The sequence below is a fragment of the Haliotis rufescens genome, unplaced genomic scaffold (genome assembly GCF_023055435.1).
Source record: "Haliotis rufescens isolate VD_foot unplaced genomic scaffold, xgHalRufe1.0.p SCAF_6, whole genome shotgun sequence".
NCBI lineage: Eukaryota > Metazoa > Mollusca > Gastropoda > Lepetellida > Haliotidae > Haliotis > Haliotis rufescens.
The window spans coordinates 34228825-34344130 of NW_025964334.1; the positions used below are offsets into that span (position 1 = coordinate 34228825).

General features: G+C 40.7%; 1 long non-coding RNA gene across 1 annotated transcript; it reads right to left on the minus strand.

The window, feature by feature from the left end:
- Positions 1 to 13453: 13453 nt before the first annotated feature.
- On the minus strand, positions 13454 to 106355 carry LOC125374740. The gene is made up of 4 exons (XR_007218739.1): positions 105820 to 106355; positions 105101 to 105253; positions 14166 to 14266; positions 13454 to 13599 (listed from the first exon to the last, which is right to left on the minus strand). It is a non-coding gene; the product is annotated as an uncharacterized LOC125374740 (long non-coding RNA).
- Positions 106356 to 115306: the final 8951 nt, after the last annotated feature.

The following is a 115306-nucleotide window of genomic DNA, read 5'->3' on the forward strand; positions in this document are numbered from 1 at the left end:
AGTGTCCCACATTTAAATTACATCCTCATCTTCACTACAGACATGAACATTGAACATTTCCTGGGACATTAGTTAGAGGGTGTTTCTTTCACTTCACCCAATGTATCTGGAGGAGGGTTCAGAAAGAAGGTCTGGTGATGGACTATAAGGAAGATAAGGAGGTGAAGAAGCTGGTGAAAGAGCTGCTGCCCTCCCTCTACTACCTCGTGACAAAGTGGATGATGTGTGGCTTGATGCCATTGCTGACTCTCCTGCTTGCCCTAAAGTGACTGCCTTCATGGACTACGTGACAACCAGTTGGGTTCAAGGAGGGGCCTTCATGCCAGAGATTTGGAACCATTTCGAAAACCAAGGCCACCGTACCAATAATCACCTGGAAGGGTGGCACAACAAGATAAAGAGACTTGTCAAGAAGTGCCACCCGAACATCTACGAGGTAGTGAAGCTATTTCAGCGAGAGCAGTCACTCAAAGAGGTTGCAGTCCTGAGACTCTCTCACCAGTGGTCAGAACCTTCACGAAGAAAGAAGTACAAGGCAAACGATGCACGTATTGCGTCCCTCAAGATCCAGCTCCTGAACCAACACCTGAGTGAGATGGAATATGCTGACCACGTGGGCGACCTCCTTCATCTGCAGTAATGACATTAAATCCATTATGATATTCATATGCCATTCATATTCAACAATGTAAAGTTTTGATGAATATGTTATCCTTGTTGAATAAAAAATGAGAAAACAAGACTTGTTTTGTTATATACGGTAACCTGTTAGAATCACAAAGCATGTTTTGACAGCATAGCCGCGAGAGCCACATTATACACTCACGCAACCATAACCATTGCCGCGAGAGCCACATCAATTTGGGCTATCTATTTTCGAAATGTGGCTTTGCCGGCCTGTAACCATTTAATTAATGAGAGTAGAATATATCCTGGAGGATACACTTGAGGGAGAGGGCTATACTAATTACCGTACCACAGGAAGAGACCTGTAGACGTGAGCACGGGGTTGTGTGTAAGATGGCCGTCGCATAATGGCCGCCAGGAGTGGTAAACATTGAGCTAAAGCACTGTTGTTTTCACGGGCCTGTTGAATAAATTTCCAGCGCTGATGTCCATATATCTTCTACTTGATCCTGGATACATCATTTTGGCATTTACATTATAATACACAGTTTGTTGACAAATAATACTGAAAACAGTTTGTTGACAAATAATACTGAAAGCAGTTTGTTGACAAATAATACTGAAAGCAGCAATGAAGTGTGTTCCCATTTTACATATTTAGCATTGTGCGGAATACACATTTGAAATAGAATTCACTGTGTGTGGTCTTCCATGATGCCAGGGGCGGTCGGGTAGCCTAGTGGTTAAAGCGTTCGCTCGTCACGCCGAAGACCCGGGTTCGATTCCCCACATGGGTACAATGTGTGAAGCCCATTTCTGGTGTCCCCCGCCGTGATATTGCTGGAATAATGCTAAAAGCGGCGTAAAATCAAACTCACTCACTCACTCCATGATGCCAGGCGTGTGTATGTGAAGTTCCAACTGTATGTGTGTGAAAGACAATTTTGTATGCACGACTGTATAGACTTTTAATGAACACCTGGTGTCATCTTTGTAAGGTACAATCATTCACATTGTAGGGTTAGGGATTTGTCTCTTCAATTGTTTTGTTCCTTTTATTGCGATAGAGATGAAGCAGGATACCCTAAGTCATTAATTGCATATTCCAATCTGGGACAGAAAGGGTTAATCGTTGAAACAAACGGACCTCAAACATTTTGAAGTTACAGCTATGTCACAATGCTACATGGATATGACCGAAAAATCATTGTGACGTCACAGGTGTGAGCGGAAAACAGCAGTATCCTGATCACATTCCACATTCCGTAGCGGTTGAAGGTACAATCTGATTCCATCCTTGGTGAATAGTATATGAATAAATGAATGAGTGAACAGACTGATTGATTTTATCCACTTTTTTTGCCTTTGACGCCCAATCGGATGTGTTTCGGCAGATGTTCAGACTGATATTCTTTGGCGTTGGTGTTTTATATTTGGTTATACATGTATTTGGTTATTATCGTTTGTCAGTGTAGACTCGGTCAAAGGTATTTACAAAAATAAACATGCTGTTTTCATGGGAACATACTAAGGAAGAAAAAATGAAAAAAGAAATGTTCAAAAACTCAATATTTACACTATGGCAAAGATTGGCCCAAGGGCAAGCCCATGTGCGAGAATATCTTCCTTTAATCAAAACTCATGTTTTTGTTTCGCAAATACATAAATGTATTTTTTTCAAGAAGCATGACACAGAATTTAACTCATTTTAACTTACTTCAACGATTTTATAGCGATATTGAAATATTTCGCCCATGGGCGAGAAAAGGGTTTGGCCCATGGGCAAGCCCATGTGCGAGAATATCTTCCTTTAATCAAAACTCATGTTTTTGTTTCGCAAATACATAAATGTATTTTTTTCAAGAAGCATGACACAGAATTTAACTCATTTTAACTTACTTCAACGATTTTATAGCGATATTGAAATATTTCGCCCATGGGCGAGAAAAGGGTTTGGCCCATGGGCAATCCCATGGACGAGAATATTTTCCTTTACTCAAAACTCATGTTTTTGTTTCGCAAATACATAAATGTATTTTTTTCAAGAAGCATGACACAAAATTTAACTCATTTTAACTTACTTCAACGATTTTATAGAGATATTGAAATATTTCGCCCATGAGCGAGAAAAGGGTTTGGCCCATGGGCGAGTATGTCTTCCTTTACTCAAAACTCATGTTATTGTTTCGCAAATACATAAATGTATTTCTTTCAAGTATCATGACACAAAATTTAACTCATTTTAACCTAATTCAACGATTTTATAGCGATATTGAAATATTTCGCCGATGGGCGAGAAAAGGGTTGGGCCCATGGGCGAGTATATCTTCCTTTACTCAAAACTCATGTTTTTGGTTCGCATATAAATAAATGTATTTCTTTCATGTATCATGACACAGAATTTAACTCATTTTAACTTAATTCAATGATTTTATAGCAATATTGAAATATTTTGCCCATGGGCGAGAAAAAGGTTTGGCCCATGGGCAATCCCATGGGCGAGTATATCTTCCTTTACTCAAAACTCATGTTTTTGTTTCGCAAATACATAAATGCATTTCTTTCATGTATCATGACACAGAATTTAACTCATTTTAACTTAATTCAATGATTTTATAGCAATATTGAAATATTTTGCCCATGGGCGAGAAAAAGGTTTGGCCCATGGGCAATCCCATGGGCGAGTATATCTTCCTTTACTCAAAACTCATGTTTTAGTGTCGCAAATACATAAAGGTGTTCTTAGAAGTTTCATGTCATATAAGACCTGAAACGAAGTAGGTCTTGGACGTTATCCTAGAAACATAATCAGGGCGAGTTGGGATTCCAACCCAGGCAATGATCATAGGTATGTTCTCAGCGAATTGAGGCGTCTTAGACAAGTAGATGACTCGTGCGCTCCTGGTATTGTGACTTTATAAGAGTCACACAACACACTGGGGTCAACTATTTATTTACCTTTACAGTCTGCGACCTTTCTATCGCACTTAGAACAACTTATTACCAACAGTCTACTTGAATAATGCGGTGCACAGTGCATGAGACATAACATATGTATAGTCGCCTTTTAAGAGGGTTGCTGAAGACAACACTACCAGAAGTTGCAAAGTCATGCTATGAACTGATATCATGTGGATGCAAGAAGGGATGCAGTGGGAAATGCATATGCAAGAAGTCAGCCCTCAAATGCACCGGACTGTGTGCCTGTGAGGGCGAATGTAACACTTAATCAGTATCAGTTACTGTTGAACATGTGTGAATGCTACACATCCATGATCACTCAATAATCTTCCCTTTTGAGTAATGTTAGATAGTATTGTAAACATCATTATTTTTTCTTTTGTACTGCTAAGACTAGGAGATGTGGTAACGTGTTTCTAGACGTTTTTTTCAGTGCCGCCATTTTGAAATTCAATATGGCGGCAGTTGTAGGCACTTGTAACTGACACTATTGGATTCCTTGACCCCCAAAATGTAGAATTAGGCACCAAGAAGAAGTTTATAGTAGACAAATATCCAGAAATACTGACAATTATAGATTTTTTATGACCGCCATTTTGAAATTCAAAATGGCGTCTCACGCATATTGAATTTCAAGTGGCTCCATATCCAAAAATGTTTGCAACATATTAAAGTAACTGTGTGCCAAATTTGGTGCTTGTATCACAAAACGCACAATTGGCTTGCTATGCCGCTGCACTATAGGCAAATAGTTACATAAATAATATGAGAATGTAAACATGTTATACATGGCCAAGTGTAAATAACACATTTACAAAAATCACGTGTGTGCATTCACAATTTTATGCACAGAGCTTGGCGTGACCAGCCGATTGATAGAATCGGGCCAAATCTACCACCCGTCTTGGTGAAGTTAGGGTCGAAGTGGTGTGTTGGGCAAATGGAACACTGGTTCCTGGTTCCTGGTTCCAGTGCCCTCAACCACCAGACTCCCTTCCTCCACCGACACAGGGGCGCAACCCACGGCAAACAGGTTGCCCAATTCGGTCGCCTTTTACGACCAGCAATGGGGTGCTGTGGACACATTCTGCCCCGGTTCCACACTGGGGGAGAGCTATTAGCGTTACCCAGCACTCACCACGGGGAGGTTGCTCTTCACGAGTGTCTACATCACTGTACGTGGCATAAGTAACAACACTATTTTGCTGTATGAAGGAAAGCAATTTGGTCTATTGAGCTTTACATTTGTGTTTAAAAGTGAAAACCACTCTCCATTGCAGCCAGGGACCCCACGGAGGAGGTTTTGAACATAAGTGTGTGTCTTCATGCCTCCTCAGGGGGCACGGGAGGGCCAGTTGTCAAAGGCGCCCCAATAAGCTGTACAGTTGTAAACATATGAGACCTGCATCAATTCGTGTTTTTCTCCCACATTAAGCTGACACGCCATGATATAACTGGAATACTGTTAAAAGCTGCGTCAAACCAAACTAATTCACATGCTCACTCTCTCACTCTTACCACCTTAGTACTGTTTATTAAGTTGACCATTTTATAATATACATGTCTCCACTAGATGAGTAACTCAAACCCATCATAATATTGCAGACCTTAAGCTAACATAGATATATATAATATTCTTACATGTACTTTTGTGTTAAACTTTCCAGCTTATTTTCAACTTGGCACTTGAACAGGTTTTATCTTCCCCGAGCACAACCTGTATCAACAGAGAGACAGTTATAAGATATATTTAAACTTTGTTGGCAACATATATGAGGTTAAGAGGACTTCATAAAAAATAGTGCGATAACACTGTATGGTCCTGGGATCCCCCGGTCACACGCTTGGTCGATTCCCACCAGTGTCTGTGTGATAAAGGCTCTACATACAATAAGACTTATTATGTCTTATGTTCGATCCCATATGGTCAGTCTGACCTCGCTACGCCATCACTTCCTCAACTATACTTGGGATACGTACGTGGCATAGCGAGTGAGTGAGTTATAATTTTACATCGGCGTACGTGGCATAGTGAGTTATTATTTTACATCGCCGTACGTGGCATAAGTGAGTGAGTTATAATTTTACATCGCCGTACGTGGCAGAGTGAGTGTGTTATTATTTTACATCGCCGTACGTGGCATAGTGAGTGAGTGAGTTACAATTTTACATCGCCCTACGTGGCATAGTGAGTGAGTGAGTTACAATTTTACATCGCCGTACGTGGAATAATGAGTGAGTTATAATTTTACATCGCCCTACGTGGCATAGTGAGTGAGTGAGTTATAATTTTAAATCGCCTTACATGGCAAAGTGAGTGAGTTACAATTTTACATCGCCGTACGTGGAATAATGAGTGATTGAGTTACAATTTTAAATCGCCCTACGTGGAATAATGAGTGAGTGAGTTATAATTTTACATCGGCGTACGTGGCATAGTGAGTGAGTGAGTATAATTTTACATCGCCGTACGTGGCATAGTGAGTGAGTGAGTTACAATTTTACATCGCCGTACGTGGAATAATGAGTGAGTGAGTTACAATTTTACATCGCCGTACGTGGCATAGTGAGTGAGTGAGTTACAATTTTACATCGCCGTACGTGGAATAATGAGTGAGTTATAATTTTACATCGCCCTACGTGGCATAGTGAGTGAGTGAGTTATAATTTTAAATCGCCTTACATGGCAAAGTGAGTGAGTTACAATTTTACATCGCCGTACGTGGAATAATGAGTGATTGAGTTACAATTTTACATCGCCGTATGTGGCACAGTGAGTGAGTGTGTTATAATTTTACATCGCCGTACGTGGCATAGAGTGAGTGAGTTATAATTTTACATCGACTTACGTGGCAAAGTGAGTGAGTGAGTTACAATTTTACATCGCTTTACATGGTATAGTGAGTGAGTGAGTTAGTTATTATTTTACATCGCCGTACGTGGAATAGTGAGTGAGTTGAGTTATAATTTTACATCGCCGTACGTGGCATAGTGAGTGAGTTATAATTTTACATTGCCGTACGTTGCAAAGTGAGTGAGTTATAATTTGACATCGCTTTACATGGTATAGTGAGTGAGTTATAATTTTACATCACCCTACGTGGCATAGTGAGTGAGTGAGTTATAATTTTACATCCCCTTACGTGGCAAAGTGATTGAGTGAGTTATAATTTTACATCACCCTACGTGGAATAATGAGTGAGTGAGTTACATTTTACATTGCCGTACGTGGCATAGTGAGTTGAGTTATAATTTAACATCGCCGTACGTGGCATAGTGAGTGAGTTATAATTTTACATTGCCGTACGTGGCAAAGTGAGTGAGTTATAATTTGACATCGCTTTACATGGTATAGTGAGTGAGTTATAATTTTACATCACCCTACGTGGCATAGTGAGTGAGTGAGTTATAATTTTACATCCCCTTACGTGGCAAAGTGAGTGAGTTACAATTTTACATCGCCGTACGTGGCATAGTGAGTGAGTGAGTTATAATTTTACATCCCCTTACGTGGCAAAGTGAGTGAGTTATAATTTTACATCGCTTTACATGGTATAGTGAGTGAGTTATAATTTTACATCACCCTACGTGGCATAGTGAGTGAGTGAGTTATAATTTTACATCCCCTTACGTGGCAAAGTGAGTGAGTTACAATTTTACATCGCCGTACGTGGCATAGTGAGTGAGTGAGTTATAATTTTACATCCCCTTACGTGGCAAAGTGAGTGAGTTATAATTTTACATCGCTTTACATGGTATAGTGAGTGAGTTATAATTTTACATCACCCTACGTGGCATAGTGAGTGAGTGAGTTATAATTTTACATCCCCTTACGTGGCAAAGTGAGTGAGTTACAATTTTACATCCCCTTATGTGGCATAGTGAGTGAGTTATAATTTAAGATTGCCGTATGTGGCATAGTGAGTGAATTGAGTTATAATTTTACATCGCCGTACGTGGCATAGTGAGTGAATTATAATTTTACATTGCTGTACGTGGCATAGTGAGTGAGTGAGTTATAATTTTACATCGCTGTACATGTCATAGTGAGTTGAGTTATAATTTTACATCGCTTTACATGGTATAGTGAGTGAGTTATAATTTTACATCACCCTACGTGGCATAGTGAGTGAGTGAGTTATAATTTTACATCCCCTTACGTGGCAAAGTGAGTGAGTTACAATTTTACATCGCCGTACGTGGCATAGTGAGTGAGTGAGTTATAATTTTACATCCCCTTACGTGGCATAGTGAGTGAGTTATAATTTTACATCGCCGTACGTGGCATAGTGAGTGAGTGAGTTATAATTTTACATCGCCGTACATGGCATAGTGAGTAACAATTTTACATCGGCGTACGTGGAATAATGAGTGAGTGAATTACAATTTTACATCGCCGTACGTGGAATAATGAGTGAGTGAGTTACAATTTTAAATCGCCCTACGTGGAATAATGAGTGAGTTATAATTTTACATCACCGTACGTGGCATAAGTGAGTGAGTGAGTGAGTATGGTTTTACGCCGCTTTTAGCAATATTCCAGCAATATCACGGCGGGGGACACCAGAAATGGGCTTCACACATTGTACCCATGTCGGGAATCGAACCCGGGTTTTTCGGCGTGACGAGCGAATGCTTTAACCACTAGGCTACCCGACCGCCCCAGTGGCATAAGTAACAATACTATTTTGCTGTATAAAGGAAAGGTTGTATTGATCTTTTCATTTGCTTTTAAAAGTGAAAACCACTCTCCATTGCAGTCAAAGACCCCCTGGAGGAAGTATCAACTTCATGTGGGAGGAAAGGAAAGTGATGCAGGTACAGGTTCATCACTGGTGAAACCAGTCAGCACCGACGTGGTTCCTACAAGCCAGATGACAAGTTGACAACATGATAAAGCTTATTGTTATAAAACTTTATTCAAAACAAATTTACAAACGTTATTAGGAAAAGCACCAAGTAATCGTTTTAACAACTATTTATTCTCAGTTGCTCCGATGATAAGGGGTGTCATTAAACAAGAAAAAGTAATAATGAAAATATGGTAATAGGTTCACAGGTTCATTACTGACAACTAATTCCACCAATAGACGACAATCAAAATGATCAAATGAGCCAAATCTGCACTGACAAAGATCTGATTAATTAAATCAGAGCAAATGCACAAGCTGCTGAGCTTAGCAACTGTATTACAGTAATAAAATGAGAGCAGCTAAAACAACACTTAGGAAATACACGATTCATCCAAAATAGTTTTGATAAAAGACAACATTTATATCATCCTCCTGGTTGAAATCATGTCTCTAAAACTCTCTCCGATACATACTGGACATCTTGGAAAGTGGATATTTCAAATTCAAGTAAATGCTCCTAATATCATATTTTTAAAATCGCCTATAAACTTGAAACATATTTAATAAACATCCCTCCCCAAATATATAATTCAAATTGCTATTCTTGTCTGCCAATAGAAACCGGAAGATGGAAAAACACTCCGTTGACTAAACATTTATGCAAGTTGTGTGATTGTGTTGACATTGGAGATGAATTCCAGTATATCTTCAAATGTAAATATCCCGATGAACAAAGGGACAAGTACATCCCAAAACACTATTCAAAACGACCAAATATCTTACAACTCCAACAATTATTTAACTGCCATAAGATATCTGTCCAAAAGAAACAATGTAAATTTGTTAACATACAATAAAAATTGTAAAAGTTCCGGTTAACCTCTGTCCACCGCAGTGTAAAATACCGTTTGTACCTCATATGCCGAGGGAAACAAAGTGCTGTTCTGTTCTAACAAGATACCGACCAGATGCATAGACAGCCATTTAAGTCGTCTGCAACCAGTTAACACCTGAGTTAATTAACTCAACACTCTGTGTTTATTTCCCTGTATTTAACCTGGCAGAGGTTATTCACTCATCAGAGGGCATATCCCTAAAATAAGTCACTTTGACAATAAAATAGTGGAGAACATCATAATATCAAACTAGTCTAATAGACTAAAGATTCAGTCACTTTGACTGAGCAAGGAAATACTAAAATTCCCCAAAAGCTAGACAATCTCGGGAAGGTTGGTTATCCACGGATTACTAGAAAAACTTGAGTATTGGAAACCCTAGTGACATGTACTAAGTTTAGCTCAATACAACCGAGTCAGTCCTCGTACGAGATCCCGTAGCAAACCGACCCTTAAAACGGCCTAACGAATCCTGGGGGATAAACATACAAGATCTTGAAAATGTTTATACATACAGGGCGCAGACCTCAGAGAGGTCAGTCTCTTATGGACTGCTGGGGAATACAATAGTGTGAGGCGCTTCACCAACGTGTGTGTCTAAACATGGGGAAAACACAAATAACAAACTACTATATCCATACTGATGATGAAATCATAAAAATAAAACACTGAACATAAGCTATCCAACGGTATCATCAAAGATTACAAGAAGCTATGTACAATTATCGGGGAGGCAAAAACGATCATAAATACATGAGAAATATCTGAATGTACATAAATGTGTAGTTTGTTTGTTGGTATAAGCCGCACTCAGCAATATTCCAGCTATATGACGGTGGTATGTAAATTATTGAGTCTGGACCACCCAATCCAGCAATTGACATCATGATCATCAATCCACACAGCAAGCCTGATCAACCGATCCCGTTAGCCGCTCTTACGACAAGCATTGTCACCTTTTACGGCAAACATAGGTTGCTGAAGACCTATTCTACCCTGTGCCATTAGATCACAAGAGAATGAAATAGTTGGGTCACTAATTCTCTAACACAGAATGCAATGAACATTTCTGAGCGGTGTCTGAAATATAGCCGAGGAGCGGTGCAGTCACTAGACCTTGACAAGGGTAGATTTAATGACCCGGTGACAAATGGTGAGGTGAATTGGTGTTTAACGTCGGGACCAAGATTATTGCACTTATATAGCGACTGCATGTATGTGTGTGTGTTTGTGTGGCTGCATGTACTTGTTCGGACTGATGCCGAATTATAGTGCTAGCTCACTGAGATACCATGCTGCAGTTTAACATGAATACCCTACTCAGACACAGTATACCGACTCCGAGCTGACCAGTCCTTGTTTTAGCCCCTTAATGCCGAGCGTCAGACACGGTAACAACAAATGCCATCTTTTAATGTCTTTTGGTATGACACAGCTGGGGTTCGAACCCCGGACCTTCCACTCCCCAGGCGGACGCTCTACCACTAGACTACGGAGGCGGTCTCGGTGACAAATGATAGTATACAATCACTCAGACAATGAAGGCAATATATGACACATGACAAGAACTATTAAAATATTTATCATGGGCTTGTGGATTTTGACTGCTTTCAGCACTATTCAAGAATATCAGGTCAGACATAGTGACATGTGAGAAGGTGAAATGGGGTTTAATGTCGTTCAAGATTATTGCACTTATACAGCGACGTGCATGTACGTGTTTGTGAGCTTGTACTCATCTGGACTAATGCCGATTTTATAGTGCTAACCCACTTGAGATACCATACCGCAGTTTAACATGAAAATCTCACTAAGACACAGTATACCTACTCCGAGCCAACCAGTCCTTGTTTTAGCCCCTTTTTGGTCTTTTGGTGTGTCGCAACCAAGGATCGAACCCCGACCATCCGCTCTGCGGAGAGAGACACTCTGTCCACTAAACCACAGAGGCAGGGACATGAGGAATGGAACCCAACCTAGCAAACCCAGGTTGGTTGGTTTGTTTGTTGTTAAACGCCGCACTCACCAATATTCCAGCTAAATGATGGCGGTCTGTAAATAATCGAGTCTAGACCAGACAATCCAGTGATTGATATCATGAGCATCGATCCATGCAATTGGGTAACCTCAAGGTAAAAACTGTTATACTTATTGAATACTTAATGCATGTGTGAATGTATGGCTATCGATATGAAATACATTGGTATTGTCATTACTGTCACTGGAATTTGCAAAGACAGAGGCAAAATGTGACCCAGATATGTCGAACGATTTAAACTCCGTGACTGTCTATACTCCTACTTTGAAGAATGCTAGGCTTGTTTTAGAAGTATCAAATGAATACATCCAGAGCAGCATGGCTCAACCACATCTGTATATATCCATTCTCGTGACAGGCCGAAATAGATTTTCAAATTTAATATGACAAATGCAGACTGAATTTGAAACATGGCAGAAATCTATGTGTACCCTCACAGCTAGAAACACTAAACTTTTATCAGTGTGGCTTTGAATTCCCAAATTATACTAAAATTCCAAAACATTAACACTTGATCTATGTACACTTTATAAAAATAGTTGAGAAGTAGTAAGTGAGTTGTATTTTACGCCGCTTTTTAGCAATTTTCAGCAATATCATGGCGGGGGACACCAGAAATCGGCTTCACACATTGTACCCATGTGGGGAATCCAACCAGCGTCTTTGGCGTGACAAGCGAATGCTTTAACGTCCAGTCTATCCCACAGGCACCTCGGTCTTGGAGTATACCATAACACAACATGGGAGATGCATTTTCCAAAGCAGAGTTGGGTTGCTATGTGGTGATGGTGATTGGAGGCCCATTTAACCCACTCATGTAGAGGTCAGTCTCTCCTGGACTGCCGGCCGCGGGGAATACAATAGTCTGAGGCACTTAACCAATGGAACCGTGAAGATTCCGGGGTAGAATAGGTCTTCAGCAACCCATACTTGCCTTTTACGACAAGCATAGTCGCTTTTACGGCGACTAACGGGATCGGGTGGTCTGACTCGCTGACTTGGTTGATACATGTCATCGATCCCAATTGCGTGGATCGATGCTCATGTTGTTAATCACTGGATTGTCTGGCCCAGACTCAATTATTTTACAGACCGCCGTCATATAGCTGGAATATTGCTGAGTGCGGCGTTAAACAACAAATCAAAACCAAAAACTTAACCAAAGCATGTTTCAAAACCTGGGGAAAACACGAATCAGAAACTACCATATTTATACTGATGATGAAAGTATCAAAATAAAGCACTGAACATAAGCTATTCAGCGGTATCATTAAAGATTACAACAAGCTGTGTACAATTATTGGGGAGGCAACAATGATCATAAATACATGAGAAATATCTGAATGTATATATAAATTCCCCTAATGTTTGAAAATCATAGTTACAAAAACATTTTCAATATATGGCTAAGGTAGCGAACATACAGGAGCTGACTTTGCAAGAACATAACAACTGATCAAGGAAGAGGGATTTGAATTGAAGACTTAGTTACCAAGGGTAATGACGACATTGATATGAAGTGATACAGTTAACTACAACGTGCTGACTATAATTATACTGATTGTCATGTTGGAGTCTTCAGTGTGACAATCACACAGGTGGGAGCAGCATGGCTATTGGGACACTTCAGTCCATCGTGGATGAAAGAATCGGAGTCCAAAACTAGTCCATTGATATTCGGAGGAAATGCCTGTTGGAGAGAAAGATACATTTGTTCTATATTAATCCAGAGATGGGACGGTTAAACGTACATGTATATAGTCATGTCTTTATTATCTTCACCAAAACATTTAACAGATTATTGGAGCAGAACTGAATACATGTTTTTCAATATTTTCTGTGAAAAATGATGAAGAAAATGTTGGAGAACCTACTTGTCATAAACAATGGATGACGTCATTAATTATATGCATTGCTATGGGACGCTTCACAAATAATAAAAACAATGGGATAATGGAATTACAAAACATCATAATTGCTTATCCATGCTCAGTGAGAATTAATGTAAATGTTTGTACCAATATCCTTTCCCCAATGGATAATTTGCTATATTACGATGTTGATATAATTACTTGCCTACTGTTATATGATGGTGCAGTGCACCATAGCGGCGTCCTAGAGGTCTGTAATCTTCATCGTGTATGCTGCTGCAGTGGCTGAGTGTGCAGACCCTCCCCCTGACAAGCGCGGAGACAGGTGCAGTGTGCTGCCACGGCAAGTGTACCTGTAAACATACAGATTGTGATCAAATGGCATTGCATGCACACAGTAACAATTAATTAGGTGCGGTGAAATGGGGTTTAATGTCGCGTTCAAGACTTTTGCACTTATATAGCGACATGCATGCACGTGTGTGTGCCTGCTTGTACAAGTCTGGACTAATGCTGATTTTGAAGTGCTAGCCCACTGAGATACCATGAAGCAGGTTTTTAACATGAATACCCCACTCTCAGACACAGTATACTGACTCCGAGCCCACCAGTTCTTGTTTTAGCCCCTTAATGACAAGTTGCAGGCAGGGTAACAACAAATACAATCTTTTAACGTCTTTTGGTATAACACAGCTGGGGTTCGAACCCCGGACCTTCCGCTCTCCAGTCAGACGCTCTGTCCACTAGACCATGGAGGCGGTTGAACAAATAACTAGAATTGAATTGACTCAAGGAGTGTTCTGTAAAGGAAAAGACAGATAGGAGGTCTTGTAGTTCTCAAGACAGTTGTTTGGAAGAGTCTGTCTACAAATGAGTCTCATACCTTTCAACCATCAAATAAGTGCAGTCTGAAACTCACCTTGTCACTTAGTTCTGTTCAACAGCCATCTCAGTGGTTGCCTCATACTGCCAACATCCTACCACAGCACCGCACGTGATTAGGAAAATCCATCTTTAACTCTGAGTATCAAGAAAAGTAACTGAAATATTTTGACCATAAGTTGACCATTCAACCGAATGTGATATATTTCTTCAGACAAACCAGTGAGATCTGACACACTTTTTTCAACGAGTGAGAATTTCTTGTTTCAAAATCATTCAATCAATTCCTGACAAGAGACGTTCTCCAAACACAAGTAACCGAGAACATCAGCCTAAACATGTCAGACTCGGTTATCAAAGTAGTCCGATTTATTAAGACAACACAAGTCTCAGTAACCAGTCGCCACACAGTTAACAGGCCATTGGTCTCACAGTCAACAGTCCAGCATAGAAAGAGAACTTCCTGCTTCACCGTTGGGGACCAGGTCAACCTGGTGTTACCTCTCAACATGCAGTAAGTACAACTGAAGATATAAACGAATCATTAACACTATACTGACTATAGGAATAAATTTTTATGTATAATATGTATTGTTTCTACTCTATATCTCACTTGAACAGCTGTCATGTTGGTGCCTACATTTCAATTTTATTTGTCCGTCCACTACCCAACAAAACTTCAAAGAGGGTTACACAAACATGTGAATTGATCGGCATTTAATGGAAGTTATTGAATAAATTCTTAAATTAACAAAATACTGTCTATACTCATACTTTGAAGAATCCTAGGCTTGTTTAGAAGGTATCAAATGAATACATCCAGAGCAGCATGGCTCAACCACATCTGTATATATCCATTCTCGTGACAGGTCGAAATAGATTTTCAAAATTAATATGACAAATGCAGACTGAATTTGAAACATGGCAGAAACCTATGTGTACCCTCACAGCTAGAAACACTAAACTTTTATCAGTGTGGCTTTGAATTCCCAAACTATACTAAAATTCCAAAACATTAACACTTGATCTATGTACGCTTTATATATATTTAAATAAACTTCTCATGTTGGAATCCAGAAGAGTTTAGAATTCTAGGAGTCAAATTTTGCACAAATCTGAAAAAAATGGTTCAGTTGAACTTTAAAGACAAATTATTTGAGTTAAAACAGATTATGAATAGGTGGATGAAACGGATAGTTACACCAATTGGTAGGGTGGCAATCATTAAATCCTTGTTGATTTCAAAACTCAATTATCTATTGTTATCATTGCCTGATCCCCCAAATGATTTTCTTGTTACTTTAAATGCTATGCTTTTTAAATTTCTTTGGAGTGATAAACGAGACAAAGTAAAGAGGATTAAAGTTTGTCAACCTGTTAAGCAAGGGGGCTTAGGTATGGTGAATATCTTTTCATATGTAACATCTCTTAAGGCCACATGGATAAGGAGACTTGTGTCCTCAGGTGATCAAAAATGGAAGCACCTATTTAAATCTACATATCCTTATTTGTGTAAACTTGGTGAGTTTGGTGTGACGTTTTTTGAAAGAAAATTATCTTTGATAAGTAATGAGTTTTGGAAAAGTTGTTTTCAGTCATTTATAGTGCTTGATAAGAAAATCAAGCCAGAATCTTTCAGTAGTTTTTTAACTGAACCAATTTTTTATAACCCTAATATTAAAATTAATAGGAAATTATTTTTCTTGAAATGCTGGTTTGAGAAGGGCGTCTCACAAATTATAGACTTGGTCAAGGCCAATAAGGAGTTTCTGTCATATGAGGAATTTAATTATATGTATGGTATTTGTTCATCCTATTTGGAGTTTTATGGTGTTGTTAGCAGCGTTAAACAATACCTTGGAGCTCTAAATTTAGTTAGAGTTCCAACAGATTCTGTGGAGGATCAGCGCTGTGTGGTAAAAACTATTTGTAGTTCCAAGTCTGGTTCAAAACATATTTATTTTTCATTGGTTTCTACAGAAGTAAAAACTAAAGGGCAGGAAAAGTGGGAATTACAATTTGAAAACTTAAATTGGAACAATATTTATAATAAAATTTTCAGTACAACACAGGATGTCAAACTGCGATGGTTTCAATACAAAATTACCCACAGAATTCTCACCACTAATACTTTTCTGTATTGACTCAATTATGCTCAGAATGATTTGTGCTCCTTCTGTCACAATGAAAAGGAAACAATTACTCACTTGTTTTGGGAATGTGATGTAATAAAACAATTTTGGGATGAAGTGTCATTGTGGATCGACCAGTGCTTTCATGTTTATAATATGACATTTTGTGCAGAATTGATACTTTTTGGAGTTAAAGAGAACATAAAAACAGATAAAGAGTTTGATTTACTTTTACTAATTGCAAAATACTATATTTATAGATGCAAATTCCAAAATACAAAACCTTATTTTCATGTTTATAAAAAGGAAGCTTTTTCACGATACAACATTGAAAAAGATATTGCTTTCAAGACAGGTAATCAACAGAAATTCTATGGTGCTTGGATGCTGTAACATCAACTTTTCGAAAATGAGGAGCAGCTTTCAATTTAATTTTAGTTTTGTACTTAAGATTTTAATGTTTGAGACCATGTACTTTCCTAAACTGCAATATGATATATAAACAAGAGTGAATGTGTGAGTGAGAAGTACCGGGGTATGTTATTTTCTGTAAAAAAAACAACAAAGTAAGATGTACTGATAAGTTGTGCTTTATTTCATGGGCTTTCTGCTACCCTGGGCGGAAGCCCATTTATGTAACAGGTGCGTCTTTCTAAAAACAATAAAAGAAAAAACAAAAACAAACAAACTTCTCATGCCGGTTTAGAAGTAGTAAGTGAGTTGTATTTTATGCCGCTTTTTAGCAATTTTTAGCGAGGGACACCAGAAATGGGCTTCACACATTGTACCCATGTGGGGATTTGAACCTTCATCTTTGGTGTGACAAGCCAACACTTTAACCACCAGGCTATCCTACTAGCCCCTTGGTTTTGGAGTAGAATGTAACACAACGTGTAAGATGCATTTTCTTAAGTGGACTCCTGGACTGCCGGGGAATACAATAGTCTGAGGCGCTTAACCAACGTGTGTTTCTAAACACCGGCAAAACACGAATAACAAACTACCATGTCCATACTGATGATGTAAGTATCAAAATAAAGCATTGAACATTAGCTATCACAATGGTAGTGAACATATAGGAGATAACAAATAGCAAGTCAATACATGGTATGAGTGTGCCATTAGTTTGTTTGTTGCACTCAGATGATGGTCTGTAAATAATCGAGTCTAGACCAGACAATCCAGTGATTGACATCATGATCATCGATCCACACAGTGAGCCTGATCACCCGATCCCGTCAGTCGCTCTTACGACAAGCACAGTCACCTTTCACAGCAAGCATGGGTTGCTGAAGACCTATTCTACCCCGGAGAGTGTGCCATTAGATCACTAGAGAATGAAGTAGTTGGGTCACTCATTCTCTAACACATACTGCAATGACACTGAATTTCGACTGCTGGACTTTGCCCAGGGGTGTCGGAAATAAAGCAGGGAAGCTGATTTTGCAAGGACATTACAACTGATCAAGGAAGAGGGATTTGAATTGAAGACTTAGTTACGAAGGACAATGACAACATTGATATGAAGTGATACAGTTAACTACAATGTGCTGACTATAATTATACTGATTGTCGTGTTTGAGACTTCAGTGTGACAATCACACAGAGGTGGGAGCAGCATGGCTACTGGGCAGACTCCAGTCCTTCAGTTCAAATACATCGCGGATCAAAGAAGCAGAGTCCAAAACTTGTCCATTGAAAATTTGACCGGTCTGATGAGAGCACCCCGCTTGAAACTGGTCACTTAGATTGCTCTTGGGTTTTAGCCCCAAACTCTCTATCTTCATCACATCTCTCTAACACCCAAGAGTAATGGCTGAAATTACTCTGTCTTCCTACCTCAGCAGCCTAGAACGCCGCTCTATTTCTACGGTGGTTCAGGTAGAACCATCTAGTAAAAGGAAGAGGGTTGAATTTGGAACCACAGAATCCAAATCAACCGATAACATCGCAAAAGCGTTGGATTTACCCGACAACCTAGTCGGCCCATATAAAACATATAGGAATCTCACGAGCAAAATCGCCCGTAACAATATGCAACTGGAATTTACAATTGCTTGCAAAGAGAAGAGTCTAATTCCAAGGTTATTTAGACCATTTATTCACCAACACCAGACCAATTACAACCCAGAATTGGCCAGAATCAGAAGTGAGGCAGCAAAAACCTGCGCCTTAAAACTTATGGAAACACATATTTCCCAATTACAAGTCAACATATGTGAGCTTAGAGACCTAGCCACTATGGAGAAGAACAAACTCCAAAAGGATGCTGACAAAACATCACTTGATACTATACTTGCTGCGTGCCAAACAATATCCACTCGAGAATCCACCAACTGGCACACCAAACTGGATAAACGTTTTAACAAACTCAAAATGAGTTCAACGATAGGAATCAATACGATCCCAAACTGTTCATGGAACCTACCACCACCCCATGTAACCCCACGGGGAGACCTCGCGGCCAAGAGCCCAGAAACTCCAGGCCTCTCAACTGGTTCAACAATAGATCTAGACAGACCTTCAAAAGGAAGACTCAGAACCAGTCAGGAAATCTCCAACTGGAAAAAGTCCTTAGGCAGCTCGCCAATGCCCTCAATGTGAGCGACAATAACAATACACACATTAGCAATGAATTTTCACATTTGAATTTGAACAATAATAGTTCAAACAAGTGCAAAAGTGAGCGTGGCTCACTAATACCCCCGACCCGCCTAGTGTGTCAGTAGTTACAAAATAAACAGCTAGGATAGGGTTAGGCAGGGTTCCCCCTAGACTCCAATATCTGAGAGTCACCTTGACTCAGCCTATGAATTTTTGGGAGTCAAAAATATTTTTTGAGAGTCAAATGTTTTATTGTATGATTAATGAAATTTAAAGTGTTCACTTTAATGTTACACTTAAAGCTAAGTATCTTTTAAATATTATATGTCTTTAGTTTAAGTTAACAAGTGCTAATTAATGTTCTCAGCTGATTGTACTACAGAGAAATAAAGGATATATGAATGAAAAACAAAGTTTGTTGGTTATATTTTTTCACAATCTTTAATTACTTCACAGCTCATGAAACAATTTACAGTGACACTAATACAGGATGAATAAATAACATCAGTCTCAACTGTGAGACATAATTTTTAATCATGGATGGATATTAAAATACATTTCATGTCAGATTTAAGACCACTAACCAATTTACATGTTTTATCTAGTTATCTTGTATTATCTATCAACAGTGAAGTTGAACTCGTAATATTTTCTGGTTGAATACAGTTTATTAGCAACAACAAACACGCCCAAAGCTTTACATTTCGTATATACCATATTTATTCGTGTATAATACGCACCCCTAATAATGGGCAATTAAATCCTGATAAAAATATCTCTCATGTATAATACGCAGAGACTTTTCTTCAGTCTCATTTCAGGCTGTCATGATCCGTCATCGGAAATAGCATAACAAATCCGAATTGAATTACGCAAGTTAATCCTGTTGTTACACTATCTGGTAATAAAAATGTGTTCTCTGTACCTTACGTTTGTCATCTATTTTATTAATTTTATTTAAAATTTCATTTAATAATGTTTACCTAAATTTCGGCAAAAACATGTGTCCCTCTGATACTTACAACTTCAGTCTACACATCTAGATAAACATATGTCATGGTTAACTTTTAGTGAGAAAAAGTGCCGAAACGTGAAAAACCTTGTCCATTTGCGGAGTTTTCCTTTGTTTACATCACATGCTGTCATCGAAGCCACACTGAGTGTGAGAGTTATGCTCACTTTGATGAATAAATACATTTTGTCCTGTACCTAACAGTCGCACAGTTTTAGTAGCATATCTATATAATTATGCAAAACAATATGTAAAGCCCCCGGCTGTTCTGATTTGAGCGTTTGTTTTAAAACGAGAGAAAAGTCTGGTCATGTGACAGGCTATGCAAATTAGCCCGTGGCAGTGGTGTTATGCGAAGTTATGTTACTTCTAAAAACGACGATTAATTAAAACTAGACGTAAATTTTAAGATTTTTGTATATATTGTCTTCAGAAAATGTTTATAAATTAAGTTCAGGTGAGTAGTTGTAATATTTTCATTCCAAAGCTGGTAAACAACAACATAGATATTTTGAAATTGCGTCAGTCATGACGCAGTCTTTATTTCTGGACGTATTTTTCCTTAATTGAGAGTCATATACGCAAGAATTCTGCGTCAGGGGAAACCCTGGTTAGGGTTTTAAAAATTCATAAAAAAATGGAAAATTAATAAAAACAATTTTTTTTGTTTTTACTGCACCCCTCCATATGACACAGATTAAATGTACTAAGTTTGAGATGAACCCACGGAATAGTTTAAGAGAAATCGCGCGGACAAAGTTTTCGGACGGACGTTAGGGTTTGAAAAATTCATAAAAAAATTGAAAATTAATGAAAACAATTTTTCTCTTTTGACTGCATCCCTCCATATGACACAGATTATATGTACTAAGTTTGAGATGAACCCACTGAATAGTTTAAGAGAAATCGTGCGGACAAAGTTTTCGGAAGGACGTTTGGGTTTGAAACATTCATAAAAAAATGGAAAATTAATAAAAACATTTTTTTTCTTTCGACTGCACCCCTCCATATGACACAGATTATATGTACTAAGTTTGAGATGAATCCACTGAATAGTTTAAGAGAAATCGCGCGGACAAAGTTTTCGGATGGACGTTTAGGGTTTTAAAAATTCATAAAAAAATGGAAAATTAATAAAAACAATTTTTGTTGTTTTGACTGCACCCCTCCATATGACACAGATTATATGTACTAGGTTTGAAATGAATCAACTGAATAGTTTAAGAGAAATCGCGCGGACAAAGTTTTGGGATGCACGTTTAGGGTTTGAAACATTCATAAAAAATGGAAAATTAATAAAAACAATTTTTTTCTTTTGACTGCACCCCTCCATATGACACAGATTATATGTACTAGGTTTGAGATGAATCCACTGAATAGTTTAAGAGAAATCGCGCGGACAAAGTTTTCGGACGGACGTTTGGGTTTGAAACATTCATAAAAAAATGGAAAATTAATAAAAACAATTTTTGTTGTTTTGACTGCACCCCTCCATATGACACAGATTATATGTACTAGGTTTGAGATGAATCCACTGAATAGTTTAAGAGAAATCGCGCGGACAAAGTTTTCGGACGGACGTTTGGGTTTGAAAAATTCATAAAAAAATGGAAAATTAATAAAAACATTTTTTTTCTTTCGACTGCACCCCTCCATATGACACAGATTATATGTACTAAGTTTGAGATGAATCCACTGAATAGTTTAAGAGAAATCGCGCGGACAAAGTTTTCGGATGGACGTTTAGGGTTTTAAAAATTCATAAAAAAATGGAAAATTAATAAAAACAATTTTTGTTGTTTTGACTGCACCCCTCCATATGACACAGATTATATGTACTAGGTTTGAAATGAATCAACTGAATAGTTTAAGAGAAATCGCGCGGACAAAGTTTTGGGATGCACGTTTAGGGTTTGAAACATTCATAAAAAATGGAAAATTAATAAAAACAATTTTTTTCTTTTGACTGCACCCCTCCATATGACACAGATTATATGTACTAGGTTTGAGATGAATCCACTGAATAGTTTAAGAGAAATCGCGCGGACAAAGTTTTCGGACGGACGTTTGGGTTTGAAACATTCATAAAAAAATGGAAAATTAATAAAAACAATTTTTGTTGTTTTGACTGCACCCCTCCATATGACACAGATTATATGTACTAGGTTTGAGATGAATCCACTGAATAGTTTAAGAGAAATCGCGCGGACAAAGTTTTCGGACGGACGTTTGGGTTTGAAAAATTCATAAAAAAATGGAAAATTAATAAAAACATTTTTTTTCTTTCGACTGCACCCCTCCATATGACACAGATTATATGTACTAAGTTTGAGATGAATCCACTGAATAGTTTAAGAGAAATCGCGCGGACAAAGTTTTCGGATGGACGTTTAGGGTTTTAAAAATTCATAAAAAAATGGAAAATTAATAAAAACAATTTTTTTCTTTTGACTGCACCCCTCCATATGACACAGATTATATGTACTAGGTTTGAGATGAATCCACTGAATAGTTTAAGAGAAATCGCGCGGACAAAGTTTTCGGACGGACGTTTGGGTTTGAAACATTCATAAAAAAATGGAAAATTAATAAAAACAATTTTTGTTGTTTTTACTGCACCCCTCCATATGACACAGATTATATGTACTAAGTTTGAGATGAATCCACTGAATAGTTTAAGAGAAATCGCGCGGACAAAGTTTTCGGACGGACGTTTGGGTTTGAAACATTCATAAAAAAAATGAAAAATTAATAAAAACAATTTTTTTCTTTTGACTGCACCCCTCCATATGACACAGAAGTAGTATAGGTAATGATGGTTCTGGCTCACTTCCACTTGAGCCGGATTTCTATACCTATACCACCACTACAGAGGGAATTTTTTATACGTAAATGATCATGCGATTCAATGATAGTCATGAGATTCAGCTAAATTGGGTCTAGCTGGGGCCAATCATTGCTTTAGATGAGCCTAAATGGTAATAAAAATATCCTTCATTATTTTTATCGATAAAGCGATATTCAACATTTTTATTAAGTTCTTCGTTCATTTTACTAGGAGACCAGACTATATAACTACACTCTTCTTGTAAATTGATAAGAAACAATTGATAACCGTATTTGGTTGGTTTGACATCACTGATATAATAAAAACCTTGTGGTAATTCTCTCCATTTAATAGCTTTTTCGATCTCCGTTACTATATATATTTATGTAAGCATTTGTCTAAATGTGATCAAACGATAGTAAGCAATCTATTTTTAATCTCCAACCAGTTCTTTGGTTTTGGCACGGAATAATTGACGCGCTTGTTGCCTCCCCTGTTCTATGAACTTTTTTTTCTCGTCTTCGCTTATACCACTGGTCTTTTGAGATTTTGATCGAATCTCCTGCTTCCTTTCATTGTATTTGGTGAGTTCCGACAGCACTAAACGAAACTCATCCTCGGATATCTTACAATCGGCCATTGCTGTCGAAATATGATCCTCAATGCTGTTCAACTTTGCTTCGGCTACACCGAGTCCCATGCCAGATACTACAAGAGCGGTGTCAACTCCGTCCAGAGCATTCACGGCTCTGCGATACTTTTTATACAATCCAAGTCTCAACTCCCTATCCTTCTCTATTCGATGTTTTATGTCGCTTATTTGATGTAATCGAAATCCATCAACAGTTTCCATCTTTTCAAATGCTTCATCGAGCGCTGGATATAAACTCATAGTGTATATTACGATCATATAATAGTCTTTAATTGGTCTTGCTTAAATGTTTTGAGACTATACATCAACCTTATCAAATGTATATTATACGGCAAGAATATCTTAGTAAGAGAAATGCTGTCACTTTTAATAATTTGGACCCCCTCGAGGGTTGCAACGGGTGATGCTCCGATATGAATAATACTGCAACGTGGACGCTCGTGTTTCTTGAGCCATTTAATCTATAGACCTGGTAATATTTCAAGGCATCTTCCGGTACATCTCCGAACAAGACTTCAATAATAAGCGTGGAAAGATTAGGTATTGCACTCAAGTTATCTTTAATATCTTTGAATTCAGTAATCAAATTTAAAGTAACATTTTTTAAGGCCGGACGACTATATAACATATGACCTGGGATTTCTGGCAGGGGGGTAACTAACACACTTTTTTGTTTTGATGGGATATAAGCCGCGAGTACGATGCCACTATTTATTATCTTAGTTAAATTATGTCCCTTACCCATCATCACATAAGGTGGGGTAATGACGATATTCAGTAGCCACTCGATGTTTGCTTCGATCATAGTCCATTTATTATCGTCGTTGCGAGTAATATTGTACGAAGTGTTTTTAATGAGTCTACTAACGTCGACATCGCTTAAATCTTCCAGATTACCCGTGAATGTGACTTCTTTCCGCTTGTATACATTATCGTGTAAGTGTAAAGCGTATAACTTACCATTGTAACCGGGTTTATCAAATCCTTCTGTGTCTCCGAGATCGGAAAGCGCAATTGTATTACATTGTCTGAGCGTTCCAGGGCCTGATGCATCAACCATTATTTATAATATGGAGTGTTACACTTAAGTATCCTATATGTACAGGTTGATGTTTTACATCTAATACAGAAATTTTGAGGTCTGAAATAATACCACGCTTCAATTTTTTATATTGTAATAACGAGAAAGATTCCGTTCTACCGCTATTGTATTTTTCATTTTTCACTGGAACACTTCTGAGCAGAGTTGAAGGACTTTCTAGTTGAATATTATCCGTCGTGCTTATTTGATCAAGATGGATGAACAACTCTTTATAGGGAACTAAATCGGGTAATGTATCTCCATGTTTTGTTCCATTGGGTTTTATTATGTTCATAGATTCATAGTCGAGTGTAAATCCAAATTTAGGTGATAAGTTGTCGGGAATAATTACACTTTTTTCTCCAGCGACTAATTTCAGCATCCCATTCGACTCATTTTGTGTGAGACTCATTCCATTAAGCTTAAACATTTCATCATTGAGTGAGCATACGCTGTAATACCCATCAGGTATAATAATGAATTTTTCAATAATATTTTGTTTAATTGATAAATACATACTATTATTATCTTTTGCAGCACTTATATTGGTCCACAGTGGGTAATACGTTACATCGCATAGTGCTACTTCGAGTTGTCCATCCGAGTTATCGATAGTACGAAGCAGTTCAATAGACTGACCATTTGTTATTTCCGGGAGTGTAACATACATATTAAATATACAATGATACTATATGATAACTTAAATATGAAATCAACTTACATTACTAATCAATCGATTATAGTAACTGCCTGAATTTTTCGTTAAATTCCCTGATATCTTTGAAAAGTACAGGGTCACGGCAACTAGCGATAAAATGATCCATGATTGGTTTCACAATCCGATGCAATTTTGGCAGTATCAGTTAATCTTTGTCGTATGGTGTGCCACAACGGGATGTGGCGTATCTGTTAATGCCCCAGGATTTATGCTAAATAAGTCTGTTTTATTATTTCACGTGTATTATCAGATTAGATGTATACTTAAAGAAATTAATGCTCCATTACCGCAGGATCGAGCGTGGAATTCCACAAATAATAATTATGATAGGTCCGCGTATGAGCGTATTTGTCAGGAATTTAATGTTTCTACGAGTAAAGATTGGCGCATTAAAGGAGCAAACCATGGTCTAGGAGTTCCGTACAGCAGACAAAGAACTGTTAAAGAAGTCAGCGATGATTTACTGAAAAGGGGTCGGCTTCTTCCGAGCTTTGCTCTCTCGAGTAACGAGTGGAGAGATGATCGTATGAACTTTAAGGGTGGTGTTGCTTTCACCGTCCAAAAGGTTGAGCAACCACCTGGAGACGCTTGGAATGAATTTCTTAATGATAAAACGGAAAATAATTTTACTAACCCAGGAGTTGTAAGATTTAATGAATCGATAAGAACTTATGTATGGACAATTCTTGGAGCGCAATCGCAAACACGAACGTCCATTATTGGTACTGGGACGGCGTTTTATGCGCAAAAACAGTTTGTCGCAAACGTGGAGGACGCCATTAATTCACCAGTTGACATATCATCGTCTATAAAGCGTTTTCAAGATGCATTACAGTACGCTCAATCCAAAGTGGACTTTGTTTACGCACCGGGACTATAAATGTCTCCGAGTAATATGGAACTTAAGATCGGTCAAGTGATAGGTTATAATAATAAAATTGTTATCGCTACCGATACCAGGTATAAATTCAGATATTAACGTCGAATTAATAACGCAAACAATCACGGGTGAAAAGGGAATAGTCAAGCCGCAAACACCACATGTTTCACAACCATCTACTAATGCTCAACCATCTACTTATGCACAAACGCAAGTGCCACCGCATATTGAGGCTAAAAATCAACAACATATCAATGAAAAAACAGCGCTTGTAGTTGGTGGAGTCTCGGTTGGCTTACTCATGATTTGGTGGTTAAATAGTTCTTAGTGAATACGTACAACAGCCCTGCAATTGCTACGATCAACCCCCACAAGTTTTGACTAAGCCAAGTGGTGGTCTTAGCTAATAAATTCAATAGCCAGGAAACAATACTCCCTATTATACCGGGAAGTGCTGCCGCGGCTTTCTCAGCGAGCTTTCCCAGTGCTGAACCTAATGCTTTTAAATGCTTTTTTATCCACTCTTTTATACCATTTTTATCGTTAGGCGGTGTACCACCACCTGTACTGCAACCTGTTAACGAGAGAGTCAAAGTCGATATAATAAAACCCAATGCGGTTAAAATACTGGCAATGGTTTTTCCCTGTTCTCTGAACAATGTTTTAATTTTATCGGCCAGTGTAGCGTCATCGTTGAGTCTTCGCAGAAACGACGGTAGTCAACAAAACCTAATTCATCACGAACCGTGCCGATGCCGTGTTTAGCAGCTATCGTAGACAAGGCTAGGGGCTTACGAGTACGAGAATGCATAAGATCAATATCCGGAGCGCCACGCAGTCGCAATATTCCTTTACTATCTATCTCAAACTTTGAATATTCACGAACAATAGGACTATCATCTTTAAAGGAATTGACGGTTGATTGTAAAATTTCATCGTTAAGATTCGTGCCACAAAAGTTGGTTTCATCAGTATCTTCAATTGGATTCTGGTTATCAAAGTCATCAAAGATCTAAGTCATTATGTTCAAAATTAGCCATTTTTATATTAAACATCGGGTACATGTTTTCAATATAACAATGTCTTCGCAATACGGACGCAAGTTAAACCCACAACGTAGATTTCGAGATCCATTAGGGGTCAAAGCAATTCGTCAGTCTGTAACTATAACTAATAACCCTAGTACCATCGATCAGAATCAAACGCTTCTGGTTCGCTTTCCTAATCTCGGCGCACACGATGTGTTAGTTCCGGGAACTGTCCGACTAGCATTTACGATTAGTTTGACTTCTACCGACGTTAACAGGGAGCCCATTCAGAACATAGATCGTGCTATCGTTAAGAAGATCGCCATTAAAATTAGCGGTAATGAGGTTTTGAGTATCGATGATAGCGATGTATACTATTGTTACATGGATCTCTGGAGAACGGATAAAGAGCGGGAAAACTTACAGTACCAAGGTATTTGTAATAAGAACACATTGAGACTGCGCGTAGGTGCTGAAAATGGTGTTGATACCAACGAAAAAGATAAGGCCATTGCCGACACATTAGGTAACAGATTCTATGTTCCCCTAGACTTTGAATTACTAGATTCCCACATGCCCTTTTATCAAGCATCCCTAGGCGATAGGTTAGAATACGAACTCACTTTTAATGACTACGGCAGAGTAATCAGAGCTGCTGAAGATGCTAGCTATTCCATTGACAATATCTCGCTGGAGTACGATATGATAACGGATCCCGAATTAGCCAGACAAATTCGTAACCATTATTCAGGAAGTTTAGCCATTTTGTACGATCGCGTGCTGCGACATCGAAAGATCACGAGGGACAAAAAAGATACGATGTGGAATATAAATCTAAACGTCCCCACGAGGTCGTTGAAAGGTATTTTAATGTTGTTCGAGGACCCCTCCGATGCGTTAAAAAAAATACCGAGAAGTTTTACAATCCCAAGATTACAAAAGTAGAATTGACTATCGAGGGCGTTTCTAATCAACTATATAGCCAAGGAATGCTAGCGTATCACCAGTGGGATGAGATTAAAAAACTTCCTTTTATCAAACGTTCTCCGGAAGTTAACGCGGTCGTGAAAGATCTGTCTCTCGGGAGTGTATCGATGGGTGAATACCTCGAAGTACGCGCTATGGCTCGACATGCGAACAACGGACGATGACCAACTACACGGCAGTGGGAGGAGAATAGAAAATGCTAGCGAGGGTGTCACCATACAGATAACGAAGCTCCAGGAATCGGCTGGTAAATTAAACATATATTTGTACGTGATTATGGATGCGCAACTTAATATACAGAATGGGAGATTCGTGCAAGCAATCTATTGAAAATCTTTTACCTAAAGATCCGCACTGCGCTATCATATGCGGGCAAACGGGCTGCGGAAAAACAGCTTTTATTCTAGATATTTTAGAAAGTCATTATCGGGACGTTTTCGATCATATTATTATTCTGTGCCCGACTATAAGCGTTAATAAAACATACTTATCGAGAGATTGGATAATGAATGACGACGGGGTACACAGAGTCGATCCGGGTATGTCACGAAAAATACAAAGGAGAATCAACCCTTTTCGTAATAGACGATTGCAGCGCTAGTAAAGAACTCACAAAAAAGAAAGATATGCTTTCGTATTTAGCATTCTCCGGTCGGCATACTCAGCATAACGTTTGGGTACTTACTCATAAATACAACTCTGTCCTGAAAGATCTCAGAGAGCAGACCAAATGGGTAGCACGGTTTCATTGCAAAGACCGAGATTCATTCGAGGAATGTTTACGCGAAAATGACATCATTTATACCAAGATTAAACGAGATAAAGTCAGAAAACTGTTATCGGCAACGAAGCACTGTAAACTCGTATTAAAAACCGATCAACCAGCTACTTATGCAATTGCTTAGCAAATTATAGCAAAATGTAGCAAAATTATAGCAAAATATAGCAAAATGTAGCAAAAATACAATAAGTTGAACATTAGCGGTTAATATGACATAAAATGTGGTTCGAAATCCTCATTCTTTCGCAACAGTTCATTATTACGGGTTGTATTGGATATGTCATATTATATTATGTTAGACTTAAATATCTCCTTAGGTATTACATTATGGAATGCGACGAACTCATCGAACAAATGCTCAAAGAATCTGAGCCTGATGTAGATAAATCTTTAGCTAAACATAGAGAAAGACTGGCGGCTTTGGTAGCCGGTGGAAAATGTTCCCAATATTTTGGGGAAAATTATACCATCGAAAAAATTGATAACATGACCGACGAAAGAGATTAAAAAACTGTACGCGCGTTACGAGTCTAGACTGGGAGCTACCATGACTAAAACGATAGGGTTGTCTATATTACAACTATACACAGTCGTAGCTAGTACGTTTCTCCCCATCCCGGCAGAACATCGCATGTATTTATGCGAATCTCTAGAGAAAGACCCATTCATCGAACACGCTATAAGCTCAGTTAGCTGTGAGTTTTATCATAGATTCGGAATGTTTTTAGCTCTGTTCACCACAGCTTTAATAACGGCTAGGTATTGTCAATTTAAACATACGTGCCCACTTAATAATAATGGAGACACAATCACAACAGATGACACCACAACAGATTGTGAAAGAGGAACCACAACAGATTGCGGAAACGCAACAACAAGTGAACGAGGAACAACGAGTGAATGAGGAACCACCACCAGTGAAGGAGAAAACACAACAACAAACACAAAAACAACCCAGAGTGACAAAGAATCCTTTGAAAATAGCTGCAGGAAGAAAGGGTGGGCTGGCGCGCAAAGCGAAATTAATAAATAATTCAAATATTAATCCGATTAAAACATGGGCACTAGTAGGAGTTGCTGGTATAGCGGCTGTATGGTTCTTTTATAAGACCGGAGAAGAGAAAACGTCACCCCCGATGCAGCAACAAGTTCAATTAGAGGTTAGTCCTCATATAATGCTATAAGAAGCATGACTACTCCAGTTTCAGACGGTAAAATGTTGGTAAACGCGACGTATCATTCAGCGGTGGTCACCGGCTTGGCCATTGGCTATGCCCGTATGGCTAAAATGATTACTTAAGCCACACCTCCCAAGCTAGATTTTAATGGTTATGATATTGGTATGGCCATTCTTGATATTGGATTAGCAATGGCAACGAAGGATATGCTCATCAAACAAGGACTTATCCCGGAAGACATAATGAAGTAATTAAACATTTGAATATTTAATATTCATATACTATGGCAACAATTGCGATGATGGTCGGTGGAGCTGTTGTTAATGCTCTAGCTTTTTCGGGGAGTAATTATTTATTTTCCAGTATGAGGGAATCAAACGCTAAAGATGTTGAAGAGGAGCGTAAACGACATAACGAAGCTTTAGAACAATACCAAGCAGCCCAGTTACAATATACACAGCAGAGAATGAAGAGATTAGACTTTATTCATGAAAAACTGCTTAAGGAAGGACATTCAATTCAAACGTTTAAGGACGTCGAATATGCCATGCACGAATACTACCTCGTTTTTGGGAAAAAACTAGACCCAATACCGATACCGAAAGACCAAGAGGTCACATTTGTGATTATGGGGTTATCTGCTCTATTGATTTTCAGCTATTCACTAGTGTAGATGTGATTTGCATTTAGACAAATGATATGATAGATTTATAACCATGAATAATTGCAAATTTACACTCATGGGGAAGACAACTCTATGTAATCGACGCTGTGTTGATATTTACTGCGGTATACACAATTATTACATCAGGCGCGGACACATAAACTATACGTGTTCTGAATGCGGGTTAGGGGTCAAAGGTCGTTATTGTTTATGTAAGAAACATGGTGCTGATAGGGTCAGGAACCAGATTATTTATGCTAGGAAGAGAGATTACATCAATGAGAGGAATAGGTTGGGGAGAATACGTATTTAGATATATGAAAACAACCAATTAGACATTTGTCTCATTTTGCATATACCATTCAACCACAATGGTTTTTGTCAGAGAATTAAAAGCTATGGCAAAGCAAAGTGGCCTACGTGGATATTCTCGTATGAGAAAAGCTGAATTGATTACCTTACTCGGTTTGGAATACAACAAACCCCAGACTGTTAGAGAACTCAAAGTTCGAGCGAGAAACAGTGGGCGGAGAGGTTATTCTCGAATGAGAAGAGCTGAATTGATCGCTTTACTAGATAATAATCAACCTAATGATGATGATGATATTGATAATGATGTTGAGAATCAACAACAAGAATTAATATTTGTACCTACATCCGCCGGCGTTGGTAAATATCTAAGAGGTTGGAAGATGGATATTAATTCCAACATGGATGTTAACGATATTAAGCCCATCATATCGAGTAAAATTAACGAGGAATTAGATGATTTACATAGTATAAAATACCAGCTGACGATTAAAATGACATTGAGTAAAAGTAACACATACGATAGCACCGAATATAACGAACCATATTTCCGTAGCAATCAAGAAGTTATAACCAAATCCGATACTATAAACGCATCATTAGATACATCAATTCAGAGAATACAGGAAACTTTAGAACGCGGGACTAAAAGAGGTTCTGGTTGGGGTGTGGATTAAATCGATAGTTTATATTTAGATATAGCAAATTATATGCCCTTCAAAGGTGGATCTTATATAGATTTACCCCCGTATTATAAGAAGAAAAAAGCCATAAATAACGTAAAAAATAAATTCGATGACTGTTTAAGAATGATGATAAAATCTGCATTGTTCCCCGTGGACAAAAATCCGGATAGACCTTCTAGCTATCCCCAAAACGATGGACTCAACTTCGATGGTATAGACGAACCTACACCAATATCACAAATTGATAAGGTGGAAAAGCAAAATAATTTAGCTATAAATGTTTTCGGACATTCTAAAGGAATTGTTGTACACAGGATAAGCTCCGCTCTGGAACATATTCCCAGAATCAATTCATTTCTGATCGGAAAAGATGGAAAATATCATTATACGAGGATAAAGAGTTTAAACAGGCTATTATACGATCAAACAAAACATGCTAGAAAGAAATATTTCTGCGAAAGATGCCTGCATGGGTACAGCAGACAAGATCTATTAGAAGCGCATAAAGAAGAGTGTAGAGGTGTTGGACAGACCGCTATCAGGATCGATATGCCTAAAGAGGGAAAAAATATATTAAAATTTGAACATTATTGTAAGTAAATGCCAGTACCGTACATAATTTACGCCGACTTCGAAGCGCTTATCAAACCCATAGAAAATACCAACCGTAGCAATACTGATAATAGTTTTACGTACAAAACTCAAGAACATATTCCTTGTGGGTTTGGATATATAGTTGTAAGGTATGATGGGAAAACAAACACTCCAGTGATTTACAGAGGCCCCGATGCAGCGGGAAAGTTCCTAGAATACCTACAAAATGAAGAGAGAATAATCAGGGAAAAATTATCGTGTAAGAAACCCATGCGTATGACGAGGGATGATTGGAGGGTCCATAAGAAGTCAACGAGTTGTCACGTTTGTAATAAACCCCTGGATGGGGATTCCGTAAGAGATCATTGTCACGTCACGGGTAATTATCGGGGAGCCGCGCATAACGAGTGTAACTTGAAACTAAAAATGAATTCTCAAACAATACCCATTCCCGTTGTGTTTCATAACCTTAGGGGATACGATTCACATCTCATTATGCAAGCTATCTCAAAGACTGACGGCGGTTTAACGTGCATTCCTAACAATATGGAAAAATGCATATCGTTCTCGTTGACTAAACCTATACATTATAGGGACAAGGATGGGAAATCTAGAATAAAGCAAAGTAATGGGCTTAGATTCATAGACTCCGTACAGTTTCTGTTATCTTCCCTGGACAATTTAGCTAATGCGAACAATCCCGATGACTTTGCGATAACAAATCAATATACCGATAAGATAACTCGTCATTTGTTGCTGAGAAAAGGTGTATATCCTTACGAATATATGGATGATTGGTCTAGATTCGAAGAAACTGAATTACCACCCCTCGAATCATTCTATAGTAACTTAACAGAATCTAGAATAACAGATGCCGATTATGAACACGCTCTGACGGTCTGGGATAAATTAGGTTGTAAGAATTTAGGCGATTATCACGATCTGTACTTAAAAACCGATGTACTGTTACTCGCCGATATATTAGAGATATTTAGAAAGACATGTTTAAAACAATACTACTTGGACCCGGCATGGTACTATTCCAGTTCCGGACTATCGTGGGATGCATTGTTGAAGAAGACCGGTGTAGAACTAAAACTACTCACAGATTACGATATGCACTTGTTTATTGAGAAAGGATTAAGAGGTGGTATATCGATGGCAGCGAAAAGGTATTCTAAGGCTAATAATAAATTAGTGGAAGGATATGATCCTAGTAAACCCGACACGCACATATTATATCTCGACGCTCACAATTTGTACGGATGGGCTATGAGTCAACCTTTACCCACGGGTGGTTTTGAGTGGGTCAATGTGAATAATATCCATAATAATGATGCGAATAAAGGGTACATACTAGAAGTTGACTTGGAATATCCAAGTTCGTTACATAAAGACCATAACAGTTATCTGCTAGCTCCCGAAAGATTAATGGTTAATAAAGATTGGATGTCGGAATATCAACGCTCCTTGATGGGTAATAGTAGGTTAGCTAACGTAGAAAAACTCGTACCAAATTTGATGGATAAGACAAAATATATAGTTCACTACAGAAATCTCCAGTTGTATCTATCGTTAGGTATGAAACTAAAGAAAATACACAGAGTTCTAAAGTTTGATCAAAGCCCTTGGATGGAGCCCTATATAAGGTTGAACACAGATTTAAGAAAGATAGCTACCAGCAATTTCGAAAAGAATCTATATAAGCTCATGAATAACTCAGTATTTGGTAAAACTATGGAGAATCTAAGGAAGCGTGTTGATGTTAAATTAGTCAGATCTTATGAGGAAGAAAGACTCAGGAAACTTATAGCCAGTCCGGCTTTTAACAGAAGCAAGACATTCGATAACGACTTAGCCGCGTTGCATATGCAGAAGAGTAATATAAAATTCAACAGACCGGTGTACGTCGGTATGAGTATTCTCGACTTGTCAAAACACTTAATGTATGACTATATTACAACGAACTTAAGAAGCAATACGGCGATAGATGCAAGGTGTTATATACCGACACAGATTCTTTGTTGATGGAAATACAAACCGAGGATATGTATAAAGATATGGCAGAAAAAATAGATATGTACGACACGAGCGATTACCCTAAAGATAATCCACTGCACAGCGTAGTAAATAAAAAGGTGTTAGGTAAGATGAAGGATGAATGTGCTGGGACCCCTATAGCGGAGTATGTAGGATTAAGACCTAAGATGTATTCTATAAAGAAGTCCGATAATGGAGAGATAAGAAAAGCTTATCTTGGTATAACTATATACCCCCGACATTTTGTCGGGGTATAATAAAAATCCTGAACCTTACAAAAACGCCTTTGTTGCCAATCTGTCTGATTATCAACTTAATGAGACAGAATTTAGTGTTCTTAGCAATGGCCTTACTTTTAGCCCGACACAGTTAGATATGGATCTTAGCAAAATATATACAGATCTTAAAGAGAGAATGAGAATCTCTCATTTCTTTCATGAGACAAACAAATAAGAAACAGTTGATAATTTCAACGATCTAAAGTGTAAATTTGGCCCACGAAGCACATGAACCCCAAATCCGGGCATAGACCCAACGCTTGATGCTTTCATCAAATCAGTCAAATACCAATTTCTCAAAATGAACACCATCCCGTTCATACGCAACAACCTCACACGTGCACAGAGAACAGCCATCAACAGTCTCAAAAACAACTCAGAAATCATGATAAAAAAAGTAATTAAAGGATCAGCAGTCGTTAATCTAAACACTACTGACTACATACAAGAGGCCACACGTCAACTCACTGACACCAACTTTTATCTCAAAATAGACCATGACCCCATCATGGAATTTGCTAATGAAATCACACAACTTCTCAACAAATTCTTCACCAAAGAAGAGATCACTTACAAAATATTCAATGGACTGTTACCCAAACACCCCAAACCCGGCCAGTTTTACCTCCTGCCCAAAATTCATAAAAACCTAACACCGGGTAAAGTACCGGGCCGCCCTATCATTAGGGGGAACGGTATGGCCACTGAACTGATTAGCAGCTTCGTTGACGAACACATAAAAGAGTTCGTCAAACATTATCCCAGTTACATCAGGGACACCACCCACTTTATCCAGACCGTAGGCACTTTCAACCTCCCACCCAATAGTGACATCATTCTTGTCACTATGGATGTCACATCCCGTTACACCAATATACCAAACACGGAAGGCCTCCGTTCAGTAGCTCAGGCCATTAGGGGCTTCAAACCTGACTGGTCCATTAGCCCCACAAGCTTACTTTCTTTACTTAGACTTGTGCTATACAAAAACAATTTTGTCTTTAACAATGTACACTTTGTACAAACCGGAGGAACAGCCATGGGTACCAAACTAGCCCCATCATATGCAAACATATTCATGTGAGAACTAGAAGAAAAACTTCTAAAAAAAACCACCGATAGTCCAAACTTATACGTCAGATTTATAGACCACATTTTCCTCATTTGGACTCTGGGTTACACTAGGTTAGAATCTTTCATCGAAGAAATGGACCGATCACATCCCACCATTAAATTCACGGCCGAATTTTCCAGGGAAAAAGTGGCTTTCTTAGATACATGGGTCATATTAACCAAGCTACTAACAAACTGGACTTTGACCTATACTGTAAACCCACAGATACACACTCTTATCTGCTATATACCTCCTGCCACCCGCGTCACATCAAAGTCAAAGGACCATACAGCCAATTCCTCCGACTCAAAAAGATATACAGCTCGCAGTCACAATATGAGTTCCACAGCAACAATCTAGTAAAATACTACCTCAGGAGAGGTTACCCCAAGAAAATTCTCTTGGACATTGAAACGAAAGCTAACGCTAAAGAGAGAACGTCTATGATAAAAAAGTCCTGGCACCTACTTCAAGGTACAGACATCTGCAGGAAGAACCGCACACTCAGAGATATCCTCATGAGAGCGGCAATCACATATCCACCACCTAAACCACAAATCAGTGGCCGCACTGTACCAAACCTAGATGACAGCTGTCACAAACAATCATGCAAAATCTGCATAAATATGAAGCCGGTTAACACCTTCACCAGCCACACAACAGGCAAGACATATAATGCCATTCGCATTTCACTTGCAAAAGCAGAAACATAATCTACTTGCTAAGCTGCACTAAATGTGGTAAACAATACGTAGGCGAAAGCAAACGCCACTTCGGCACCAGACTCAAAGAACACTTTGCGGACACAAACCATCAGAGGGACAAACCTGTCGCTTAACACTTCAACTCTGTAGGTCACTCAACCAGAGACCTACACTATCAAATCATACAACAGCTCAAAACAGACCCTGAGTCAGCTCAGAGCTTGGCTAGACGCCGATCCATTGAACTCAAATGGATATTCGACCTGAAAACCATCCACCCGCAAGGCATGAACGACAAGATCTAATCCTGGAATTCCCAACCCACTTACCTTTTTTGTTTTAGATGTTGGTTCGATGAGGACAATGATACTGACCTCTGTGGTGAAGCAGTTGAACCTTCTGAAGATGCCAGATAATATCATGCTCACGACAGTTCATGAAGGACCTTTCAACTGCCAAGGTCACAGTGTGAACCTTCTGATCTCATCCAGAGACAGACCCGATGTTAGATTCCCGATTTTCAACGCTTTCACCTTTGAGCAGCTATCCTTGTCAGAGTACTTGTATCCAGTGGAAGCCCTCAAGCCGCACTACCTTCATTTGAGAAATACACCTTTGCCAATGATCGACAAAGTTATCACTACTATCCTCATGGGTTCTGATCATGCAGATCTCATACTGCCACTATTGCGGCACTTACGCGGAATTATCGCGCCAGCTTTGAGCCATTAACGCGAAACTATTGCGCCACTTTCGAGACATTTTCGCGATAACATTTTACAAGATCGCCCCACTTTCACGGCACTATCGCGCCACTTTCACGGCACTATCGCGCCACTTTCACGCCACCACTCAACACTTTCACGCCACTATCGCGCCACTTTCGAGACGGAATAGTCACGCTATCTTGTGACATTTGTGCTAAAGGTACAGTACAATATATTGTATTACTTTTTTCCTTGACTGATTTTGAGTTCCATTTTCCATGGCATGCTAGTCTGCATTATTTAAGATCATAGTGTAAAGCTTCTTTTCCTTTTACAAATACCGATATCTATACTTTATTTAGACTGCAAATGTAAGGTGATCTTGTGATCATGACTCCAATCACAAATACTCGTACACACATTAGCTGAGATGATTTTCACGGCACGTAATAAGTTAGAACAGAATCAAACACAATCATGTGTCGGCCAAAATGACCGTCAGGAAACCTCATAACCAACTAATGCTTTGTGCATGTCTAGTATACCATAATGTTTCGTGATAAGTTTCATTCTGAATATAATGTGAAATAGTCTGGACAAAATCGTTTGGTGTTATTAAAGATTTCCTACGATAAACGAAGTCCTTCACAAATATTACGTCGTTAGGTATTTGTATTACACAGTGACTTGTTCTTCATGTGTGGACGATTATTAACATTGTAAAAGAATACGCTTTTTATTGGAAACAAAATAAACAAAACCATTTCAATAATTTACTTCTTTTCCATTCCATTCCATTACGACTATATCATAAGCATGTGTTAATGAATCATACTCATGAATCAGGTTAGAGCGTATCCACCACAAACACATGCAAATGCAAGTCAGGTATTTGCAAGTCAAAGACATACATGTACAGTTACCACATTGAAATAACACAACTTTATACGAAGCTTCTGAAATAAACTTAGGGAAGAGCTGGTTTCGTGTTTTAGAGGAAGACACTAGAATATACGTGTATGTATTTACATAGACTTATCAGGCTGATTATAACTAGATTTGATTGAGAAATTTTAATCAATCAGACATATTTTTCTTAGAATTGATGAGTAGATGTAAATCTTCAATGAACTGCTATTTGAGCGTCTTCGGGATTTATAACATGGTGCCCCGATTTTGATTTCAGTGGGGGGCACGGGTGGCCCAGTCGTCTTAGGCGCTGCGATTCGCTGTACATAGTTGCATCCCTTGGGCACGCCAGAAACCTCTAATTGTGGGTTCGTAACACGGTTCACCCCAATTAAGTTTCTAGGTTTGTCAGCACCATACCCGTGCTCGTGGGGTTCGCCGAAATGGTAAACGTCTGAGACCTGCATCACTTCAGGCTTTCCTCCCACATTAAGCTGACACGCCGTGATATAACTGGAATACTGTTAAATGGGCAATTACCTAAAGCAATTCCCCGAGAGTTGTTGCCTTTGTTATTGTTTTTCCCCGTGAGTACCCGGATGATATAGCAGAGATCTAGACTAGTTCGCGACCTGTGCTGCGCCATTCGTAAACACAGTTGTCTCTTTTATTGACAGTATAAGGGCGTATGGTCACATTTATCAACAAAATGAAATACATTTTTGGAAATAATAAGGAAATGTAGGTATCTTTGTGGGTAGCATCATTAATGGTGACGGTGTTTTGATAAGTCACTTGCTTGGTAATTGTGTGATTTTCGTTTACACTATTTTGACTTGCAACACAAAGAAAATATTTCACCTGCTCATTGCTTATTTTATGGTGTTTATATTTTTACAGTCAAAATGTGCAAAAGTTTCACCTAGGAAATTTATTAAACGCCTAAATATTCAGTTATTTCACAAAATGACTGAAAAATATGCCCATCTGTATTATTATGATGACGAATTCCAAACATTTTTATGTTTAATATCATCACCAAGTGACTGAAAATGTAAGGATATTAAAAGTACATTTCTATATTGTTTGGATTCTAATCCCAGCATAATTAATCTATTGTGATGTTTTAAGCCCTTTTGACCGCCTTTGTCATTTTTAGTCAATCTGTTAAATAAATGAAGAGATTTTTCAGTCAATCGCCTGAAATATTTAGACATTCTATAGATTGCCTGAGTGAATCATATTTTACACATGACTGTAACATATACACGCATTCAAAGGAAAAGACTTGTGAAAACAACGTCTATCGCGCATCGAAGAACTTCCCAACCAAGACGTAGAGGAACAAGAATGTGTCTGTTCAATGCTACAGCAAATGAATGAAAACAAAATGCAAATATCATAATTACAACCTACCAAAGTTATATGTATATTTTTAGTGAGCTGCCTTGTTCGAGGAATGCAACCGTAAATATTCACATAAAGGAACAATATTCCACACATCTGCAGCTGTACAAAGAAACTTATTGGATGTCACGTGTCTCTGTAACAATCAAATATTTCAAAATATATTTATCGTTTCGGGATATTATAACCCGTGTTTGGTTTCTCAACTGATCACTTAGTTTGTTTCAGTTGTTTCACATAGGTGTCAAGTCTCAAAAGTCAGCTGAGAAAGCCCGCGTGACAACTGTTTTCATAATGTCCACAGTTCTTTAAAAAAATCCATTGAGTTAGATAACAATGAGCAATCAATCAAGGTTATATCGGCTTTGAACAAAGTATGTTGTTTTCACATCGGCACTTCACGCCCAGATATTGGGGTATTCCGTCTGCTTTAGTAAACACACATGTAAACGCTTACTTTTGACAAATCTACTGTGCAAAATAACAGTGATTATTCAATCAACGTAATTTCTGCTGATCCTTTGATGGCGAGGAATGATGGTGATCACTCCTCTTGCTGGGCTGAAACGTGCATATTATATAACATACATTTCACCTGGGTTCGGTTTAAACCTGGATTTGAATTGAATAAATACCCCAGACACACGAAATGCCTAATGGGAACCTTTATCAGGTAATCTGTGTGGTGCCTCCAGTAATTATACCTGTAATAAATTAACTGAGCATCAATTGAATGACGACAAATACACATGTGTAGGGTTATACCAGAAAACATGGATGACAACAAGGGATTAGTTTACCCACGCAATACGAAATCCGAAAATGCTTTCAATGGAGGGATGCTTTTCTTATTATAAACTATAACCACCAGGGGTATTTCCAAATAACGACATCCGATGAGCTTCAATCGTTCTTTTTGTCTGTTTGTTTAGGCTGAAGAAATTTATTAACATGCGCCCTTTGTCCAAATCTTCTTAGATCATGGGTAACCAATCAGTGTTGAAAAATGTGTAAAACAAATATTGCCTCCAAGTTTATTTAGCTGCCCTTGCAGACGGTAGCCCAGTCTCTTGTCACGCTCAGTTGCGTTAGCGAGCAAAATCGACTCACGGCAGCTAGTGTGCCCAAGCGGCCAATGTCAGACTGCCGAGAAGAAGCTAGAGATTAGCGGCATTAAACCCAAGTCACTCACTGATTTCAGTGATTCGTTCTGATAAGTAGTGCCCCTTCTAACTATTCACTTATTATACCTGTTGTCAGTCTTAGAAACATTTCAATGTTCTAAAACAGATAATTAAATAGTTGGTTCACATACTCATCGACCCGTTGGACGCGGACATTTCGCAATTTCATAAATCAATTTCTGAAGTGGTCTAACGGGTTCATTTTGTGACATGTGTACATAGCAAAAGTGTCAGTTTAATGTAGGTATATAACGTACGGGCTTTGCCTTAATTATATGCAATATTATTATTAAAGCAATACACAGACTTCTTTCTTTAGATACGCATGTATGTGTTTAAAAGAACATCCTTGAAAGGGGCCCGGGGTAAATATTATCTGGGATGGTAGGTGGCAAGATGATTGTGTTGTATTATTTTCCACTTACATGGAATAAACATTTCACGAATGCCCGATACCATCACTATTTGATAGTGATTTATAAACACATGCTCACGATACAGTCGGAATGCTTTTAGCCGAGATTTTCTTTTGAATATGGAAAGGATTGTGTCGCTTTTATTGTGAAACTGTAGCATATTAAATAATTCACTAACATTGTTGGCGGGTGTTAGTGCAGTCAGTATAGACGCTTGAATTTCGAAATATACCATTTGAAGTTTGAATCTGTCTGTCGGCGACACATTTATAGCTTATAGCTAATAACAAGCCAACTTGACATATCCGATAACACACTCGCGAGTAATCAGAACCTCTCTTACTTTCTTAAAGATATGTTCGAGCTCAAATTAATGAAATGAATTGTTTACAAATATCAAACGATGCATGGAACCCATGTCGCCAATATCTTCTCTATCCAGGGAATATTTACCAGAAACAGTGTCAAAAGAAAACCAAATCACTCTATTGCGAAAAGCGTTTTTGTAAAACGATAGCCAATGAAGCGTGTTGATTTGTAAAACAATAGAAGATTATAGGGGCCGTCTCACAGGCAAGTGAGCGAAGCTCTGCATGGTGAGCAGAGGTTTCAGCTCCACAGGATTCCAAACAACCAACCAGGTCGAAGGCTGGCATTCTAATAAAAGTAAGCGGGGTCCGACCAGACACGCATTTATAGACGGAACAAAAAGCTACAGAAACCCTGACCATGCAGCTGAATGCTGGGTGTCGCCTGACACCTAAGAAGAAAAAATAGGGCGCCTGATAACGCCCTGCAGACCACCCAACACCTGCTATGGATGGCCAAGCAACCATTCAGCAATATCATGACACTGTGTCAAATTATGTTTGCTTGTAAATGTACATGTGCTTATTTAGAAAGAGCAACATATGTACATTCGTATTTGAATTATCGCTTATGTATCCTTGACATGATCATCATGCTTGTGAAAACGGTTACGTTCGGGCGTAGCGGTAGTAAACCCTCCATTATATCTAAAATGTTAACTGTTCTTTAAACACGACCAGGTGCTATAAGCGGACGCATAGACAATTTACGTCAGATCTCTATACAACGTTAACATATGCTCCGATTAAATCCGGGGCGCATTCAAATATTATTGTCTTATCAGCAGCATATTGGGTGAATTATAACTATAACTGTCAGATGCTAAACGTAAGTTCGGGACATAATCTAGAATATTTAAGACTTTAAAAATGATAATTTAGTTGATTTTATTTTATTTATCCTTAACGAATATCTAATGTTCAAAGAAGATTGCAGCTCGCTTTAAAGTGCATTCTATCCTCCGTAACAATTGATGTGATGGTATTTGTGGATTAGCCTTCAAATGTTATTACTGTAGAATATCACTTTTTGTAAGAATTATGAAGTGGACATTTGGAGGCGTCTCAGGATATCTTTCATGATGTGTTTTCTAGCATTCACCACTAATTATAACAGGATATTGCAAACATGTATAGACTGCCTGGCTGTAGATAGGATTTGTGATCTTAACAATTACCGGGTGTGACAAAGTATACATGATCTCATTAGGGCATACCAAGGGTATCAGTTTAATATTAGAGGACGGTGGTAGTGAATACGTAATAGCATGTCGATTTCTAATCCTTTCTTTCTCTGTGGGTAATCCTTTCAACCTGATGAAAGGAGGTCACTCAACCAGTTCGTGCATTTTTTTTGTCAAATATGTCTTTAAATGAAGGACAGCTGAACAAAGAGTAAAATCTATTTCCCATGTCACTTCCAGCTGGTGACATGAAGTGAACTTGACATGTGATGATGACTTTTCATGTTAATATTATAATAGTTTGTCAAACTGTAAATGAAACTGTAATATAAATTATTAATATATTCAATGTGAGGAAATGTCAGTATGGGATAATGTCCGAGTAGGGGACTGTCAGTGTGGGGGAAATGTCCTACTCTCCTTAAATATATGGTGTGGTACATAAAAAATGAGCCAACAATCTCGCGTTGTAAATGTTCCTATTTTAGAACGTAATATGTGGCAATGAGTATGATAACCTTTTTATTCAGATCTTCGGAGGGGCAGCAACCAAAGCCAGAACTGGCTTGTTTTGTCCTATCCGTTTTACAAAACGATATAAAACAGTGTCAAACCATACCTACATTGTTTTGTGTGATGGATGATACAGGTACATGTTATCTCGTCTTCCTAACATTCACTTACTTCATTAGTGAAGGCGCACACGTATAACTAAACACAACGACATGAGAAACATATTTTCATGACCTGTAGCCAAGAGGTCCTTGTCAATTGTAGCCCTCCCTCCTTTAGTGAACATTAATAAACAACCGGTATCGATACATAACATGTTATCTGGTCTCGAATCCAACATAACAAGTTAATTAAATACTGCGAAGCAATCCTATTTCAGTAAAGGAATGTTAAGAACAAGATGACAAAATGACTGCATAGTGTAATGTGTTTGAAGTCATTGTTCTATATTCTAAGCAAACACGATACCACAGGATATGTGAGATGTTGCTGACGAAGAAATATGATCGTGTGTCAATTCAATTCTTTATTTTTCAGTATAAAGGCCATAGGCCCACAAACAAATACTCACTGAAAAATACAGTATAGATCTTGTGTCGCAAATAGATGGTAATCCTTGATCCTCGCACAAACCTATCGATATCGTTCATATCTGTTGCGCTTCCGTCCTAATGACCATGAGTATTACATATGTTCTTAAATGTAAAAACGTCTTAAATGCCACTGGTTAACGCTACTATTCAATTGTCTGCAAAGGTGAATCTACTCTACTCCTAATGAATACAATTTGCTGGAAGGTGGATTTCATCCTCCATGTTTATGATGTTATATAACTCATGACTCTTCCTGTTATTTTGTGCACCTGCTTAGCATTGTGAGAAGACAATGTAATTAACTATCTGAGTTGCCTCGCTATAAGTTACATAATAAACTGTGGGGTGCTTTTTTCATTGGAGTAGATATTCTGAGTATATTCATTGTGAATAATGCTGCAGTCTGGTTCGCTCTTGAATGTCTAGAGAGTAAAGAATTCATCAAATCATAACTATATCTGCAGACCCCGCCACCAAAAACCCTAATCCTTTCAGATTCATTAAGTTGGCTCCAGGCTATAAAAAAAACTAAATCACAAAAAGCGCCCAAAACTAATACTCCAATCCACACTAAACTGCAACAATCAAATGACACTAGCAACGGTACTAAACCCCCTAAATGACTTACAAACCTTTAAAGCACTAGGCATATATCTAATCAAAACAGGCCTACTCGGTCGCATCTAACAAATACAACAAACAAGCTGCCAATAAACCTTAAAATTCTAAATCTACAAAAACACACTTAGAACTACATCTACTAAAACTACATTTAGTCCCCCCTCCATCTTTTGCATGGCAGATTTCAAAATTCCAAATTTGTTATCCAAATTAAGTAAACAACCCTAAAAGCCCCCCCTAGGTTGCCTCACCTTCTCGGACATACCCTTTTCGACCAAACACTAAATGGCCTGGCGGGCCCGTGCGCGAAATACGCATGTGTCGGAAAGCGCACGTGAAAGTCCCAATTTAAATAAGTAAGTAAGCAGACCCCGCGTATCTGAGACACTCGACATGTGTATACGTGCATCAACTTTTGCACAAACCAAGTGTAGCAGTTGTTGTCTGATTAACGAGCAGAAACTCATCTTTGACCTATCATTTTAAAACCGTCTATGTATCATGTCTTTGAAAATCATTTACAAGTTCAACACATAAGGAAGACATCTTTAATTTGGGGAACACAATGTTTCGGAGTGTATACTTACTCCTTCACCTGATGAAAGAGTAAATATTACTTCGAAACATTGTGTTCCTCATAATAAAGTTACCATCCATAAATTCTTTTCCTTACATGTATGTATCATCCCTGTATCACCTGGTTTCTACTTTGTTTTGAGGAAAGTTATTCCGTTTTCATAAGCACATCAAACCGAAATGTATTTTCATATATATAATCCTGAATGCTAAATGCTAAACAGAGACTGTGATGGCCGCTGTTAACACTCAGCATTTCAGGCATTTACGGACGAACCCAAGTCCTTATTGTGTATGAATCAGATGAACTGAGGACCAAAATCGGGGTGAATCTAGAAAAAAAGTGTATTCAGGCACCACTGGGAATTGCGTTCTCATACACTACTCCCAATTCCGAAGACTATTGACAACTTATACAAATGAGTTACACACATCAGGGAATATAAACATTTGTCAATGAATTTCTTATTGATTAATATAGAATAGGTCATGCATCCTTGCGGAAAAAATACAGTTTTAAGAACATATCCATGTAAAGCTTTATACTGTTAATGGACCTACCACCTACACCTCTTTAAATATAACACGAGCAACATGCTTATATAGCTCCAGGTTAGATTGAACATACATCCGACATACATGGGGAAGTAACGCACGACAGCATTTTTGAAGTGTACATGCAGTGTACCAATATGGCGCCACTTTCTCGGCACTATTACCGACTTTTGCGGCACTATCGCGCCACTTTCACGGCACTATCACGGCACTTTTGCGCCACTTACGCGAAACTTCGCGGCATAAGCTCAACTTTCGCGGCATTTTCTAGCTGCTGAGGTAGCAGATGAACTGAAGAAAAGTTTCTGTGGCAATATCTCAGCTGTGAACCTTCCTGATTGTTCTCAGTACAACAACTGGGAATCACTAGTCAAGGCTACCATGGAGTGCCTTGACAGGGCAGCCATAAGTGATCAATTTGATGAAGTTGAACTCATAGAGAAAGTGGAAACACTGTTGTTTCAACAAATTCAGCTGGAATGCTTTCCTGATGGAATTGCATCATTAAGAGAAGGCAAAGCAATAACCCGTACAAGCAAACTTATAGAACTCAATCCAGAATATGACCCATCTGATGGCATGGTAGGAGTTGGTGGTAGACTCAGACAGGCTGAGGGACTCCCAGACAATGTCAAACACCCTAAAGTCCTCGACCCTAAACATCCCATAACAAAACATCATCAAGGACTTTGATGAAATCTTGCACCATTATGGACCAGAATGCTACTTCGCAGAAGTTCAATGAAAGTTATGGATACTGAGGGGATGGGAAGCAATCAGACGCCATCAGAGACTTTGTACAGCATGTCAGAGATCATGTGCATCTCCTCACATACCCCAGATGGCAGATCTCCCCCCATCACGCCTTCAACTGTACAAACCCGCATTCTACTCGACTGGTGTGGATTGTTTTGGACCAGTGTGGGTCAAGATTGGCTGCAGAAGAGGAAAGAATTGGGATATAGTCTTCAAGTGTCTCACAACCAGGGCAGTTCACCTGGATCTGCTAGAGAGTATGGACAGTGATGCTTTCCTCATGTCTTTGAAAGTATTTCATAGGGTTTCGGGCAGATTCGGGCTCAACGGTTGGTTGATCGTGTAGTTGAGACCTGTGTGAGCGCGGATGGTAGAGTTCGAACTGCAAAAGTTCGGGTTGATAATAAGGAATACACCAGACCCGTGTCAAGACTAGTCAAACTTCCAAACCTTGACAACAATTGATTGTTTATGTTTACTGATGTATCGCGCAATAGACAATGTCAAGTGACTTTGCACCTCAAATATTTCTCACAGCCAACCCCAAATTTTGTTACAGTGTTTGAAGCGCCTTGATTCCTATTCCGTTGTGTGATTACCTGATTCCTGTTGATTCTAAGTTTTTGTAAATCCCATTTTTAGACGAATAAATGGCAACTTCCATGAGGCGTGTGATTCCTTTTGATACCTATTTGACCCTACTTTACAGAAGGTATAATAAACGAATCATTAACACTATAGGAATAAATTTTTATGTATAATATCTACAGTTTCTACTCTAAATCTCACTTGAACAGCTGTCATGTTGGTGCCTAAATTTAATTGATATTCGTCCATCCACTACGCAACAAAACTTCAAAGAGCGTGGCACACACATGTGAATTGATCCGCATTTAATGGAAGTAATTGAATAAATTCTTAAATTAACAAAATACTGTCTATACTCCTACTTTGAAGAATCCTAGGCTTGTTTAGAAGGTATCAAATGAATACATCCAGAGCAGCATGGCTCAACCACATCTGTATGTATCCATTCTCCAGACTGAATTTGAAACATGGCAGAAGCCTATGTGTACCCTCACAGCTAGAAACACTAAACTTTTATCAGTGTGGCTTTGAATTCCCAAACTATACTAAAATTCCAAACCATTATGCTTGATCTATGTAGGCTTTATATATATTTAAATAAATTTCTTATACCGGTTTAGAAGTACTAAGTGAGTTGTAATTTATGCCGCTTTTTAGCAATTTTCAGCAATTTCATGGCGGGGGACACCAGAAATGGGCTTCACACATTGTACCCATGTGGGGAATCGAACCCGCATCTTCGGTGTGACAAGCCAACACTTTAACCACCAGGCTATCCCACCAGCCCCTTGGTTTTGGAGTAGACCATAATCGAGTCTAGACCAGACAATCCAGTGATTGACATCATGATCATCGATCCACACAGCAAGTCTGATCACCCGATCCCGTTAGTCGCTCTTACGACAAGCATAGTCACCTTCCACGGCAAGCATGGGTTGCTGAAGACCTATTCTACCTCAGAGACTGTGCCATTAGATCAGTAGAGAATGAAATAGTTGGGTCACTCATTCTCTAACACATAATGCAATGACACTGAACGACGACTGCTGGACTTTGTACAGATATCCTTGCCCCAATTGATAATTTGCTATATTACTATGTTGATATAATTACTTGCCTATGGATATATGATGGTGTTGTGCACCATAGCAGCGTCCTAGAGGTCTGTAATCTTCATCGTGTATGCTGCTGCAGTGGCCGAGCGTGCAGACACTCACCCTGACAAGCGCGGAGACAGATGCAGTGTGCATCACAGCAAGGGTACCTGTACACATGCAGATTGCATGCACACAGGAACAATTAATTAGGTGCAGTGAGGTGAAATGGGGTTTAACGTCGCGCTCAAGACTTTTGCACTTATATAGTGACACGTATGTGTGCGTGCGCTTGTACAAGTCCGGACTAATGCCGATTTTAAAGTGCTAGCCCACTGAGATACCATGAAGCAGGTTTTAACATGAATACCCCACCGAGACACAGTATACTGACTCAAAGCCCACCAGTCCTGGTTTTAGCCCCTAAATGCCAAGCACCAGACAGGGTAACAATAAGGACCATCTTTTAACGTCTTTTGGTATGACACAGCCGGGGTTCGAAGCCCCAACCAGACGCCCAAAACTCTCTATCTTCATCACATCTCTCTAACACCCAAGAGTAATGGCTGAAATTACTCTGTCTTCCTCCTTCAGCAGCCTAGAAAGCCTCTCTATTACTACGGTGGTTGAATTTGGAACCACAGAATCCAAATCAACCGATAACATCGCAAAAGTGGTGGATTTACCCGACAATCTAGTCGGCCCATATAAAACATATAGGAATCTTACGAGCAAAATCGCCCGTAACAATATGCAACTGGAAATTACAATTGCATGCAAAGAGAAGAGTCTAATTCCAAGGTCATTTAGACCATTTATTCAACAACACCAGACCAATTACAACCCAGAATTGGCCAGAATCAGAAGTGAGGCAGCAAAAACCTGCGCCTTAAAACTTATGGAAACACATATTTCCAAATTACAAGTCAACATATGTGAGCTTAGAGACTTAGCCACTATGGAGAAGAACAAACTCCAAAAGGATGTTGACAAAACATCACTGGATACTATACTTGCTGCGTGCCAAACAATATCCACTCGAGAATCCACCAACTGGCACACCAAACTGGATAAACGTTTTAACGAACTCAAAATAGAGTTCAACGATAGGAATCCATAAGATCCCAGACTGTTCATGGAACCTATCACCATCCCCCGTAACTCCACAGGGAGACCTCACCGCCAAGAGCCCAGAAACTCCAGGCCTCTCAACCGGTTCAACAATAGATCTAGACAGACCTTCAAAAAGAAGACTCGGAACCAGTCCTTAGGCAGCTCGCCAATGCCCTCAATGTGAGCGGCAATAACAATACATAGCAATGAATTTTCACATTTGAATCTGAACAATAATAGTTCAAATAAAAATCCTGAACCTTACAAAAATGCCTTTGTTGCCAATCTGTCTGATTATCAATTTAATGAGACAGAACTTAGTGTTCTTAGCAATGGCCTTACTTTTAGCCCGACACCGTTAGATATGGATCTTAGCAAAATATATACAAATCTTAAAGACTTTTTCCGGAGAATGAGAATCTCTCATTTCTTTCATGAGACAAACAAATCAGATACAGTTGATAATTTCAACGATCTAGAGCGTAAATTTGGCCCACGAAGCACATGAACCCCAAATCCGGGCATAGACCCGACGCTTGATGCTTTTATCAAATCAGTCAAACACCAATTTCTCAAAATGAACACCATCCCGTTCATACGCAACAACCTCACACGTGCACAGAGAACAGCCATCAACAGTCTCAAAAACAACTCAGAAATCATGATAAAAAAAGCCGATAAAGGATCAGCAGTCGTTAATCTAAACACTACTACATACAAGAGGCCACACGTCAACTCACTGACTCCAACTTTTATCTCAAAATAGACCATGACCCCATCATGGAATTTGCTAATGAAATCACACAACTTCTCACCAAAATCTTCACCAAAGAAGAGATCACTTACAAAATATTCAATGGACTGTTACCCAAACACCCCAAACCCGGCCAGTTTTACCTCCTGCCCAAAATTCATAAAAACCTAACACCGGGTAAAGTACCGGGCCGCCCTATCATAAGGGGGAACGGTACGACCACTGAACTGATTAGCAGCTTCGTTGACGAACACATAAAAGAGTTCGTCAAACATAATCCCAGTTACATCAGGGACACCACCCACTTTATCCAGACTGTAGGCACTTTCAACCTCCCACCCAATAGCGACATCATTCTTGTCACTATGGACGTCACATCACGTTACACCAATATACCAAACACGGAAGGCCTCCGTTCAGTAGCTCAGGCCATTAGGCGCTTCAAACCTGACTGGTCCATTAGCCCCACAAGCTTACTTTCTTTACTTAGACTTGTGCAATACAAAAACAATTTTGTCTTCAACAATGTACACTTTGTACAAACCGGAGGAACAGCCATGGGTACCAAACTAGCCCCATCATACGCAAACAATTTCATGGGAGAAAAACTTCTAAAAACACCCACTGATAGTCCAAAATTATACGTCAGATTTATAATCGACATTTTCCTCATTTGGACTCTGGGTTACACTAGGTTAGAATCTTTCATCGAAGAAATGAACCAATCACATCCCACCATTAAATTCATGGCCGAATTTTCCAGGGAAAAAGTGGCTTTCTCAGATACATGGGTCATATTTAACCAAGCTACTAACAAACTGGACTTTAACCTATACTGTAAACCCACAGATACACACTCTTATCTGCTATATACCTCCTGCCACCCGCGTCACATCAAAGTCAAAGGACCATACAGCCAATTCCTCCGACTCAAAAAGATATACAGCTTGCAGTCTGCAAAGACCTTCCGAGTACCGCACATCACGGCATATAGGAAGAACCGCACACTCAGAGATATCCTAAGCGTCAATCACATATCCACCACCTAAACCACAAATCAGTGGCCGCACTGTACCAAACCTAGGTGACAGCTGTCACAAACAATCATGCAAAATCTGCATAAATATGAAGCCGGTTAACACCTTCACCAGCCACACAACAGGCAAGACATATAATGCCATTCGCATTTCACTTGCAAAAGCAGAAACATAATCTACTTGCTAAGCTGCACTAAATGTGGTAAACAATACTTAGGCAAAACCAAACGCCACTTCGGCACCAGACTCAAAGAACACTTTGCGGACACAAACCATCAGAGGGACAAACCTGTCGCTAAACACTTCAACTCTGTAGGTCACTCAACCAGAGACCTACACCATCAAATCATACAACAGCTCAAAACAGACCCTGAGTCAGCTCAGAGCATGGCTAGACGCCGATCCATTGAACTAAAATGGATATTCGATCTGAAAACCATCCACCCGCAGGGCATGAACGACAAGATCTAATCCTGGAATTCCCAACCCACTTACCTTTTTTGTTTTAGATGTTGGTTCGATGAGGACAATGATACTGACCTCTGTGGTGAAGCAGTTGAACCTTCTGAAGACGCCAGATAATATCATGCTCACGACAGTTCATGAAGGACCTTTCAACTGCCAAGGTCACAGCGTGAACCTTCTGATCTCATCCAGAGGTAGAGACCCGATGTTAGATTCCCGATTTTCAACGCTTTCACCAGAGCAGCTATCCTTGTCAGAGTACTTGTATCCAGTGGAAGCCCTCAAGATGCACTACCTTCATTTGAGAAATACACCTTTGCCAATGATCGACAAAGCTATCACTACTATCCTCATGGGTTCTGATCATGCAGATCTCATACTGCCAACCCAACCAATCATGTTTGATCCGGAACGAGCTCCAGTGGCAGTGCATACCAAGCTGGACTGGGCCCTCCAGGGACCAAGTCAGCTATCCATGAATCCCAAAGACATCCAATGCCATTTCACAACAGTTTCCAGTCCAGATCAGGTGATGAACAATGTTGAAAGACTATGGCAAATTGACATTTTGCCTTTCAATGAGAGAAAATTAACTCGTTCCAAACAGGATCAAGAAGCTATATCCGAAATTGAAGCTAAAACAGTGCGAGTGAAAGTAAGCGATGGTAAGCACTATGTAACACCACTCCTGTGAAAATCGGACCATATTAAGTTACAGGCAGGAAAGGAAGCTGTGATGTCGAACCTGAGACGAACTGAGAAACACCATCAGATTCACCAAGAGCTTGCAAAGATCCACAATGATCAGGTGATATATAGGGTATGTTCCACCAGATTCAACTCTTACCTGAAGACAAACCCATCCTCAGATTCCTGTGGCACATTTTGAACAATAATGTGGATCCAGATGTATACGAATGGCAGGTACTGACCTTCGGGACTACTTGCAGTCAATGTTGTGTGACCATTGCCCTACTGAAGCAATTGACAATCAGCAGCGGAACCCTGAAGTTATGAAGTGTGTTGGTGAGGCTTTCTACGAAGACAACTGCCTGGATAGTCTGATGAATTCTGGCCAAGCAAAGAAATAAGTTACAAATCTGAGAAAGGTGCTTGCTGAAGGTGGCTTTGACATCTGTCAGTGGGCTTGCAATGTACCTGAGATACTAGAAGACTTGCCTGCAGAGGCAAAGTCAGATACCTTCAAGCAGTGGGCAAGTCTTGGACATGATGATAAGCAAGAGCCTGCTCTTGTATTGCACTGGAAATGTAATACTGACGAAATTAGCTTCCAGTATCGACCAGTTATGATAAACTGACAATGAAAGTTGTGTATAAGATCCTTGCCACATAGTATGATCCTATTGGCTACTTGACACTGTTCACGTCAAGAGCCAGAAATTTGGTGCAGGACCTTACTGGTGCACAGTTAGCCACTAAACTTCACAAAGAACTGAGCATAACGATCCAAGATACCATATTGTGGAGTGACTCAACAACTGTCTTGACATGGCTTCAGTCAGAGTTCTGTCGGTACAAGGTGTTTGTTGGGACTCGGGCCTGAGATACAACCCCTGACTCCTGCAGACAGCTGGCGTTATGTGAACACATGGATAACCCAGCCGATGATGTCACAAGAGGTTTAACCTTGCAGGAACTGTGTGTTGCCTCCCAATGGAGGAACCTCCTTTCCTTCTAGAATCCTCTGAGAAAAGGCCGACACTCATAGACAAATGTGATATTCTTGATGCTGCTGAGGTAGCAGATGAACTGAAGAAAAGTTTCTGTGGCAATATCTAAGCTGTGAACCTTCCTGATTGTTCTCAGTACAACTGGGAATCACTAGTCAAGGCTACCATGGAGTGCCTTGACAGGGTGGCCATAAGTGATCAATTTGATGAAGTTGAACTCATAGCGAAAGCGGGAACACTGTTGTTTCAACAAATTCAGCTGGAATGCTTTCCTGATGAAATTGCATCATTAAGAGAAGGCAAAGCAATAACCCGTGCAAGCAGACTTATAGAACTCAATCCAGAATATGACCCATCTGATGGCATGGTAGGAGTTGGTGGTAGACTCAGACAGGCTGAGGGACTCCAAGACAATGTCAAACACCCTAAAGTCCTCGACCCTAAACATCCCATAACAAAACATCATCAAGGACTTTGATGAAATCTTGCACCATTATGGACCAGAATGCTACTTCCCAGAAGTTCAATGAAAGTTATGGATACTGAGGGGATGGGAAGCAATCAGACGCCATCAGAGACTTTGTACAGCATGTCAGAGATCATGTGCATCTCCTCACATACCCCAGATGGCAGATCTCCCCCCATCACGCCTTCAACTGTACAAACCCGCATTCTACTCGACTGGCGTGGATTGTTTTGGACCAGTGTGGCTGGACCAAGATTGGCTGCAGAAGAGGAAAGAATTGGGATATAGTCTTCAAGTGTCTCACAACCAGGGCAGTTCACCTGGATCTGCTAGAGAGTATGGACAGTGATGCTTTCCTCATGTCTTTGAAAGTATTTCATAGGGTTTCGGGCAGATTCGGGCTCAACGGTTGGTTGATCGTGTAGTTGAGACCTGTGTGAGCGCGGATGGTAGAGTTCGAACTGCAAAAGTTCAGGTTGATAATAAGGAATACACCAGACCCGTGTCAAGACTAGTCAAACTTCCAAACCTTGACAACAATTGATTGTTTATGTTTACTGATGTATCGCGCAATAGACAATGTCAAGTGACTTTGCACCTCAAATATTTCTCACAGCCAACCCCAAATTTTGTTACAGTGTTTGAAGCGCCTTGATTCCTATTCCGTTGTGTGATTACCTGATTCCTGTTGATTCTAAGTTTTCGTAAATCCCATTTTTAGACGAATAAATGGCAACTTCCATGAGGCGTGTGATTCCTTTTGATACCTATTTGACCCTACTTTACAGAAGGTATAATAAACAAATCATTAACATTATAGGAATAAATTTTTATGTATAATATCTACAGTTTCTACTCTAAATCTCACTTGAACAGCTGTCATGTTGGTGCCTAAATTTAATTGATATTCGTCCATCCACTACGCAACAAAAATTCAAAGAGGGTGGCACACACATGTGAATTGATCCGCATTTAATGGAAGTTATTGAATAAATTCTTAAATTAACAAAATACTGTCTATACTCCTACTTTGAAGAATCCTAGGCTTGTTTAGAAGGTATCAAATGAATACATCCAGAGCAGCATGGCTCAACCACATCTGTATATATCCATTCTCGTGACAGGTCGAAATAGATTTTCAAAATTACTATGACAAATGCAGACTGAATTTGAAACATGGCAGAAACCTATGTGTACCCTCACAGCTATAAACACTAAACTTTTATCAGTGTGGCTTTGAATTCCCAAACTATACTAAAATTCCAAACCATTATGCTTGATCTATGTAGGCTTTATATATATTTAAATAAATTTCTTATGCTGGTTTAGAAGTACTAAGTGAGTTGTACTGTATGCCGCTTTTAAGCAATTTTCAGCAATTTCATGGCGGGGGACACCAGAAATGGGCTTCACACATTGTACCCATGTGGGGAATCGAACCCGCATCTTCGGTGTGACAAGCCAACACTTTAACCACCAGGCTATCCCACCAGCCCCTTGGTTTTGGAGTAGACCATAATCGAGTCTAGACCAGACAATCCAGTGATTGACATCATGATCATCGATCCACACAGCAAGCCTGATCACCCGATCCCGTTAGTCGCTCTTACGACAAGCATAGTCACCTTCCACGGCAAGCATGGGTTGCTGAAGACCTATTCTACCTCAGAGACTGTGCCATTAGATCAGTAGAGAATGAAATAGTTGGGTCACTCATTCTCTAACACATAATGCAATGACACTGAACGACGACTGCTGGACTTTGTACAGATATCCTTGCCCCAATTGATAATTTGTTATATTATTATGTTGATATAATTACTTGCCTATGGATATATGATGGTGTTGTGCACCATAGCAGCGTCCTAGAGGTCTGTAATCTTCATCGTGTATGCTGCTGCAGTGGCCGAGCGTGCAGACACTCACCCTGACAAGCGCGGAGACAGATGCAGTGTGCATCACAGCAAGGGTACCTGTACACATGCAGATTGCATGCACACTGGAACAATGTGCGCTTGTACAAGTCCGGACTAATGCCGATTTTAAAGTGCTAGCCCACTGAGATACCATGAAGCAGGTTTTAACATGAATACCCCACCTAGACACAGTATACTGACTCCGAGCCCACCAGTCCTTGTTTTAGCCCCTAAATGCCAAGCGCCAGACAGGGTAACAATAAGGACCATCTTTTAACGTCTATTGGTATGACACAGCTGGGGTTTGAAGCCCCAACCATCCGCTCTCCAGGGAGACGCTCTATCCACTAGACCATGGAAGTCTTATAGTTCTTAAGACAGTTGTTTGGAACAGTCTGTCTACAACTGAGTCTCATACCTTTTAATCATCAAATAAATGCAGTCCGAAACTCACCTTGTCACTTAGTTCTGTTCAACATCCATCTCAGTGGTTGCCCGATACTGCCAACATCCTACCACAGCACCCCACATGGTTAGGAATATCTGTCTTTAACTCCTTGTATCAAGAATATGAACTGATATAATTTGACCATAACTTGACCCTTCAACCATGATATTTCTTCAGACACATCAGTGAGATTTGACACACTCATTTCAATGAGTGAGAATTTCCTGTTTCAAAATCATTCAAACAATTCCTGACAAAAGAAGTTCTCCAAACGCAAGTAACCAAGAACAACAGCCTAAACATGTCAGACTCGGTTATCAAAGTAGTCCGATTTCATCAAGACGGCACAAGTTGATATGGATGAAACGAATTCCGTTCACAGCCCTAGACATTTGAGTAAGGTAGGTTAAAGGAAAAATTCCAATCGCTCAGTCTAACTGGGTCACAAGGTCACTATACCTTGATCAGCCAACATGCCCTCACAGTATAATGTTGAAGGTTATTCCTGTACTACTTCATGGCCCTGAAGGAGCTATAGAAAGCTATGCTGTTTAAGATGTTGATAGAGAGTTTTGGGCTAAAACCCAAGAGCAAGACCATATCTGATGAGAGCACCCCGCTCGAAACTAGTCACTTAGATTGCTCTTGGGTTTTAGCCCCAAACTCTCTATCTTCATCACATCTCTCTAACACCCAAGAGTAATGGCTGAAATTACTCTGTCTTCCTCCTTCAGCAAACTAGTCACTTAGATTGCTCTTGGGTTTTAGCCCCAAACTCTCTATCTTCATCACATCTCTCTAACACCCAAGAGTAATGGCTGAAATTACTCTGTCTTCCTCCTTCAGCAGCCTAGAAAGCCGCTCTATTACTCGGTGGTTGAATTTGGAACCACAGAATCCAAATCAACCGATAACATCACAAAAGTGGTGGATTTACCCGACAATCTAGTCGGCCCATATAAAACATATAGGAATCTCACGAGCAAAATCGCCCGTAACAATATGCAACTGGAATTTACAATTGCATGCAAAGAGAAGAGTCTAATTCTAAGGTCATTTAGACCATTTATTCAACAACACCAGACCAATTACAACCCAGAATTGGCCAGAATCAGAAGTGAGGCAGCAAAAACCTGCGCCTTAAAACTTATGGAAACACATATTTCCAAATTACAAGTCAACATATGTGAGCTTAGAGACTTAGCCACTATGGAGAAGAACAAACTCCAAAAGGATGCTGACAAAACATCACTGGATACTATACTTGCTGCGTGCCAAACAATATCCACTCGAGAATCCACCAACTGGCACACCAAACTGGATAAACGTTTTAACGAACTCAAAATAGAGTTCAACGATAGGAATCCATAAGATCCCAGACTGTTCATGGAACCTACCACCATCCCCCGTAACTCCACAGGGAGACCTCACCGCCAAGAGCCCAGAAACTCAAGGCCTCTCAACTGGTTCAACAATAGACCTACACAGACCTTCAAAAAGAAGACTCGGAACCAGTCAGGAAATCTCCAACTGGAAAAAGTTCTTAGGCAGCTCGCCAATGCCCTCAATGTGAGCGGCAATAACAATACATAGCAATGAATTTTCACATTTGAATCTGAACAATAATAGTTCAAATAAAAAGATGAGTAGAAAGATGGCGGACGTGAATGGTCATGGTAATTTGAGCACTCGCTTTGAGTTCGAATTTATGCAAGATAATGACAGTATTCAGGATATGAGTTACACAGAACTAAGAAATGTGGATCCTAGGACTCTAATGAGAGAAAGTTTGAACCAGAATCGTGGATTTGAAGACACATATGGTGAATTTACCTCGTCTCAGGCTCGACATGGAGACGAGTGTAGTGACATCCAATATGGCGACACAACCGATGAGTTGAACTGTACTAACAACAGAGATGATTATGACTTTATATCTGCATTCACTGCCCAGGAATCACCTGACTGTCCGAAGGATATATTTATAACTACCACACTAGATCTTTTGAATGGGGATATAAGTGACCTGGAATCTACACGACTTAAACTTCTGAAGAAAGCGAAAAGTCAAGATGGATTTCCATTTGAAAAGTGTGTACTGAAGAGGAGACTTGAACGCAGAGGCAAATCAAGTGAGTCTTTACAAGTAAAACTTGCAAGAGACTGTTATCATTTATTCAGGGCATGCTATGGAGAGTTTTCTAATGACCTAAATGATATACTGTGCGTTACAAAAGATAAGAGATCAGAAGATCCTACTCTTAAACCAAGCGACGATTTTACATTAACTCAGTTGACTAATTTAAAAAGCATTGTCGTAAGATTGGACAGGGACATGATCTTATTGGGGAAAGAGCATGCTCAAGATGTTGACATTTTCACCAAGCAAATTAGTGAACTGAGGTCAATAGTCGAAACACAAGCCATGCGTATTGACAAACTCAATCAGGAACTGAATGAAACACGACCAGAGACTGAGGTTACCCACGAATCAACCCAGACCCATTGTGAAGTTGATGTAATCCAATCAGGATTGGAGCCGGATAGCAACTTGCAATCATCAAGCGACACTGCACCCTGTGATAACAGAGAGCTGGAGCGTACTAATGTCGCTACAGTGGAAGCTAAGGTGTATAGTGAAGGCCATGAGCCGCACGTGCAGAGGGATACAACCACTTGTCAGGTTATATCTAATGATCGGGCTTGCACTAAAAGAGACTGTAGGGAACAAGTGTGTAACGGTAGTAACTCTTACATCAGAGAACTCAGTGAATCACTTGGATTACCCTTACCTGTCTGTGACACTGGTACTTTGAACAACGTTGAATCTCAATTCCAGTCCGTTGATGTGGATAATATCAATAGAGAAGATGAAAGAATAGGCGCTGATACATAACCCCTTACGCGTAAAGCGGCAAGATTAAATGCAGGTGAGGGGTCGACACGGAAAGTAGAATCTCGTAAACCTGTGGGATTGGGTAGCTTTAGAGCCGTGTTACCTAGGCAACGTGTTTCTCGTTTCTTCATTGGACGTATTCATGCAGACGTGAGTGAAACCGATATAAGAGACTATCTTGCTAGTCATGATATTAATGTGACCTTTATCAGACTGATCAACAATCGCAGTAGATATACAGTGTCAGCTCAAATTAATGTCCAATCATCACAAAGACATTTAGTTGAAGATCCAAGTTTCTGGCCAGCAGGAATAGCGGTACGAAAATGGATACCAAGATCACAACTTCAGTCTAACCAACTATGATTGATAAACTAAGACTGATGAGCTGGAATTGCAGAGGCATATCCTCTAGTGGACCATACCTTCGTGGTTGCTTGTCTGATAACGATATAGATATATGTGGACTCAGTGAACACCAGTTAGGCCACCATAACCTGCAGTTGTTAACCAAATTGCTGAACCATTCACAGTGTTTGCAAGATGTTTTGGAGACAGAGCTCCGCTGAATGAAGGCATATTCGCATCCCGAGGGGGAGTTGCCCTACTGATATCAAAGAGACTAGGTTCTTTCTGTCATGAAATTGACACGGATTATGACTTTCTGATTGGGGTGGAGTTACATGTTCCAGGTTGCAAGCCGATGTATGTCTTCAGTGTATATCTCCCAGCAGTAACGAGATCAAATGAACTTTTCTTCTGGTGCCTGGACGTTTTGGACGATCTCTACGCTTCATACTCCGATCTAGGCGAGGTGATAATAATGGGTGATATGAATACCAAGATAAGGAGTTCTAGATCCATGTTCAAGGAAGATACCCGCTCAAGGCGCATGAGTGACCTTTTGAAAAGGACAGGTCTTACATCAGTGAATACCCTTGAATCATGTGCTGGTCCACAATGGACATTTTGCTCACATCAAGGCGGACCAAAAACCATGATCGATCATATCTTGATCCCAGAATCTTTAATGTGTGACGTCATCTCTCCAATCGTTCTTGATGACGCATGCTTCAATGTATCTGACCATAACCCTGTTCTCTGCACCAGAGTTAGCAGCACCCATGCCAGGGTGGAATGTGCAGACTCAGCCACCTGTCTCCTGGGAAAAAGCTAGAAAGCAAGGGAAGATAACTGACTATACCTATGCTGTGTCACATCTTCTTTGGGCTGTTCGACCTCCGACAACAATTGAGAATATCGTCATTGTAGAAGAGTACTACACACAAATAGTTGACGCTATATTGCGCGCAAGCAAGGACACCCTGCCAAAAAATCATTCAAATCATACCTGAAGCCATACTGGAATGATGTACTGGATGATCTTCACGCCGCAATGTCAATTAAGCGCTATCTATGGCTAGAAGCAGGTCGACCAAGAGGTAATGATCATCCAACGTATAGAGAATATAAAGCTTCAAAATCAGAGTTCCGGGCACAGATGCGAATAGCTAGTAAACAGCACGTAACACAGACATTCCATGACCTGGGCAGTCTCATGAAATGAATATAAAAACATTCTGGAACAGAGTGCGATCATCAACGAGTACATCAAAATCAAAACTCAGCCCCATTATATCTAACGGATATGTACAATGTGAACCTGAATCAATACTAGACGCTTGGGCAAATCACTTTGAACACGTATACTCTTCTGTTGGCAACGAAAACTACAACGCATCATTCTGTGAGAAAATAGAGTCTATTGTGAATGAGGTCAGGAATCAGTGTAAAACAGAATTCGAGATATCGCCACCAACGATAACCTTATCAGAAGTTACAACGTGCTGTGCGAAGTTGAAGAACAATAAAGCCGTTGGAGCCGACTCTATTGTGTACGAACATATCAAATATGGTGGGAAGACCCTGATGTTTCATTTATCATCCTTGTTCAAAATCATCCTAGAAACTGGATATATCCCTGCAGCCTGGCGGGAAAGTATAATCGTCCCTCTGTTCAAAGGTGGGAATAAATCAAAGAAGGATCCGAACTCCTATCGGGGTATATCCCTGTCGCCTGTACTGAGCAAGGTCTTTGAAATGCTGCTATTACCAAGGTTGAAAGGGTTAGATCAATCTGACAAATTTCCCGACCCTCAACAAATGGCGTACCAGATCGGATTGTCTGCCCTTCACACATCATTCAACTTACAAGAGACCATCCACCACTATCATGAGCAGAATGAGGATGTCCATGTTGCCTTCTTAGATACGTGTAAGGCATTTGACACAGTGTGGCATGGTGGTCTTAAGTACAAGATATTCGAGTTCGGAATCAAGGGGTCTCTATGGCTAGTGCTTGACAACATGTACACAGAGATGGTTAGCCGTGTGTGTGTGGACTCAATGTGCTCTAGACCCATATTCATGAAACAGGGAATAGACAAGGTGGTGTGTTGTCGGGGAAGTTGTACCTCTTGTACAATGACGCCCTCCTCCAGAAACTTTCGAAGTCGAGACTTGGTGCTGTGGTTATGGATTTGAATACCTGTTCTCTAACGCAAGCCGATGATGTAGCCCTTGTTTCATCGAGAGTGTCAGCATTGAAATTAATGTTGAAAACGGCTGAGGACTACAGCTGTGACTTGCGATACATATTGTCATCTTCCAAAAGTGAGATTGTATCATTCCCCTACCGCAAGGGGACTCAACACATATCTGAACTGAAGCTGTACAGTGAACCCATTCCATGGACGAACACCATCAGACATGTTGGTTCGGTACTCTCTGGCAACATGTCATCCCTTGAACATGTTACTCAAGCTTCAGTCAACCTGAGGTCAGGGGTAAGAACGCTGATTTCACGAGGTTTTCATCCCAGGTTCCTGAATCCTATAACCAGCTTGATTGTGGTAAATAATATGTACCTCCCAAAGACTCTGTATGGATCAGAACTGTGGTCAAATCTATCAAAGGTAGAATTGCTGATGCTGGAGAGGTCGTTCAGATATGTCATAAAATCTATCCAAGACCTGCCGCAACTGACCCGTACTGATGTCTGCTTGAGTCTTCTTGGTGTTCTACCCATTGAATACCATATAGATCAAAGAAAGTTGTATTTCCTGGAGCGCATCATCAACATGAACCCGAAGTTCCTGCCTCATCAGCTGTTCATGACCAGACTGATGTGTTACATTCACCAACTGACAACCTCATCATCAGGATTTGTTCCAGACGTCATCAGATTGTTATCCAAATACAATCTCATGGATCCTCTGCTGTCGTTCCTGCGGAATGGTATCTTCATAGGGAAACAGAGATGGAAACGAACAGTGAGTAAAGCACTAAAATCTCACCACGTCTCAGCCTGGAGGCAGAGACTTGCTGCTGATCCAGAACTCCAGATGTTTAGTCGAATCCATCGACTATATGATGTCCATCCAGCCTGGCAGATCTCCTTAGACGACCCAACTCTGAGACTGAACTCTAACTTTGTGATAAGGACGTGTGCCACCGCAAAGGACATGTGTGATACAGGACTGTGCCACAAATGTGGTCTTGTGTATCGTGATCAAGTGACACATGCAGTTGTTGAGTGCGAATGTACGTGTGATATTCGGGATCAGCTCTGGATGGAGTTGATCAATATCAGTGATGTCGACTTTAGCTGCTACCTGCATGGTATGGACACAGCAAAGCTCACTGAATGCATGTTGTCTTGTAGAACAGATTACAGACTATGTGACAAAGATGCTGATGACTTTGCACGAGTGTGTGTTAAATATGTCAAGCCAATGTTTAAAATGGTGTTCAACTAACTCTCAATACATCAGCATTACCATTCTGCATATTTAATGCAAAACAATATGTTGTTCTGATAAATGTTCATCTATTATTTTCTGCTTTTTTGTACTCTTCTTTATGGAGGAATAAAAGGTCCCAAACTGTTCATGGAACCTACCACCATCCCCCTTAACCCCACAGGGAGACCTCACCACCAAGAGCCCAGAAACTCCAGGCCTCTCAACCGGTTCAACAATAGATCTAGACAGACCTTCAAAAAGAAGACTCGGAACCAGTCAGGAAATCTCCAACTGGAAAAAGTCCTTAGGCAGCTCGCCAATGCCCTCAATGTGAGCGGCAATAACAATACATAGCAATGAATTTTCACATTTGAATCTGAACAATAATAGTTCAAATAAAAATCCTGAACCTTACATAAACGCCTTTGTTGTCAATCTGTCTGATTATCAACTTAATGAGACAGAACTTAGTGTTCTTAGCAATGGCCTTACTTTTAGCCCGACACCGTTAGATATGGATCTTAGCAAAATATATACAGATCTTAAAGCCTTTTTCCGGAGAATGAGAATCTCTCATTTCTTTCATGAGACAAACAAATAAGAAACAGTTGATAATTTCAACGATCTAAAGTGTAAATTTGGCCCACGAAGCACATGAACCCCAAATCCGGGCATAGACCCGACGCTTGATGCTTTTATCAAATCAGTCAAATACCAATTTCTCAAAATGAATACCATCCCGTTCATACGCAACAACCTCACACGTTCACAGAGAACAACAATCAACAGTCTCAAAAACAACCCAGAAATCGTGATAAAAAAAGCCGATAAAGGATCAGCAGTCGGTATTCTAAACACTCCTGACTACATACAAGAGGCCACACGTCAACTCACTGACTCCAACTTTTATCTCAAAATAGACCATGACCCCATCATGGAATTTGCTAATGAAATCACACAACTTCTCACCAAAATCTTCACCAAAGAAGAGATCACTTACAAAATATTCAATGGACTGTTACGCAAACACCCCAAACCCGGCCAGTTTTACCTCCTGCCCAAAATTCATAAAAACCTAACACCGGGTAAAGTACCGGGCCGCCCTATCATAAGGGGGAACGGTACGACCACTGAACTGATAAGTAGACCACGACAGAACTTCCGCCCCGACAGGGGCAATCAAGGAAACAATTCGCGGGACCTCAAACGGGCCCTAGAGCTTTTGTCGAAGCACCTCAACTTCAACAACAACAGTTTGTGCAATAAACTTTCTAATCTGGATCTGAACAATAACTCAGATAATAAAACTGGTGAATCTTATCAGGACAACTTTGTTATCAATCTTTCCGATTATGACCTTAGTTCATCTGAATTAGAGGTTCTCAACAAGGGACTCACTTTTAGCCCCACCCCGAGATTTACTGACAAAAGTAAAACCTTTTCTGACCTGAAACAATTTTTCAGAAAATTACGTCTCACTCATTTCTTCCATGACTCTTCCATTGATGGCACTTCACACCCGCTCCAAAACACACTGAATCGCAAATTCGGTCCCAAAAGCACTTGGACCCCTAGACCTTATACCGACCCAACACTAGAGTCGTTTATCAAAGCAGTCTCCAATGATTTTTACAAACTTGGTAATATAAAATTCAGACGCCAAAATATCACCAGCGCGCACAGAACTGCACCAAAACAGCTCAAATTTAATAGTGAAATCATCATTAAAAAAGCTGATAAAGGTTCGGCAGTACTAATACAGAACACTACTGATTACATCAAAGAGGCAGAAAGACAGCTCTCTGACACTAAGTTCTACGTCAAATCAGACTATGACCTCACAGAAAGATTTTCTGAAATCGTTGCCAAGAGACTAACTAATCTGTTCCTCGAAGAAGAACTATCACACAAATGTTTTACGGGACTTTTACCGCAAAACGCTAAAGCAGGAAGATTTTACCTGCTCCCCAAAATACACAAATGTTTATTACCAGGAAAAATACCGGAGCGTCCCATCATCAGTGGGAATGGCACACCTACTGAAAACATCAGTAGCTTTGTAGACCAACACATCAAAGCATTTGTCAGCAGATAACCCAGTTACCTCAGGGATACAACACACTTCATACAGAGATTAGAATCACTCAATCTCCCCAACAACCGAGACATCATGCTTGTTACTATGGATGTCACCTCGCTGTACACCAACATTCCAAACGGCGAAGGCCTTAGAGCCGTTGCACAAGCCATTCGTAAGTTTAAACCAGACTGGCAAATTTCGCCCACCGGTTTACTCTCTCTCTTAAAAATTATTTTACACAATAACAATTATGTGTTCAATAACCAACATTATCTACAAGTTGGAGGCACAGCTATGGGGACGAAAGTCGCCCCGTCCTATGCCAACATTTTTATGGGAGAATTGGAAACTCAACTCCTATCTGGGCATCTCGATAAGCTGGACTTCTACGCCCGATTTATTGATGACATTTTCATTATTTGGATGCTAGGGGAAACCCGCCTAGCTGCATTTATTAACTTTCTTCATAATGCACACCATTCCATTAAATTCACCGCAGAATTTTCCAGGAATAAAGTGGCCTTCTTGGACATGTGGGTTTCTTACAACAAACAGGAATGCAAACTGCAGTTCACTTTATATAACAAACCCACGGACACACACTCCTATCTGTTGTACACGTCTTGTCACCCCAGTCATATCAAAACGAAAGGGCCATTTAGCCAATTCCTGAGACTCAAGAGAATCTGCTCCTCTGAATCAGACTATGATACACATAGTAGAAATCTTATCAACTACTACCTCAAAAGGGGTTACCCAAATAAAACACTACAACAAAATAAATACCGGGCACACGCTTGCAAAAGAGAATCACTCTTAGCAACCAAACCCAAACCTGCTCCAATCAGGAAACAGGTGCTCATTAGCGATTACAATCCATTGAACATGGAGCTCAACAGGATCATCAGAAACCGGTGGCATTTACTCACCGGTTCTGACACTTGCAAAAGTTGCTTCTCAATTCCCCATGTCTCGGCCTATAGAAGGAATCCTACCATAAAGGATTACCTAGTTAGGACAGTACTACACTACCCACCCACCAAACCGCAAATTAGCGGCAAGGTAGTCAACTTCGTTAATGAGAGTTGCAAAAGAGAAGGATGCAAAATCTGCAACTCCTTAGGCAAAACACATACGTTTCGCAGCTCGACATTAGGCAAAACATTCAAAACCCACAATTATGAATTTTCAAGTAAAAACATAGTTTACTTGCTAACTTGCAACAAATGCAAGAAACAATACGTCGGAGAATTTCAGACTAGACTGAAAGAACACTTTGCAGACATCAGCTACAAGAGAGACAAACCTGTAGCTAATCACTTCAATAGTGATGATCACAGCACCAAAGATGTTAGATACAACATCATAGCACAGCTCAAGGAAAACCCTGAGTCCACTGACACCACAGTTAAGAGGAGAGCACTCGAACTGAGGTGGATATTTGAGCTAAAAACGTTCCACCCGCACGGTTTCAATGACAGAATGGTTGGCTGATTAATTCCCCCTTTGGTCAACTTGCTGTGTTCAGACAGAGTATAGGGATTCCTGTGAAACGGCATTGTTAGAAGAAGTCGCTGGTTATGAAGATTTAGATGGCATAAATATCATGACAGATGCTCGGCATGGCTGGCGGAAAAATGCCAAGGACAGTAGTGTTGTGGCCATTGGTGACCACACATATAAGGTGTTAGCATGCCCACATATCACTAAACAGATCGATCCCGTCTCTCAGAGACATGAAAAGATTGGAACTGGACAAATCTATGATTACCTAGAAGAGAATGATGTCCGTGTTAAAGTCCACACACATGACAGCTTGTTTCCGTTAACGAATCAGTTAAACTGTTGGAAGATAAAATTATCTCCAAAGCGGATCTACACTCTCAAAACATCATCAACACTGCTTGTCAAGCAGTCAAAGACAGAGAGCACAAGTCCACACATGAAAAATTCAACACCAGATTTGTTAGCCTACAACAGCCGGCCATCAAATCTGACCCCTTCGCCGCCAAACTATACGTGCAAGGGACCCCGACCCAGAAACGGGCCAAACCTCCCAAGTTTCGCCGCTCGAGACAACCATCACGTGATCGAGCTCGTGGACTACGCAGACCACGACAGAACTTCCGCCCCAACAGGGGCAATCAAGGAAACAATTCGCGGGACCTCAAACTGGCCCTAGAGCTTTTGTCGAAGCACCTCAACTTCAACAACAGTTTGTGCAATAAACTTTCTAATCTGAATCTGAACAATAACTCAGATAATAAAACTGGTGAATCTTATCAGGACAACTTTGTTATCAATCTTTCCGATTATGACCTTAATCCATCTGAATTAGAGGTTCTCAACAAGGGACTCACTTTTAGCCCCACCCCCAGATTTACTGACAAAAGTAAAACCTTTTCTGACCTGAAACAATTTTTCAGAAAATTACGTCTCACTCATTTCTTCCATGACTCTTCCATTGATGGCACTTCACACCCGCTCCAAAACACACTGAATCGCAAATTCGGTCCCAAAAGCACTTGGACCCCTAGACCTTATACCGACCCAACACTAGAGTCGTTTATCAAAGCAGTCTCCAATGATTTTTACAAACTTGGTAATCTAAAATTCAGACGCCAAAATATCACCAGCGCGCACAGAACTGCACTAAAACAGCTCAAATTTAATAGTGAAATCATCATTAAAAAAGCTGATAAAGGTTCGGCAGTAGTAATACAGAACACTACTGATTACATCAAAGAGGCAGAAAGACAGCTTGCTGACACTAAGTTCTACGTCAAATCAGACTATGACCTCACAGAAAGATTTTCTGAAATCGTTGCCAAGAGACTAACTAATCTGTTCCTCGAAGAAGAACTATCACACAAATGTTTTACGGGACTTTTACCGCAAAACGCTAAAGCAGGAAGATTTTACCTGCTCCCCAAAATACACAAATGTTTATTACCAGGAAAAATACCGGGCCGTCCCATCATCAGTGGGAATGGTACACCTACTGAAAACATCAGTAGCTTTGTAGACGAACACATCAAAGCATTTGTCAGCAGATAACCCAGTTACCTCAGGGATACAACACACTTCATACAGAGATTAGAATCACTCAATCTCCCCAACAACCGAGACATCATGCTTGTTACTATGGATGTCACCTCGCTGTACACCAACATTCCAAACGGCGAAGGCCTTAGGCCGTTGCACAAGCCATTCGTAAGTTTAAACCAGACTGGCAAATTTCGCCCACGGGTTTACTCTCTCTCCTAAAAATCGTTTTACACAATAACAATTATGTGTTCAATAACCAACATTATCTACAAGTTGGAGGCACAGCTATGGGGACGAAAGTCGCCCCGTCCTATGCCAACATTTTTATGGGAGAATTGGAAACTCAACTCCTATCTGGGCATCTCGATAAGCCGGACTTCTACGCCCGATTTATTGATGACATTTTCATTATTTGGACGCTAGGGGAAACCCGCCTAGCTGCATTTATTAACTTTCTTCATAATGCACACCATTCCATTAAATTCACCGCAGAATTTTCCAGGAATAAAGTGGCCTTCTTGGACATGTGGGTTTCTTACAACAAACAGGAATGCAAACTGCAGTTCACTTTATATAACAAACCCACGGACACACACTCCTATCTGTTGTACACGTCTTGTCACCCCAGTCATATCAAAACGAAAGGGCCATTTAGCCAATTCCTGAGACTCAAGAGAATCTGCTCCTCTGAATCAGACTATGATACACATAGTAGAAATCTTATCAACTACTACCTCAAAAGGGGTTACCCAAATAAAACACTACAACAAAATAAATACCGGGCACACGCTTGCAAAAGAGAATCACTCTTAGCAACCAAACCCAAACCTGCTCCAATCAGGAAACAGGTGCTCATTAGCGATTACAATCCATTGAACATGGAGCTCAACAGGATCATCAGAAACCGGTGGCATTTACTCACCGGTTCTGACACTTGCAAAAGTTGCTTCTCAATTCCCCATGTCTCGGCCTATAGAAGGAATCCTACCATAAAGGATTACCTAGTTAGGACAGTACTACACTACCCACCCACCAAACCGCAAATTAGCGGCAAGGTAGTCAACTTCGTTAATGAGAGTTGCAAAAGAGAAGGATGCAAAATCTGCAACTCCTTAGGCAAAACACATACGTTTCGCAGCTCGACATTAGGCAAAACATTCAAAACCCACAATTATGAATTTTCAAGTAAAAACATAGTTTACTTGCTAACTTGCAACAAATGCAAGAAACAATACGTCGGAGAATTTCAGACTAGACTGAAAGAACACTTTGCAGACATCAGCTACAAGAGAGACAAACCTGTAGCTAATCACTTCAATAGTGATGATCACAGCACCAAAGATGTTAGATACAACATCATAGCACAGCTCAAGGAAAACCCTGAGTCCACTGACACCACAGTTAAGAGGAGAGCACTCGAACTGAGGTGGATATTTGAGATAAAAACGTTCCACCCGCACGGTCTCAATGACAGAATGGTTGGCTGATTAATTCCCCCTTTGGTCAACTTGCTGTGTTCAGACAGAGTATAGGGATTCCTGTGAAACGGCATTGTTAGAAGAAGTCGCTGGTTATGAAGATTTAGATGGCATAAATATCATGACAAATGCTCGGCATGGCTGGCGGAAAAATGCCAAGGACAGTAGTGTTGTGGCCATTGGTGACCACACATATAAGGTGTTAGCATGCCCACATATCACTAAACAGATCGATCCCGTCTCTCAGAGACATGAAAAGATTGGAACTGGACAAATCTATGATTACCTAGAAGAGAATGATGTCCGTGTTAAAGTCCACACACATGACAGCTTGTTTCCGTTAACGAATCAGTTAAACTGTTGGAAGATAAAATTATCTCCAAAGCGGATCTACACTCTCAAAACATCATCAACACTGCTTGTCAAGCAGTCAAAGACAGAGAGCACAAGTCCACACATGAAAAATTCAACACCAGATTTGTTAGCCTACAACAGCCGGCCATCAAATCTGACCCCTTCGCCGCCAAACTATACGTGCAAGGGACCCCGACCCAGAAACGGGCCAAACCTCCCAAGTTTCGCCGCTCGAGACAACCATCACGTGATCGAGCTCGTGGACTACGCAGACCACGACAGAACTTCCGCCCCGACAGGGGCAATCAAGGAAACAATTCGCGGGACCTCAAACGGGCCCTAGAGCTTTTGTCGAAGCACCTCAACTTCAACAACAACAGTTTGTGCAATAAACTTTCTAATCTGAATCTGAACAATAACTCAGATAATAAAACTGGTGAATCTTATCAGGACAACTTTGTTATCAATCTTTCCGATTATGACCTTAATCCATCTGAATTAGAGGTTCTCAACAAGGGACTCACTTTTAGCCCCACCCCCAGATTTACTGACAAAAGTAAAACCTTTTCTGACCTGAAACAATTTTTCAGAAAATTACGTCTCACTCATTTCTTCCATGACTCTTCCATTGATGGCACTTCACACCCGCTCCAAAACACACTGAATCGCAAATTCGGTCCCAAAAGCACTTGGACCCCTAGACCTTATACCGACCCAACACTAGAGTCATTTATCAAAGCAGTCTCCAATGATTTTTACAAACTTGGTAATATAAAATTCAGACGCCAAAATATCACCAGCGCGCACAGAACTGCACTAAAACAGCTCAAATTTAATAGTGAAATCATCATTAAAAAAGCTGATAAAGGTTCGGCAGTAGTAATACAGAACACTACTGATCAATCAAAGAGGCAGAAAGACAGCTCGCTGACACTAAGTTCTACGTCAAATCAGACTATGACCTCACAGAAAGATTTTCTGAAATCGTTGCCAAGAGACTAACTAATCTGTTCCTCGAAGAAGAACTATCACACAAATGTTTTACGGGACTTTTACCGCAAAACGCTAAAGCAGGAAGATTTTACCTGCTCCCCAAAATACACAAATGTTTATTACCAGGAAAAATACCGGGCCGTCCCATCATCAGTGGGAATGGCACACCTACTGAAAACATCAGTAGCTTTGTAGACGAACACATCAAAGCATTTGTCAGCAGATAACCCAGTTACCTCAGGGATACAACACACTTCATACAGAGATTAGAATCACTCAATCTCCCCAACAACCGAGACATCATGCTTGTTACTATGGATGTCACCTCGCTGTACACCAACATTCCAAACGGCGAAGGCCTTAGAGCCGTTGCACAAGCCATTCGTAAGTTTAAACCAGACTGGCAAATTTCGCCCACGGGTTTACTCTCTCTCCTAAAAATTATTTTACACAATAACAATTATGTGTTCAATAACCAACATTATCTACAAGTTGGAGGCACAGCTATGGGGACGAAAGTCGCCCCGTCCTATGCCAACATTTTTATGGGAGAATTGGAAACTCAACTCCTATCTGGGCATCTCGATAAGCCGGACTTCTACGCCCGATTTATTGATGACATTTTCATTATTTGGACGCTAGGGGAAACCCGCCTAGCTGCATTTATTAACTTTCTTCATAATGCACACCATTCCATTAAATTCACCGCAGAATTTTCCAGGAATAAAGTGGCCTTCTTGGACATGTGGGTTTCTTACAACAAACAGGAATGCAAACTGCAGTTCACTTTATATAACAAACCCACGGACACACACTCCTATCTGTTGTACACGTCTTGTCACCCCAGTCATATCAAAACGAAAGGGCCATTTAGCCAATTCCTGAGACTCAAGAGAATCTGCTCCTCTGAATCAGACTATGATACACATAGTAGAAATCTTATCAACTACTACCTCAAAAGGGGTTACCCAAATAAAACACTACAACAAAATAAATACCGGGCACACGCTTGCAAAAGAGAATCACTCTTAGCAACCAAACCCAAACCTGCTCCAATCAGGAAACAGGTGCTCATTAGCGATTACAATCCATTGAACATGGAGCTCAACAGGATCATCAGAAACCGGTGGCATTTACTCACCGGTTCTGACACTTGCAAAAGTTGCTTCTCAATTCCCCATGTCTCGGCCTATAGAAGGAATCCTACCATAAAGGATTACCTAGTTAGGACAGTACTACACTACCCACCCACCAAACCGCAAATTAGCGGCAAGGTAGTCAACTTCGTTAATGAGAGTTGCAAAAGAGAAGGATGCAAAATCTGCAACTCCTTAGGCAAAACACATACGTTTCGCAGCTCGACATTAGGCAAAACATTCAAAACCCACAAGTTTGAATGTACAAGTAAAAACATAGTTTACTTGCTAACTTGCAACAAATGCAAGAAACAATACGTCGGAGAATCCAAAAGAGAATTTCAGACTAGACTGAAAGAACACTTTGCAGACATCAGCTACAAGAGAGACAAACCTGTAGCTAATCACTTCAATAGTGATGATCACAGCACCAAAGATGTTAGATACAACATCATAGCACAGCTCAAGGAAAACCCTGAGTCCACTGACACCACAGTTAAGAGGAGAGCACTCGAACTGAGGTGGATATTTGAGCTAAAAACGTTCCACCCGCACGGTTTCAATGACAGAATGGTTGGCTGATTAATTCCCCCTTTGGTCAACTTGCTGTGTTCAGACAGAGTATAGGGATTCCTGTGAAACGGCATTGTTAGAAGAAGTCGCTGGTTATGAAGATTTAGATGGCATAAATATCATGACAGATGCTCGGCATGGCTGGCGGAAAAATGCCAAGGACAGTAGTGTTGTGGCCATTGGTGACCACACATATAAGGTGTTAGCATGCCCACATATCACTAAACAGATCGATCCCGTCTCTCAGAGACATGAAAAGATTGGAACTGGACAAATCTATGATTACCTAGAAGAGAATGATGTCCGTGTTAAAGTCCACACACATGACAGCTTGTTTCCGTTAACGAATCAGTTAAACTGTTGGAAGATAAAATTATCTCCAAAGCGGATCTACACTCTCAAAACATCATCAACACTGCTTGTCAAGCAGTCAAAGACAGAGAGCACAAGTCCACACATGAAAAATTCAACACCAGATTTGTTAGCCTACAACAGCCGGCCATCAAATCTGACCCCTTCGCCGCCAAACTATACGTGCAAAGGACCCCGACCCAGAAACGGGCCAAACCTCCCAAGTTTCGCCGCTCGAGACAACCATCACGTGATCGAGCTCGTGGACTACGCAGACCACGACAGAACTTCCGCCCCAACAGGGGCAATCAAGGAAACAATTCGCGGGACCTCAAACGGGCCCTAGAGCTTTTGTCGAAGCACCTCAACTTCAACAACAACAGTTTGTGCAATAAACTTTCTAATCACGACAGAACTTCCGCCCCGACAGGGGCAATCAAGGAAACAATTCGCGGGACCTCAAACGGGCCCTAGAGCTTTTGTCGAAGCACCTCAACTTCAACAACAACAGTTTGTGCAATAAACTTTCTAATCTGAATCTGAACAATAACTCAGATAATAAAACTGGTGAATCTTATCAGGACAACTTTGTTATCAATCTTTCCGATTATGACCTTAATCCATCTGAATTAGAGGTTCTCAACAAGGGACTCACTTTTAGCCCCACCCCCAGATTTACTGACAAAAGTAAAACCTTTTCTGACCTGAAACAATTTTTCAGGAAATTACGTCTCACTCATTTTTTCCATGATTCTTCCATTGATGGCACTTCACACCCGCTCCAAAACACACTGAATCGCAAATTCGGTCCCAAAAGCACTTGGACCCCTAGACCTTATACCGACCCAACACTAGAGTCGTTTATCAAAGCAGTCTCCAATGATTTTTACAAACTTGGTAATATAAAATTCAGACGCCAAAATATCACCAGCGCGCACAGAACTGCACTAAAACAGCTCAAATTTAATAGTGAAATCATCATTAAAAAAGCTGATAAAGGTTCGGCAGTAGTAATACAGAACACTACTGATTACATCAAAGAGGCAGAAAGACAGCTCGCTGACACTAAGTTCTACGTCAAATCAGACTATGACCTCACAGAAAGATTTTCTGAAATCGTTGCCAAGAGACTAACTAATCTGTTCCTCGAAGAAGAACTATCACACAAATGTTTTACGGGACTTTTACCGCAAAACGCTAAAGCAGGAAGATTTTACCTGCTCCCCAAAATACACAAATGTTTATTACCAGGAAAAATACCGGGCCGTCCCATCATCAGTGGGAATGGCACACCTACTGAAAACATCAGTAGCTTTGTAGACGAACACATCAAAGCATTTGTCAGCAGATAACCCAGTTACCTCAGGGATACAACACACTTCATACAGAGATTAGAATCACTCAATCTCCCCAACAACCGAGACATCATGCTTGTTACTATGGATGTCACCTCGCTGTACACCAACATTCCAAACGGCGAAGGCCTTAGAGCCGTTGCACAAGCCATTCGTAAGTTTAAACCAGACTGGCAAATTTCGCCCACGGGTTTACTCTCTCTCCTAAAAATTATTTTACACAATAACAATTATGTGTTCAATAACCAACATTATCTACAAGTTGGAGGCACAGCTATGGGGACGAAAGTCGCCCCGTCCTATGCCAACATTTTTATGGGAGAATTGGAAACTCAACTCCTATCTGGGCATCTCGATAAGCCGGACTTCTACGCCCGATTTATTGATGACATTTTCATTATTTGGACGCTAGGGGAAACCCGCCTAGCTGCATTTATTAACTTTCTTCATAATGCACACCATTCCATTAAATTCACCGCAGAATTTTCCAGGAATAAAGTGGCCTTCTTGGACATGTGGGTTTCTTACAACAAACAGGAATGCAAACTGCAGTTCACTTTATATAACAAACCCACGGACACACACTCCTATCTGTTGTACACGTCTTGTCACCCCAGTCATATCAAAACGAAAGGGCCATTTAGCGATTAGAGAATGATGTTCGTGTTAAAGTCCACACACATGACAGAAATTTATCTGTTAGTAAATTCATTCGGGACAGTGGAACTACAATTAACCAAAACGACACATGGCATGGTGTAAAATCGGTAGGCAAATCTCTTTCTGCTGTATCCAGTGGGCCAAAATATAAGCATGGCAGTACCTGGCATGAGCAGCTGTCTGACAAAGTACAACCTGTCACAACTCACTTTCATCATGCCATTCGGAATTGTTATGGTGACAGTGATTATCTGAGATCTTCCCTCTTAAATGTGATCGAACATTACAAGAACAATCATTCAGACTGCAATCCTTCTCTAGATGCAAGAAAGATCCAAACTATGAACCATCACGTATCGTGCTCACAAGCAAGAAAGCAATCTCATAATTGAAAGGAGTCATTACAAATAGTAATTTTTTTCAAGTACCCAGATGACTTCAATTTGGCCAAAGATACATTCTATGTTGAAAGTTTCAATAATGTTATGAATATTTTTTTTTTTTTTCAAGATAAAAGAATCTCATTTTCTGACAGAGTGTATGACATGAAGTCTCAATTAGCTGTTTGTCACTGGAATGAAAATGTTGATAGGAGCTTCACTTCAGAGTGGCATTCAAGGAATCCAGGTGCACAAAGATGTCGCAGGAAGAAGAATTACAAATCTGTCTCCTACAATTACAGGGGTAATGTATGAAGCAGATATTTAGGCAGATTATTTTGACCTGAACCAATTACTTCTTGCCAACTGATAGACAGATAACATATTTTCTCTTGCTGACACTTTTAATTGCTGATTTGTTTATGACTTTACTGTCAACTATAAATTATCTCCAGTGTTACTTCATGGTAAAAGTCTTGAGAAAGCTGTGAGAAACATTATTACATCAAGACACAGTGAACATTGAAGTTTGAGAAGATAGACTGTCTCTCACATTGATGGTAACTCCTTTGCAACGAGAAACTATTTACAGTTTATTTCATCACCACAACTGGGATATAATAGAAGTTCCTCACTCCGAGACAACAACACCAGTTACAACTGTGCCGGTTATTAATGACCCTGATGATGACCCCGAGTTTATGATCCAACAGAGAGCTGATGCAGATGAGTGTCCTCATTGTTTATGCAAACCATGCATAACGGACTCTAGTAATAAGCAAATGTGGTGGGAAGAAGACATCCTTCAAGACAATGTTCATAATTCTGAACTAAGAAAGGGACATTATAAGAGATTTTGGACCATGCTTCTTCACCGAGGTGTATGGAGGGATGCACGTTATCAAGAGAGAAAGAGACAGGCATTAGAAAGACATGTGAACAGACATCACTTGGTATGGAATGGAACCCGACACAAATGTGACCTGATGCCAGATTGTGTTATAATACTAGTTCGGACATGGCTACCAAATCCACCCAATAAACCATATATGGGACATACCTGGAATTGATGCTACGACTATATATTTGTTATGTTTGCATTGGTATATGGAATACGCCCTTTCAATAATTGTGTTTCTTCATTGTTTATGTAGTATTATATTGATGTTATTGTTAATAATGTACTCTCAATTACCCTAACAAGGTTATCTGTTAATGCCATTGTTGCAAAGTTAGAAAGATCAAAAGAACTTTAACAATTGTGCTTATAGTTCATTTAAATGATGAAGTGAGCGCCTGTAACACATATTTGTTGGTTGTAAACAATATATATAAGTACCTATAAAGGTACTTTGCCGTGAATTAAATGTGTAAATGAATAATGGATGATCTTTCGAGGAAACCTTGACATTTATGTTGGGCACCTCCTCCCTGTTGCTAATACTTGACACACTAAGTGGGTGAGTGAGTGAGTGAGTGTGAGTGTATGTGTGTGTGTGTTTGTGTGAATAGAGTATAACTGAAGTGCTGTGATTGAAACTTTTTGTGAATATTACTTTTGTCTTGTAACTCATTTTTTGAAAATATGTACATTCATGAATAATTAAAATTTCATATATGGTTATCAAATGATTCTGTCTTTTTTTCTTCTGAATTAGTAGAGAAAGTGTAGTTGGATTCAGGATTTACTACAAGGCACATGTTTATTCTTGTAGTAAATTCCATGCTTAACCTTTGACCTCGCCAGGCTCTCACCAAGCAGCAAAACCTTTAGAGCTCTGTCACTCTTGGGCAGATAAAATCTACACATTGAGGAGTAGCCAATGGGAGACTAATTAGAAACCCATGGGTTTTTTTCAGTTTGCACTCCGGCCTTTATCGCCACTTTCAACAGTATTCCAGTTATATCGCGGCATTTCAACTTAATGTGGGAGGAAAGCCTGAAGTGATGCAGGTCTCAGACGTTTACCACTTCGGTGAAACCCACGAGCACGGGTATGGTGCTGACAAACCTAGAAACATAATTGGGGAGAACCGGGATTCGAACCCACAATCATAGGTTTCTGGCGCTTCCCATAACAAGACTCATCATCGAGGACTTTGATGAAATCTCGCACCATTATGGACCGGAATGCTACTTCACAGAAGTTCAATGAAAGTTATGGATACTGAGGGGATGGGAAGCAATCACACGCCATCAGAGACTTTGTACAGCATGTCAGAGATCATGTGCATCTCCTCAGATACCCCAGATCTCCCCCTCATGCCTTCGACTTTACAAACCTGCATTCTGTTGGACTGGCGTGGATTGTTTTGGACCAATGTGGGTCAAGATTGGCTGCAGAAGAGAAATGCGATGGGGAATTGTCTTCAAGTGTCTCACAACCAGGGCAGCTCACCTGGATTTGCTCCAGAGTATGGACAGTGATGCTTTCCTCATGTCTTTGAGACGATTCATAGCCCGCAGAGGGTAACCCTATGAAATACTTTCAGACTGTGGTACCAATTTCAAGGATGGTGACCTTGAGTTGACTGAAGCATTTACCTCAATGAGCCCTGAGATCGCTCAACAGTTGACCAAGCAGAAGATACGCTTCAAGTATAATCCACCTTATGCACCTCACTTTGGTGGATGCTGGGAGAGTGAAATAAAGTCTATTAAACATGGCCTTAGAGTTGTCCTCGGAGATCAGTCAGTGGCTTAGCCAGTCCTGTAAACTGTTCTTATAGAAGTTGAAGCCATAATGAACTCAAAACCTCTAGGTTATGTCCTGACCGATAAGGCTGACCTTGATCCTGTGACACCAAACACCCTCCTTTTTGGGAGGCTTGACCCTGCACTGCCACTGATATTCATCCGTCCACTACCCAACAAAACTTCAAAGAGGGTTACACACACATGTGAATTGATTGGCATGTTATCGAAGTTATTGAATAAATACTTAAATTAACAAAATACTGTTTCGTCTTCAGGTGTGATGACAGGTTACCATCTCCATCACCTCTGCCAATTACACTGCTTCATGTGCAGGAATTGACACCCTCTGATACACTCACCATATCCGTGATCAAGTAATCCGAGTAAGTGTAGATGTAAACAGTTTCATGTTAACTTGGACCAGACAAGCTGGACTGGGCCCTCCAGGGACCAAGTCAGCTATTCATGAATCCCAAAGACATCCATGCCATTTCACAGCAGGTTTCAGTCTAGATCAGGTGATGAACAATGTTGAAAGACTATGGCAAGTTGACATTTTGCCTTTCAATGAGCGAAAAGTAACTCTTTCCAAACAGGATCAAGAAGTTTTATACAAACTTGAAGCTAAAACAGTGCGAGTGAAAGTTAGCACTATGCAACATCACTCCTGTGAAAATCGGACCATATTAAGTTACAGGCAGGAAAGGAAGCTGTGATGTCGAACCTGAGACGAACTGAGAAACAACATCAGAATCACCAATAGTTGCAAAGATCCACAATGATCAGATTCAGAGACTAGTTGATGCAGGTTTTGTGCTAATCATAAGTGACGAACAGGCAAGGTTAACCGATGAATCATGGTTTATCCCCCATCACCTTGTTGACGCAATGGGGAGCATCGTTTTGTCTTCAATTGCTCTTATGAGTACAAGGGCCAAGATCTCAATAGCCATCTTCTACTGGGTCCTACCCTTGGATCCTCCCTCCTAGGCATGTTCTTGAGATTTTGACAATACCCAGTTGGAACTCCTACTTGAAGACAAACCCATCCTCAGATTCCTGTGGCGCAATTTGAACAATAATGTGGATCCAGATGTCTACGAATGGCAGGTACTGACCTTCGGGACTACTTGCAGTCAATGTTGTGTGACCATTGCCCTAATGAAGCAATTGACGATCAGCGGTGGTACCCTGAAGTTATGAAGTGTGTTGGTGAGGCTTTCTAGGAAAACAGCTGCCTGGATAGTCTGATGAATCCTGGCCAAGCAAAGAAACAAGTTACAAATCTGAGAAAGGTGCTTGCTGAAGGTGGCTTTGACATCTGTCAGTGGGCTTGCAATGTACCTGAGATACTAGAAGACTTGCCTGCAGAGGCAAAGTCAGATACCTTCAAGCAGTGGGCAAGTCTTGGACATGATGATAAGCAAGAACCTGCTCTTGTATTGCACTGGAAATGTAACACTGACGAACTTAGCTACCAGTATCGACCAGTTACGTAAGATAAACTGACAATGAAAGTTATGTATAAGATCCTTGCCACATAGTATGATCCTATCGGCTACTTGACACTGTTCACGTCAAGAGCAAGAATCTTGGTGCAGGACCTAAGGAGATCAAAACATGAATGGGATGCTGTAATAGAAACTGGAAAACTTGGGAATCTGAACGGTGTGATATCCCTCAAGTGTGTCTACCAAGATGCTTCACATCTAGAAACCATGATCGTTCTCAGTCACAGAGACAACTACACATATTCTGTGATGCTTCGGAGCGTGCCTGTGGTTCAGTTGCCTATTTGAGAAGTGCAGAGAGTAATGGTGAGATAGCTGTCAGTTTTGTGGCTGTGAGAAGTAGAGTGGCTCCTGAGAAGCTGCTCTCAATGCCCAGACTAGAACTCTCTGCTGCCCTTACTGGTGCACAGTTAGCCACTAAACTTCACAAAGAACTGAGCATAACGATCCAAGATACCATATTGTGGAGTGACTCAACAACTGTCTTGACATGGCTTCAGTCAGAGTTGTGTCGGTACAAGGTGTTTGTTGGGACTCGGGCCTGAGATACAACCCCTGACTCCTGCAGACAGCTGGCGTTATGTGAACACATGGATAACCCAGCCGATGATGTCACAAGAGGTTTAACCTTGCAGGAACTCTGTGTTGCCTCCCAATGGAGGAACCTCCTTTCCTTCTAGAATCCTCTGAGAAAAGGCCGACACTCATAGACAAATGTGATATTCCTGATGCTGCTGAGGTAGCAGATGAACTGAAGAAAAGTTTCTGTGGCAATATCTCAGCTGTGAACCTTCCTGATTGTTCTCAGTACAACAACTGGGAATCAATAGTCAAGGCTACCATGGAGTGCCTTGACAGGGCGGCCATAAGTGATCAATTTGATGAAGTTGAACTCATAGAGAAAGCGGGAACACTGTTGTTTCAACAAATTCAGCTGGAATGCTTTCCTGATGAAATTGCATCATTCAGAGAAGGCAAAGCAATAACCCGTACAAGCAGACTTATAGAACTCAATCCAGAATATGACCCATCTGATGGCATGGTAGGAGTTGGTGTAGACTCAGACAGGCTGAGGGACTCCCAGACAATGTCAAACACCCTAAAGTCCTCGACCCTAAACTTCCCATAACAGTGAGTGAGTGAGTTGGGTTTAACGCCGCTTTCAACAGTATTCCAGTTATATCATGGCGTGTCAGCTTAATGTGTGAGGAAAGCCTGAAGTGATGCAGGTCTCAGACGTTTACCACTTCGGTGAAACCCACGAGCACGGGTATGGTGCTGACAAACCTAGAAACATAATTGGGGAGAACCGGGATTCGAACCCACAATCATAGGTTTCTGGCGCTTCCCATAACAAGACTCATCATCGAGGACTTTGATGAAATCTCGCACCATTATGGACCGGAATGCTACTTCGCAGAAGTTCAATGAAAGTTATGGATACTGAGGGGATGGGAAGCAATCACACGCCATCAGAGACTTTGTACAGCATGACAGAGATCATGTGCATCTCCTCAGATACCCCAGATGGCAGATCTCCCCCTCATGCCTTCGACTTTACAAACCTGCATTCTGTTTTGGGGTGGATTGTTTTGGACCAATGTGGGTCAAGATTGGCTGCAGAAGAGGAAAGCATTGGGATATAGTCTTCAAGTGTCTCACAACCAGGGCAGTTCACCTGGATCTGCTCCAGAGTATGGACAGTGATGCTTTCCTCATGTCTTTGAGACGATTCATAGCCTGCAGAGGGTAACCCTATGAAATACTTTCAGACTGTGGTACCAATTTCAAGGATGGTGACCTTGAGTTGACAGAAGCATTTACCTCAATGAGCCCTGAGATCGCTCAACAGTTGACTAAGCAGAAGATACGCTTCAAGTATAATCCACCTTATGCACCTCACTTTGGTGGATGCTGGGAGAGTGAAATAAAGTCTATTATACATGGCCTTAGAGTTGTCCTCGGAGATCAGTCAGTGGCTTAGCCAGTCCTGCAAACTATTCTTATAGAAGTTGAAGCCATAATGAACTCAAAACCTCTAGGTTATGTCCTGACCGATAAGGCTGACCTTGATAATTTGACCCTACTTTACAGAAGGTATAAACGAATCATGAACTCTATAGGATTTTTTTTTATGTATAATATGTACAGTTTCTACTCTATATCTCATTTGAACAGCTGTCATGTTGGTGCCTGCATTTAATTGATATTCGTCCGTCCACTACCCAACAAAACTTCAAAGAGGGTTACACACACATGTGAATTGATCGGCATGTTATCGAAGTTATTGTTAAATACTTAAATTAACAAAATACTGTTTCATCTTCAGGTGTGATGACAGGTTACCATCTCCGCCACCTCTGCCAATTACACTGCTTCATGTACAGGAATTGACACCCTCTGATACACTCACCATATCCGTGATCAAGTAATCCGAGTAAGTGTAGATGTAAACAATTTCATGTCAACTTGGACCACATACATTGTGAGTTAACTGACTATAAATGTCAAGTTTCCACCCTGAATTTAAGCCTGAAAACATTAAGAAAACATCTCACGACGCCCAGATGAAAGTACACATGCTCTGTAAATCCTGTTATCGACTGACATCTGCATGGCAGTCGCCATGTTGTTTATGAACCCAATATTGATTTCATTCCACAATTTTGTTTAGACAATGCATAGACTCGTTAGTCCAGCCAGAATACAACTCCATAATTTCAGCCTAGTTCAGCAAAGGTGGAAACTGGACTTTTTCCAGTTTTTTTAAATTCACTTAACTCCATTGCCTCAGGAAGATGCTGAGAAGATGCTTGTGAATACAACTGAGTTGTCGTTCAACTAGAAGGTGTTGGCGGGTGTTTATAGTAGGAATATGAGCCATGAAACATAAAACACCCCTCAACACCTCAAAGCTGCCGAGTCATCAGGAGCTAGACATGGACACCATCAGGGACTTGGAAGTGGATGATCGTTACTCACAAAACAAGATCCTGAAAACACCAGCATGTTGGATGCAGGAGATGCGCAGATTTCTGAAATACTTTGTTCACTTTGGTGATAGGACAGTGTATCCATCTTTCCAAAATTAAGTCCAGTTTCCACCCTTGCCAAACTAGGCTGGAATTATGGAGTTGTATTTTGGCTGGACTAACGAGACTAGGTATAGTCCAATCAAAATTGTGGAACGAAATCAACATTTGGTTCATAAACAACTTGCGGGCAGATGGCATGGAGTACACTGATCATTGTGTCGGATTAACGAGACTTATTACTGAGTGATTTCAGCATTTCATTGCAAATCAGATGTGTCGTAGTCGGAGTGCGAGACTGTCGGATTAACGGGTCTAAATAGCACAGATTAAATCGGTTCCCATCATTTGTGTCGGATAACGCCGATTGTCGGATAACGCCGATCGTCGGATTAACGAGACTTGACTGTAACTTGAAGCTAAAACAGTGCGAGTGAAAGTTAGCGATGGTAAGCACTATGCAACACCACTCCTGCGAAAATCGGACCATATTAAGTTACAGGCAGGAAAGGAAGCTGTGATGTTGAACCTGAGACGAACTGAGAAACACCATCAGAATCACCAAGAGCTTGCAAAGATCCACAATGATCAAATTCAGAGACTAGTTGATGCAGGTTTTGTGCTAATCATAAGTGACGAACAGGCAAGGTTAACCGATGAATCATGGTTTATCCCATGTCGGATTAATGAGACTTGACTGTAACTCGTAACTGCAAACGGTGGTGCCACAATCAAGCCACAAATTTCCAGCCTAGTTTGGCAACTCACTTTTACAATGTGTCTGGTCCAAGTTAACATGAAACTGTTTACATCTACACTTACTCGGATTACTTGATCACGGATATGGTGAGTGTATCAGAGGGTGTCAATTCCTGCACATGAAGCAGTGTAATTGGCAGAGGTGATGGAGATGGTAACCTGTCATCACACCTGAAGACGAAACAGTATTTTGTTAATTTAAGTATTTAACAATAACTTCGATAACATGCCGATCAATCCACATGTGTGTGTAACCCTCTTTGAAGTTTTGTTGGGTAGTGGACGGACGAATATCAATTAAATGCAGGCACCAACATGACAGCTGTTCAAGTGAGATATAGAGTAGAAAATATAATATTACACATTAAAAAATCATTCCTATAGAACAAATTATAGGTTTATATCTTCAGTTTTACTTACTGCATGTGGAGAGGTAACACCAGGTTGACGTGGTCCCTGACGGTGGCTGAGGCAGTGGCTGGGATCTGAGACTAGTGTTAACTAACGCTGGTGACGACAGAGTCTGGTTGCAACCAAGGCTGGTGGCAACTGAAGCAGGCGACAACTGAGGCTGGCGGAAACTAAGGCAAGTGACAACTGTGGCTGGCGGGAACTGATGCTGGTGGCAACTGAGGCCTGTGGCAACTGAGGGAGATGATAACTGAGGGAGGTGACAACTGAAGGAGATGACAACTGAGGGAGGTGACAACTTACCGGTATGAAGTGGCAAATGAGGCCGGTGGCAGGTTGACAAGAAGAAAAATTCACACGTCCGATCCATAGTGGAATTGGTTGTTTTAAATCTGGGGATGGCAGCTGGTAGCAACTGAGACAGGTGGGAACAGACTCACTCCGCCATTGAAATGACAATGTGGAGGAGACCTGGATCATTCAGGTTGTTGTCAGCACCCCTTTATGGGACTCCCTCCACGGTCGAAATATCATGTGGAGGGACCCTGAGGTGATGTCAAGTCATCAACACACCTTCATGGAACTCCCTCCACCGTCGAAATTACAATGTGGAGGGACCCTGATGTGTTGATGACTTGAATGTAAATAAAAGCCACAAAATCAATTCCATAATCATAAGAAATCTCTACTAAAAGAAGAGTCCATTTCATATTTCGGACCATATCAAAAGCATGTGTTTATGAATCACTAAATACATACAATCAATTCTGCTTTGGATAAAGACTTTGTGTGATTATGAAAAGGTTTTTGTGGCTTTCATTTACATACAGACCATGTTGTAGCGAAACAAAAATCGATATAGATTTAAAACAACCAATTCCACTATGGATCGGATGTGTGAAATTTCTTCGTTGTCAACTGGTTGGTTGCAACAGAGGCTAGGGGCAACTGAGGCAGGTAACTTGTGGCAACTGAGACTCAGGCAGGTGGCAACTCAGGCCAGTGGCAACTGAGGCCGGTGATAACTGAGGCCGGCGGGAACTGATGCTGTTGGCAACTGAGGCGGGTGGCAACTGAAGGAGGTGACAACTGAAGGAGATGACAACTGAGGGAGGTGACAACTTATGTGGTGGCAACTGAGGCGGTGGTAACTGAGACTGTGGCAACTGAGGCGGTGGTAACTGAGACTGTGGCAACTGAGGCGGTGGTAACTGAGACTGTGGCAACTGAGGCGGGTGGCAACTGAGGTGGTGGCATGTTGCCACTGAGAGTGGCGGCAACTGGTAGCAACTGAGGCAGGTTATTTGTGGCAACTAAGGCAGGTTACTTGTGACAACAGAGGCTTGTGGCTGGCTGCAGCTCAGGTTGGCTGCAACTGAGGCTGCTGGCAACTGGGGATGGCAGCTGGTAGCAACTGAGACAGGTGGGAACAGACTCACTCTGCCATTGAAATGTCAATGTGGAGGAGACCTGGATCATTCAGGTTGTTGTCAGCACCCCTTTATGGGACTCCCTCCACGGTCGAAATATCATGTGGAGGGACCCTGAGGTGATGTCAAGTCATCAACACACCTTCATGGAACTCCCTCCACCGTCGAAATTACAATGTGGAGGGACCCTGATGTGTTGATGACTTGAATGTAAATAAAAGCCACAAAATCAATTCCATAATCATAAGAAATCTCTACTAAAAGAAGAGTCCATTTCATATTTCGGACCATATCAAAAGCATGTGTTTATGAATCACTAAATACATACAATCAATTCTGCTTTGGATAAAGACTTTGTGTGATTATGAAAAGGTTTTTGTGGCTTTCATTTACATACAGACCATGTTGTAGCGAAACAAAAATCGATATAGATTTAAAACAACCAATTCCACTATGGATCGGATGTGTGAAATTTCTTCGTTGTCAACTGGTTGGTTGCAACAGAGGCTAGGGGCAACTGAGGCAGGTAACTTGTGGCAACTGAGACTCAGGCAGGTGGCAACTCAGGCCAGTGGCAACTGAGGCCGGTGATAACTGAGGCCGGCGGGAACTGATGCTGTTGGCAACTGAGGCGGGTGGCAACTGAAGGAGGTGACAACTGAAGGAGATGACAACTGAGGGAGGTGACAACTTATGTGGTGGCAACTGAGGCGGTGGTAACTGAGACTGTGGCAACTGAGGCGGTGGTAACTGAGACTGTGGCAACTGAGGCGGTGGTAACTGAGACTGTGGCAACTGAGGCGGGTGGCAACTGAGGTGGTGGCATGTTGCCACTGAGAGTGGCGGCAACTGGTAGCAACTGAGGCAGGTTATTTGTGGCAACTAAGGCAGGTTACTTGTGACAACAGAGGCTTGTGGCTGGCTGCAGCTCAGGTTGGCTGCAACTGAGGCTGCTGGCAACTGGGGATGGCAGCTGGTAGCAACTGAGACAGGTGGGAACAGACTCACTCTGCCATTGAAATGTCAATGTGGAGGAGACCTGGATCATTCAGGTTGTTGTCAGCACCCCTTTATGGGACTCCCTCCACGGTCGAAATATCATGTGGAGGGACCCTGAGGTGATGTCAAGTCATCAACACACCTTCATGGAACTCCCTCCACCGTCGAAATTACAATGTGGAGGGACCCTGATGTGTTGATGACTTGAATGTAAATAAAAGCCACAAAATCAATTCCATAATCATAAGAAATCTCTACTAAAAGAAGAGTCCATTTCATATTTCGGACCATATCAAAAGCATGTGTTTATGAATCACTAAATACATACAATCAATTCTGCTTTGGATAAAGACTTTGTGTGATTATGAAAAGGTTTTTGTGGCTTTCATTTACATACAGACCATGTTGTAGCGAAACAAAAATCGATATAGATTTAAAACAACCAATTCCACTATGGATCGGATGTGTGAAATTTCTTCGTTGTCAACTGGTTGGTTGCAACAGAGGCTAGGGGCAACTGAGGCAGGTAACTTGTGGCAACTGAGACTCAGGCAGGTGGCAACTCAGGCCAGTGGCAACTGAGGCCGGTGATAACTGAGGCCGGCGGGAACTGATGCTGTTGGCAACTGAGGCGGGTGGCAACTGAAGGAGGTGACAACTGAAGGAGATGACAACTGAGGGAGGTGACAACTTATGTGGTGGCAACTGAGGCGGTGGTAACTGAGACTGTGGCAACTGAGGCGGTGGTAACTGAGACTGTGGCAACTGAGGCGGTGGTAACTGAGACTGTGGCAACTGAGGCGGGTGGCAACTGAGGTGGTGGCATGTTGCCACTGAGAGTGGCGGCAACTGGTAGCAACTGAGGCAGGTTATTTGTGGAAACTAAGGCAGGTTACTTGTGACAACAGAGGCTTGTGGCTGGCTGCAGCTCAGGTTGGCTGCAACTGAGGCTGCTGGCAACTGGGGATGGCAGCTGGTAGCAACTGAGACAGGTGGGAACAGACTCACTCTGCCATTGAAATGTCAATGTGGAGGAGACCTGGATCATTCAGGTTGTTGTCAGCACCCCTTTATGGGACTCCCTCCACGGTCGAAATATCATGTGGAGGGACCCTGAGGTGATGTCAAGTCATCAACACACCTTCATGGAACTCCCTCCACCGTCGAAATTACAATGTGGAGGGACCCTGATGTGTTGATGACTTGAATGTAAATAAAAGCCACAAAATCAATTCCATAATCATAAGAAATCTCTACTAAAAGAAGAGTCCATTCCATATTTCGGACCATATCAAAAGCATGTGTTAAGAATCACTAAATACATTCAATCAATTCTGCTTTTGATAAAGACTTTGTGTGATTATGAAAAGGTTTTTGCGGCTTTCATTTACATACAGACCATGTTGTAGCGAAACAAAAATCGATACAGATTTAAAACAACCAATTCCACTATGGATCGGATGTGTGAAATTTCTTCGTTGTCAACTGGTTGGTTGCAACAGAGGCTAGAGGCAACTGAGGCAGGTAACTTGTGGCAACTGAGACTCAGGCAGGTGGCAACTCAGGCCAGTGGGAACTGAGGCCGGTGATAACTGAGGCCGGCGGGAACTGATGCTGGCGGCAACTGAGGCGGGTGGCAACTGAGGCCTGTGGCAACTGAAGGAGATGACAACTGAGGGAGGTGACAACTGAAGGAGATGACAACTGAGGGAGGTGACAACTTATGTGGTGGCAACTGAGGCCGGTGGCATGTTGACAAGAAGAAAATTCACACGTCCGATCCATAGTGGAATTGGTTGTTTTAAATCTGGGGATGGCAGCTGGTAGCAACTGAGACAGGTGGGAACAGACTCACTCCGCCATTGAAATGTCAATGTGGAGGAGACCTGGATCATTCAGGTTGTTGTCAGCACCCCTTTATGGGACTCCCTCCACGGTCGAAATATCATGTGGAGGGACCCTGAGGTGATGTCAAGTCATCAACACACCTTCATGGAACTCCCTCCACCGTCGAAATTACAATGTGGAGGGACCCTGATGTGTTGATGACTTGAATGTAAATAAAAGCCACAAAATCAATTCCATAATCATAAGAAATCTCTACTAAAAGAAGAGTCCATTTCATATTTCGGACCATATCAAAAGTATGTGTTTATGAATCACTAAATACATACAATCAATTCTGCTTTTGATAAAGACTTTGTGTGATAATGAAAAGGTTTTTGTGGCTTTCATTTACATACAGATCATGTTGTAGCGAAACAAAAATCGATACAGATTTAAAACAACCAATTCCACTATGGATCGGATGTGTGAAATTTCTTCGTTGTCAACTGGTTGGTTGCAACAGAGGCTAGGGGCAACTGAGGCAGGTAACTTGTGGCAACTGAGACTCAGGCAGGTGGCAACTCAGGCCAGTGGCAACTGAGGCCGGTGATAACTGAGGCCGGCGGGAACTGATGCTGGTGGCAACTGAGGCGGGTGGCAACTGAGGCCTGTAGCAACTGAAGGAGATGACAACTGAGGGAGGTGACAACTTACGTGGTAGCAACTGAAGCCGGTGGCAACTGAGGGAGGTGACAACTGAAGGAGGTGACAACTGTGTGAGGTGACAACTGAGGGAGCTGGCAACTGAGGCGGTGGTATATAACCAGGGTATTTTGGAAAAAGGGTTTTTCATTATTTACTTAAAATGTAGTTTACTAAATTGAGCTTTTGGGTAAAATATGGATGCATATGAGAGAAGTGACCGTACAGGGTGAGGGCATAACCCCCAGGGCAAATGATTATTGATTTTGCTTCTCTTAAGTGATAGAGATAACTTTTCATTAATCTGAGGAAATTAGTAGAATACGGTCTTGTAGTATAAGGGTCAGAAGGGAAATGAATGGATGGGACAAAAGTTGGTAAGTCCTGATGTGATCAAATGTTTCTGCATGCTACTACGTGACTGGAATGTCTAAATAACAAGCTTCATTTGAATCACAATCTTTTAGGCGCCTTCCAGTCTGACAGAGTATTGGGTGTACATCTAGGGTTGTTTTGAGTTGTGGGTATGTTCAGTTGACCAATGATTTGACCATTAATTTAGGAAATTAGTTGAGTGTTTGGTTAGAAGAACTTGATGGAAAGACTGATTGAAATGGGAATTGGGGGTTCATAGAGAAGTGAGCGTTATGACTCATTTCTCATGATGTCAAATATGATTTCGGTGGGAGGAGTTAAAATTATCATCGATAGTATTTTGTTAGTTGTCCGAGAGTGGAGCGGGGAGTCGGGAGCATACAGCTGAACAGAAAGGTTCACTGTGGTTTTGGGATCTCGAGTCAAATGAAATAGAGTTAAAGGTTCATCAGAAAAACCATCAGGCCTTTTAAAGCATCATCTAGGTATGTGTTGTATTTATATCAGGCAACAACAAGAACTTATCTGAGGACCATGTGTGCATATTTATGATTAATTCTATCATAAATAAAAAGGACTGGAGCAAACCATCTGACTTGTGATTTTGAGAGAGCTACATCATCCCTAGAACCAAGGAGTAGTTGATAAGGACAAGTGACCAAAGGTAGAAGGGTAAAGTACCCGGAACCTAAGGTTACAGGTACTGAGACTGTGGCAACTGAAGCAGGTGGCAACTGAGGCCGATGGCAACTGAAGGAGGTGACAACTTATGTGGTGGCAACTGAGGCGGTGGTAACTGAGACTGTGGCAACTGAGGCGGTGGTAACTGAGACTGTGGCAACTGAGGTGGGTGGCAACTGAGGTGGTGGCATGTTGCAACTGAGAGTGGCGGCAACTGGTAGCAACTGAGGCAGGTTATTTGTGGCAAGTAAGGCAGGTTACTTGTGACAACAGAGGCTTGTGGCTGGCTGCAGCTCAGGTTGGCTGCAACTGAGGCTGCTGGCAACTGGGGATGGCAACTGGGGATGGCAGCTGGTAGCAACTGAGACAGGTGGGAACAGACTCACTCCGCCATTGAAATGACAATGTGGAGGAGACCTGGAATATTCAGGTTGTTGTCAGCACCCCTTTATGGGACTCCCTCCACGGTCGAAATATCATGTGGAGGGACCCTGAGGTGATGTCAAGTCATCAACACACCTTCATGGAACTCCCTCCACCGTCGAAATTACAATGTGGAGGGACCCTGATGTGTTGATGACTTGAATGTAAATAAAAGCCACAAAATCAATTCCATAATCATAAGAAATCTCTACTAAAAGAAGAGTCCATTCCATATTTTGGACCATATCAAAAGCATGTGTTTATGAATCACTAAATACATACAATCAATTCTGCTTTTGATAAAGATTTTGTATGATTATGAAAAGGTTTTTGTGGCTTTCATTTACATACAGATCATGTTGTAGCGAAACAAAAATCGATACAGATTTAAAACAACCAATTCCACTATGGATCGGATGTGTGAAATTTCTTCGTTGTCAACTGGTTGGTTGCAACAGAGGCTAGGGGCAACTGAGGCAGGCAACTTGTGGCAACTGAGACTCAGGCAGGTGGCAACTCAGGCCAGTGGCAACTGAGGCCGGTGATAACTGAGGCTGGCGGGAACTGATGCTGGTGGCAACTGAGGCGGGTGGCAACTGAAGGAGGTGACAACTGAAGGAGATGACAACTGAAGGAGATGACAACTGAGGGAGGTGACAACTGAAGGAGGTGACAACTGAGGGAGGTGACAACTGAAGGAGATGACAACTGAGGGAGGTGACAACTTATGAGGTGGCAACTGAGGCCGGTGGCATGTTGACAAGAAGAAATTTCACACGTCCGATCCATAGTGGAATTGGTTGTTTTAAATCTGGGGATGGCAGCTGGTAGCAACTGAGACAGGTGGGAACAGACTGACTCCGCCATTGAAATGACAATGTGGAGGAGACCTGGATCATTCAGGTTGTTGTCAGCACCCCTTTATGGGACTCCCTCCACGGTCGAAATATCATGTGGAGGGACCCTGAGGTGATGTCAAGTCATCAACACACCTTCATGGAACTCCCTCCACCGTCGAAATTACAATGTGGAGGGACCCTGATGTGTTGATGACTTGAATGTAAATAAAAGCCACAAAATCAATTCCATAATCATAAGAAATCTCTACTAAAAGAAGAGTCCATTCCATATTTTGGACCATATCAAAAGCATGTGTTTATGAATCACTAAATACATACAATCAATTCTGCTTTTGATAAAGATTTTGTATGATTATGAAAAGGTTTTTGTGGCTTTCATTTACATACAGATCATGTTGTAGCGAAACAAAAATCGATACAGATTTAAAACAACCAATTCCACTATGGATCGGATGTGTGAAATTTCTTCGTTGTCAACTGGTTGGTTGCAACAGAGGCTAGGGGCAACTGAGGCAGGTAACTTGTGGCAACTGAGACTCAGGCAGGTGGCAACTCAGGCCGGTGATAACTGAGGCCGGCGGGAACTGATGCTGGTGGCAACTGAGGCGGGTGGCAACTGAGGCCTGTAGCAACTGAAGGAGGTGACAACTGAAGGAGATGACAACTGAGGGAGGTGACAACTGATGTGGTGGCAACTGAGGCCGGTGGCAACTGAGACTGTGGCAACTGAAGCGGGTGGCAACTGAGGCCGGTGGCAACTGAAGGAGGTGACAACTTATGTGGTGGCAACTGAGGCGGTGGTAACTGAGGCCGGTGGCAACTGAGACTGTGGCAACTGAAGCAGGTGGCAACTGAGGCGGGTGGCAACTGAGGGAGGTGACAACTGAAGGAGGTGACAACTGAGGGAGGTGACAACTTATGTGGTGGCAAATGAGGCCGGTGGCAGGTTGACAAGAAGAAAATTCACACGTCCGATCCATAGTGGAATTGGTTGTTTTAAATCTGGGGATGGCAGCTGGTAGCAACTGAGACAGGTGGGAACAGACTCACTCCGCCATTGAAATGACAATGTGGAGGAGACCTGGATCATTCAGGTTGTTGTCAGCACCCCTTTATGGGACTCCCTCCACGGTCGAAATATCATGTGGAGGGACCCTGAGGTGATGTCAAGTCATCAACACACCTTCATGGAACTCCCTCCACCGTCGAAATTACAATGTGGAGGGACCCTGATGTGTTGATGACTTGAATGTAAATAAAAGCCACAAAATCAATTCATTAATCCTAAGAAATCTCTACTAAAAGAAGAGTCCATTTCATATTTCGGACCATATCAAAAGCATGTGTTTATGAATCACTAAATACATACAATCAATTCTGCTTTTGATAAAGATTTTGTATGATTATGAAAAGGTTTTTGTGGCTTTCATTTACATACAGATCATGTTGTAGCGAAACAAAAATCGATACAGATTTAAAACAACCAATTCCACTATGGATCGGATGTGTGAAATTTCTTCGTTGTCAACTGGTTGGTTGCAACAGAGGCTAGGGGCTACTGAGGCAGGCAACTTGTGGCAACTGAGACTCAGGCAGGTGGCAACTCAGGCCAGTGGCAACTGAAGCCGGTGATAACTGAGGCTGGCGGGAACTGATGCTGGTGGCAACTGAGGCGGCCGGCAACTGAAGGAGGTGACAACTGAAGGTGATGACAACTGAGGGAGGTGACAACTTATGTGGTGGCAACTGAGGCGGGTGGCAACTGAAGGAGATGACAACTGAAGGAGATGACAACTGAGGGAGGTGACAACTGAAGGAGGTGACAACTGAAGGAGATGACAACTGAAGGAGATGACAACTGAGGGAGGTGACAACTGAAGGAGGTGACAACTAAGGGAGATGACAACTGAAGGAGATGACAACTGAGGGAGGTGACAACTTATGTGGTGGCAACTGAGGCGGGTGGCAACTGAAGGAGGTGACAACTGAAGGAGATGACAACTGAAGGAGGTGACAACTGAAGGAGGTGACAACTGAAGGAGGTGACAACTGAAGGAGATGACAACTGAAGGAGATGACAACTGAGGGAGGTGACAACTTATGTGGTGGCAACTGAGGCGGGTGGCAACTGAAGGAGGTGACAACTGAAGGAGATGACAACTGAAGGAGATGACAACTGAGGGAGGTGACAACTGAAGGAGGTGACAACTGAGGGAGGTGACAACTGAAGGAGATGACAACTGAGGGAGGTGACAACTTATGTGGTGGCAAATGAGGCTGGTGGCAGGTTGACAAGAAGAAATTTCACACGTCTGATCCATAGTGGAATTGGTTGTTTTAAATCTGGGGATGGCAGCTGGTAGCAACTGAGACAGGTGGGAACAGACTCACTCCGCCATTGAAATGACAATGTGGAGGAGACCTGGATCATTCAGGTTGTTGTCAGCACCCCTTTATGGGACTCCCTCCATGGTCGAAATATCATGTGGAGGGACCCTGAGGTGATGTCAAGTCATCAACACACCTTCATGGAACTCCCTCCACCGTCGAAATTACAATGTGGAGGGACCCTGATGTGTTGATGACTTGAATGTAAATAAAAGCCACAAAATCAATTCCATAATCATAAGAAATCTCTACTAAAAGAAGAGTCCATTTCATATTTCGGACCATATCAAAAGCATGTGTTTATGAATCACTAAATACATACAATCAATTCTGCTTTTGATAAAGACTTTGTGTGATTATGAAAAGGTTTTTGTGGCTTTCATTTACATACAGACCATGTTGTAGCGAAACAAAAATCGATACAGATTTAAAACAACCAATTCCACTATGGATCAGATGTGTGAAATTTCTTCGTTGTCAACTGGTTGGTTGCAACAGAGGCTAGGGGCAACTGAGGCAGGTAACTTGTGGCAACTGAGACTCAGGCAGGTGGCAACTCAGGCCGGTGATAACTGAGGCTGGCGGGAACTGATGCTGGTGGCAACTGAGGCCTGTAGCAACTGAGGGAGGTGACAACTTATGTGGTGGCAACTGAGGCCGGTGGCAACTGAGACTGTGGCAACTGAAGCGGGTGGCAACTGAGGCCGGTGGCAACTGAAGGAGGTGACAACTTATGTGGTGGCAACTGAGGCGGTGGTAACTGAGGCCGGTGGCAACTGAGACTGTGGCAACTGAAGCGGGTGGCAACTGAGGCCGGTGGCAACTGAAGGAGGTGACAACTGAGGGAGGTGACAACTGAGGCCGGTGGCAACTGAGACTGTGGCAACTGAGGGAGGTGACAACTGTGTGAGGTGACAACTGAGGGAGCTGGCAACTGAGGCGGTGGTATATAACCAGGGTATTTTGGAATATGTATGTTGTAGCATGTTTGATGACTTGAATATTTGTTGATAGATTGCACGTGCGATCACTGCCCAATGAGACATTTGACAATATTCTGTATAGGTGCATGTCCATTGACTGTACGATAAGTTGATGTTGTTTTGATATTGAAAAAAAACCAAACTATTGTGATTGTTGAGTCAGGTGAGATGTTGGTTGTTTAGTGTGTATAGATGCTGAAGCTAAATTTCAACATTTACTTGAGAAATTATAAGAACAAACTGTTGTAATCTTCAGTTAAAGAGGACTTCATGGAGTGTAATGCATGAATTTAAAGTAATTTTCTATTTGATTTTACAAATGACTCAATTTTGGACAATTAACTCTTTTGGACATCAGAGATCGGGCAGTCAAAGTTTTCACTGTCATACATGTAGGAATGAGCAACCTCATTCTATAAGATGATGGAGAGAATCATTTCTTAATAAACTTCCAGGACATTTTTGATCATTTGATATGGAGAACTTTTCCCATTGGATCGAGACCATAAGAGTCAGAGTAAGTTGAATATGTTCTAGAACATACGGACATGGAACATGTTGATACAGAATAGTAAGATTATATATTGGATACACAGAACTCTGAAACTGATCATCAGTTGGTTATTGGTGTTGTGATACTATTGTGATTTTTTGCCTGAAGGAAAATGCTCATATGTCTTTATATAGAAAAAGCAAAAACTTTACAAAGAAGAATAATTTGATTATGGCTTTATAAGCCTTCACATGTTATTATTCTCAGATAGGTACAACCCAAGACAGATCCTATCTGAGACATTACTTTGTAAAATTTTATTGTATTGATTTATCTGGTCCTCAGATGCATACACACACAAGTGGTTACATATTGATATTGTACTATTGTATTTACATTTCATATTCTATTATCATTGGTCAATCGCATGGGACATGCTATACAACGGGAAGGGCATGTATAACCAGGGTATTTTGGAAAAAGGGTTTTTTAATATTTACTTAAAATGTAGTTTACTAAATTGAGCTTTTGGGTAAAATATGGATGCATATGAGAGAAGTGACCGTACAGGGTGAGGGCATAACCCCCAGGGCAAATGATTATTGATTTTGCTTCTCTTAAGTGATAGAGATAACTTTTCATTAATCTGAGGAAATTAGTAGAATACGGTCTTGTAGTATAAGGGTCAGAAGGGAAATGAATGGATGGGACAAAAGTTGGTAAGTCCTGATGTGATCAAATGTTTCTGCATGCTACTACGTGACTGGAATGTCTAAATAACAAGCTTCATTTAAATCACAATCTTTTCGGCGCCTTCCAGTCTGACAGAGTATTGGGTTTACATCTAGGGTTGTTTTGAGTTGTGGGTATGTTCAGTTGACCAATGATTTGACCATTAATTAAGGAAATTAGTTGAGTGTTTGGTTAGAAGAACTTGATGGAAAGACTGATTGAAATGGGAATTGGGGGTTCATAGAGAAGTGAGCGTTATGACTCATTTCTCATGATGTCAAATATGATTTCGGTGGGAGGAGTTAAAATTATCATCGATAGTATTTTGTTAGTTGTCCGAGAGTGGTGCAGGGAGTTGGGAGCATACAGCTGAACAGAAAGGTCCACTGTGGTTTTGGGATCCCGAGTCAGAAATGAAATAGAGTTAAAGGTTCATCAGAAAAACCATCAGGCCTTTTAAAGCATCATCTAGGTATGTGTTGTATTTATATCAGGCAACAACAAGAACTTATCTGAGGACCATGTGTGCATATTTATGAATAATTCTATCATAAATAAAAAGGACTGGAGCAAACCATCTGACTTGTGATTTTGAGAGAGCTACATCATCCCTAGAACCAAGGAGTAGTTGATAAGGACAAGTGACCAAAGGTAGAAGGGTAAAGTACCCGGAACCTAAGGTTACAGGTAACTGAGACTGTGGCAACTGAAGCGGGTGGCAACTGAGACCGATGGCAACTGAAGGAGGTGACAACTTATGTGGTGGCAACTGAGGCGGTGGTTACTGAGACTGTGGTAACTGAGACTGTGGCAACTGAGGCGGTGGCAACTGAGACTGTGGCAACTGAGGCGCGTGGCAACTGAGGTGGTGGCATGTTGCAACTGAGAGTGGCGGCAACTGGTAGCAACTGAGGCAGGTTATTTGTGGCAACTAAGGCAGGTTACTTGTGACAACAGAGGCTTGTGGCTGGCTGCAGCTCAGGTTGGCTGCAACTGAGGCTGCTGGCAACTGGGGATGGCAGCTGGTAGCAACTGAGACAGGTGGGAACAGACTCACTCCGCCATTGAAATGACAATGTGGAGGAGACCTGGATCATTCAGGTTGTTGTCAGCACCCCTTTATGGGACTCCCTCCACGGTCGAAATATCATGTGGAGGGACCCTGAGGTGATGTCAAGTCATCAACACACCTTCATGGAACTCCCTCCACCGTCGAAATTACAATGTGGAGGGACCCTGATGTGTTGATGACTTGAATGTAAATAAAAGCCACAAAATCAATTCCATAATCATAAGAAATCTCTACTAAAAGAAGAGTCCATTCCATATTTTGGACCATATCAAAAGCATGTGTTTATGAATCACTAAATACATACAATCAATTCTGCTTTTGATAAAGACTTTGTGTGATTATGAAAAGGTTTTTGTGGCTTTCATTTACATACAGACCATGTTGTAGCGAAACAAAAATCGATACAGATTTAAAACAACCAATTCCACTATGGATCAGATGTGTGAAATTTCTTCGTTGTCAACTGGTTGGTTGCAACAGAGGCTAGGGGCAACTGAGGAAGGCAACTTGTGGCAACTGAGACTCAGGCAGGTGGCAACTCAGGCCGGTGATAACTGAGGCTGGCGGGAACTGATGCTGGTGGCAACTGAGGCGGGTGGCAACTGAGGGAGGTGACAACTGAAGGAGATGACAACTGAGGCCTGTAGCAACTGAAGGAGATGACAACTGAAGGAGGTGACAACTGAAGGAGATGACAACTGAGGGAGGTGACAACTGAGGCCTGTAGCAACTGAAGGAGATGACAACTGAGGGAGGTGACAACTGAGGGAGGTGGCAACTCAGGCCTGTAGCAACTGAAGGAGATGACAACTGAGGGAGATGACAACTGAAGGAGATGACAACTGAGGGAGGTGACAACTGAGGCCTGTAGCAACTGAATGAGATGACAACTGAGGGAGGTGACAACTGAGGGAGGTGGCAACTCAGGCCTGTAGCAACTGAAGGAGATGACAACTGAGGGAGGTGACAACTGAAGGAGATGACAACTGAGGGAGGTGACAACTTATGTGGTGGCAACTGAGGCCGGTGGCAGGTTGACAAGAAGAAAATTCACACGTCCGATCCATAGTGGAATTGGTTGTTTTAAATCTGGGGATGGCAGCTGGTAGCAACTGAGACAGGTGGGAACAGACTCACTCCGCCATTGAAATGACAATGTGGAGGAGACCTGGATCATTCAGGTTGTTGTCAGCACCCCTTTATGGGACTCCCTCCACGGTCGAAATATCATGTGGAGGGACCCTGAGGTGATGTCAAGTCATCAACACACCTTCATGGAACTCCCTCCACCGTCGAAATTACAATGTGGAGGGACCCTGATGTGTTGATGACTTGAATGTAAATAAAAGCCACAAAATCAATTCCATAATCATAAGAAATCTCAACTAAAAGAAGAGTCCATTTCATATTTCGGACCATATCAAAAGCATGTGTTTATGAATCACTAAATACATACGATCAATTCTGCTTTTGATAAAGACTTTGTGTGATTATGAAAAGGTTTTTGTGGCCTTCATTTACATACAGACCAGGTTGTAGCGAAACGAAAACAAAACAACCAATTCCACTATGGATCAGATGTGTGAATTTTCATTGTCGCCAACTTGTTAGTTGCAATAGAGGCTGGCTGCAACTGAGGCTGGCAGCTGAGGTGGTGGCAACTGAGGCAAGTGGCAGCTGAGGTGGTGGCAACTGAGGCAGGTGGCAGCTGAGGTGGTGGCAACTGAGGCAAGTGGCAGCTGAGGTGGTGGCAACTGAGGCAGGTGGCAGCTGAGGCCGTTGGCAACTGAGGCAAGTGGCAGCTGAGGTGGTGCAACTGAGGCAAGTGGCAGCTGAGGTGGTGGCAACTGAGGCAAGTGGCAGCTGAGGCCGGTGGCAACTGAGGCAAGTGGCAGCTGAGGCCGGTGACAACTGAGGCAAGTGGCAGCTGAGGCCGGTGACAACTGAGGCAAGTGGCAGCTGAGTCCGGTGGCAACTGAGGCAAGTGGCAGCTGAGTCCGGTGGCAACTGAGGCAAGTGGCAGCTGAGGCCGGTGACAACTGAGGCAAGTGGCAGCTGAGGCTGGTGACAACTGAGGCAAGTGGCAGCTGAGGCCGGTGACAACTGAGGCAAGTGGCAGCTGAGGCCGGTGACAACTGAGGCAAGTGGCAGCTGAGGCCGGTGACAACTGAGGCAAGTGGCAGCTGAGGCCGGTGACAACTGAGGCAAGTGGCAGCTGAGTCCGGTGGCAACTGAGTCCGATGGCAACTGAGTCCGGTGGCAACTAAGTCCGATGGCAACTGAGGCCGGTGGCAACTGAGGCAGCAACTGAAGCTGGTGGCTACTCAGGCAGTAGGCAACTGAGCTACAGAGCTACAGATGAGCTGTGTATTTATGTAAAATACCCCCCATAACTATTCAAAACCCAATTAGTTTCAAGTAACTTGCAAAAAAAACGCATGCCCAATAAAGCTTTTTCAGCATGCATACAACAGAGCTCATTTTTCGAAACACAATTACGAGCTTATTTACTTTCTGAGTCAAGCCTATACTTAGAACTGTTACATACATCTAAAATATTATATCATTTTTTTCAAATCTTAAAATGCTTACTCATTTTGGTAAAAAAACAAATACAATATTGGTTACCCAATAAAAAATGTAATAACCCAATTAAAATAGAAACCTTCGAGTAAAACCACAATTGCTCAAAAAGTTATAGGGAGCTCTGCCACTGACAAATTAGTAGCACGCCAGAGATGATGAGACAATTGTTGAAAATCCCACAAATCCCAGCCACGTGATGTGTAGCAAGAGACGCACCTACTTTTCAAAAGGTACAATATATCCAACAATTCATCAGTATGAACATCAAAGCCATTGAATATGTAACCCACAATATCAGTCTGTAAACACAGATACACAGAAAAAAGTAAAAGCCTAAAATTTATTGTATTATGTCCATTTTTGTCTTGCACTACAACAAGCTGAATATGGCTGTCCAATTGGGTGGGAAATGCTAGCGCCACCTAACTCATGACGTGGGTCAAATAGAGTAACTTCCCCTAGCAATGACCAGTTCAAGCTCCTTCCCAGCGCGTGACACCTTCGTTACACTCTCGGTAACATCGCTGCCGTCAGTGTGGGCACGGCCATTACAAGAATCTTGAAATTTGCCCTCTAACCCATTGTGTAATGTTTATACTTTTGTTTATGTCTTTGGGAATGCCATCATATTTCATTTTGAAAAGGTTTACAACTGACCATGTTTTCCAGATGAATATACTTTGTTGTTTTGATAATCAGATTGGTTCGAGATTGCAGACTAATGGAAAATAAACCAACTTCTCCCTTGCATTCTTACTATATCAATAACACGATAGTTTTAATGAAACAGAAATTCAAATTGACAAACGAAGAAAGTAATTTAGCAGCGATAAGTGTATTCGGCGTCACAACGGTCGTTACTTGTTTGTAAACATAACTGTTATTAGGTTGCGAGTTCAACTCCAAACATGGTTGTGGCCACCTATTCACAGTGGGGAGTTTTGACTGGTGGCAGCGATAGTATAGAGAGTTCCGCGAAAGGACTATTGCTGTGAGGACCTTGTGACCAGTTAACAGGTTGTGTGAAGTTGGAAGCACAGTTCTAATGTGCATCTTCCTTTCGGGTGCTTATCAAAGGGGACCAGCACCCAAACGAGCGTATTTACATCAAAACAAACCTGTGAATTATCACATTGTTAAAAAATAGCATGGTTTAATCATGAAAAGTATTCATCAAATGGATACAAATTAGAACTAGATCAGTAAATTTATATTTTCACTTGTCATGGCATTTGCTTAACATGCTTAAAGCTCTGCACGCTAACGTCGAACCCATTCGACAGAGGTGTCCATCCCCGTGCATCTGATGTCGAACCCATTCGACAGGCGAATAGCAAAACAACACCCCAAAATAAAACTCGCCATATCTATTTACCAAGAAGGCTTTGCGTAACATTTAAATTACGTATGACATGCATAAATGCTCAGCTTGCTCAATATCAAAACGTTCAGTCATTTATTTACCTCAAAAAGAAAATATCGCGAGTTAAAAATGTTTCGGCCAAACTTCTCGGCACACAACTACCAGAAACGGCCATTGTTGACTTTTGGCACTTCACGTTGAGCGGCATGCAGTCCGATATTTTCTTTATAATTTCATCATTTTTCCTATTCGATCATAATTTTTTGTTTGCTGACGAAAGGAAAACACTCATGTTCCTTAATTTCTAAAAATTAGCAACTTTCGGTGTCACTAATTGTAAACAAAAACAATCTGAATCGTAACATCATCGATTGGATGAAACTTGTACTATCATGGCAACGGCGGTAAACAAACAACTCCACATGCATAGTTATCCCGTTAGACTATTACAATCATTTTGTTACATCTAACTTAATTTTCTAGAATTATTGACAAGTATGTATAAATCTTTGTAAAAAGAATTTCATTTTTAAAGAGTTTGGAAATGATTTCGTTTGATAAACTTCCCGACACATTGACAAGCCGACAAACAGCTGACAAACGTCAGTGATACGTTTTGGCGTGGCCTAACTCGCGATTTGTTGAGTTGAACAAAGTCAACAAACACTGCGAAAAATGACAAATATTGGATGATACGCAAAATCTGAACTGATATACATTCTAGGTAAACCATTCAATAGCAAAATAATGCATTTTACAAGAAATAATCAAAATACTTGCAATTTTAGCTATCATTTCTGAAACCGGAAGCACGTACCGCATGTGACACATGGAAGCAAAATATGCAAAAGTTGGTAAGCTATCATAAAGAAATTCCGAAATAGATTCAAATTCAAAAGAAAATACATAATTTACTATTTTTCGTCAACTCTGTACTATTTATTGATCTGGAGAGCAGTCTTTACTCCTATTTGTTTCATATTTCTTCGTGATTGTCGCCATCAAATGTGTAAGTCTAAATCCGAAACCGTAATGGATTTCACGCTCGATGATTTTAATTTTAAAATATTTTCTAAAAACGAACGCAACGGAGAGCGATACAACGTATTGATATGCCATAATAATAACATAATATAGGTCTAACATTACAAAAAGATCAATTTTATTAAAGATGTTGTTGAAAACTTTCTGAGAACCTCCCGTCCTCTGAACCGATAAAATTTTGGTACACAACGAGGTAGGCTAGTGTAAATATATATAGATTCTAGGCTCCTATATATGTGATTTTGTACCCAAAACAAATTAAATAGTACCCAAAATACTTTGTGAATTTGTACCTAAGAAAATAAGAAAATAGATCTATAATTATATTTATGTTTTCATGTAGATGAACAGAACACACAATAAAATATTTCATCAAGTTCCAAATATGATTATGACTGTGATCCTTGAAATTGATTGTTTAGTTTTGAGAGAAAATTGACGTCTTGTCACTGAAGGAGAGGCCAGTTAAGTTGGTTAAACCTAAGTTAGAATGAATTGTTTTGATAGGAAAGTGATATGTTAAGTTTAAGACACCAAATTAATGTATATCTTTGAAATAATTCTAGGTAGATCTACAAAATCACATACCCATTTGGGTAACAAATTACTTGAAATTTTGGGTATAAAAGTTACCACTGTACATTTCAACTGATTTTCGTGAATCAATGGGATAAAAAAAATTCGTCTGAATGATTCCTTTTCTCATTTTTTAAGACAAGAATTTGTTTTACATAACAAAACAGGCAGATCTACACGGATCACGTTTAGTCCTAAAAATGTTTAAAATATGGACACCTCAGAAATGAGGGCTTATAAGGTTATAATTCTACCTAACTAGTCACATGGTTTGACTTAGATCTAGGTCTATCTAAGAAAAGTCCTTATGAAAATCTTTTTTTAATTTTTTTATGACACTGACATTTCTGGCACTTAGACAAAGAGTATTCAAGGAAAGACAGATATGTTTTTGAATGAAAATATGACTTCTCTTTATAATTCTTTTTTCATGATGACAGGGGAACTTTTATACACACCAGCTGAGGAAGTTGTGATACTGTGATTGCATACAAAGAAAAAACAGGTTTGAAGCAGTACCTGTATGTATAAAATAGACCACATAAGGTGAACAAAAGTAATGGATTGGCTGACTGGAAAAAATACATCTGGCAAGGGTAAACATGTACACAGGCATGTTTCTTTTCATTCCAACCAGAAGACTGAGATAGCATTTTCTAAGAAACCTATGGCAAACTTACCAGCTCATGTGCCACCATGGTTCTTGTGATTAAACAAACAAAAATGTCATGTACTGTTACAAGTACTGTTACTGTAATTAAATTAAATTAATTCCTATTAAATTTTATTTCAGAAGTTTTATTTGGAAACAAACCACATAATGCACAAGATTAATGTCCATATGAGTTTAGTATGTATATGTTAAGGATCTGATTTATTCATTATTCATAGAATACTAAAATTAAAATGATGACATCAGAGAGTTACTTATTCACATAGTTGATTTTCAGAGTGCAAGATAATAATTGTTGAATAATATGTTTAAACTAAAGATAATAATTGAAGTTTGATCAGTTACACTGTACTGATGCAAAGACTAATATTTACTGTCCCCACACACCATCATTGTGGGAAAAATAACTATTAAATATAACTTAAAATTTTAAAACCTGTAAACAGCTGTAAATAATTAAACAATTACAAATCTATCATCAATACGCCATCATGGTGGTCTTCATATTTTTGGAATAAGTTTAGAAATCCTTTGTGTAACTGTTCTAAAATCATGCTAGAATCTATGAATGTATTCCCGAAAGGAAAACTATCCTAAATGTAATGTGGAACTAACACCGAAAATATGTACGTAGCATTTTATTGCTTATATATACCCTATCATATTCAGCAACGCGGGGATGTTATTTTGAAACACGTTTTGTCAAGCCCATTTTCGCGCACCTGTTGAAGAGGGTGATCTTGCTGATCGACGATATCCATAGACGTATTACGTGGGATACACTTGTTGTAGTGAAACTTATCAGCGTGTACATCGCAGAAATATGAATCATGCCCCATTTATATTCACAACATTGAATGGTGAATCTTAAATATCAACAGAAGTTCAAATAAAAGATACCGAGAAACTTGCATGTGGCATGTTGATTTATCGTCTACCGTTTCCGGGTCACGGGAGCATGCAAGGTCAAACGGATTAACTAATACGTGAATTATATCGTCAAAGTCACATTTTTATTTCATGTTAGTGGCGATTACTGATACTGTGTATCGACTTATGTTTTTGCTGTATGTGATAGGCGAACTATTTCAAAATTTACTGTAATTGTTTTGTTTCGAAAGCTTATCAGCAGACTACCCCTGTCTGTGACATCACATCCGGTGACCTATGCACTTATTGAAATAGTGCTGTCAGAATTCACGATCTTTATTTTCACTTTTCTCTCTTTATTGGAATATGACGAATAAAACATTCTTCGATTGAGAGGATCGTCAACTTTCGCCAAGTTATATTTATAAAGGCAATGTAAACTTTGCTGATAAAAAAACCCTGAATCTTTACTCAATTAAAATTAAGATATCGGAGATATGATTATTGAAATCAATTTGCACAAATGTTACGATATTAAAAGGTTCCTAGCATGAAATGCAAACCACCTTCAATAACGCAATTCAGGTAAGTTCAAGAAAATTTACAAATTTTGTGTTCACTTTGGTCTTAACCTTGGTATGATTGAAAACATCGGGATATTTTTATATAGTACTGTGTAGTTTTCTATCAGGAATAAATGTGCAAAATATTTCTTCAATTGGCCCTTGTTTAATGAGGCACCGACTGTTTGAAATCACCCACCCTCTTTAGAGCGCCTTATGCTAAAATTAATCCAGCAGGCAGGGGTAAGAAGTGTGAAAATAATTCAGCAGGCTAAAGGTTAACATACACTTTTAACCTCCTGACAGCGAAATGGATAGAACTCTGATGTTAAATATAAATATCTGAGGTTTTCTTTTGACACCTTTTTTTCATAATGCCATGATTTTCTTGGAACGGATTTCCGCACTAACAAATAAGCTTTTTAAAATGCCAACCTGGTTTAAATACTAATTCCAATGGGTTTTTTTTTCGGAATATATGTCCTAATTCCCTATCTGTAATGCCAAGTGTTGGAAGTAACGTTCATCAATATGTATCATATTCGTTCTTCTCTTAGGTGCATTGATCTCAGATGTGTTCACAGTTAACCTGTTTTAATCTTTGTTAACAAAATACAGCTAAAATGACTGGAGCTTTCTTTGCTAATTGCTTCAATTTCTTTGACAAGAAGTGACTGGCATGTTGTTATTGTTAGACAATGCCCAAAGCCACATTATCTCTGAGGACGTGCCAAATGTCAACATCCATTGTCTCCTACCTACAACAACAAATCACCTTCAAGTCGCATTGACGCCAGCTCCAGCTCAGTCACTTGATAGATTCTATTGACAAGAAAGTGTCCCCATGTCCTCCTGAGATGTGTTTGATGTTGATGAAAATGACATCAGCATTCTATCAACAATTTCGTCAAAACGGTCCAGTGAAATAGCAAATTATTAATTACACTATATCATACTCATGTGCAGTGTATAACATGGATTCAAGTCGGCTGGAACTAAATGCCTTATTCATATGAGAAATCATAGAGCCATACATCGCTGCTCGCATCTATATTTACAATGTTGATATTATTATTTGTCTAAGGCTATAGGTGCAATATAGTGGCATCTCTAGATGTTTCCAGTCTTCATTGTGCATATAAAATAACCAGCTAACTACAGCGACCGAGCGTTCATATACTCACCATGGACTAGAGATGAGACAGGTGTGGTAGATTGGTGTGGTAGATTGGTGTGGTAGACGGGTGTGGTAGACGGGTGTGGTAGACGGGTGTGGCAGACAGGTGAGGCAGGTCGGTGTGGTAGACGGGTGCAGTCTACAGCTGAGGCGAGACCACCTGTGCACGTCCAGATGTGATCAGATGTCATTTCATACACACCAGGAACAAATATTTTGGAATTGAATTGATCACAGGGCTGTTCCATAAAGGGAAAGAAAGGCTGGGAGTCCTGAATGTCTGGAACCGCCTCCCTGGTCTAATGGTAGAGCGTCCGCCCGGAGAGCAGAAGGTCCGGGGTTCGATCCCCGGCCGCGTCATACCAAAAGACGTTAAAAGATGGTACTTGTTGTTACCCTGTCTGGCGCTCGGCATTAAGGGGCTAAAACAAGGACTGGTGGGCTCGGAGTCAGTATACTGTGTCTGAGTGGGGTATTCATGTTAAACTGCGGCATCTCAGTGAGCTAGCACTATAAATCGGCATCAGTCCGGACTAGTACAAGCAGCCACACAAACACACACACGTACATGTACGTCGCTATATAAGTGCAATATTCTTGGACGCGACGTTAAACCCCATTTCACCTCACCTCACCTGAATGTCTGGAGAAAGTTGTTTGGAACAGTCTGTCATAAGTGAACCTCATACTTTCAAAACCATCAAATAAGTGCAGTATGAAACTCACCTTGTCACTTAGCTCTGTTCAACATCCATCCTAGTGGTAGACTGATACTGCCAACATCCTACCACAGCACCGTACATGATGAGGAATATCCACCTTTAACTCCGAGTATCAAGAATACTAACTGAAATATTTTGTTGAGTGTAACCAACCAAATGTAATGTTGATACTTCTTCAGACATACTAGTGAGATCTGACACTCTCAACGAGAAAGGATTCTCTGTTTCAAAGTCATTCAAACAATTCCCTGACAAAAGACACTCTCCAAAAACTACCTGATAAGATGCTTTTGAATACAACCGGATCATCGTTCAACTAGAAGGTGTTAGTGGGTGTTTCAAGTATGAGCCATGAAACATAAAACACCCATCAACACCTCAAAGCTGCCGAGTCATCAGGAGGTACACATGGACACCATCAGAGACTTGGAAATGGACGATCGTCACACCCAAAACAAGATCCTGATAACACCAGCATGCAAAGTTGTAATCTTTGTATCATGCTGGATATGAGTTGATTTCAGAACCACATTATATATCTCAGTGATAGGATACATGGCTATGGAGTATAACAGAGGATGTCAATTCCTGCACATGAGGCGGTGTTATTGGCAGGTGTTGGAGAAGGTAGCCACACCTGAGGAAGAAACAATATTTTGTTAATTTCAATGACTTATAAACAAACACAACGATCAATGCACATGTGTAAGGCCCTTTTTGAAGTTGTTGATAGTCGACGAAACGAGTTTCGGGAATGCATGCACCAGTATGACAGCTGTTGAAGTGAGATATAGAGCAGAAATGAAATCTTGATTCCATATGACGGGGAACATGTTTGCCCTAAACTAATAATTCTTATAATATAAATGATTTGTTTATCTTCAGTTTTATTTACTGCATCTGGACAGGTACCAGGTTGATGTGGACGCTGACGGTGAAGGAGGAATTTCAGTTTCACTACTTGACTACTGATGGTGAGACCAATGGAAGCTGGAGGCTGAGGCTGAGGCTAGTTGAAACTGAGGATGGATGGCAACTGAGGCTGGTGACATATTGCTGCTTTTTCAGACGAATGCGACCTGGTCCCTCGTTATGACACCTGAAGTGGTAAGAAGATATTCATTAACACATGTAGAACCAGGGAGGAAACATCTATTCCTTGACCAACATATACACTTATCTACTTCAAGAATCTACCAACAACAACTTCGGAAACATATTAATCTTGTCTGTAAATCTTAAAAATGTCATAACTTAAAGCAAAAATACAAACGACTGCTTGATAATTAAGGGCATATTTCAGCACATTTTAAATAAAAAAGCTCTTCAATGAATTACCGTATTACACTCGTGCTTAGAGTTTACTATTTGTTAGGCTTTCAAATCTTGCAAAATCCACAGATTCACTGTTCCCAGCAGTATATATCATCAACAGGTTAATACCAGTAGTTTGAAAATGTCTATATTGAGAAATATACTCTTCAAACACAAATCTCATATCAAATCGAACCTTTTCTTTCGAGGAAAATCCATGTTAGACCGTTTCCATGTATTTTGCTTGTGACCAGAGAGTGAGTGAGTTGGGTTTAACGCTGCTTTTAACAGTATTCCAGTTATATCACGGCGTGTCAGCTTAATGTAGGAGCCTGAAGTGATGCAGGTCTCAGACCTTTACCACTTCGGTGACACCCACGAGCACTGGCATGGTGCTGACAAACCTAGAAACATAATCGGGGCGAACCGGGATTCGAACCTAAGGGACGCAACTCTGCACAGCGAATCACGGCCCCTTAGACGACTGGGACACACATCCCCCTTGTGACCAGGGAACTCCTGGAACACTGTAAACTATGTGGAGTGAGTGAGTTTGCTTCAGTGTCAAACAGTATTTAAATTAATTCATGATAAAATATGTCAAGGCATTTTCTTTGTGGACATAGAACAGCTTGATGCTGGAGGAAAGCCAGCTGTGATGCAGGTCTCAGACTTTACCACTTTGGTGAGCAAAGGGTATGGCGCTGATAAATCTAGAAAGATGATCGGGACGTACCAGAATTCGAACACAAGCTCAAAGGTATCTGGGACGTCTGAAGGTGGCAGAGTTACCATTGCGTGTATGCTGTGAGGGAGTGAATGCTGCAGAATGCCGCAGTTAGCTATATTACAGCTAATATTTGACTGACAACCACACAATGGTCGATAGGATGTTAGAATGATCAATGCGGGCACATTCACACATGGTGACTGGTTCGTATTTTACTCAACAACTAGAATAAGGTACAGGGTTAAATATTTTGCCATGGGTCACTGAGATCATATATGAGAGGGTAATACCCCCATTCCACTAGGCGGAGATCCACGGTGATCTACGCGATCTGAAGGAGCGCCATAGATCGCCATATAATGAGGCGGTATAGGGGTACTTCTTGAAGAAGAAGGAGAAGGAAGGCTTTTTGGGTGAGACATTGGAGCGCCACAGAGCGCCACAGGGTGGCGCTCCAAATCGTGAACCAAACAGTGAAGCACAATCAGAGCGCCATCGGAACGCAATCGGAGCGCAAATGCATCTCCGAGGAGCGCCATGAAGCGCCGAAGATTGGTAGGCCAGATTTTGTGGCGATCGGCAGCGCTCTATGGTGATCCGATAGCGCTCCGATTGCGACCTTGGCGATCAAGTAGCGCTCCGATGGCGATCTAGGCATTCAATTGGCGATCTGATGGCGCTCTGGGCGGAGCGCCACGGATCTTTGTGCAGGGGAGTCAACCGGCGGCGACCTTGGCGATCATGGAGATCAGTTAGCAATCTGTTAGCGATTCGTTAGCGCTTTTGGCGATCTTGGCGCTCTATATGGCGCTCTCACGGATCGCCGCCTAGTGGAATGGGGGTATACGTGGCTAAAACGTTGGTTTGTCACACAAAGACCCGGGTTTGATTCCCCACATGGGTACAATGAGTGAATTCGAGCCTATATTCCAGTGTCCACCGCCATATTATTGATTCGAAACAGCTGCCAGAAGTTAGTGAACAGCAAATTTACTATCCTGCCTATATTAACAATATATCCATGTTGTTCATTTTGTGGAGAGTGAGCGAGTTGGGCCAAATATGTCCGAGTATATCAGTACAACATCCTAGTCTAGATTTAGATGTTGCAATCTTAAACGTGCTGTTGTAACGGGTAGATATGAAAATATCATTTATAATGAGTGAGGTGAGGTGAAATGGGGTTTAACGTAGCATTCAAGATTATTGCATTTATATAGCGACGTGCATGCACGTGTGTGTGTGTGTGTGGCTGCTTGTACTAGTCTGGACTGATGCTGATTTTACAGTGCTAGTTCACTGAGAAACCATGCCCCAGTTTAACACCACTCAAGACAGTACACTGACTGAGCCGACCTTGTTTCATCCCCTCAGAGCTCCTGATAAGCTTTTGGTGTTGTGGGTATTTTACCCATGCATTTTAAAATCATTGTGTATCAGTAATTCTATTTTGGTATTCAAATTTCTGTTACCCACTAGTTTTTACACATGTGGGTATTAAAGTTAAATATTTAAAAACACTATTCATCTAGTCCCTGCAATCTGGTTTCGTGTGGGTTCGAGAGCTTTATAGGACTCAAAAATACCACGATACTTCCACAAGAAAGTGTGATTACAAATGATCATGATGTAACTGTCATTGTGGAGTTTGGCAAGGTTGACGGAATGCCCGTTTATATTTTCAAAATAAGTTGCTGATTTGTTAATCGAATACGCAGGGTTACTTCAAAATATTTTGATGATACCAACAAGTTTTATTTTTGTAGCGTATCTGTAATGTTCGTTGCGTATTCGCTCGGATTTTATTTTACTGCATATTCCTGCATTTCTGATGCATATTTTATGCAGATACGCAGCTTATCTGGAGCTCTGATCCCCTTAATGCCGAACGCCAGCAATGGAAACAACAAATACCATCTTTTAACATCTTTTGGTATGTCGCAGCAAGGGATGGAGAACCAGACCTTCTGCTCATCTCGCAGATGCTCTACCACTAGACCACGGAGGTGGTCCTCATTTACAATGAAAGATGTGCTATGTCATGCAAGCTTTAAAGCTATTTTGCTGTTGCACATCTTCTGTGAGGAACAAGTTCAACAAAATATTTTAGAGGTAAAAGTATTAATTGAATGATATTTACTGTCATTCAGAGTAAGAGCACTGATATTACAAGAAGAGTCTGTACAGTAAACTACGGTTATAATGAACTCAAAGGGACCACAAAGATTAGTTTGTTATAACCGCAGTTTGTTTAAAAGCATTGATACAGCATATACACAGCCAATGGACGAGAACAAAAAGCACTTTGTTATATCCGTCAGTTCGTTATAAGCGTGTTCGTTATAACATAGTTTACTGTATTTCTTTACCCAATTGTAAATCTGACATAAAATGGTCATGCATGATCATGCGTTTGTATGTATTCTGGGACGAAGGATTTTGTCCTGTAAAATTGTCGACAGGGCTGCATGTGACTGAAATACATCAAACCACAGGTAGGTAGATCGGTAGTTACTCGATATTTCAACAGCAACAGTTAATTAAACTTTATATCTTGTTTCAACAGGCCAAAGACATTTTTCTCTAGCATATCCAATGAGGTCAACTGACAAGATTGTATTTGAGAATGAGTGTGTGAGTTGGTGTTAACGCAGCTTTGAACAGTATTCCACTTATATCACGGCATGTCAGCTTAGTGTGGGAGGAAAGCCTGAAGTGATGCAGGTTTCGTTGGGTGAAACCCACAAGCATTGCACTGAGAAACCTAGAAACATGGCAAAACTTGTTCCATAAAAGGGATAACTCATGAATATTAATGACCCCATGACCTAGTTTTGCTATGTTTGTACAAGTGAGTTCTGCTGTAGTTTCTACACATTTGTATATTAAAAGTCACAATACTCATTTTAAATAGACAAAATAGTAGTTTGTGATTTAGATTTTTGACGTAGTACATATTCTCTACAACAAGTACGTTTAGTTTCGAATGTGGGCCCACCTCAAACCTTCGATTAGGCAAGCAGAGTTAGCTCCCTTCTCAAACCACCGATAATGAGGTTTCGCCAGAAACATAATCATTGAGAACCGGAATTCAAACACTCGTTTATAGGTTTCTGGCATGCCAAAGACACTCTACACAGCGAATTGCGGGGCCTTGGACGACAGGGCCACCTACGTCCTCGTATGTGACAATGGAGCAGCCTAACGTACTATTGTCCGATTATTTCATGAACTGATGACAGCGCATTAGGAGTGACTATAGTAGTTGCATCAAGGCTAAATGCAAGTCAGTACTGGACAAACCAGTACTTCTACAATTGTTGAGGACGGAAGTCTGTATTAACATGAAATCTCAATAAATAACAAACGATTAATATAAAAAATCTCACCGAAGTCCTTTGCGCTTTGTCTAAAATTTGTATCAGATCCTGGTAAGGCTGTAGCTGCTGCTGTTGTAGCTGCCTCTGAGCGAGTCTCTGGTGTTCTGCTGCCATTGTAGGTGCTGCTGCTGTTGCTGTTATTGACAGCCTGCATCTGAGAGATAAGATATCCATTGGACAAAATAGAATAGAATAACCTTTTTAATAAAGAAATAATTGATATATGTGAGTGTTTGTCTGCTTGTTTGTTCGTTTGTTGTTTAATGTCACACTCAGCAACATTACAGCTCTATGATTATAATCGAGTCTGGACCAGACAATCTAGTGAAAGATATACCGAGCATCGATCCACCAAAAGGGGATACAATGACATGCATCAACCAAGTCAGTGAGCCTGACCACCCGTTTGTCACCTCCTATGATAAGCATAGTCGCCTAGTTGACAAGTGTGTGTGCGTGCGTGCATGCGTGCGCCCATGCGTGCTTGCATACATGCGTCTGAATGATTATACTTTATTATTATATCAGGTTACGAGTTGATACCCAAAATGAAACAATACGTTTAACCCTGAAATCTGTACATCAAAGAATTTAGTGTGAAACCAACAATAGGTAGAAAGTCAACAATTTGCATTACACAATTAACTAGGTTTACAAATCAATACAAATTACTGCACAGCAATGACAATGGCAGTACACAATAGAATGGTATAAAATACAAAATATGATGGCAGCGGTGATAGCAAAAAGCTCAGCGATAATATTCACCTTTCCGCAACAGTGGTCAAGCTTCCGAGATAGGCCAAGGCTGGGAATTCGGGCTGATCAGTGATCTTCACTCAAAGCTGGTTTTGATGTTACGTCCGATGAAACGTGATATACGGGAGTGATACGCCCCCTCCACTTATACAGTCTAACCAGCTCCCAGCACTTTCCACACCAGGCTTGAACAGTCCAGTGTCACTAGAACATCACAAATAATTCCACGTTTCTATAATGCTTGACAGCCATCCCTGCTTTTCTGGAAGTTTACCGATAATTCGAGCATCTTAATATAAGAACTTCCTCATCACTGCTTACATTATAAATAGTACTACATTCCAGACAACTAGTCATTGTCCAAATGCAATAAACTTCTACTGAATCTCAACAGAAACAATGTAATAATTGTCCCCCAAAAGTCTTGAAATCAAAATTATGCTTCAGGCGGTTGATAAAAACACACAAATTTGCATGACACAAATATTACATTGTAGCAAGGCATATTCCTGTTTACAAAAATCAGGCTTATGGTCATAAATTTAAAAAAATTATCTAGTTTTGTGGCTGTGGACCTATCGTGAGCAGATCCCCACTCTTGATGTTTTTGTGGATTTGTTGGTTGTTTATCGCCGAACTCAGCAATATTCAGCAGTATTACAGCAGTTTGTAAATAATCAAATCTGGACAAGACAGTCCTGTGATCGATATCATGAGCAACATTCCATGCCGTCGGAGTACACTGACACCCAGTCAACCAAATCACAGAGCCTGAAGACCAAACCAATTAAGTCCCCTCTTACGACCATCACAGCTAGGTTTCTGGGGAACAATAATTCTAACCTGCCATCAAGACGGAGCGGTTTTGCGGATCATTTATTTTTATTGTTATGCACACGAGTCTTGAAAACTAGGTTTAATAGAAATGCCATTAAGACTTCCCCAGCAAAAGAAAAGGGAAGTCAATGTCTATTATATTTTCTAAAAATTGCATGAAGTTGATTAAATGATTGAAACAAATGATGACCTCATTTTGTTTATTATCTGACATCCCTTTCAGATTAAAAGTCCTCTTCTTTTGATGTTGACATACTAACCTATGTTAAAGTTTGTTTGTTCTGTTTTATTAACCATGTATACAAACTCCAATTCGTTATTTTAACTGATGAGATTTCAGTATTTGCTACAAGTTTTATTTTGTGGTGTCTTCAGTTTCAAAACAATATTTTTATTTCTTAACTATCTCCGACACTGATAATACAGGTTAAAGATCTGTGATAATGATAACATGGTACCAACTAAAATCCAGATTGTTTGATGCTACAGAAAACCAAAGGAGCAGTTCACAGTCTTTTATCTTGACACTTTCATAATGTTGTTGACAATATTGACATGGTACATCATTTATGATGTTTAATTAACTGTTTCTGTCTTCTTGCACGTTTGCTGAGTGTTAATTTGGATTTGAAATGCATGAACTGGTTTTTTGGTGTGCGAAGAAGACGTATTCCAAACCAACATGTTTTCTTTCTGTAAAGCAATGTACTCATCGAACAGACGATGTGGTTCAAACATATTTGTTTAATAAAGTTTCATATTTGAGATAAAGAAGTGTGATCGGGTTTTTTCAAAAATGAATATGTGGTCAATTCATGGAGTTGACGGTAGGCGACTACTACAGCTTGTTGTGCAAGAACGAATCGACAGAATTTGGAAGAGTAAAGGTTGTTGCAATACTGGGTTTCCACAAAACTTGGTAAAATAGTTTTAAAAATCCAAACCGTTTATCTAAAAATGGTATGAACTTGCTACGTATATAAATCGTGGTCGGGGATACGGGCGAAAGTATTTAGCTATATTTCATCAATATCACGGCGGCGACACCATAAATGGGCTTCACACATTGTACCCATGGCGGGAATCGAACCCGGGTCTTCGGCGTGACGAGCGAATGCTTTAAACACTCGGCTACTCGACCGCCCCTTCCGGCATGTATAGAACTAGTTGGCATGTAGATCTATAGAGCTAGAATCTATAGTAGAAAGTGTTGAATGGGTTGAAGCAGAAATGTTAAATACAAACTACTGTGTTTACTCACATTCATAAGCGTCGCCCCCCGATCGATGACGTGCCACTGCTGTCCGTCTAGTTGCTGCTGGTGTGGTCGTCATCGGGGTGGCAAAAGATGTTGACGACGTGCACGATATCCCCGATGACGATGGGGGAGTCTGGGCCCTGTCTGTGGTCCCTTGGGTGCTGGGGGTATCTGGGATGCCTCTGGTACCTGGGTCCCTGGGATCCGACCTGCGGGTCACACCAAGTGACTGAAAGATGGAGAACATAATTGCTGCTGGAAAATGATAGAATACGAATTTGCGATTGACCAGAGCGATAAACGACGACGATGCAGGTGTGCATGGATATGTTCTAACGTACCCGCCATTAGGGAAGCAACCATCTCATATCAGGGGGGGTGGGGGGGGGGGGGGGGGGGGGGGTGGAATCTTGATTTTGGTTCGAGATATGCATTTTTTAATGTTTAGGAGCTAAATTACCTTTTCCAACACACACACTGACATTAACATACAATTTGACACCCAGACCTTTCAACAATACCGTCTGCAAGATAAGGGCACATTTTGTTCTTGTAAAACAGGGGCTAGATTATAATTTAGAAAATATCCCCACACCCCTCCCAAAACAAATGGTTGCTGCCTTAACCTGTAGCCTGAGGCGAGTTCAGGAGAGCGCGGTGTTCAACACAACTGACCGCACGATCGCACGTACGCGTTTAACTGCCTTTGACTGGAATGAAACCGATGTCAAAAGAATAATCTTTGCGACTAGATCTACCATTAAAAAGGTTTTTTTGCATTTTCAATACTTTGACCCGTGATGATCAGGGTAGAGAATAGGTCTTCCGCAACCCATGTGTTTGCCGGAAGGATCGGGTGGTCAGGCTCGCTGACTTGGTTGATGCATGTCATGGGATCCCAATTGCAAAGATCGAAGCTAATGATCTGGTCCAGACTCGATTATTTACAGACCGCCGTCATATAGATGAGATATTGCTGAGTGAAGCATTAATTCTAAACAACAAACAAATATTTTCAATAATAAAAATAAACACTTTGTTGTCATGAACATCAAAGTATGAACCCATCATACTTGCGATTAAATTAAATGTGTGAACCTATGACACTTGTGGACAGGGCATATGTTTTCACACTTCTTAGCCCTGCCTGCTGGATTGATTTTAGCATATGGCGCTGTAAAGAGAGTGTGTGATTTCAGAGACCATATAATAA